General features: G+C 36.8%; 3 protein-coding genes across 3 annotated transcripts; 2 read left to right on the forward strand and 1 right to left on the reverse strand.

Moving 5' to 3' along the window:
* Positions 1 to 8,994: 8,994 nt before the first annotated feature.
* LOC132306107 (vacuolar protein sorting-associated protein 41 homolog) lies at positions 8,995 to 61,718 on the reverse strand. The gene is made up of 19 exons (XM_059803344.1): positions 61,260 to 61,718; positions 40,885 to 41,154; positions 40,598 to 40,777; positions 40,135 to 40,395; positions 39,647 to 39,779; positions 39,489 to 39,579; positions 30,402 to 30,504; positions 19,638 to 19,741; positions 19,471 to 19,564; positions 19,211 to 19,366; positions 19,060 to 19,122; positions 18,828 to 18,893; positions 18,385 to 18,585; positions 15,787 to 15,864; positions 15,582 to 15,701; positions 15,412 to 15,492; positions 15,218 to 15,303; positions 9,790 to 9,871; positions 8,995 to 9,686 (listed from the first exon to the last, which is right to left on the reverse strand). Exons 1-19 carry the CDS (start codon positions 61,521 to 61,523, stop codon positions 9,261 to 9,263), a joined length of 2,859 nt encoding a protein of 952 aa, XP_059659327.1. The 5' UTR covers positions 61,524 to 61,718; the 3' UTR covers positions 8,995 to 9,260.
* Positions 61,719 to 71,143: 9,425 nt separating this feature from the next.
* LOC132309033 (uncharacterized mitochondrial protein AtMg00860-like) lies at positions 71,144 to 71,641 on the forward strand. The gene has a single exon (XM_059807386.1). The coding sequence runs from the start codon at positions 71,144 to 71,146 to the stop codon at positions 71,639 to 71,641; it is 498 nt and encodes a 165-aa protein (XP_059663369.1).
* Positions 71,642 to 72,910: 1,269 nt separating this feature from the next.
* Positions 72,911 to 74,205, forward strand: LOC132309034 (uncharacterized). Its single transcript, XM_059807387.1, has 2 exons — positions 72,911 to 73,337; positions 74,198 to 74,205. Exons 1-2 carry the CDS (start codon positions 72,911 to 72,913, stop codon positions 74,203 to 74,205), a joined length of 435 nt encoding a protein of 144 aa, XP_059663370.1.
* Positions 74,206 to 144,179: the final 69,974 nt, after the last annotated feature.

Consider the following 144,179-nt stretch of genomic DNA (forward strand, 5'->3'; position numbering starts at 1 on the left):
TCTTTCAGAGATTCAATCTTTTTACGCTAAAATGGTCTAGTGACATAATAGATACCTTGATTGAGGTAATTTCATTCAAAGATTCTATCTTTACTCATTAAAACACTCTTCGTGACGTCAAAGGGATCTCGAATAAGTTTAACTCAAAACTCTCATTTTCTTTCAAAGATTTAATCTTTATACATTAAAATGGTCTTGTGACATAATAGGTACCTTGATTGAGGTATTCCCATTCAAAGATTCAATCTTTACTCATTAAAACGCTCTTCGGGACGTCGATGGGATCCTGAATATGTTTAACTCAAAACTCTCATTTTCTTTCAAAGATTTAATCTTTATACATTAAAATGGTCTTGTGACATAATAGGTACCTTGATTGATGCATTTCTATTCAAATATTCAATTTTTACTCATTAAAACACTCTTCGGGACATCGAAGGGAACTCGAATAAGTTTAACTCAAAACTCTCATTTTCTTTCAAAAATTCAATCTTTATACAGTAAAATGGTTTAGTGACATAATAGGTACCTTTATTGAGTTATTTTCATGTGAAGATTCAATCTTTACTCATTAAAAGACTCTTCGTGACTTCATGGGTAACTCGAATAAGTTTAGCTCAAAACTCTGATTTTCTTTCAAAGATTCAATCTTTATACACTAAAAAGGTCTACTGACATATTAGATACATTATTGAGGTATTTTCATTCAAAGACTCAACCCTTACTCATTAAAACACTCTTATATACGTTAAAATGGTCTAGTGATATGATAGGTACCGTGATTGAGGTAATTTCTTTCGAAGATTCAATCTTTACTTATTAAAACACTCTTCATGACGTGAAAGGGATCTCGAAAAAGTTTAACTCAAAACTCTCATTTTTTTTCAAAGATTTAATCTTTATATATTAAAATGGTCTAGTGACATAATAGGTACCTAGATTGATGTATTTTTATTCAAAGAATCAATCTTTACTCATTAAAACACTCTTTGGGACGTCGAAGGGAACTCGAATAAGTTTCACTCAGAACTCTCATTTTCTTTCAAAGATTCAATCTTTACTCTTCAAAACACTCTCCGTGACGTCAAAGGGATCTCGAATAAGTTTAACTCAAAACTTTAATTTTCTTTCAAAGATTTAATCCTTATACATTAAAATGGTCTAGTGACATAATTAGTACCTTGATTGAGGTATTTCCATTCAATGATTCAATCTTTACTCATTAAAACACTCTTCGTGACGTCGAAGGAAACTCGAATAAGTTTAACTCAGAACTTTCATATTCTTTTAAAGATTCAATCTTTACACATTAAAAAGGTTTAGTGACACGATAGGTACCTCTATTCAGTTATTTTCATTCAAAGATTCAATCTTTACATTATAAAACACTCTTCGTGACGTCAAAGAGATCTCGAATAAGTTTAACTCAAAACCCTCATTTTCTTTCAAAGATTTAATCTTTATACATTAAAATGGTCTAATAACATAATAAGTACCTTGATTGAGGTATTTTTCATTCAATGATTCAATCTTTAATCATTAAAACACTCTTCGGTACGTCGAAGGGAACTCGAATAAGTTTAACTCAGAACTTTCATTTTCTTCCAAAGATTCAATCTTTATACATTAAAAAGGTTTAGTGACATGATAGGAACCTTTATTCAATTATTTTCATTCAAAGATTCAATCTTTACCATTTAAAACACTTTTCATGACGTCAAAGGGATCTCAAATATGTTTAACTCAAAACTCTCATTTTCTTTCCAAGATTTAATCTTTATACATCCAAATGGTCTTGTTACATAATAGGTACCTTGATTGAGGTATTTCCATTCAAAGATTTCATACTTACTCATTAAAACACTCTTCGGGATGTCGAAGGAACTCGAATAAGTTTAACTCAAAACACTGATTTTTTTTTCAAATATTCAATCTTTATACATTAAAAATGTTTAGTGACACGATAGGTACCTGTATTGAGTTATTTTCATTCACAGATTCAATCTTTACTCATTAAAACACTCTCTGTGATGTAAAAGGGATCTCGAATAAGTTTAACTCAAAACTCTTATTTTCTTTCAAAGATTTAATCTTTATACATTAAAATGATCCAATGACATAATAGGTACCGTGCCTCGGGAACAAAATTTCCAACGTGGTTGCCGATCGATCATGGAAAATCTCGATCGATTGCAGAAAATTTTGATCAATCATGGAAAATCTCGATTGATTGTAAAAAATTTCGATCGATCGACGCAAAAAAAAAAAAAAAAAAAAAAAAAAAAAAAAAAAAAAAAGAGAGAAGAAGGAGTTTAATTTTTGACTTCTTTATTTTTCTGTTTCATTTTGTTCATACATCTTTTGCATTTTATTTCTTGTGTTTTGTCTATACATGCTTTCATTAAATGAAAAACAAAAAAACTTTTCAACATTGTGCCCTTTTGTGTAGTCATGCATATTTTATGATTTATCTTGAGCTTAATCTCTTATCTTTCTTTCATCTTGTGTTATATTACCTTTCAATGCATACCTTAACCTCATATTCCATTACGATATTTGATGTGTGTTTGCTAGTGTGGTTATTCAAGTAAGTTTTTGATTCCAAGTTTGGGAGTGCACTTTTTCCAAATGGATCATTACCGGGCTTCATGTCTTTGTCACCACGGTATATTCTTTCCATTTTTTTCCATTATTCTCATTGCACTTTGAGGACAATGTGCGGTTTAAGTTTGGGGATAAGGTGACTTTGTTGCATTCTTCTTTAAGTTTGAGCTTTGATTGCATGATTAAGATTTGAGATCCATTTTAGCGATGATTCTGATCTTCTGAGGGCCATAATACTTTGAATTTAAAAATTACTTGATTTGAGAGTTTAATACTCCTTGTATACCTTGTGGATACCATTTAGGAGTAAATTTTTTAAAAGATTGATATCATGCTTGCATTTGTGGTCCACATCATCTTGATCTTGTGATTGTTTTGAGATTCACTCTAGAGTTCTACACTAGCACAGGCGCACACTAGCACTCATTTGTGGGGTTCATGCTTTGTCGATTATTGTTTTGGTTATATCCCAATTGAGCTAGTAGTGCTTTGAAAGCTTTCATTCTTGATAAAGATGGATAACAAACTCTTTTCACTAAGTAGCCGGGATTCTAGCCTCATCAAGCATTGAATTTCTCGCGCCAAAAGGTGGATCTAGGTTTAAAAAAAAAAAAAGGAAAAAAAGTGAGGACTTCTTACTAAAGGTAAAAAGTGGGAAATGATTAGATAGAGATTGTTTTGATTTGTAACCTAGTTGATTTGAGTTTGTAAGTCCTTAGGAGTGTCTTTACACCTAATGCCTAAAGCCGTCCGGTTTGGGAGTCATTGACTGAATGCTCGCCTCATGAATCTTTTAGAAAGCTTAAGAGATCACTACATTACACCATGTTTCCATCTATGATCCCAATGAAAAAAATAATAATAAAAATAAAAATCGAGTGAAAAGAATAAGTGCACCTAATCAAATAAACTTTAATAAAAGGTTCATTATTTGTCTTGATGATCAGTACTACATTTGTGTACTAGCTTGAGGCCGGTTGTGACCATTTCATTAGTTAGCTAAGATAGCAACATATTTGATACTGGTTCACTTAAAAAGGATCCTAGAGTTGTTTTGATTTGCATGATCATCTTGCTTGATGTGTGGAGGACTATATTTACTTGCTTATTGTTGAAATTTTGGAGAATTGCTTAGAAATGGTTGAAAAATTGCATACTTGAGGTAGTTTTCTCCCAATGCTTGTTTGGAATGTTGGTGCCTCTTTAGTGAGAAAGAACTTAATGATTATGGGTATCATTTCTAGAAACCTTCTCGAGACTTCACTCGTCCACTAGGGGAAACCTAGGAGTTTAAAAGGCTTGCTGCATATGCTAAATGCAATCGTGTTACCTACGAAAGTGGCGTTATCCTTTTATCGCTTTCTAGGTTATAGTTGTATAGTTATTTATTTCTTCATTTTCTTTGTAGTTTATTGCTAGGGACTAGCAATATCTAAGTTTGGGGGTGTGAAAAGTGCTCAAATGTTGCACATTTTAACACCTAAGTTAGGGTATTTTAGTCTATTCATCTATCTTACTTTCCCGTTTTAGTTTTTATCTACTTCAGATTAATAAGATTTAAACAGGCTAAAAAGAGCCTATTAGCTCCTTTTTGGAGTCAAGAAGAAAATCTAAAAAAGTCAGAAAAAACTACACTGGACAGTCTTCGATCGATCGAAAGAGTTCCCGATCAATCGACAAGATCTTTGATCGATTGAAGTGAAGGCGGTGCTAATTCAGCAATCCAGATAAGGCCTAGAAGATATTTTTCATGCCACATCAACTTCGATCGATCAAAGTAAGATTTGATCCATCAAACCCATCTTCGATCGATTGAAGATCCTGTTGGCAGTGAGCTATTTTATTCCCGAGCGCGCCCAAACTTCACCAACTTTTGTAGCTGCGGGATTAAACCAATAAAATTCCTATTTTCTAACTTCTTGCCTACTCAAAGAGGCTTGTATTTAAATGAAATTGGACCATCTTGTAGGGTTCCAACTTTTGTTCCCAACTTTAGCTAAAAATAGATAGTGCTTAGATTAGTTTTCTCTTTCTAAAAATTTAAATATTAGGGTTAGAAAAAATGAGGAAGAGTGGAGGGACCAAGAACATATCTCAAGATCTACACACTATCTCTCTCTAGAATTCAACAAAGAAGAAGAGGAAGAAGATGGAGCCATGTTTGGGGATTGCTCTTGAGGGTTCCAAGATTACATTCACCTCCTCCATGATTGGCTAAACTTCTCCTTGGGGCTTGGATGAGCCCCAAGTTTGTAAATCTAAACCCTTCTTTTTAACTTTTTGGGGGATTTATCTTGTAATTAATGCTATAGCCGTATGTATAAAATGAATCTTGAGTTCTCCTTTGATTTCTATGGATTAATTCTTTCTATTGATTCTCTATATGATTACATGTTGTTTTATGTGTGATTATTTGAGAATTGATATCTATACTAGATTATCTATGTTGGTTGCATGTCCATATGTGATAAATTAAGAATTTAGTGATGGCTAGGCATGATTTTTATTAGATGGGTTTGTCAATTAATTTGATGGATTATTCTTATACTTGATGGGTTGTTTTACATTTAGTTAACTTGTTGGTTAGGTAGACAATTTATGCTTGAATTTGGTACTCCATGGCTTATTATTGCAAATTCTATAATTCTCTTGATTGATGTATACTAAAACTGTGACTAATTTAATGGATCATGCTTAGAATTGATGGGTTGTTCTACACCTTTATTCATGTTTGTAGTTAAGTAGACAATTCATACTTGAATTTGATGGTCCATGCTTAATATCACAATTAATAGTCGCATTTTGTTCGCAAGAAGGTTTTCCCCAATTAGTTGAAAGTGTGTGGTTTGGTGAACTAGCTTGGTGGCAATTCCAACGCCCTAAGCCTCTCTTCTCATCTCTTAAATCCCTATCTCAACTTAGTTTACTTTATTTGCAATTTAATTAATTGAAGTAGTTAAGTCACTAAACCAACCTTCTTTGCAATCTTTTGAATCACTAGAGTTGAAACTAAAATTCCAACTACGTGTTTAATTTCTTGGGACAATCCTTTCTCACTTCATACTACATAGTATAGGTGTTAAGCGGTTTTATAAATTATAAAATATGATGCCCACTTGACACTATTTCTAAACTCAAAGTGTTGTGCATTATTTTGTGCACACGCTCGGGTCGCATCAATGGTGTTCCAATGTTTTTTATCAAAGAATATTTTCATAGTCTATGCTTAGGAAAGATGGATTATACTACAAAATTAGTTAAAGTAGTTAGAAGTAGGTAGGTGAGTAGTCCATGCTAACTGCAGACAGGTTATAGTTAATTGAAATTTATAAAATATCTTTCTTTAAAACCGAATTACACGAATGTTATTGAGTTTAATTCATTGAATATATAAATTGTTTAAATCCCAAGGTTGAACAATTGGCCATAGTACAAGGTTTGTGGTGAAGTCAAGCCCTAAGACACTTTCTCTCTCTGATCTCTTAATTTTAATTCCAGTTTAATTTTATTTTATGTTCGTGACAAGAAATCAATCAAATCAAATCAGTTACCTTTAAACCAGAAAAATTGGATTAATTGGAAACAGAACAAAGAACACTTATCTCCCTGTGGGATTAACACCATCTATAAAGTCCTATCCTACAAAGATTCGTACTATTACGAGTGGTAGACATTTGACATGCATCAAATACTACCCTTATTTATTAATCAACTCCTGCCAAATCACTCTCTCTCTACGATCTCTCTATAACTCTATAGTACATGTGCCATCATCATACACAAAAAAAAACACACACAAACCTTTCAGTTTCCTGATCAACTTTTCCTTTCCTTTCCCTTTCCCTCCCACACATCAATCTCTCAACATCTAACACACACAACGACACATAGTGCCATAGAACATACACAACCACTATCAGACCCGATCAATCATACCTCAAACTTTGATCAATCAAACCTTTTTATTTACGATCAAAACCATGTTTATACCCATCAAACCCCTTCATTCAACCATAAACCCCATTTCTATTATGTCCCAAAAAAAATTCAGATTTTTCGGTTTTTATTTTTAATTCTTTTTATATTATTATTTTACCGTACCTCATTTTGCATGCCACGTGGGTCTTGGGGATTGTTTGGAACATTTCTACGAATTTGGGACTAGTAGAAATGTATTATGATCATGTTCTCCATTTTTTATCGTTCGGGAGACATATTTGAGTATTCGGGGCTTTCTAGATATGTTGTTAACGGCCCTATTATTTAGATCATTTTGAACTAAATTTTTAATAATTTTGGGATTGGATTAGCTTAATAATTTCTCTCACAATTTTGGTGGATTGAATTTGTTTTCCAGATAAAATATAATCTAACATTTAGTTGTAAATTAACTGACATTATTTATGTACACAATTCTTACACCATTAGTTTTCGTCGCCCATAATGTTGGTCCTAGTTAGTACCAATTGGAGTTTGCCTTTTTAATGTTAAAACCTGGTGTAACAGAGCTGTCACCGGCTTATTTGATCACCGTTGATGTGTATTGTGGCTTATATCATCACACAAGCGTAGTATAGTTTTTTACCATCATGTGACACAATATCACAATGGTTATTCAGACTATTTTCTATGTTAACTAAGGTTCAGCATATGAAAATTAGCTATAGGGATTTTCAGGGGTACTATGGTCTTTTAACAATTGTATTATATGTTTTTGCATATGTTCAAATAGCTGCATTGTATTGAACAACTGTGATTTAGCCTAAATTGTGAATTATACAGTCTCAACAATAGGTTTGGGCTGAGAATGACAAGTGGTTGTTATAAAAGTATTTTGGTCTTTCTACTTGAAGCTCAAGTGTGTGACACGTGATCCTAGAGTGAGAGTGTATATACCTCATTGCATTTCTTAATCACCAAGTCTTTGATAAGAATATTATTACAACCTTCATATTGTGAGCAGTAATTTCTGGTATACTAAAGGACAAAATAGCTGAGTTGGCAAGGGTATAATAGTATATTCACATGAAAAATGTCAGAACATTCTCTCGGCAATGATTGGCTACAGGTGCCATGAGTATATCCTTCTTGTAGTATGACTTGAATGGTATGCCTGAGTGTATATATATATATATATGTTGTTATACCATTTCAGCTGCCATAATGGTAACCTGCAATGAACCATACTCGAGAGCTTCATATGAACCAACATTTCTAATGTTCTTATGTTGGATGAGTTGGATTTTCCTATATTGTGACAACAAGGCTGCTATTAACATTGCACACAATCCAATTCAACACGACAGGACAAAACACATTAAAGTTGATAAACACTTTATCAAGGAAAAGTATTGTCTTGGGCTAATTTGTACTCTATACGTCAACACACTTGATCAAGTTACTAGTGTTTTGACTAAGGGAATGTACAAGACTTACTTTCAAAATATGTTATTAAATATGGGCATGATAGATAATTTTTGCACCAACTTGGGGAAGGGGGGAAGTAATTTGTTATTACTTATTTAATGTATGGGTGCTTATGTGTAATTTTAAAAACTTTTTAGTATAAATAAAATATGATGAAAGGATGAAGATAATAGGATTTAGAAGTTCATGAATTCGGATTTGATAGGTTTACCAGAGGCAATAAATTGGGGTTCATCAGGACCAATGCCTAACGCTTGGCAACAACGAGATTCATACGACAACAGCTGCAGTTAGGTTCACATTGGTGATGAGGTTGGAAGGCAAAGCGGCAGATGCGCGATCTCAAATGGAATTGAGAGAAGAGAACGTGGAATGATTAAATGGTGGGGTATTTTAAATTATTGTCCATGGTTTTAATGAGGTGGCCTGTCATAATGGAGTTACTTTTTGTCCAACAAAAATTGGGAAAAAGCTTACCTTCCCATTAAAAGAGGGCAGGTTAGCTTTTCCAATTTACAGAACTCTAAAGGTATACAAGTTAAAATTTACTTCGGGGTGCCTGACCCGTAACAAGCCCAATCCAAATTGATTTTGCGTTGAAATTTAATCTGAGTTTGGGTAACTTAAGTACAACATCAATTGCAGATAAAATTGTCCCAAAAATAAAAGTTGAAAATGACTATTCAAGTCATTTCAAACATGAACAAGTTTAGTTGACACATCTTGTTAAAATCTAATGATAACTAATTCTAGGATGAAACATGCACTTGGCAAATTAGAGTGTCAATTCAAATCGACATGATTATCACCCAAACACTATTATACTAAGCTCAAAGTCACGTATTTCACGTTGTGTCCTAGCCGTGTTAATATGTTATGCCTAAGCATTACACCCATGGCTGAAAGATCCCTAATCTCATTCTTTTACCAACAATTCAAACAACTCCCATCGCCTTTCACCCATCACGAAACTAAAAATCAAATTATGAACTCAGTTGATGTGCAAAAACTACATTTTCTTCTTTCATTTTTGGACTGCAAAAACTACATCCGCACGCAAGAAACTGCTCTCTTAAAAAGCCATCATGACGCCCAAGACATCAATAATAAAATAATAAATACAAGGCCTATTGCGAATAGAAGCACAACAACAAGACCTAATAAACAGCACACATATGCACACACCACCCACAAAAAATACCTCATCCCCTACCCCAACCAATATATTCTCAACCTGCTGCTGTAGTACACAAAATACAACGCATCGGAGAGGCACTTGAAGGGGTATCGATGTCGTTAACATCACCATTCTCATAATAATATGATATCGCCTCTCCAGAAGTAGCACCTGCCTCTTTTTTGGCGCTAACAGAATTGGTGGAATCCATAAGACAATTTCTATGATAAGCATGGCAGCAAAAGAATACAATGATCGACACATCCTGTATGAAGAAGGGATCAAAACACATGCAACACCGTCCACCTCCCCTAGTTTTCGACTTAACCTCCATGGTTCTCACGTTAGGTGCTCTCTCAGTTGACTGAGAGTCCCTATTGTCATCCCTTTTAGCACGAGCTTCATCTTCTTCATTGCTCAAGTAAACTGCACGTCTTGCTTCTTTATAGTATTTAATTAACAAGTTAATACAATCAGCCTGCCAATTTCACAGTTAAATGCAATTGTCAAGCATTTTTAAATTGTTTTCTTCAGCAATTATTAGGAAATGAAGGGGAAAAGGAGGGACTGCAGCTGAGTACCTTAAGAATATCGTTACACCCATGTCTAAGAGAAGTTTCTGTCCTGTAGTCTGTGATAATTTTGACCAGACGATCCCTCAGCCTGAAAGGAGCTCAAAGATGGAATAATGTATATACAGCTCTTCACCGGGGAAAGAAGAATATATATATATACAGCTCTAATCACAATAAAGGAATTAAAGTTCTGAACATTAGTTAAAAACATCAAATTTCACATGTAAGTCTGCAACTAAAACAACCTTCACTCAATCATATAAGAAAAAATATACACAGCTGACAGCTCTAATCACAGTAAAGGAATTACAGTTATCAAACAACTAGTCAATTACTATTTATAATTTAACAAAAGTAAATAGTTAAAAACATCAAATTTAACGTATAGGTCAACAACTAAAACAACCTTCACTCAACCAAATAAGAAAAAGGATGGGTCTGCATAGAGAAATTTTGTATCAATATGTATAAGGTAGAGAAGTTCATCGTAAAAAATTAGTTCAACTGCGGCCACTGTTTTGATCTTTCCTGATTACTAAATAAAATTTCCCGAGTACTCAGTTCAAAGAGCAACATCTCCTTCACTCGGGCAGAAGGTTAGTCTACCCCGAAGGATTGGTTCAACAAAGAAAAGAGGCCAGGGACGAAAGGAAGTTCCACATGTTACGACACAAAGAAAGAGCTCGTATCATAGGAATGAACTTGGTGCTTGGCTACAGCAAAACCACTTTGTTTTCCAATCAATGTAAGTGGGAGATGAGGTTCAGGCTTTTGCCTTTGTGAGACGAATGAAAATTATAAAGAGAAGAGGAAAATATGATAAAGCAAAAAATTTAAATTTACAAGTATATAAAAATAAACAAGTCCTTTTTACTGTATAAGTGGATGTAATAGTTTAAACAAACATGAGAACAGATTGTCCACCGAGTCATCTTTTACTATTTCAGTTTCTATATAAAATATTTCATTTTCAGATTACACCATTGTGATGTTGTGACCCAATTTTTTTTCCAGCCGGATTCAATCCGAAAATGGGCTTTTGTGGGTCTTGGACCATGTTTAGAACTCTTTTGTAGCCCAGGGCATTTAGGGTTTGGAGTACGATATAAGAGAACACTGAAAATTGCCGGAAAGAGAGAGAATTAGGGTTTTGTTTTTTTTTTTTTTTTTTTTTTTTTGGGGTGGGGGCGGCGGCTGAAACTTGTAATCTCCTGTTTTTTCGCATAGTGAAATCCTCCATCGGATCTTCACCATGGTCCATAGAAGTAGGCTTGTGCTGAACCACATAAATCTTTGTATTTGGTGTGTGTACTTTTCTTTCGTGATTCTTGATTGTGCTCTTGGTTTGCGATATTTGTCGTAACAACCATCATTTTCTGTAGGGCAAAGGTGGCACAGCTCAGGAAATTGACATTTGTCTCACCTTGTTTTTGGGGAGTTTAGTGATTCAAAGAAAATTTAGCCAACATTGAACTAAATCACAACGGAAAGGTAAAGGATGTGGAAAGCTTGGCCGTTAGTCTGGGGTATAGGATTGAATTCCTTCACTTCATCCTGCTAGGGATTGCCTTTCATTTTGTCTTCTAAAGGAAAAAGGATGACTAATGGACAAGCAGAGTTCCCAGGGAGATATACTAACCATAATTTTACCTTTCCCAGTTTGCCAATATATATCCATCCCAACTTCACTGGTCCTCCCTCTGTGGCTGGGAGATTAGAAATGTTTCAGAAGCATTTCCTGTGGAAGGGTTATGATAAAAGTTTAACTACCATTTGATGGATCGAATGTTGTTTACGCTCCCATTAATGTATGGGGTGTAGGTACTAGGAAGCAGAGGTTGTTTGACAAATCTTTGGGTAAGCAATGCACATACGTGGAGGCCATGTAGCTTGTGAAAAAGGGTGATGGAAAGGAGTATAGCATTAGGAGTAATAGAGTGTGGACTATAAGTAAAGTTATTGGGTTGAGAGGTATTTATGTATTGTTTGGTGTAATGGCAAGGCTCTAAAATTTGTGTTTCTAAAATTAGAAATACCCATTCCTTGGGCTTGACCAATTAATAAATAAAAAAAATAAAAAAAAATAAATAAATAAATAAAGGATGAAAGCATTTTGCAGCAATAGATAAAGGAGTGTTCTATAATGAATTATCGAAGTGTTTCAAAGATGGATGTTGCATGTAATGCCTATTTAGCATAGTTTTGCAAGACTGGGAGCTGAAATCAATGTCTGCATTTTCTTATCGGTTACAGGTTAGCCTTCCCAAAAGGAAAAGAGAACAAATAGTGAACATGAAGGGCTGTAGCCTAGAGGTACTTCCTCACCTTTCAAAGTAGAAGGTCGAGGGTTCAAGTCTCCTAAGGAGCAAAGTAGGTGTGAGAGTCAGTTTCTTGACAAGGTAAAAAAGAAAAGAAAAGAAAAGAAAAGAGAACACATAGTGGTGGAAGGTTTCAGGAGAGAGGTGCTAATCTTTAGGTCCTTCCTTAAGATGTCAACGGTAAAAAGATCCTCAAGCATCCCTTCTGTTAGACTATCAGTTTTTCCCTAAAGGTAAGCTGTAAAGAAACGAGTTCAACAATTAAAATCAAGTTCCTACACCATCCCTCATATACGACCCATCTCACATTCAGAGAGAGACAAAACAAACAGAAACCATAGAGCGCAAACTTGCACTGACAAACAAAGCAGGTTAACCAATCTAGACAGAGAAACATAAACCCAGGGCATCTCTGGAACAATGCTCAGATACTATGTATCCGGTAACATTACCAATGGCCTCAAAAACTTGAAAGGAATAAGTCTAACAATGCATAGCAAGCTCACAGATTGGAAGGGCATTTAACAAGTTAAAGCACCTAGTGTGGTTACATTGTATTGGTGGTAGCAAATACGTTATGCTCTTAAATGATGATTTTAGTAGAATGGCATAGGTTTATTTTTTAAAAGATAAATCAGAGGCACTAACTCATTTCACAAAATTCAAGAATATTGTAGAAAATGAAGAAAACTGCAGGATCAAGAGATTGAAATCTGACTTTGGTGGAGAATTTGCAAGCAACGAATTTAAGGACTATTGTACAGATCATGGAATCAAAAAGAAGTTTTCTGCCGCAAGAACTCAACAAAATGGAGTGGTAGAAAGAAAGAAAAGGACAGTGCAAGAGATGTCTAGAACTATGTTGCTTGATTAAGGGATATATATCTAAGGGCTTTTGGACTGAAGCTGTGAATACAGCTGTGCACATTCTAAATAGAGTCCTTCTTAGACCCATGTCAACCAAGACTCCTTATGAGTTGTGGCATGGGAAAGCAGCCTTAGTCAACTACTTCAAAGTCTTTGCTAGTAGATGTTTCATCTACAATAATGAAGATAATCTGGGTAAATTTGACCAAAATCTGATGCAGGAATATTTTTGTGTTACTCCGCAGAGCAAAGCAATCAGATGCTATAATCTAAGGACAAATAAGCTGGTTGAATCTACTCATGTTAGAATTGATGATCAAGAACATAACTCAAGAAAATACCAAGGCTAAAAGTGATCAATTATAACCTATCTTCTACAGACACAACAGATCAGAAAAGGGATCAGACACAGTCTAATAATCCAAATCTTCAAAAAGAAGTTCAAGAAGAAAACATTATTGGCAATAAGGAAACTGGAGTTATGAGAAGAACAAAAAGAAAATCCTAGAAGATGGGGGGACACTAGCCACTTTGCTCTACTTTCAGCTATAGAACCAAATTGCTACAAGGAAGCCAAGGGCATAAGTGAATGGATTGAAGCTATGAAGGAGGACCTGAGTCAAATAGAGAAAAACAGTACATGGGAACTTGTGCCTCATCCAGAAACAAAATTGTCATTGGTATCAAATGGATGTACAGGAACAAGCTAGACGAAAATGGAAAGGTTATCAGGAATAAGGCAAGGCCAGTATGCAAGGATTTTGCTCAAGTGGCTAGATTAGATGATGATGAAACCTTTGCCCCTGTTGCCAGATTAGAATCCATAAGAATGATGCTGTCATTTGCATGCTCAAGAGGTGTCAAGGTATATCAAATGGATGTAAAGTCAGCACTCTTAAATGGAGATTTTCATGAAGTGGTGTATGTTGTGCAAGCAGAAGGTTTTGTCCTTGGAAATCATCCTTCTCATGTTTACGAATTGAAGAAAGCTCTATATGGCCTCAAGCACGCACCAAGGGCCTGCTATCAAAAACTCCACACTTTTTTAATTGCTCAAAATTTCATTAGAGGTAAAGTTGAACTACAGAGAGTTGAGTGTCCTTTACTCATAGTGCACCTTTGTTAAAGCCTAAAGGCTTCGTGGATGTTTCCCCTATTTTGGGGGTTTTACCGTGTTACAAACATTTGTGTTGATTGTGTTCTAATTTAGTTGATTGATTCAGCTTGAAAGTTACATTCTTCTACAAGAAAGAAAATTAGAAACGAACCAATTCACTCACTCCCCTCCTTTCTTGGTTTCTTCAGTATCACCAAATTTATTAAATCCATCATATAAGTATATTGGGTCCACATACAAGTAGTCTGTTTACAAGACATTTAATTCAAATGCATTTATGCATGTATTTTGATGAGTCCCACACCGCATGTCAAGATATAATTGGTTGGCGAAACCATGTCAGCAAAATGACATGGTATCACTGGGGTACTGGGTATTTGACTTGTACACCTACTTTTATCTCTTTCTTATAGTGGATTTGACCTGACTAGACTGGATCCCAGGAGTTTCCCTTTGAGGTTTCTCAAATAAAAATCTTTGTGTCTCCTTATGTTTATTTTACTTTATATTGCTTATGATTGGATGTGTTATGAGTAAGGCGTGATGGTTTGATTGATTATTGAGAGTTGAGACTTAGTGTTATTTTTTCTATTTACATTATTTGGTAATTTAGTTTAATCTAAAAAGTAGTTAAAAAAAAACAAGTTAACCAACAAGACCTATTCACCTCCCTTCTAGGTCTAGATCACGGACTCTGCGCAAAATCTCTGTTAGAAACTAGGTTCCGGTCCTTACCCTATCACCTTCATTTTCACGCCTAGTTGTCTAGTACTTGCTACAGATATCAATATCCATTGATCAAGCTCCTAATGATGTAACTATGGTTAACTCAAAATAAGGAGGCAATATCCACCACCAAATGATAGAACGCCAATTCCATACTGAACCATTCATAATTTATAGACCAAAAGATAAGTTGTAAATTTCAGACAACACCATCTGAAGAAAGATCTATAATCAAATTGCTGTAGAAAATTAGCAATTCTATTTGGGGAAAACATATGAAACCAACTGGAAGTTATCAACAACAACAATTATTATTATTATTATTATTATTATTATTAACAATAATAATTAATAATAATAATACGAACTGCTAGAAGTAACACGAACAGTTTGTGATCATACTAACCGAGGTATTTCTAAACCATTTGGCACTATATTTACAATATAGAGAGGATCCAGATTTCCCACAGTGTGCTCCAACAACACGCCTACCTGCCAATTAGTGGAAACATGTGTGAAGACTTCTAAAAGTAACATTTGGATACACACTGATAATGTTTTCATGCACATTTAATCTTCAAAATCTGTATATAATAATACCATTTCAGGTTTGTTAATACACTCTTTGATCAATTCTTCCCAAAGTTCATCATCGTGCTGCATACCCACAAATTCTATAGCCTGTACAAAGTTATGACACTTAACCATCACTACTAAAATTCAGAACAAGAATACAGAGAGAAAACCGTAAGGGATATATGAAAAGATACCTCTTCTATATTCCCTAATTTATTTATGATAACTGAAAGGGCTTGTTTTGAATTTCCCATTCTGCCAAGGATGAAAACTTGCTCTCTCACTAGATTTTTTCTTAAACAAATCTCATACGCCTGAGATTAAATTTCAGGAATAATAATGTCAACACAAAATATAAATTATGGAAGATTATAATTTACCACCATTCACTCTGCAAACCTTCTCAAGTGTGTAATGCTGACTACTACGAAGAAAAGGAAGCAGCATCTTAGGATCAAAGTCTGCATAAAGCTCCACCTGTTATAGTTAATAAACAGAAGCACAGCTGTTAGATAATGCATGCAACATAACTGCACATAAATACAATTAAGTACACCAGACGAGCAATTTAGGAAGTGAAAATATAATGAAACCTTAAGTAACACTAGCAACATTTGCAATACTTTCAAACCCAGATCAGAGATCAAGCCAGCAGGAGAACAGCTCAATCCAACTGAGTTTGAGCACTGATTGAACTGGATCACCCATGACATGAGAACTATTATGTCTAGCATTTGCGCACATACGTGTTTTGAAGTTGCAGCCTAGATGGCAATGATTTTACCAAAGAGTTAATGCCTCATTAGGTGACCATCTGAATAAGCAACACGGTACAACATTTAAGAGAGGCTATGTCATCTCACTAAGCATCGCGACCCGTCTAGTGCATCTGGCCCAAGACAGCACCATCTTTTACGACATTGTGTGAGACACCTTTCAGTACCACAATGTGTCACCTGAGAAATGTCATCCAACCATTATCATTAAAAAGGAGTGCCTTCACACTCTCCAGCCACTTAATCATGCACTTCCCCAAGCGTATTCTTCTATCCTATGAAAACCCACTTACCAACCACTCAAGTCTCTCTTCCTTCAACAATCTAACATCACCCTAATCTCTCTCCTTCACTCTCAAACCATCAATTAAACATATCACACCATTTATTACTTGCGTTTCTCATAAAAAATAAAAAATAAATTTTAAAAACAAACAAACAAATAAAAGGTGTTTTTGTACACATAATTGTCATCTTGTTATATATTGTTAGAGAGTTTATTTCTATTATTCATCAAGGGCACTATTGTATTTTAGTTTTCTTAATATATAATTGGTGAGAGGTGTGAGGCAAACCTAACTTTTGACTCTCACCTTTCACAGAACAATCTTCCCTTTTCCTCCTCCTCTTCTTCTTGTTCTCTACTTCTACAAAGCCTAGTTTCTTCAACTCTAACTTGGTATCAGAGCCAAATCAAGCCCAGAACTCATTCACATTCAGTTGCTGCCCATAATCAGAAGAGGTTGTCGTCAGCGTCCGCTGAATTCAGCATATACAGGTCGAGGACCATACCAACTGGCTCGCCTGAATTTTCTGGTAATTATAGTGGTATTCTCGTTGCATTTTGATGCTGTTTGAGGGTTGTTTTCCTTTTTCGAAACATTTTCGGAATTTCAGCCCTATGTTTTGCGATCTAGAGTTTTGAACTTTTTTTATTTTATTTTTTTTGTTGACATCTCTTCAAAGGGTTGTCATTTAAGGCTTAGAGAAGATTGCTTGGTGGCTGTGTGTTGATTCATTGCATTTGTGTTGATTTTTTGGCCAAAAGGGGTCTTGGCTGAGGAATTTTACAGGCTGTTGGTACTCCATGCATTTACAGGCTGTTGGTACTCCACATGAAATTCTCCATGTCTTCGTAGCCCACACTTCCATCTCCTCTAAGGAACCCACATCTCTGTCGAAGCTGCCCACAAGGCACGATTTGAGAATCGTCTCCTGTATGGTGGTACTGTGTTCATCCATCTTGAGAACATGGCCTCTATTTGTGGTCACGCTCTCCACTTTTCCTTGCAGATCCAGACGAGGGAGCCTTGCAGCCTCAAGAAACGACAACCTCTGACCATCCAGAGCTCTCATTGAAGAACCCAAGATAACCAGAAGAAAGAAGCAAAAAAGCAGATCTCAAAAGACACCGGAGTAGAAGACTGTAAATTGCAATAGGACCGAAGAGAAACAGAGGAACTCAAGAGAGAAGAGAGGAAAACAAAAAACGTTGTTTAAAATTTGACCTTAAAAGTAACAGTAGTCTTAGGTTGTAGACTAATTTGTATATTTTTTATAGTTCAAGAGATTTTTGTCATGGTAGAGGGGTGTTTGCAAAAAGTTGATAGTTCAAGGGGGTGTTTTGCATTTTACCAAATGCAACAGAACGGCATACTATTAACAAGATAAATTTATTTTACATATCTCCCAAGCAGATGCAAAAGCAAAGTTGCAGAGACTGGTGCCTCACATTGAATGAACCAAATATCAATATGCCACTAATACACAAGACATGAAAGCTTTGACCAAGACAATGATAACACTGACACATTAAACAGTTTCTCATGATCTGAAAGACTAACAGTTCAACACAGGAGCAAATTTCAACATGAACAGATTTTTTTAACTATAATTGTGAAAGCTCATATAGTTCCAAATTAGAAGAAGGAAAACTTAACCCAACAGAACCCAGTGAATTCTGTCTAGAAGGTGCATTCACCAGTGGACCTCATAAGCATATTATTGATCATGATCCATTGCAGGTCAATTCATGAAAGCATCATTTCATGTTTATATAAGTGGTGTTTTCGTCATTTCAACCCTATATTTATGAGAAACGAGACATTGATGACAAGCCTTTCTGACTCGAACTCAGAGAAGATAAAGAAGTTAAAACACAGAAAACCAACTATAATTTAAAAGGCATTGTATTATAAAATTTTAAGTCTCTTCTTCAAACCTGCATATCATGGAAATCCCTTCCAGCATGTGGATTAGCTTCAAATAGTGAATGCAGATATAGATGTAAAAAGTATCTGGAGTCACACTTATTCCCTGCAGCTAAAAGTTGCGAAACAACTTCAGGTGGAGTAATTAACTCCCTGTGCTGGATCAACAATGGAACTGCGCGTTTGCAATCCAATGTCATCAGTTGAACAACCTGAAAATACATAGGCAATAGAACAAAGAGTCGTGTAAAACAAATCAGATCCAACAAATACTTTAAATATGAACAACTTGGAAGAATGAAAAATATTATGAGTTTTCAATTGTCATGATATTGAGAATTCTTTAGATATAGATATGACTTTGTTCTCCTGATAATGAAAATATCAGTAAAACCACTCCAAAAGAACCATACAGCTTCACTAATACTTTCAACTGAACTGATAAAAATCATACCTTTTCACGAACTACGTCATGTAAGTCATGATTTTCGATGAATTCAAATATATCAGGCTTCATAAGCTGAAAAGCAAGGCAATAAAAACAATGCTAAGAAGAAGGAAATCAAAACAGGGAATACAGCGACAACTTGCTTTCTCAAAGAACATCTTATGTGCACATTTCATGGGGTATAACTACTTCTAGTGACGGCTACATTTGTGCATGAATGTGCATGTAGAGCACTTACATCCGCATATAGTATGAAAGCTTTCTCATACTGTGAATCGATTACATATAACTCCGCCAGTGCCTAACATGGTAAAGAAACACATAATTAATAAGATACAAAATAAACAAAACTCATAACAAACATGACAAATAAAATGATTAAGACTGACCTCTTTGAGCGCATCAGTCATGGATGAAGTATTAAGCTGAGGTTCTATGGCAGAGATAACATTCAATGCAGAATAAATTACAGGTGGCCAAGATTTAACAGTTGCTACGAGATCCTTGTGGAAAGATGGATTTGCTGCCAGAGCTACAAGAGCAACCTGTAGCTAAGAAACAACTTAGAACTTGTTCTCAAATTGGGACACCAAAAAGGTGACATAAAGATTCAAATATAAGTTTGTAGGAAATACTGTAGATTGCGAACCTCATAAGCAGTATCACGTAACCTAGGGTTTTCTGTTGGTATATACAAAACCAGTACCGGAAGCTGGCGGAGATGAGCAAAGTGGAAAACCCATCTGTGAAAAAAACCCACTTCTAGTAATTCAAAATATAGTTACAGCTGAGTGTATATTACATAATAGTTAGTACCTCTCCCATGCTGAAGCAGATCCTCCTAACAATTTTGGACATAAAGACGCGGCTTCGGCATATTTCCTTTCCACAATCAAATGGTCAAGGTATCTTGACCCCACCTATAATAGAACAATATCAGAACAGTACTGAATATACTACACTAGCAAATGCAACTAAAACTGAAAATAGGTAATATATTTGGCTATTTTACATTCTCCAACAAAAAATAAAAAATAAAAAAATTGAAAAATTGAAAAGTAATCACATAATCACGAAATGGCCACATCATGATTACAAGATAGATTGACCAGAAGAAATCTGGAAGCCAGAACTACAAAAGGAATATTTAATCAATTATAATGGACTAACATACTATCAGGGAAAAATAGAAGGAAAAAAATTAAAAAACAAACAAAAATTGTAACAGGGCTTCCATTGAACTGCCACATTATGGTTACAGGAAACATTGACAAGAAGGAAGTTGGGAAACAAAAAGAGGATAGCATCTAGAAGCACAGAAACAGGTTAAATATGACTATGAAAACATATTCAACACACAAATAATAACTTGGTGTGAAAATTTCAAGCAACACCAACATGCTAAACTTTGTAAAATTTAAGCTACTTAACAAAGCCTTGTCCCAACTATTAGGGTTAGCTATATGAACCCTGTTCAGCCAAAAAATAGGCTTGGCAAAACCTTGACCCAAACCATTAACTCTAGACAGTATGAACTGTAAAACTCTTATTTAAAAATCATCTCCTTTTCCCGTAGTGTAAATGTTATTTCAGTATTTTTTCCTGCCACTCATGAAATATATATGATGAAGAACAAGGCATAACCCAAGAGCTAGTCACATATGACTCGCACTTATCATTGGAGAAGAGGCAAAGAAAGAATTTGGGATGTTAGTGAATTATTTTATTTATGCTTATGGTTATATTTAGTAATGTTTTAATTTTAAGGACATTTTAGTATTTTATTATTCACGGTTTTGTTATGATTTTGCCTATATAAAGGCTCCTTTGTAATCAAATAATTCAGTTTTGGAGATTATTGATTATTGCTTTCCCTCGGTTCTTTCTGTATGTTTTGTTCCTTATCCCATTCCTGTTTCTCAACCATTCAGTCTATCCTGCCTATCTATTCACACCACCCCTTCACACCCACCCACCCCCCCCCCCCCCCTCCCCTCTCTTGTCTGTTTTCTCATCCCCGTCCTCTAGTCTACTTCTTCTATTTTCTCAATTTAATTTACTGCACTGCCTTGATTGCAAACTAGCTCCAATCTGGGATCAATAAGAGCAAAGATTGCAGCATCTAAAAAATAAGTAAACATTTTTCAAAATCCTCTTAATTAGTTGGACTGCAAAATTGTTAGACCATCTGTCAAAATACTGATCACTAGAATCACATTAGCCTCTCGAAGATCCTCCATGCCAAAATTTCAGCTTCAGAATTTTATAGGCAGCTAATGATGCCAGAAATCCTGTGGAATCTAGTGAAGATGCATTTTAATGCAGCTGCAATAATTGCCTTTTCAAAATATCATGCCTCTGTTAAGGAGCTTTAAAAGAAATTAGTATCATCAATAAAAATGATAACATAGCAATTTTTTTTTTTTTTTCATGAGAATAATTTGCTCATTTCAAACATGTCATTATGGATCAAATCCATGAGACTATTGTCATCTAATAGTCGTGAAAGACTGTTTAATATCACATGCTGCATAAAATGCATTGATCCACATGAGCCTTATCTCACTATTTGATTAGCCATTGGCTATCCCTCAAATCAATGGTCATAGATTCATGTAATCGTGTTTATAAAATATCATGAATCAAAAAAACTTACCAATGGAAGCATTTCATAAATGGAAACATACCATTAATGGAGTAGCTCATTTTGACAAATATATCACTTTTGGACGAAGAAGTGATAAATACAAAACACAATGTAACTTTCAAGAAATAAGCATAAGTATATTCAAAATGAGCATCAATAATGTAATCGATAAGGTAGCATTTTCCACCAACATACTCAGTCCATTTTAAAATATCAATGGGGATCTCTTTCAACAGATATGAAAGACCAGTAAAAATTTTTATATGCTACCTATAATGCCTTGATCCATATAGATTTTACCATAAATTTTTGATCAGCCCCTGACAGATCCTTCGATAAATTATGTATGTTCATGAAGGTTAAACTTCTCATCATGAACATGTGTATTTATCTCCGTCCGATCAACTGAATATATAAGCAGAGACACCTAAAGGAAGATATCAAGGTTTGGAATAAGGATGTGTTTGGCAAACTGGAGTAGAGGAAAAATCTGCTTCTTATGGAAATTTCAAAGCTGGATAGGAAGGAAGGGGTTGAGGGGATTTCTGGGTTGGAAAGGAGCAGAAGGGAGGAGTGCAAGGCTGAATTTGTAGAGACTGTAGTGATGGAGGAAGTTTCGTAGAGACAGAAATCTAGAGCTTTGTGGCTTAAAGAAGGTGATCGGAATACTAAGTTTTTTCACCGCTTAGCTAATGCTCATAAAAGAGGGAACAGCATGGGGAGGATATGTTTTGATGGAGTTATGGCTGAAACTGAAGAGGAGATTCGGACAGGTTTTGCGGCATATTATCAGGAGATGTTCACAGAGTCCGTCTCTTGGAGACCGAGGTTGGATGATATTGAGTTTGATACAATCTCTGATGAGGATAGGGTGGGGTTGGAGAGGCCTTTTGGGGAGGAGGAAGTGTTGGAAGCTCTAAGGAGCTATGACGGAGATAAAACGCCGGGGCCGGATGGGTTCACAATGGCATTTTAGCAAAAGAATTGGGAGGTGGTGAGAGCAGATGTGATGAGAGTATTGCATGCTTTCTTTGAGGAAGGTTGTTTTGAGAAGAGTCTGAATGCTTCTTTCATTACTCTCATACCTAAAAAGGGTGGAGCGGTTGAAGCTAAGGATTTCAAACCAATTAGTTTGGTGGGTTCTGTTTATAAGATTATTGCGAAGATCTTGGCTATTAGGCTAAGGAAAGTTTTGGATGGGGTCATTTCGGAGTCACAGAATGCGTTTGTTGGAGGAAGGCAGGTTCTTGATCCGGTTCCTATTGCTAGTGAATGTATTGATGCAAGGGTCAAGAATGGTGAGCTGGGGATTGTGTGTAAATTGGATATTGAGAAAGCCTATGACCATGTGAATTGGGTGTTCCTTTTTTTTTTTTTTTTTTTTTTAATAAGTAAAAATTAAATAAAAAAGAGTTCAAAAGGGAAACGCGTCCCATTACAAGATTGGAATCGAGGCTAAGGCGCCAAAGAATCCAAAAAAGTAATTAAATCATCGGAAGTGGAGCAAGAACTCCTCTTGACATAATTAAAAAGAGAGCGAATAATAAAAAGTTTCAGCGTCACCGTAGACGACTCCTTCCCTTCGAACATTCTGTTATTTCTCTCTTTCCAGATGCACCACCAAACGCAATGTGGAACTACTCTCCAGTAATCACGTACATCTCTCCGCACACGACATCCTCTCCAAACATGAATCAACTCCTTAGAAGAACGTGGCATTACCCAACGCAAGCCAAACAACCCAAGAATAAGATTCCAACAGTCGTGCGCCACGGGACAATGCATGAGGATATGATCAATTGACTCACCATCTTGCTTGCATAGGCAGCACCAATTGACAAGACAATTTCCCCTTTTCCTCAAATTGTCAATCATCAGAATCTTACCTCAAACAGCGGTCCAAACAAAAAATGCCACCCGAGTTGGAGCCATAGAGCGCCAAATGGTCTTCCACGGAAAGTCAAGTCCATGTGAATTGGGTGTTCTTATTGTATTTGTTGGAGAGGATGGGGTTTGGAGCTAAATGGAGAGGGTGGATACACCAATGAATTTCGTCGGCTTGTTTCTCTATCTTAATGAATGGGTCACCAGCAGGTTTCCAAGTTTCAGAGGTTTACATCAGGGGGACCCATTGTCCCCTTTTCTGTTCATTATTGTAATGGAAGCTTTGAGCAAACTCATGAAAAAGGCAGAGGTACTGGGCTTTATCCAAGGTTTTTTGGTGGGGCGTGCGCCAAACCAGATTGTTGCATCTCACTTGCTGTTTGCTGATAATACTATCGTTTTTTGTGATGCGAGTGTGAATCATTTGAGGCATTTGCGGTGTGTTTTGGCCTGTTTTCAAGTTGTCTCAGGGATGAAAATTAATATTGGCAAGAGTGTGATTGTTCCAGTGGATCCGGGAGTGGAACGGTTCCAAAAGAGGTTATCCGGGTGGAAGAAGCAGTACTTGTCGAAAGGGGGTAAACTCACATTGTTGAAAAGTACTCTCTCTAATCTTCCTACGTATTTTCATGTCTCTATTTCCAATTCCAAGAACAGTGATTAGTAGACTGAACAAGATTCAGGGGAACTTTCTGTTGGGGGGTTTACAAGAGGAGGGTTGGGAATTCGAAGGTTGGATATGTTTAATAAAGCTTTGTTAGGGAAATGGTTATGGCGATTTGGGTGCGACAGGTCTGTGCTTTGGAGGCGTATTATTTCTTGTCGGTTTGGGGAAGAGGAGGGAGGTTGGATGGCTAGAGGTGTGCCTTCATCAGCAGGTATGGGTTCTTGGAAAGGTGTTAGGCGGGGATGGGACAAGTTTTCTAAGCGGATACAGTTTAGAGTAAGGAATGGGTAGCATGTGAGGTTTTGGAAGGATGTATGGTGTGGGGATGTGGTATTGGCTCATAGGTTCCCTCGGCTTTTCAGGATGGTTGAGAATAAGTTTGTTGTGGTTGCAGATTATTTTCAGTTAGAGAATGGGAGAGCTAGTTGGGATGTGCGCTTTCGTCGAAACTTTAATGATTGGGAGATGATGGAATTTACATATTTAATGGGATTAATATATAGTCAAGGGGTGGAGGGGGAAGGAAGGGATGAGATGATGTGGATGGGGGGTTCTAGAGGGGTGTTTGAGGTGAGGTTATTTTACCAAAGTCTTACAGATTCGTTAAGCAATGGTTTCCCTTGGAAGGCTGTATGAAGGACGTCAGCTCCACCGAAGGTGGCGTTTTTCATATGGACAGCGGTACTTGGCAGCATTCTTACGCTTGATAATCTTAGAAGAAGAGGCCAAATAACAGTTAATTGGTGTTGCATGTGTAAGATGACGGGCGAATCGGTTAACCATCTTTTGTTGCACTACAAAGGGGCAACAGATGTTTGGAGTATGGTTCTGAATGTGTTTAGGGTTGAGTGGGTGGTGTCAAGGAACACGGTGGACATGTTAGAGGCTTCGAGAGGGAGACCAATGGGTAGTCGGTTTAGGAAAGCTTGGAGGGTTGCACCTCTTTGTGTTTGGTGGGGGCTGTGGCTCGAGCAGAACAGGAGATCTTACAAGGGAAAGGAGGCGCCGACGTGGGCTATTAAGTCGCATGTTTTGCATGCTCTTTTTTCTTGGGTTAATGGGAGAAATTGTCCATCTGTGGACAGTTTGTTGGATTTTGTTGACAACTTATCGTTGTAATGGCGTCTTTTGCGTATTTTGTTTGCTTTGTTAAGGGTTGGCTCCCCTTTTAGCATCTTTGTTAATATATATTTACTTATCAAAAAAAAAAACTCACACACTCAAACTCAATAGTTTGAAAAACACTTTTTCAAATCTCTTTTTCTCACTCTTATTTTGTTTTAAGTGTGTATATTGTAGTATTTGTAGGCCTACTATTTATACCAGTAGAAGTGGGGATGTAATTAAGTTAGTATTGACGAAGCGATACTTAATTTCCACATAAATTGCATATTAGTTAAGGTACTTTAATAGATCAGGTGTAACTGGAACTTCATTAAGAATTCAGTAAAACTTCACTTAAACTTCATTAAAACTCCAGGTGGAGTTGTAGTAATTTAATTGCTAATTAATTTGAAACATAACTCCAACACATGTTTTGTACATTTCTCAAATGTATGGAATTGTCAAATCATCATTGACAAAGGAAGTTCGATAAATGCAATGTCTAAATAAGGTGTTTTTAGAATGAGGCTTCAACTCGAGCCTCATCCGCAACCATATAAGATAGCCTGGAAAAATGGGACTTCCTTGATAGTCATAGAGAGATGTCTAGTTCCTATTCAAATGGGTGACTATTTTGATGGCATATGGTGTGACATCCTACCTACAGAGGTAGCCCATGTAATACTTGGTTGTCCTTGGATTAACAATGTTTGTGCAATCCATTCTACTAGAGAGTAGAGACAATAGTTATGTCTTCAAGTGCAATGGTAAAACTATCAGGTTAAACCCTGCAAAACCAACAAAGCCATTAGGAAGGGAATCTAGAGCACTGCATAGGACTTCTCCTCAACCTTGACGAAATCATGTTAGCAAAAGATATGGCAAAAGAAGTTGTCTATGTTCCATTTGGAGATGTGTAAGTCTCAACCACCAGAATCTAGTGTCCCACGTCATCCCATTCTATATAATCATGTAGAGTATGTTAGAATTCATGACTTGCGCACTTCTATTGTTTCAGATAGGGACGTTAAATATGCAAGCTATTTTTAGAAAACACTTTCGAATTTATGGGCACCAATTTGAAATCTTTCTCCGCATTTTGTCCTCAAACTAAAAGAAAATTTAAAATTGTTGAGCAAAGTCTAGGAAAGTTGATTCAGTGTCTCGAGGGAGCATATGTAGATATTGGGAACTCATTGTTGCCTCTTATGGAGTATGTCTATCTTTGTTTGGTCAATTGGTCATCTAACAAATGCCCTAAGATTACATATGATTGTCTTCCTCGTCAGTCCATTAACCTTAAACCTATGTCTTCATATGCTTGTTCATTTAAAATTTCTGAATCCTTTGTTGAGTATGTCCATGAGCATCAGGCCGATATAAGACAACAAATCATTTTGAATAATAAAAATTATAAATTTATTGCATGTGCTCATCATAGGAATCATGACTTCTTGGTAGGAGATTTCTTATAAGTTGTGCACCACCACCACCTTATCCTTATAACTCCTTCAATGCATGGGAAGCCCAAGGCATTCAACATTTCCACATCACTTATAAGTCAGGACCTAATGCATGTTAATTTGACTTGTCAACAGATACTAGTATTAGTCCAATTTTTCATGTGGAGTATCTAATGCCTAACCGAGATACCTTTGAGCCTCTTGTGTTGTTAGCTTGTGCTTCTACGGGTGGCATTATATTTTCTTCAGCAGCAGCACTTGTCATCGCATTATGTCAGCTATGGCATTTGAAATGGCTTAAGGATGTTATTGACCATCAGAGTGAATCACGATGGATGTGTTATCCAACTTCAAATGTGATATGCAGTCCCGATGAGTTTGCCATGTTGATCCGAGTTTTTTAGAGCAGTACTTTCCGTTTTACTTTTCGGAGAAAAGTTCTCATCAGGGGAGGAGAATTGATGGAGAACGAGGCATAACCCAAGAACTAGAACCACATATGACCCGCACTTATCATTGGAGAAGAGGAAAAGAAAGATAGAATTAGGGTTTTATTAATACTTATGGTTATTTTTAGTAATGTTTTAATTTTAAGGACATCATTGAAGATTTAATGGGGGAATCAGTGGAGGAAAATCTTTCAGTAATTGATATTGTTTCCTATTATTGAATATTTGGTGTTACTAGAACAATCAGTGAAGAAAAATCCTCTTTGTTTCCTATTTTCTAATTCTTTCCATTCTCATAATTTCTTCTCTTATATAAAGGAGCCTCCACCATTGTATTGTGTAAGAATTGAGAGAGTATTATAAAAGTGATGTAGCCCTTTGGGCACTTTGTGCCGTGCAATGTTATTAAAAGCCCAAGGCGCATCGAGGCGCTAGAGGTCCTTGGAGCCTAGGCGCGAGGCGCACACTTGAGTGATGTGAGGCGCACAAGTAAAATTTTAAAACAATAATTCTCAGCAAAAATAACACAATTAAACAATGAACATCCAATAATAAAAACACTAAATATATCACAATTAAACCAATAAAGCAACCTGTAAAATAGAACAATTAAACTAATTCTAGGCGACAATAATTCCAAGCTGGATCCTTCGACATTTTTTCCTATCTATTTACAATGAGAAATAGAATGGAGTCAATGGTGTGATGAACCAAGTTAAATTCAGCAAACAAACATTCAGCAAACAACATTCAGACTATTCAGCAAACAGCATTCAGAAAGATGCATTCAAAATTTAAATAATCTAGCAAACAGCATGTAGCAAAATTCAGCAAATTGCATTCAAAAGAAGAAAAAAACAGAACACAACAACAACAAAAAAGAGACAGACAGCCTTCAAAGAAGAAGGGAGAAAAAAAATGAGATAGAGATTAGAGGAAGAAAAAGGAAGAAAAGGTCAGAGATTGAAAAAAAATAAATAAATAAATAAATGAAAGAAAGAAAGATAAGAAGTAGATGAAGAAAAGAAAGAAAAAAAGAAAAAACAGAGGAGTAGATGAAGGAGAAAAAAATGAAGGCCAGAGAGAAGAAAGAGAGAGGAGTAGATGAAGGGGAAAAAAAAATGTTCACGAGAAAAAAATACAGAGAGACAGACAGGAGAGGAGTAGATGAAGAAAAAGAAAGAAGAAGAAAAAAAACAGAGACTGGAGAAAAAGAAAGAAGAAAAACAGAGACCCAGAAAAAAAAAAAAAAGAAGAAGAAGAAGAAGAAAGAAGAAGAAAAAAAACAGAGACTGGAGAAAAAGAAAGAAGAAAAACAGAGACCCAGAAAAAAAAAAAAAGAAGAAGAAGAAGAAGAAGAAGAAGAGAAGAGAAGAAAAGAGGAAGAGGAGGAAAAAATAACTGAACTGACCTGGTAGGCTAATTCCTGGCTTCGCCTTCGTCGGATGGAGGCAACTGATAGCCCTTTCTTCTCTTTCTTTCTTTCTCTTCTCTTCTCTTTCCCACTCCCTCACGTCTTTCTTTCTTCTGTAGCTTTTGCTCTTGATTGATTTGTTTTGTTGACTATTGGGACCCATTGGGTTGCCTCACAACTCACAAGACGACAAATTTTCCATTTTGTACTTTTAGTTTCCATTTTGTGCTTTTCGTTTCCAAAAGGCTTTTTAGTTTCCAAAAGGCTGTAACTATATACTAATACATAATAATATAAAGAATAAAAGTAAACACATAATACATAAAAGGAAACACATAAAATATATAAAAGGAGCTACAGAATACATGAGGCGCGCTTAGATAAAAGCCCCAAGGCGCATCCCAGGCGCGCCTAGTGAAGGTCGCTGCACCTGGGCTTACATGAGGCGCATAAGTTGCGCCTGTAGGCGCCTTGCACCTAGGCGCGCGGCCAGGCGCGCTTTTAATAACACTGGTGCCGTGGATGGAAGCCCTAGTGGCTGAACCACGTAATATTTGTGTTTTTCTCGTTTCATTTATCTCTTCACTTCCGTTTTATGCTTTAAAACAAACATTTTAGTATTTTATTATTTAGGGTTCTGTTATGATTTTGCCTATATAAAGACTCCTTTGTAATCAAACAATTCAATTTTGGAGATTATTGATTATTGCTTTCCCTCAGTTCTTTCTATGTGTTCTGTTCCTTCTCCCATTTTTGTTCTTGCTTTTCTCAACCATTTCAGTCTGTCATGTCTATCTATTCACTCTATTCTCACCCCCACTTCACCTGTTTTCTCATTCCCTTCTTCTAGTCTATTTCTTCTATTTTCTCATCCCTTTCTTTCTTTCTTTCTGGTTACTACTTGTCCTGCGTCAATATATGCACAAATAAAATGGATGCTTCATGGTTATAATTTTAGGTACTTTTTCGCGACCATTGGCAAAACTGATACTTCACATAGAAGTGGCTTCCAACAAGAAGAGAAGAGGAGAGAGAGAGAGACCATGTTACATTGTTGCCATAAAAATAGGTTACCAGCAAATGCAATCACAAACCTTAGGTTCTAGGATGAATTGCTGAATGGTCAAGTCAGGTAATTATTGTTCTACATAACAACAAGGTAATGAAATATTAAAAAAAACTGTAGAGATATAAAATCATGAAAAATTGTAATGAAATAATCATCAGTAAGCCAATGCCCAATGGAGCATTTTTTTCCCTTCTTTCTTCTCTCAACCAGCCTTGAAACCTTGCCTTGAGGCTTGGGAGTTAAGACCCAAAGCCACCAAGACAAAGGTAGACGGGTGACAATGAGGCACATTCTTTAGCGAGAGGAGGGCTAAGATGCTTCAACTCTTTGGAGGGCACTAAAACTTAAAACCCTTGGGCTTTTTAATTTAGCAGGTTTTGGTCTTATTACAAATATACTACAAGCTAAATGTTCTTCTTTCTTTTTTCTTTTTTTCTTTTTTCTTTTTTTTTTTTGTTCTGGTTTTCTTCTCTTTGTCTCCATGGACAATACCTCGTCCTTCCTTCACATTCTCCCTTCTCTTATTTCAATATGATTCTCAGTTGCGCACACAAAGAAGCAAAAAAGCATCAGAGAAAATTATAAGTGAGGATGGCCGAACCAAAATGTTATAACAATTTGTTGGAATATGATTTGCTGAGTATGTATATCAATATATTTTCTTTAGGAAGTAATACAATCTTCATCATCATCCTTGCCTTAGTCCCCAAGCCACAGGAATTCTCTTTTTCCATTCTTTTCTATTACAACTCATCTCCTACAAAATTTAACTTTTAACATTTATAGTAATTTTATCACAGGTTATTTTGTAAAAATTTAGTACCATCAATAATTTTATTTAGGATGTAACACCACCAAGAATAAATAAAATAAACAAAAATACCTCGTCAAGAAGATCCTTCCGCCCCTGTCCAGCTTCAACAGCTGCTAAAGCTTTCTCATGCCATCCATGTTGAAGAAGCCAAGAAATATGATCTTCTGCATCCCTAACAATCAAAAACACTTCAAATTTACAAATAACATAAACTTACAATCCTTCAACTTATACGGTACAGCTGTAAGGAGACAACATTATGGCAGCAAAACTATCGAAGCAAAATAAAAAATGCACTTCAATTCTCTTAACCTTAGCATAACACAAATTGATATCAATTTTTAGGCCATCCACTCACTTTAAATCAATATACACCTGAATTCATTAAACTCGTCAAATAATGGAAAAATGCTACTTAATTTGTATAATAAGTAGGGAAAAGTGCCCCCTTCAACTATTGGGGTTTTGCAACAAACCCCCTTGAACTAACAAATTGTTGCATTTAACCCCATCAGTTCAACAAGAGGGTGCCGGAAAAGCCAAAAGACGACATTACCCTCAATTAAAACGACATAGTTTGAAGCATTAGTCACATAAGTTGCTTAGTTGTAAAGTGAAATCCAAGGGGCGAATAAAAATTCAACAACACACCTTGAAGAGACTAAAATGATGTGGCCTAACCACTAAAAGTTTGACACGTCATCAACATTATCACCGCACAACTTATCTCTTTCCATTCATTCATTATACGTCGTCTGAAACTGTGGCGTGCCGGAGCTGATTGTTGAAGTTCCTAGGTATGTCTGAAACTCATGGTTTGGGCTCGTTGAAGCTTTTCCGATGGATTGACTGTTGATGCTCTTTGGGTTTTGTCGCTTCTCAAGTTCAGTTCAAACAGCTTCGGTTCAAAACTCGCCAGCTTCAATGGACACTGCTGCTCGGAGCCCGCCGAAACAGATGGTTTGAGGTTTCGTTCGATTTGTATATGAAGCTCCTTGGTTTGAATTGAAAATTCATGATTATTTGTCAGAAGATGCAACAAGGTTGTCAACCCCATGAAAATTTCTCCACGCTATAACCAACACATAACTGACCTAACCCTTCATTTATAGGGTTGTAAACCACATACCAACACAATTGCAGAGCGTTGCAAGTCCTTCTCGCAACCACTAAAACCATAGCTGTGAAACCGCTATGATCTCTCTTGCTGCAAATTCTGGAAACCTCTTGCCCTAATTATTTGTGTTTACAAAAGGGGCAATTTAATCTGTCAAGAGTTGAGAATCACAGAGAAACAAAATCAAATTTGGAAATTCTCTTCATCGCAAAAAACTCAAAAATTAGGGTTGAACCCTCTGCAATCCAGTCAGGTTGGGTCTCAACAGGTGGGTCAAAATCCACAAGCACTGGACACAGCAATGCCGACAACGAACAACGAAGGCACCGACGGCGATCCACGACGATGATGGACAACAACGATTGGTGATGACAATCAGCGATTACGGTTGATGACGAATACCAGGCAGTGATTGAGGCCACAACTATCGTTGTTGCTGAATCCGATGCCATCAATTGTTTCTTAACACTATTTTTTGGAAATTCTTCAATTTTTTGGAAGAATTATACAAGCACGTGAAGTGTGTGTATATATATATATATATATATATAGATAGATAGAAGAAGGCAGAGATGAGGTGTTGTAGTTAGCCAAAAAGTCACAAAAGGGCTATGTGGTCTTTCTAATTTTCAAAGGGCATTATTGTCCATAAATTTCAGTTTCTATGTCACATGGTCAATTTTGGATAGAAGTTAGCCAGAAGGAGCCATCTGCAAAAAAATTGCATAGTTCAAGGGGTTATTTGCATAATTTGTAGTTCAGGGGTTTTTTTTGCATGTTTACCAATAGTTAAAGGGGGTTTATTGCACTTTTCCTTAATAGGTATAACAATTTTCTAACTCTTAAAAAAATAATTCACCATTAAAGCAGCAGTTTTATTTAGTTCAAATTAATAAATTAATAAAAATAAAATCAATGATTCATACAAGCAATTTGTATGATAATGTTTTATCTTATATAATTATCAAAAAGAGTTTCAAATAGAAGAGGGTGAGCCTTGGCACAACGATAAGGTTGTTGCTTTGCGACCTGGAGGTCGCTGGTTCGAAACACGGAAACAACCTCTCTGCATGCGGAGGTAAGGCAATGTACATCTGACCCTTCTCAGACTCTGCAATGGAGGCAATGACGGGCACCTTGTGCACTGGGTTTGCCCTACTTTTTTTTTTTTCCTTTAGTTTCAAAGAGGAACATGAACTAGAATTAAACCAGAGGTTTTTATTTCATTGTCTGTACATAAAATCAAAAAATGATGATTCCTAAGAGCAATTTGCAGAAAATAACATCTTAGTTTGTATCATTATAAAAAAAATATATAAAAATATATATAATAAAGGTTCCAAGAAGTTTAAAAACTAGATATTTTATAGTTGAAACAACCTTTTTTAATATTGTCCACATATGAAGACATGAAACATACGTAACATGCATATATATATATAATATATTGAGAAGTAAATTTCAATAAAAAGCGCTCGCAAGAGGAACGACCGAAACTGCACAAGAACACACAAAAGGCCCACTATACTCTCAAACCATCCACAAAACCTACACCATCCTCTATAAATTTACAATACCACCTATTTACCCCAAAAATAAAAAAGCGCTCGCGAGAGGAACGACCAGAACTGCACACGAACACACAAAAGGTCCACTATACTCTCAAACCATCCACAAAACCTACATCATCCTCTAAATTTACAATACCACCTCTATACCCCAAAAAAATTGAGAACTCAAGATGCAGTGTTTTAACACCCAATAGGAGCTTCCTCTCCTTCAAAGGATCTCCTATTCCTCTCATGCCACAAAGTCCACCACAAGCATAGGGGGTTTCCCTCCAAGCATCTCAAACTTAACTACCCACAAGGATAGGGGGTTGAGAAGGTTTACGACCATGTGAGTAGGGATTTTTTGCTATACATGCTAGAGAGGATAGGCTTTGGAGAGAGGTGGAGGAGATGGATCTAGTGTTGCATTTCCACCGAGAGATTCTCAGTGTTGGTGAATGGAGTGCCTTACAGTTTCTTTGGCAGCTCACGAGGACTGCAGCAGAGGGACCCATTGTTCCCTTTTGTTCATCATTGTGATTGAGGCATTTAGCATATTGATGGGATACTTTAGAGTGGGCAGGTATTTCTCTAGTCTGATGGGGATTTCTCATCTTCTTTTCCCTGGAGACATGATTGTTTTCTGTGAGGCGGACAAGGCCCAGTTAAGGTCTCTTCATTTTGTCCAAGTGTGTTTTCAGGCTGTGTCGGGTGTAAAGGCCAATCTTGGGAAGAGTGTCATTCTTCCGGTAGGGGAGGGGGGGGAGAGAACTCCTATAGCCGATATTTTAGGGTGTGGGGTCGGAGCCTTTATATTTCTCACATATTTCTGCCATTTATAATGGAGCCCAATAACTGGCAAATTCTTTTATGTTACCCTATCCACTCCGACTTACAAATATCGTATATCTGGAAATTAACCATTTAACAAAAATCCGTTCATAAGGGTAACAAATAATTGACTCAACTTCCTGTCTTTTTCTACCTTTCCCCTTAACCACCTTCTCTATTTTTTCATTTCAATAAAAAATCCAAATTTGGATATTCATTAATGATAAGGAGCCTACTATTCAAGTTAAACAAGTATGCTTCTAACTCAACAAACTGGAATGCAATACCGAAGACCTCTCACTCAATTCTGTGGGAAACCTTGGTAAATGTTAGGGAAATAATGCTGACAAATATTCAATTTTCTATTGGACCTGGGCATATATTCAAAGTCTTGACAGATCCTTGGTGTGAAGGGGAAACTTTGTTGCAGAAATTTGGGCATAGAAAGGTAAGGCTGGGGTTCTCTTGGTCTACTCCTTTGTCAAGTCTCATCATAGAAGGAAGATGGAATTTTAGTCTCTTACAGGACGAAATCTTCAAGCGTATTAAAGATTATTTGCACACACTGTCTATTCATGCTAGACCAGATCGACTTTTGTGGAATGGAGGTGAGTTTAATTTCAAAAAAGCTTGGAAGGGATGTAGAACAACTAACCCAGAGGGTATATGGTCCAAGATTTGTTGGGGGAAATCTAGACCTAGATGGTCAATCTTTGGAGTATTTTTGTTCCAAGACAGGTTACCTACAATGTTTAATCTGCAGAAGAGGAGTGTGCAGCTGGCTCCTAGATGCTCTAATTGTCAACAGCAGATTGATACCAGAAATCATGTTTTTGTCCAATGCCCTTTTGCTAAGAATTTCTGGAACTGGTTGAAGGATACTCTTGGTTGGAATATGGACTTAACTTCTATTAACTCAGTGGATGATTTGCTGCTATGGTTCCCATTTCAGACCAGCAAAATGTTACACACTATACTTGTAGCTGGTTTTTGGAGTATTTGGTAACAAAGAAATCAAAGATTACATGGACACAGCTCTAGTACTACATCAGAGGTGGCTAGGAAAATTTTGCTAGAAGTCCTTGATGTTTATAATGTCTCACTTAGAGACATTATATAATTTCCACTCCTTTGTTTTCTTTTTATTTTACTGGAAATGATTCCTTGTCTAGATTTTGTTCTTTCCAGTAATATTTACCGAGGGTATGCCCTCTTTGCACTTGTATATATTTCTTTTTTCTTTTTATACAAAACCAATTATGAAAAAAAAAAAGGTACATCATTTGATGTTTTATTAAACTTATAGCAAATAATGAGCAAAAATTATTCCTATAATTTATTTTTATTTTTGTTAAATAAGAATGTAGTAGAAAACAATCAGAAGGGGATCACATCCCAAGAGAACTACACAAGGCCAAATGGGGCCACTAAACTCTCAAAGAGCCCAAAAAATCAACTATCTCCTCTAAAGATCTATAGTTTCTCCCCACAACCCAACAAAAAAGAGTGGTAATAATGGAGGATTGCATCACATGAATAGGAGTTTCCTTTCCTTCAAAGGATCTCCTATTTATTTCAAGCCATAAACACCACCAAACGCACAAAGGCGTAGACCTCCAAATGTCCCAGACTTGGGCCCCCACTATACTCCCTTTCCAAGCCTGGATAAAACCCCTAGAAGACCTAGGGCATAACCCACTGAACAGTCTGAACCCCAAATAATCTGAACCACAAGTCCCAACAATCCCTGGCCACATGACAATGTAAACGGAGGTGATCAACCGTCTCCTCATCTCTAAGGCACATGGAGCAACAATTGACTACGATTTAATTTTTTATTCTTCAAATTATCCTGAGTCAAGATCTTTTCCAAGACAGCAGTCCACGCAAAGAAAACCACCTTTAAAGGGGCTTTGGACCACCAAACTATCTTCCATGGAAACACAGCCCTTGGCATCTAACTCAGGCAACTAAAGAAAGTCCAAGCAGAAAAATGCCCCTGAGATGAAGGAACCCAACTCCAGGAATCAAAAACTCCACCCATGATCTCCCGATGATACAACAAGTCCAACAAACTACAGGCGCCCTCAATCTACTAGTCCTGAAGGTGCCTTCTGAAACGAACATCCCAAGACGATCTTCCACTATCAAGACGATAGCAATCAACCACCATGGCACGTCTATCTATGGCAATCCTGAAGAGACGGGAGAAGGTGAGAGCTCGAGAGCAATTCCCACACCAAACATCCTCCCAAAAACGAATCCTCCTTCCATCCCTGAGTCGAAATCTTATGTGTTTAGAAAAATCATCCCACCCTTTCCGAATGGATTTTCGAACCCCAACGCCGCTTGGAGAGCATACCTCAAGGGAAGTCCAACCTCCACTCCCTTCCCCGAAATGACTCGCAACCACCCTTCTCCATAGCCTGTGCCTTTCCATCCCAAAACGCCAAAGCCACTTCCCCAAGAGAGCCTTGCTGAAGGGAGCCACTCTTCTAATACCCAAACCACCACCCTTAACTAGAGTGCAGACCTCATCCCATCAAATAAGATGATATCCCCCCCCCCCCCCCCCGCGGCGGCAAAAACAAACAAAAGAAAATTTCGCTGCAACCTCTCAATCCTCTCCACCACAGAAGAGGGAATTTGGAAAAGAGAGGAAATAGGTAGGAATCCCAACATCCCACCCTCCTTGAAGACAATCCAAGAGGCAAGCCCAAATAGGAAATAGGAAATGACCAATGCAACAACCAAGGCATTCAGCTAACGCAACAATATCAGATACCTCCCCAACCGGCACCAAAACACTCTTCCCCACATTCACTTTCAGGCGAGAGACAACTTGGAACCAAATCAAGACACATCTCAGGAATCTAATCTGGGACACCTCCGCATCACAAAAAACTGAAGTGTCATCAGCTAACATCAAATGAAAGACCTCCAACTGATTAGTCGTATCCCTCCCCACCCTAAATCCTCTCGTAAATCCTAGCTCCACCGCCCTCCTCATCAATCTAGAGAGCGCCTCCATCACAATAAGGAAGAGAAAGGGAGAAAGAGGATCCCCCTGCCTCAAACCCCTCGAGTTTTGAAAGAACCCCTTTAGGGCTCCATTCACAAGGATCGAAAAACGCATACTGGAAATGCAAAACTCAATCCATTTCCTCCATTTTTCACCAAACCCCATCCTCTCCAACAAAGAGAGAAGGAAACTCCAACTTACATGGTCATAGTGTCATATGCCTTCTCAATGTCCAACTTGCATAGAACACCTAAGGCCCCACTACTCAATCTGAAATCCACATATTCGCCTGTGATAAGCACCGAATCGAGAAACTGGCGGCCTCCAACAAAGGCATTTTGAGAATCATCAATAACCCCATCAATAACTCTCCTCAATCTCAAAGGAAGGACTTTGGCAATCAGTTTATAAATGCTTCCAACCAAACTGAAACATCAAGTGCCTCCCCCCCACCCCCCTTCGGTTCTTTTCTTTGGAGTGAGAGCAATAAAAGTATTAAGACATTTCTTAAACCACCCCTGGGCATGAAAAGTGCCCATCCTCTAATAACCTCCCAGCTCTCAAGGCGAAAACGCATGGAAAAACCATCCCGACCGGGCGCTTTGTCCCTATTGCAACTCTTCAAAGCCTTCAACACTTCCTCTTCCGAGAAAGGCTCCTCCAAACCGATGCAATCCTCGCCAGAAATAGTGCCAAACTGAAGCCCCCCAAGCAAAGGTCTCCAGCAAGAGGTTTCTGTGAACAACTTCTGATAATAATCAGCAATCATCTTACAAATCTCCTAATCTTTGCACGACAACTCCCCTTCCACCCGCATCCTCCCAATATGATTAATCCTTCTATGAGCGTTGGCAAGTCTATGAAAAAACTTCGTATTTTTAGCACCCTCTTTAAGCCACAAGGCTCTACACTTCTGCCTCCACGACATCTCTTCCATAATAGCAATCTCAGCAATTTCAGCTTGGCACTCCAGCCTCCTACTTCTCAAGGACTCCTCCAGGTTTCCCAGCCCCTCCTTAAAATCAATCTCTGCAATCTCGGAGAAAGCTCGGTTATTCCTCCACTCCAAATTCCCGAAGACCTCTTTGCTCCATTTCTTGATGTCTTCCTTTAAGAGCCTTAATTTTCCGGCAAGGATATGACTTAGAGTGCCAACCAACCTGTACCCTTCCCACCAAGAGCAGACCTTGTTATTGAAACCCTCAGCACGCAACCACATATTCTCAAATCTAAAGGGTGAGCTTCTACTCCGCATTCCCACCACAATCCAAAACTAAAGGAATATGATCTGAGGTAGGTCGAGCCAGAGCCGCCTGAATCACATCTGGAAACTTCTCCTCCCAATCCCGGATACAAGGAATCTATCCAAGCGAGAGAGAGAGTAGGAGACCATCTGCCACTAGACCAAGTGAATGTCGCTCCCTCTAAAGGAAAATCAATCAACTAGAACTCATCAATAAAGCCTGAAAACTACTCAATATCCGAAGTCCACTGACCCCCGTTGACCTCTCTAAGGGAGAACACACCACATTGAAGTCCCCTCCAACACACCGAGGCAAAGACCATCTCCTTCTTAGATAGCTAAGCTCCTCCCAAAACAGGTGACGAACATTATCCTCTGTTGGGCCATAGACACCTAAGAAGACCCATCGGAAGCCATCCTCCTCCAAAGAGAAACACACGACAAAGAGAACCATCTTGCCCAAGAATCCACCATAGAAACCCATCTACAATCCCACAAAACAAGAACACCCCCCAAAGTGCCGGTAGCATCCAAAGCCTTCCATTTCACAAATCTCCCACCCCAAAGGCTTTTAGCAATCTCAACCGACACCGAAGCAAGTTTAGATTCCTGCAAGCATACCACATGCGTTCCCCATTTACGAATAGGCAACTTTACCACCTTCCTCTTGTCCGAATCATTAAGAACCCGGATGTTCCATGATAAAATGCGTAGCTTCATAGGAAAACAATTGAAGTCTCTTTCCCTCTCCTCTTCCCTCTCCCGCTTTCCCTAAACCCTCCACTCGTCCCTCTTCATAATTGACATTCGTAAAGTGGTTTCGCATCTCCCTCAACCCTTTTTCAGAAGGAAGTCTCCTCTTGTTTCCAGTTCCTCCCTTCTGTTGGCTTTTCAGGACCTCATGAAACATGCTCACAACCATGTCATTTTCTCCCTCAAAAGACACTCCCAGCAGAAGACCCACTTCCACACCCTTTCCCCTCACCCAATCTTCATCCTTACCTCCTCCTCCCTCAGCATCAGCAGTGAACACGCTCTCTCCCTCAGGACCCACAGCTGCTAAAGGAGCATACAGATCATCCTCCGGAGGCTCACAACCATCCCACGGAACAATACCCAGATCCCCTTCCATTGTCCCTCCCGAGTGCCCATCCCAGTAATAGCATGCAAATCATATCATGAAAAAGGAATATCTTTCTTCATATTAAGCAGAGACAAAATTGTCAAATGAAAAGGAATACCTTTCTTACTTCTTATTAAGCAGCGAAAAATTACCAAATAAAAAAGTATCTCTCTTACTTCATAGATTGCAAATGCATCAATGAAATATATTATCAATGGAAAATTCATGTGCTACAGAAGCTCATAAAACAGAATTCGTTTTTATACTAACCTAGGTTTTGCAATAACTACATCCTTTGGGGATACAACATAGTATAATGGTTCATCACCAGCAGTCCACTGACCACCTGCATAGCTGCTACCTGCATTAAAACACACAAGTGTTGTCACTCCTTGAATGTGAATTTTATAAATGCAGGTACATTTTACCTGAGAATGGAGCATGAGCAAGGGAATAGTCATTTGCTTTGTAATGCTCAAAGCCGTGTACAGGTAGTGCATCTGTTGCAAGCTCATCATTATTCCATGTAACAACACGTACTTCCGGTCTCTGAGCATTTCCCTGCTTAGAATAAATTCACACATCTTAGAAATTATCACATCTTTCTCACTATTCTGCAAAGAGTCACTGAAAGCATCTTGTCGCCTTCTACCAGAAAAAAAAAAAAAAAAAAAAAAGGGGTGGCATTGTGCCAAAATTAATCCCATCCCAAAAAAGTAAAGGGACGAGAGAAGGAAAAGCCCATATCCAATCATGAAGGATAAAAAGAAAAGATTTGTCTTGAGACAAAAAAACCAAAGCATTGAGGCAAAAAAAAATCTGATTTCAACCTGAAAATTAGTCCAAAATTAGAGTGTGTAAAGTCAGAAATACGATTTTCCATGCTTCACTAAATGCTACTAAGGAAGACAATTACCTGGCGTGATGGAGCAGTGCTGCTAAATTCCTTCTCTCCGGCTTCTTCGCCCGGAATATAAGCTAGAACAACCAAAGAATCACCAAAAGGAGCAATTCCTGAAATGAAATAGCTGGTTTGAAAAGATGCCACGATATCCACCTGGTTCATTCCAGACATCTGAATATGCCTATATGTCCCATTGGCATCTTTACTCTGATTTGTTCTTATCGATGCAATTTTCACATACGTCCCCCAGCCAATGACCAAGAGAGTATCATCCTGAATGTGATGGAATGACAGTAAGTGATGGCAAGCATTTAACACTATTACACCAGTGTTGATTGGGATTTGTCAAAATAAATAGTATAACTCTGCTGTTGTAGTTCTTTTAGACTATCACTACAAGCCCACAGCAATTGCAGTGCCTCCATTCATGCATGCATATATCACAATAATCTGCTGATGTTAATGTTCAACTAACCTGCCAAACTAAGTGAGGGAGCAGAATCTCAGGGCGTGGACTTCCCCGTGGTCTCTCAATAAATGTTACACGCTGATCGTTAGTGGCATCATAAATTTTTACACCTGCTTCATTTGCCCAAGCAATGAGACTTGTTCTCCACTTCACTGCATGAATTGGACCTTCACCAGAGTGCAGAACCTGGAAAGTAAGTAAATATCCTACTCAGGAACCAAAAATCCCTACTAAGGATTTTTTACTCCGATCATTTTAGCAATAAAGGTACATATAAGAAACCAAGAACAAACCTGGTCACGGTAGCCTATCCACTTCTTTGTGTTCAAATATAAATGACCTGCTAAACCACCAGCAGCAAATCTTCTGGATGATTTTCTTGCATAATCTGGGTCCAGGGCAATGGCCTTCATTGGGCGATGATACTCAAATTTCATTCTCTCATCAGTAAAAAGACCGTTGATTACAACAGTACCATCATCTGAACAGCTTCCAATGTATTCACCTTCTATGTCAAAGCAAAGATCATTGACGCAAGCAGTATGAGAAGAGAGTTCCTTAACCTGTAAAACAGAAAATCACTTATTTTAAGCATCAATTTACTTTGTGAGAAATAAAATTATTGGGTGAAATGGAACCATCTGTCAGCCTTAAGAATGATAAACACACATCAAAACATTTGTTCTATTGTGCTAACAAAGTAGTTCAATGGTCTAAAGGCCAACATATGACCTCGGGGGAAGCTCACAGGCAGTGTGATCAAGCTACCCACCACTCATAAATTTATGATCCAAACCTATCCTCCAGAAACTTCATTAACATAATTTTTTGCACATGAATATAATGTTACTCCCTCTGTCCCAAAAAGAATGTCCTTTTTGGGGAGTAAAAATTTTTAAGGGGATATGCATTTGCGGGCCATGTATTGTGCCACTAGAAAGTTACTAACTTCCCCTTTTAAGTTTTGAATATTTAAGTTTGAAATTTTAAACTTCAAGGACATATATGGAAAAATGTGAAATATGTTATTTGAAAAAGGAAAGTGGACAATTATTTTGGGACAGCCCAAAAAGGAAAAATGGACATTCTTTTTGGGACAGAGGGAGTATTTTACAAAACAAAAAAATAGAAATGCACCTCGCCATTGTAACTCAAAATGGAATAATGTATTCATTATATGTTCTTGTATAAACATTAGAAGGCATACATTTTAATTTTTGGAATGCAATATCATCTTCTTCATAGCCACTTGTAAGTTAAAATGTGAGTCATATTAAAACATCCTAAGGATGCAAGTTTATCATCTTAATCCTTTTTAAAATGGAAAAGTGGTTTTGGATCAAGAATTACTATCCATATTTGAGAAAGCTTGTATGATTATGTTAACAACCATCTACTCTAAAAACTTAAGTTGTTAGAGAGGGTGTAACTTTAATATTTAAAGAGGGTGGGACTTTAATATTTAAATCCTTCAGACTCTCAAAATGGCTTTGAGGGAGGCCGTCAGATTTTGGATTCAACCCTTATCGCTAGCGTATGTGTGGATTCCAGATTGTATAGTGGGGTTCCTGGTGTCCTTTGTAAATTGGACATTGAGAAGGCTTATGATCATGTGAGTTGGAGTTTTCTTATCAATCTATTGGAAAGGATGGGGTTTGGTGAGAGATGGAGGCGATGGATTCAGTTTTGCATTTGCAGTCCTCGCTTCTCTGTGCTTGTGAATGGATCTCCGACGGGATTTTTTTTCAATTCGAGGGGCTTGAAGCAGCAGGATCCGCTCTCTCCTTTTCTTTTCTTATTGTGATGGAGGACCTTAGTAGACTGCTGCGGAGGGCTGTGGACTTGGGTTTTCTGGGAGGCTTTATGGTGGGGAGGGATGCAGCTAGTCAGTTGGAGATTTCTCACTTGATGTTTGTTGACGACACTTTGGTGTTTTGTGACCCGGATGTGTCCCAATTGAGATATTTGAGATGTGTTCTGATTTGGTTCCAAATTGTCTCCGGTCTGAAAGTGAACGTGGGAAAGAGCGTTTTGGTGCAGGTTGGGGAAGTTCCTGAGATCACGATTTTAGCAAGGGCTCTTGGGTATAGCATTGGTTCGTTTCCTATCTCCTATTTGGGTTTACCCCTTGGGTCATCCTCGAGAAGGGTGGGAAGCTGGGACGCTGTGGTGGAGAGGTTCGAGAGAAAGTTGACGGGATGGAAAAAATAATATCTTTCTAAGGGAGGAAGGGTCACCTTATTGAAGAGTACACTTTCAAGTCTTCCTACCTACTTCCTTTCGTTGTTCCATATTCCTTATTCTATGGCTAAGAGGATTGAGAGGCTGCAGCGGAATTTTCTTTGGGGGGGATAGGGGGAGGAGTTCAAGTTCCATCTGGTTCGCTAGGAGAAGGTTTGTTGTCCAATTCGTGTCAGAGGCTTGGGTATCAGAAGAATGGTGCCTTTTAATAAGGCTCTCCTTGGGAAGTGGCTTTGGATATTTGGGGTGGAGAGACATAGGCTTTGGAGGAGGGCAATTGCGAGTAGATTTGGGGAGGGGAGAGGAGGTTGGAGTTCCCTTGAGGTGCATACTCCAGGGGGAGTTGGTGTTTGGAAATTCATTCGGAAAGGATGGGATGTTTTTTCGAAACGCATCAAATTTCGGCTTAGGGATGGTAGGAGGATCAGTTTCTGGGAGGACGTTTGGTTTGGTGACCGCTTGCTTGCTCTCTCTTTCCCTCGGCTTTTTAGGATTGCCACGGATAGGCAAGCCATGGTGGTTGACTGTTATCGTCTAGATAACGGAAGATCGTCTTGGGATGTTCATTTCATGAGACACTTTCAGGATTGGGAGATTGAGGACGTCGTTGGTCTTTTGGAGTTACTTTGTCACCAGGAGATCATGAGTGGAGATTCTGATGGATGGTTGTGGGTCCCTGCTTCTCAGGGTCACTTTGATGTTCGGTCCTTCTATAGATGTTTCATGGAGGGATTCGGTGTTCCATTCCCGTGGAGGGCTGTTTGGCGTTCCAAAGCCCCCTTAAAGGTGGCTTTCTTTGCTTAAACATCTGTTTTGGGGAAGATTTTGACTCGGGATAATTTGAGGATAAGGAATCAGGTTGTGGTCAATTGTTGCTACATGTGTCGTAGAGATAAGGAGACGGTGGATCACCTTCTCTTGCATTGCACCATGGCTAAAGAGTGTTGGGATTTAATGCTTGGTTTGTTTGGTGTTTAGTGGGTTAGGCCAAGGTCCTCTAGAGGGTTGATTAAGGCTTGGAGGGTTACGCCATTGTGTGTTTGGTGGTGTCTTTGGCTCGAAAGAAACAAGAGATCCTTTGAAGGAAAGGAGACTCTTATCTCCATGGTTAAGTTCTCTATTATCTCTACTCTTTTTTGTTGGGTTATGGGGAGAAATTATAGATATTTAGAGAGATTGTAGATTTTGTGGGCTCCTTGAAAGTTTAGAGGTCTTTTTGGCCCTGTGTGGTTCCCTTGGGACACGCTCCCCTTTTGAGCGCTTTTAATACATTTTACTTACTTATCAAAATATATATATATATATATATATATATATATATTTAATTTAAATCCTTCAACACCCCACCTCATGTGTGGCCTTCTTTTGGTCCAACACATGGACGGTGAGGTTTGAACTCGATACCTTTGGCTCTAATACTATGTTAACAACTATCTACTATAAAGCTTAAGCATATTTAAATTCTTCAACAATTTAAAAATAAAAAATAAAAATTGTTGGGTAATATTGTAATTAGTCATAGAGTTGGGGCTTTCATGTAAATAGACAATACTTGTAAATATATATATATATATATATATATATATATATAGGGCTCTCACGTATTAAGAGAATACCCCAAAATCAAATGTTTTTCTCTGTAATTTAACATGGCATCAGAGCCATTCAAACCCTAGCTCTTTCTTGTGTTGAGAGACGTTATTAGTGAGTGGTAGCAATCATTGCTGCATCATTAGGTCATTGTCTGTGATTGCACAATCGTGCGTCTTCGATAGTCGCTGTTGTTGTCTTCGTCAATCATCATCATTAGTTGCTGGTTGCTATCTTTATCGTTGTGGTTTAGTTGCAGGTTGCTGTTTTCTTCGTTGTGGTTTAGTCGCTGGTTCTTGTCTTCTTCGTTGTTGTTGCTGCTTTTTCAATTTGGTTGCTGTCTTCTTTGTTCTGGTTGCTGGGTGGTGGTTCACCGGAGGTTGAGTTCAACAAATCTGCTGAGACGCAACCCGACCCGACTGTAAAGGATCGGGTTAACCTACTTTGAGGTTCAGTTCAGTTCAGTTGTTCTGTTACCTTGTCTGCTTCTCCTGTTTTTTTTTTTTTTTTTCCCAGCAAGCTATTAGACTCATGGCAGATCCTAGTGAAAACAAAGCAACCTCTGCTGCAATTACTAATTACACTGATCATGTTGGGATGCAAAAATACTACTGTTAAATTGAATAACACCAATTACCTGTTGTGGCCTCAGGCAGTTAAGATATCCTTAGGGGCTAGAAAAAATTTATGTTTATCTTGAATGATTGGGAAACCGAGAATTACATGGTCATGCCATGGCTGTGGAACAGTATGGAACCTTCAATTGGAGCTAATTTAATGTTTGTTAACGCTGCCAAAGAAATTTGGGATGCTGTTCACGACACTTGTTCTATGGTCAAAAATGTTTCTTGCTCTACTCTTTGTATTAGAAAATGTTTCTTTTCCGACAATCGAGCAAAAGCATAGGTGAATATTATAGTGCTTTCAAAGGACTGTAAGATGAGTTAAATCAGTACCACCCATTGACGACTGATCTTGAGGTTCTTAAAAGACAACGTGAGGAATTTTATGTATCCATTTTTCTTGCCGGTTTAGATACCAATCTTCAATCTATTCGCAATCATATTCTTGCTAGCTATGGAGGACTTCCATCTTTGGGTAATGTGTATGCTCGTTTACTTCGGGGTGCTGAATCATCATCATCTTCTAGCTCAACTGGAAGAGAGAATTCAGCTTTGTTGACCTCATTTGGTAGTCAAAATTCTACAAGGGGTCGTGGTACTTTTAGTGGCAATGGAGGATATATGGGTGGTACACGAGGTCATGGTGGTAGTGATCGTGATAGTGCCGTGGTAGACATGGTCATGGAAGTGGAGAAGCACATCATTGTGGGTATTGCAATGGTACCAATCATAATATTGATAGTTGCTGGGATCTATATGGAAAACCAGCTTGGGCAAATCTAGTGATTGTCTCTTCTGAAAGTGTTTCTCCTCATTCAGTAATTGGGAAAGATCATCCAGCTTCCAGTAATTCCATTTCGCAACCAAGTTCCCCTTCTACTAACACTGTCATGCTTTCCCGTGAGGAGTTGAGTGCCCCAGTCAAAAAGGCACAAAATCAACCTTTTTTACCCTGGCAAATAGAAGAGCCAAACGGCACTTACAGAGATAAGAACATCAAACACATAAATCCACCATCAAAGATATAACAACTAAGCTTTGGACTAAGAATACTGAAAAGAGACGTATTCCCCACACTGATGGAACAGGACCATCATAAAGATTGATTTTTGAGAAACCGTCTGACCACCCTTCATCCACATCAAATATAATAAACCCCACTTTTCCATGGCAGACATTTTCTTCAGCTTCGACCAAATACGGAATAGCATAGGTGTTGACATATAAGGCACAAACCTGCAAGATAGCACAGAGCCCTGTATGGAAAATCATACCGAAAAGCGAAGTGAACTGCACCGCCAAACAGAGACCTGCATCACTCACGTGTCTATGGCCCACAAATAGCCAGAATAAAGCTTCCCAAAGAAGTGTCCAACACGTCACCCATGACGTCATACCCATCCCAACCGACGAAAGGAACAGTGACTCGACAAGCCGACTCACCGATAGCCCCAAAGGCATTAACGACCAGCCATAGAAACCGGCGAGCGTTTGGAGCAAATACAAAACGAACAGAAAAGGTAGCGACAACTGCTGAACGTAACACCAAAGCCATCCCAAAAGAAAAACCTGAAACCCATATGCCCAGCGTAAAATCCACTGGTATGGCACTCGCCGAAGAGGATCTCCCAACCAAATCCGGCACCCGATGAAAACACTAAAAACTGGGATCATACCAGATCATAAAAACACCCAAAAGCGATCGAACTCCGGAAGAACTAACAAAAGCTTATGCACAGCTCTCCACTCAACCCACGAAACCAACAAACCACCAAATCGAAGAATCCAGAAGGAATTACGGACAAAGAGATCCAACAGGGCAAAAGGTGACAGAAGACACAAGGGAATAGTACACCACCAAATCCGCCAAAAGATAAGAAATTTACCAAAAGTTAAGCGGAATTGGGAATAGCCACTAAGAAAAGACATGACGGGAAAAAGGATCCAAATCCCCAACACACACTAGACACGATTGAGAGACCAGAAACAACAGGACTATACAACATAACAGAGAGAAGAAGTGAAGAAAAGGAAGGAAAAGGGGAAAACGGATCAAGACAATCCCCCAACACACCACTCCGACAAGCAGAGATATCGCCTATGAGAAGGGGAAACTCCTATGAGAAGGAGAAGGAGAAACCTCAACGGCGGCAAGGAAAGGTAAAGCGCATCACGTGGCACTCTCCAAACATTGTATCTAAGTCACAAAATCAACCTAACCTATGGATGATGTTGCAACATTTTCTCATTAAGGTAATATAGCATGTTTTTCCAATTTACAGTCTACATCATCCCCATGGGTTCTTGACTCAAGGGCATTGGTAAGGATTCATTGTTTACTACCTTACACAAGTCTAATTCTTCATCCTTTGTTACTGTGGCTGATGGTAGTACTCATCTAATTGTTGGTCAGGGTACTATTAAACCTACTTCTTCAAATTTCCTTTCAATTAATCTCCTTTCAATTTGTTATCAATAAGCAAAATGACTAGACTAGCACTTAACTATTCCGTAACATTTTATCCTTCCTATTGTGTCTTTCAGGGCCTCAAAACGAAGAAGACGATTGATGGCGGCCATGAACAAAATGGTCTCTACTACTTGGATTGTGGATTTCCTACTCATGGTGTGGCTCTTCACTCAAGGGTATCTCCCGAGCAGTAGCATTATGGACTTGGTCATCCTTCATTGAAGTATTTGAACTCTGCTTTACCTTTTTTTGAGTCAGTGTCTAGTTTAGAATGTGAGGCTTGTCAATTAGGAAAGCATCATAGGGTTTCATTTTGACGCAGCGGATCAATGAAAGCAAGCAAAATAATTAAGAATAGCAACGTATTCTTTAAACACTCGAATCCACAAGAAGAATTTGAGAAGAACTCTCAGTTTTCTGATATTAATAAAGGAGATAATTGATTCCTAAACTATTACAATAGCATGTATTTATAGGCATAAGCGAATCCTAAACTATATATGAAATTAGAACAATGGAAACTTTCCTAAAACAAACACCAAACTATTAGGAAACTAAAACAATGGAAAACTTTCCTAAAACAAAAACTAAACTATTAGGAAATTAAGACTATGAAAACTTTCCTAAAACAGAAAATAGATAACACTGTTCCCGAGTACTGTTCATGTACTACATCAGGCTCCCCTTCTTTTAAAAAAACTTGTCCTCGAGTTTCGGATCATATATGAGTATGAACAAAATTCGATACCATTGACGACTTGAGCGATTTACAAATTCTAGCATCTTCTAGGTAGACCCAAATTGTACCACATCTCGTGACTTAAAGATTCTCACATTTTTTTCTTCTTGAGAGAAAAATAGGCGACTAATTTTAAAATTACTTTGGAATATACTGTGAATCCCAGTATAACCCACAACCCTTTTCCCTCCACTGTGAGCCTGCATCGACTGGTTCCACCTAGCAAAAACAGTTTGGCTAATAATTACATCATCCTGCACGAGGACTTGCAAAAGCATGTTGTCAATAACATCCCCTGTTTGTTCTTCACAGCATGCATCTTCCACGGTCAATAATAGAGACTTTTGCTGCTCACATCTCCAAAAAACATCATAATATTGCTTCATCATGCTGGCAATGCAAATTAGAAAGATGAATTTTGCAACAGCCTCCAGTTTCATCTTCAGAGGTTGTATTTTCATGAAAAAATTAGGCTGCCCTTGGACAACTGATTCCTTTCCTTCCATTTATGATACCATAATAGTATAATATCAAGCCCAATATAAGGTTTCTAGAAATAACCAACCTTTTCCTTTTAGCTGAATAGTCAACACAAGAATCTTTTGGTATCCCATGATTCACAGAACTAAAACCAACTTCAAATTGAGCAATACCTGCTTCTCCCTCTATGCAAACTTGAGCAACCACATAATTATAAACTCGGAAATTCTCGACCGAAAACACAAGAGTATTGTGGAAGGTACCATATGTAGGATGATTAGAGAATCCACATACCAGCTTTAAAAGAGTGCATACAGATTTGTGTAAATTCTCCATTCCTGTATGCAATATCTCTTGAAGCACAATACTGTACTCCTGCTTTATGAGGTATTCATTTGAGATGTCATGCTTTGTCAAGTCTGCATGCTCTTTCGATCCATCTTCATCTTCATCTATATTCTTCAAATACGGGACGTTGTTGACTTCAACAAAAGGAAATTCACTGCCTTTGATCTTGATTCCATTGTAGCTGTCAGTGAATAGATTTTTTTTTTTTTTTTTTGGTGCTATTTGGACTTTTTATCAAGGAATCATACTGACCAAAATCAGGATTGATATTAGAAAAAAACATGGACTCTCAATGTAGGGTCTGATTGCTCCTGGACATCCGGCTCAAACTTTCCTACTTCAATTAAATCTCCAAACCCCATCAAACAGCCACTGCCGCTTTCAACCTGTTCAGATTCACTACCCTTGAAATTTGGGTACATATTATTTATTGGACAGTAAGTATCCCCAAGCCCCTCACTGGACTGCTTAATAGTGTCATCAACCTTTTCACCGTAATTCTCCAAGTCTACTTCTCTCAAGCCATTATTTATGTCCTCAAAGTGGGTCTCTAAAATTATATTATTAGAATTTAAATCCACTTCAAGAACATGGGAAGCTTCATCATCCTTTTCAACTACAAGAGGCGAAGCAACGTAATTTTGCTTACAATCAATTGTTTGAGAATCATTGGCTGTTTCTTCAAAATTGCCACTATTCTTTTCATATTCTCATTGACAAGCTGTCTCTCATTCCTGCAACTTTGATATTGGTGATACATCATCTGGTGATAACTTGGTGGTAAAAATCTAGCAATGAACAACCTTTTCATCTTTGACCATGATTGTACATGACGTTTTCCTTGCCTCCCATGGTTAGTTTGTGTTTGTTTCCTCCAAGCTAAAGCCCATCCTTTAAATTTAAAGGCTACAAGCGGAACTTGCTTGTTCTCGGGTATCTGAAAATACTCGAAAAAGTCTTCAACTTCTTCAAGCCAGTCCAAGACATCTTCAATATCAAGTTGACCATTAAACGACAGAAGGTCAATTTTCATTCGGAAATCTCGATGATTTGCTTTAACCTTGTGATCTCCATGTGTTAGAACAGTACCTTCAATCTGATCACTGCTCGAATTAAACCAAACATCCTGTTGAAACTGGCGCTGATTATTAGCAGGTTGAAGACGACCACGTTGATTTCCAGCCTTCTGTCATGGCTGATTCACATCATTAGGGTGGTCCTGATCATGCCTATTACAAACCTGCATACGATTCATGGCTTCAATTAGACAATCAACTGCTGTCTGAATCTCCTGTTTGAGTTCCTGACGCAATTGTTGACATTCTCCCATAGTCACCGCACTTTCTCCCACATCACTGTCCATGGAAAATGGCTCTAATACCAAATTGACGCAACGGATCAACGAAAGCAAGCAAAATAATTAAGAATAGCAACGTATTCTTTAAACACTTGAATCCACGAGAAGAATTTGAGAAAAGCTCTCAGTTTTCTGATATTAATAAAAGAGATAATTGATTCATAAACTATTACAATAGCATGTATTTATAGGCCTAAGCAAATCCTAAACTATATGGGAAATTCAATCAATGGAAACTTTCCTAAAACAAACCCCAAACTATTAGGAAACTAAAACAATGGAAAACTTTCCTAAAACGGAAACTAAAGTATTAGGAAATTAAAACTATGAAAACTTTCCTAAAACAGAAAATAGATAACACTGTTCCCGATTACTGTTCATGCACTGTTCGTGTCTGCCCATTCATGTACTACAACACATTTCCTTCTAGAGTCAATAATCGTTGGTCTTCTCCTTTTGAGTTAGTGCATACTGATATTTGGGATCCTGCTCGTCATAAAAGTGTACTTGGTTTTTCATATTTTGTTACTTTAGTTGATGACTATTCAAGGATGACTTGGTTACTTTTAATGAAAGATCGTTCTGAACTTCTGTCTATTTTGCAATCATTTTATAAAGAAATTGAGGTTCAGTTTGGCTATGTTATTCGTACTTTGCAATCTGATAATGGCATAATGCTATGGAATATATTAAACGTGCTATTTCAGATTTTTGTGACACCCATGGTATTCTCCATCAAACATCTTGCAAAACAAAAAAATAAATAAACATTTGGTTGAAAAAGCTCGTACTTTAATGCTTCATATGCATGTTCCATAAGAATTTTGGGGGGATGCTGTTGTAACTGCTTGCTATTTAATAAATCGTATGCCTTCTTCAGTTCTAAAAGGGAAGTCTCCTTATTCAATTCTTTATCCAACTCGTTATTTATTTGTGTTGCCTCCTCAGGTTTTTGGTTTAGTGTGCTTTGCTCATGTATTAACTCCTGGAATTGATAAAATGTCTCCTCGTGCAATCAAATGTGCATTTGTTGGTTACTCTCGAACTCAAAAAGGATACAAGTGCTGGGATCCTAGCTCTCATTGTTTACTTTGTGTGTATGGATGTGACCTTCTTTGAGGCCACTCCTTTCTGTTCTTCACTTGGTCAGTCTCTAAATACTGAGACTTTACTTCCCTTGCCTATTATTTCTGATGTTCATAGCTCTTCCAGCACATCGCATGGGCCTAACATAAACAAACCACTCCAAGTATATAATCGCCGACCAAGGGAAGCTACACTTGTCCCCACACACCAATCGTCTGCTTCAGTTGAGGTTCCTTCCCATGATGATCTTCCTATTGTGTTACACAAAGGTACTCATTCTTGCACTTCTCATCCCGTTGAACATGTCTTTTCCTTTGCTAATTTATCTCCGTGTTTTCAGTCATTCGTTAGTGCTTTGTCTTCTGTTTCGATTCCTCACTCATATCTTCAGGCATTGTCCTCTCCTGGTTGGAAACATGCTATGAATGAGGAAATGGCAGCTCTTCAGCAAAATGATACATTGGACTTTACTTCTCTACCTCCCGAAAAGCAAGTTGGTTGTCGATGGGTATGTGCTATCAAATACCATCCTCATGGTACAATTGAAAGGCTAAAGGCTCACTTGGTAGCTAAAGGATATACTCAGACATTTGGGGCTGATTATTTCGAAACTTTTTCCCATGGCTCGCCTTACTTCTATCTGTGTTCTTTATCAATGGCAGCTATTCAAAATTGGCCTTTCTATCAGCTGGATATTAAAAATGCATTTTTACATGGAGATCTTCAAGAAGAAGTTTATATGGAGCAACCACCTGGGTTTATTGCCTCAGGGGGAGTCACATCTGGTGTGTCGATTAAAGAAGCTATCTATGGATTAAACCAGTCTCCAAGGGCATGATTTCATTGGTTTGACAAATTTAGTGATGTGGTGAGTAAATATGGATTGAAAAGAACTACATCATATCACTCTGTTTTTGTAAGACATTGCAAAAGTGGTATCATCATCCTAGCAGTTTATGTAGATGATATTGATGTGACAAGGAATGATAAAAATAGTACAGAAACATTTTTTGAGCAAGCATTTTTATTATTTAGGGCTCACACGTATTGAGAGAATACCTCAAAATCAATTGTTTTAATCTGTAACTTAACAAAAATAAAAGGGAAAAAATAATAATAATAATAAAATCAAGTTGTAATGGGGACAAAGCTCCGGGGCCTGATGGTTGTACTATGCGTTTTTTGTTGGAAAGCTGGGCGATAGTAAAACATGAGGTAATGGATACTTTTCAGGAATTTCATTCTTTTGGCGTCTTTGAGAAGTCGCTTAATGCTTCATTTATTGCCCTTATCCCCAAGAAGGGAGGCGCTTCTGACATTAAGGATTTCCGTCCAATTAGTTTGGTGGGTTGTATTTACAAGCTTATTGCTAAGGTGCTTGCTCTAAGGATGAGGGAAGTAATGGATAGGATTATTTCGGATTCCGATAACGCCTTTGTTGGAGGACGACAAATTCTTGATTCAGTTCTTATTGCTGGCGAATGTGTGGATTCCAGATTGCGAAGCGGTATTCCTGGAGTTTTATGCAAACTTGATATTGAGAAAGCATACAATCATGTGAATTGGAATTTTCTACTCTGTTTGTTACAAAGAATGGGGTTTGGAAGCAAATGGAGGAAGTGGATCGAGACTTGTCTTTCATCTGTCAAGTTTTCTATTCTTGTGAATGGCTCTCCTGCTGGTTTCTTTGGTTGCACTCGGGGCATAAGACAAGGCGATCCTTTGTCATCTTTCCTCTTTCTTGTTGTTATGGAGGGATTAAGCAGACTTATGCGCAAGGCAGAAGACCTTGGATTTATTAAGGGTTTCAGAGTGGGTAGAGACTTAGCCCATCAGATGGAGATTTCTCATTTACTTTTTGCAGACGATACCCTGGTTTTCTGTGATGCTGATGTGTCTCAACTTCATTATTTGAGATGCATCCTAACTTGTTTTCAGGCGGTCTCCAGGCTAAAGGTCAATGTGGCTAAGGGTGTGCTTGTCCCAGTAGGGAATGTTCAGGATTTCTCCTCCTTAGCTGCAGTTCTTGGATGCAGGGTGGGTTCTTTTCCTATTCCTTATTTGGGGTTGCCCTTAGGGGTCTCTTCAAGGATAGTGGGGAGTTGGGATTCAGTGATTAACAGGTATGCGAAGAGATTAGCAGGATGGAAAAAGCAATATTTGTCCAAGGGGGGTAAAGTTACTCTTATTAAGGGTACGTTATCGAGTCTTCCCACTTATTTTCTTTCTATGTTCCAAATTCCTTGTTCCTTTGCGGATAGGTTAGAAAAAATTCAAAGGGATTTTCTATGGGGAGGAAGGGGAGATGAGTTCAAGTATCACCTTGTCAGATGGGAATAAGTTTGCAAGCCTGTGAAATTGGGTGGACTTGGCATAAAACGAATAGTTCCTTTCAATCAAGCCCTCCTAGGTAAATGGTTATGGAGATATGAAAGGGAAAGACACCGTCCTTGGCATAGGTTAGTTTTCTATCGGTTTGGGGAAGAAGATGGAGGCTGGTCTACACGTCTGGTTACTCTTGTGGGAGGAGTAGGGATGTGGAAGTCCTATTCGGAAGGGTTAGGACGCCTTTTCTGCTCATATCAGATTCAAAGTTCGTGATGGACGTCGCATTCGGTTTTGGGAAGATCTTTGGTGTGGTGATCAACCACTATCTCGTTCATTTCCTAGATTATTTAGTATTGCAGTTGATAAACAAGCCTTTGTAGCTGATTGTTATCGTCTTAAAAGCAGTGGGATTACGTGGGATGTACACTTTCGGCGCTCTTTTCAGGATTGGGAGATAGATGAGGTATGTGTTTTTTTGGATCTTCTGTATCGACAGGAGGGTGTTGGCAGAGGAAATTATGATTTGATTTGGGATCCTTCTTCCCACGGTCGTTTCGAAGTAAGATCCCTGTTCTTATGTCTGTCTCATTTTGATAATTATGTTTTCCTGTGGAAAACTATTTGGCGATACATGGCTCCAACTAGGGTGGCTTTCTTTGTTTGGATCGCTGTTTGGGGAAAGATTTTGACAATTGATAACTTAAGGAAAAGGGGCAATTGTATTGTTAATCGGTGTTGTCTATGCAAGAAAGATGGGGAGTCTGTTGACCACCTCTTTATGCATTGCCCTTTGGCGAATGACTGTTGGAATCTTATTGTTGGGTTGTTTGGCTTGTGTTGGGTAATGCCACGATCTACTAAGGAATTGATTCATGTATGGAGAGGTTGTCGCGTGAGAAGGGATGTACGCGATTTCTGGAGAGTTATCCCACATTATGTCTGGTGGTATATTTGGAAGGAGAGAAATAGTAGATGTTTGAAGATAAAGAGTCGTCTACGGCAATGGTGAAACATCACATTCTTTGTTCTCTATTCAATTATGTGAAGAGGAGTTCTTGCTTTTCTTCTGATAATTTAATTATTTTTTTGGATTCTTTGGAGCCTTAGTCCCGGTTCCATTTTTGTAAAAGGGACGCGTTCCCCTTTTGAACGCCTTTTTATGTTATTATTACTTATCAAAAATAATAATAATAATAATAATAAAATCATAAATTTATACTTTTGTGTCCAAAGAACTTATTTTATAAATTCCGAAAAAAAAAAAAAACTTATTTTATCCCAATGAAAACAAAGCAACTATCCTTAATTTTTACATGACAGATTCATTTAGTCCAATGCTTCTTTTTTCTTTTTTGTTGATTTTTTTGGTTGTAGGAATTACTTTGAATATTCTCAGGCTTCATGTTCTTAAGGGGTCTCATGAAGTTCTATGCAGATGTCAGTAATTAACAAAACCACAAACCTCCTCTATTCTAGACCTGCACAAAACCACTAGGTTGCCCCGACAATGACTTAAGAAGAGGAGTGAATTGAGTCATTAAACATGCTTAGCAACTTGTAGAGATTTAGGGCAAATACTCGTAGCACAAAACAGAGTCTGTCAATGGAATATTTGTGTGTCCACTGAGTATGCATTTGGGTGCTCAAACTCTTGTGCATAAAATAGAGTATGAAGGTGAAACGGAGTCAGTTGGGTGTATACTGCACTACCAGTTTTGAAACGAAACAAGCACAGAAACAAAGTATGCAATGCTAAACAAATAAGAGTTAAGTGATAGAGAAATTGCAAACTCAAGACACCAAGATTTACAGGGTTTGGCACCTGCCTACCTACATCCTTGCCTCCAGGAGCACCTCCTGAGGATTTCCAAGTCATGATCTCACTTCTCTTTACCAGGCAGAGAAGAAAACGTTATAATATCTTTTCCCAAGCTAATAGAGAACCTTTACAATTGCTCCACGAGCAGCCTTGCTGAGTGAGCAGCACCCTCTGAGACTTCCAGAAGGCCACATTGACCGTCAATCCAATCTTTCTCAAGATATTACAATATTCAGCTCATATAATGATGTCCCATTTTTCAACTGATAATACAATGAAAACCTCACTACAAGTTTTCTCTCAAAAGAAAGATAAACAATCAAGCACTCTTGTTCTCTAGAGTAATGGATGAAGCAAGTGATTTAAGCTCAACTTCTAATGTATGATATCTAAAGACTTTTTCAGATTTTCAATGAAGATTCAAAGTCCTGTGATTTCTTTTCGAAGGTTTTCCCTCAAATCTGTCTCTAGCTTTTATGAAAAGATTTCACAAGAATGCCCAAAAAGCTTTTTCAATGACGTTCAAAATGGAGAGCTAACCTTGTATATAATCTCAGTCCAGATTCTAGATGTTAGAGAGCTTCAAGACTGTTTGGAAACAGGTGTAAATGGAGCGGGAGCGGGAGCGGGAGCGGGAGCGGGAGCGGGAGCGGGAGCGGGTGCAGGAGCGGGAGCGGGAGCGGGAGCGGGAGCGGGTGCGGGAGCACGAAAGCGACAAAATCTAAAATTTGGTCAGAGCGGGAGTGCCTCAAGAGCGCTTTTAACCTTTTATGCTATTATATGTGTAACATGTTTTCAATATTTGTGTGAAATAATATAAATGTAATTTCATAACCACTAGAAAATCTGTTTGAGCTATAAGTGATGGAGAACAATGGCAGAAATCTTTAAAGGTGTATAAAAGGCACAAAAAGGAGGATTCTAAGATTCAAGCTGGCATAGGTTAGATAATACGGGTCAACATGGAAGTTTTGAATAATTGGGAGCTTGGTCAACTTTTAGTTACTTTAATTATGCTATTAGGTAAGTATTGATTACCGTAATTATGGGGTAATCCAAGGGTCAATTGATTGCCTCAATTATGGGGTAATCCTAGAGTCAAAAATTGATTACCTCACTTATGGGGTGATTACTTTTATTATGTTAGAGTCAAGTATTGATTGCCTCAATTAGGGGTAATGAGGTAATCGAAAGGTCATAATATGCTATAAAAGGGGTAGAATGTAATCTTGGTGAATCAGTGAATGAATGAATAAAAAAATATCCTTGAGATTTCTTTGTGAGTGATTCACAAATTATGAGGGTGTGAGGCCTTCTCTAAGTGTGATACCTAGGCCCTATTTAAGTGATTCCGATAGGTTATTGTTTTCTGTTGGTGTGATGCCAATAGGATTTTTCTTTTTTTCAAATCCTTTCTCTTTTTTGAACCATAATTTGTTTCTCTAACCCTAATGGTGTGATGCCAATAGGCAGCTCTTATTCTATTCTCCTTAATTTCCTACATTTCTACTATCAAACCTCCAAATTTCAGTCCTAGTTCTTTGAACTTTCAGCCTCTGAATTCTTTAAGTTCTTAACTATTTAAGGCTAACCATATTTCTTCTATGTTAAAAAATACAAACATTATTAATAATTAAAATACAAAAATTATAGCATATTTTTTATTTGTAAAGAAATGCAACCTCAAAAATCTATATATTTATTCTAAATTCTTAAAGAAATATTGATTAAATTTTCGTGCATGAAATGAATACTTTAAAGAAATATAAATAAACGTCTTAACTAAAAAAAATTATGGGTATAATTTGTTTATGAATGTATATATGTCTATACACTGTACACACGCATTTAATATTTGTAGACTTAATAACATAACAAAAGTGATCAATATAAAGCAAACAACAATATGACAAGGATTTGTTATTCTTCTTTCGTATTATAGGTTTATTCTTAGTTCTGCATATTTCTAAATGTTTTTATTTAGTATTAGGTACATTTTGGTAATTGCCTTCAATAATAAATATCACATGTAGTTGTCCATAATTCAATGAATGAGAAATCGTTTTGAATTCAAGGATTCAAAGTTGAATTCGTGAATTGACAAATTGAATTCATGAATTATGGAAGAATTTGATCCAAGAGCGCCAATTCGTGTGTAGAGCATGAAAGCGGCACCCCTTTGAAAGGATTGTGTGACTTAGGTTCCAACACAAGCGTCTATTCTGCATTAGCAACAGTCTGGCTGGTCTAACTTGAGAAACTGAGTTCCTAGCTGTAAGCCAACTCGTTAAGGGGAAGACGTCCCTTGTGGTTTCCATAGATGTCCCATGGCATGGCCTGTCCTATGTACTTTTGATCTTATCCATTAGCGCGGCCACGTCACAAGGATTAAGGAAGACTTGTACAAACAAGTAATGTTCCTCTTTTATGATAAGTAAAAATGTATTAGAAAGCGTTCAAAAGGCGAACGCATTCCAAGAACTACACAAAAGCCGAAGCCAAAGAAGAGGGATCTCAAGTGAAAAAAGAAGTAATGTTCCTTTTTCACTGTTTGCATGTTTTTGAATTAAAGCATTCTGGGACTCAAAAATGAAATCAAGTGACCCCTAAATAACTTCCTTGCCATTTCATTTTAAAATTCAACTTGAAAGCATGGGCTGAGCTCTTTTTCTCTTACGGGGCCTAGAGATTCAACACCATTCACTTCTTGAGTGATTAACTTACATATTGTAGTCAGACATCCACGTACAGTCAAGAAAAGCTTGGCCATTAAAATCAAGTTTTGTCTTCAAGCCCACTTTTAAGTCCCAAGTCTTAAGCCTGAATCATCATGCAACATACCATCACTTTACATCGATTCTAGCTCTCACCAACCACACAGCCCCATGGTCTTGAACATCATCTTCAATATAGAGTTCCTTCACCATGTGCTTGATCCAATTTGTATGCTACTGGGTACTTGAGCTCAAATAATTTCCTGAATTACATCACACTCAAGTGGACAATTAAATTCTGACATTAATAATTTATTATCGTCAAAATCACCAAGTTTCACTTGGTTTGAAACCTTGGGGACAACACACTATATGAGGATAAAGTTCTAAGAACAACCAAGACATAGTTTTAATAATATGAAAACTTGAAATGTAGTTTGATGCAAATTGCAAATACCAGCGATTATGACTACAGAAGTCTATGGATGTCCTAAATAACATTTCATATAAAAGAATATACTACTAATAAAAAAGCACTAGAGGCAGTGTGCCCTGCTTACACACAAACTACAAGGGGAGAAGCTGCTACACTAGAATCCTTCCGTGTAGGATGAGTGTCCTAAGAACTACAAATAATAAACATTGTAAAAACACTGAGAAAACTAAAAGAAAAAGTGTCCAAATTAGTCATATAAACAAGAATCTCCATATCCTCAAACGTATGCCTATTTCACTCACACTGCACACTCCACATATGATAAAATGGCCAATCTGCCAATCCTGACCAAGTCTTTTCATAAAACAACAACAACAAAGAAGATCCTCCATGGACTATTGTGTAATCCACTGTATTACAAAGAAAGAAAGAAAGTTGTGCTACAACTCACACTAGCGGGAAGAATGTTTAAGGCAATTAATGGCTCTTCATTCTTCTTGTGCATGCAACACCAATTCTTATCATCTTACCTTAATTTCCAAATTATCCATCATCAACATAGCCTCCCAAGGCACATGAGAGAGAGAGGGGGGAGGGAGGGAGGGACTTGAGAAGGCACTTTAGCCTTCAAAATACCTTCGAGGAGAACTTGACCTCTCTCATTCACATAAAACCCTATAAAATCTCACTCTAAATAGACCATTAAAAAGATTCCACTTCAGAAAGTCCATCCTATTCTCATGCATATAAGGGCTATATAGTGCCCCTAAGAATGCATCCACCAGCTCCAACTCACTATTATGAAAAAATCTAAAAAAGGTGTGGCCCCCACAACATTCTGATGATAAGACAAGAACCCCTCTGTCAGATGAAGTCTCAAATATTGTTCTAATGGTTTGCACATCTGATGGTGTGCAAAGTCAATAAAATTTCATGATAGAGATAATCGATTCTGTTATGTTACGCCCAGTATGGCCCTGTGTCCACTACACCACGTTTGCGTCAATGCCGAGTCCACGTCTTCGACTTATGGTTCATACAACTAGCGTTCAAATGCTCTACAAGACTATAAAGCCCTTCAAGGACTTCTTAAAGATAAAGATAACGCTGATGGGGAAGCTAAGTGCCCGTGACAGTGATAAACGCCAGCAAACAAGTTTGGAGTGGAAAATTGCTAAAAGTACTGATATGTACAACTTTAAACACTAAAATACAATTTTTCCAAGTGAAATTCCTGAGAGTTAATAAAAATAAAAATAAACTTATCAAAAAACAAATCCTCAAGTATATGAAAGAGTGAACAAACGCAAGAAAGATTAGTTACTAATCAGCCATAGAGAGGAAAGGTTCTTTACTAGGTAAATCCATCAATCCACAAAATCGTCTACATGCTAGTAGAAAATTTGCACCCCTGCTTGTCCCAAAATGGCGCGGCCCAATAGGAAAAGCGTCCAAGAGTTAAAAATAAGAATAGATCCAAGATTCCTAAATAGACAACCATCGGCATTGATGTTTTAGTAAATTGAATTCGCTTTGGACCACTAAGCCTAAAAGACTTAACAAATGAGCTAAAACGAATATCGGTTTGAATTCTATTAGGCTCTGTTCCTAATTGACGTGCTAGAGTCTTTATTTGGATAAATCAATTAATAGTTTTAATTGCATAAGTTCTAGGGGGTTTTGGCTTCTAATTCTTTAATTTTTTTACTTTTTGATTATGTATAAATTTTCGCACATTTCGAGCACAAAATTGAACTTTTGTTGGGTGTTTATATATATATAGATATATATATTAAAAATAAAACACAAGCCAAATACACATTAAAGATGTTTCCGGAATGGTAAACACAGGTCAGAAATCAAGTGGCAGTCTAATAAAAAAACCTAAACTCAATAGAATAGATGATTCAGCAGCCTCCTTGAGGAGACCAGGTTATTGCCTTGGCAAACTTCTCCACAGAAGAAAAGGCCACCTAATAGCAATGTCAGGAGTAAGTCATAAATAAGTCCAAGGGTCAAATGAGTGGTGAAACAACCGGCTTATTTTACCAAAGACTTCCAATTCCTACCAGAATAAACTATAAACAATTTAGAGACTTGAATCAGCTTAAGCACAACAAAGTGATGACTGAAGAGAAACTCTTAAAGACATCCATAACACCAGCTATGAAACTAAATTGTCCAATTTGCAATGCTAATAACTAGTAAATGTAAGGATCCAAATATTCACCATAAAATAATAATAACAATAATAACAATAACAATAACAATAACAACAACAACAACAACAATAATAACAATAACAATAACAATAACTTATCACAGTTTCCAAAATTAAAAATATATAAATTGAAATTCTCAATAAAAGGCAATTCAATTCAATTGATGAGTACAAAATAAAATTCAAAATTAATATATAATAATAATAATAATAAACCTGATTGCCGAGGAAATCGAGAATATGGACAGTGCCATCGTGAGTACCCAGAGCGATCATTCGCTCCGCAACGGTGATACACGAAGCTGCATCGCTGGATAGAAGAGAAGGCACACTGCCCCCCATTCTCTGGTACTTGAGCCTCGGCTCATCCTCCTCTTCCTCTTCTTCCTCCTCCTCTTCTTCTTCGTCTTCTGAAGAATCTTCCTCTTCCTCTCTCTCGTCATCTCCTTCGATTCCATTCTCTGATAGCTTCGGAGACATTGTTAAACTCTCTCTGACCGGATTTGGATTTCGATTTGGAAGAGAATTGAAATGAAGCGAATGATTGAAAGACAGCGAGATCGGTTTGGTTTGGGTATCCTTTTAAAAGCTGTTTTGGGTGGGTTTAGGGATGTGTTTAACGGGGCGCAAATCCTCTGATGCGATTATCCTGCAGTTCATGCTGTCCATTACAAGTAACGTCGCATCACCATTTATAAATAGGAGCCTAAAGCATGGTGTAAGAGGATAACATTACTATTTAAAAAGGTAAATATTTTTTATAGCCAAATACCTCGTAATCATTTAACTTAAAAAATATATGGATAATTTTATTAACATTTCTAGTAGTTTGGTGAAATATCAGTCTAAAATATTTTTTGAAAATAACTATCACTCACATCACAAATATTTGCTTCATTTTTTACTCACACCCCAAAAGTTAGTTGACAAGTGTGTCAAATCACTTTTTACATGTAAAAAGACATTCTTACCCTTTGATTTTGGTTTGACCCACTTAATGACATGTTTACCCTCATTTGACTTTAATTTGACTAATTAAATTATTTTTTTAAGTATTTAAATGACATTTTTACCCCTCCCCCCCCCCCCCCCCCACACACACACACATATATATATATATATTACACACAAGCACAACACCACCACCAACACCGGCAACCACGACCAACACCGGCGAGGATTCCAATTTTCCTTGACACCACCACCAACACCGGCGACCACCACCAACACCGGCGAGGATTCCAATTTTCCTCATATATATATATATACACACACACACACACAAGCACAACACCACCACAACACCGGCGAGGATCTTGGCGCAGGAGACGGTGGCGCATCAGGTGAAGGAAACGACGGCGGGGCAGGTAAGCCATCATGGTGACGAGCTCCCGGGCAACGACGGCGATGATGTCGGCACAAGAGACGACGGCAGGGCAGGCGAGATCGAGGGCAGTCTTGGCGCGGACGAAGACATTGAAGGCGTCGCCGGGGACGAAAAGGTTGATGTTGGACCGGCGAGTCACCAAAGCCTTTCTGAAATTGGAGGTTTTTTTACAGAGAGAAAGGGGAAATTCTGAAATTGAAGGTTTTTTAGAAAGAGAAGGGGAAATTCTGAAATTCGTCGTCGCCCATCACCGTCGGGATGTCGGATTACAACCTCGACGGCCATCACCCATCACCTGCCTTGCGCCGCCCATCATCTGAAATTCGTCGTCGCCATCATCGTCCGAGTTAGACTCGGTGGTGGCAAAGGTCCGAGTTAGCACCTCCGCTGGCGACACACCACCATCACCATACCGCCACCTCCACCAACGTGGTCTTCAATTTTCGGTTGAGTGTGTGTGTATGCGTGTGTGTGTGTGTGTGTGTGTGTGTGTGTGTGTGTGTGTGTGTGTATATATATATATATGACTCCCCAGAAAAGAGTCATTTTAATTGTATAATTTAAATAGGGGTATAATAGTAATTAGGTTATCTGATACTTTGGAATAAATGTGATTAAAAAATTAGGGACAAACATGTCTTTTCCCATGTTTTTAACGGAGGCTGTAACGGAAAAGCGAAAATGGACCTAAGTGATAGTTATTTTCGAAAGATATTTTAGACTGATATTTGGCCAAACTACTGGGGGTGTCAGTGAAATTATCCCAAAAATATATAAAGCATGTTGAATTAAGTTAGATTTAGGTGCGATTATTAGTTTTTCAGCAGTACGTGAATACCTTTTTTTTTATGGCAAAGGTGGTGACTATAACAATTAATATTAAATTTTGTTAAATTTTTTTTAAAAGATATGTTAAATAATTTATACCTAAGTGTATGTTGCTTTAATATTTGAACCCAAAAAAAAAAAAAAAAAAACAAAGAAAGAAAAGAAAAGAAAAGATGTGGCTCTTTTCATTATTTTTGGAAACAATAAGTGTTTTGTTTGTTGTCTAAAGTTAATCCAAGTGATTTTAATTTTAGTTTAAATTCTTTAAATTAACATGTTAAAGTGTTTTTAAAATACTTTAATTTCAAATTATAATATAGATGATATGTTGAATTGAGTTACATTTGTATGTTACATTATTTAGTCTGCAGTATGTGCATACCTTATTTTGAGGGTGAAGATACTTATAAATGGTGGAATAATTGCCAAACACAATCTTGGTGTCTATTAATTGAAGTAAAACATGATCAAATATAGATTACTTAACACTCACTTCAGGAGACAGCATGGGAATCACACTTGCGCCTATGTATAACGAGTAGCGTTGCTACATAAAATGATAGGGAAGACCGAAATTTTAGCCGAATCTAGACGTGGACCTAAACTTTTTGAATAGCTTACTCACAAATAATGGACGGTAAGAATTCGAGTTCCCATAAGAACAAAATGATTTTTTGAGATTTTTGTTAAAGGAAAAAAAAATTATTTGAGTATATGAGAGTCTAAAAATTCTTATAATTTAAAATTTTATTACAAATTGTTCATTGTTAGTTAATTTTGATCAATTTTTTTTATAAACTATTAAATTGAGCTAGCAAATCGCTAAAATTCTAGGATACATAATATGACGTAGTAGACTCTAGTAGTGAGAGAAGCAAAGGAAAGAACATCTGATCCGTGCACACATGAAAGCGTTGTGGTCCTGAATTGTTTATTTATACAAGACATGAGTTGGGTCGGTTAGGTTTTCAGCTAACCTAGTCGTTTAATGCCTTTTTGGTGCAGTTTTAGACGGTTTGCTTGTATTATTATTTATTTGCAATGAGACAAGAGAGCCGTGACGAAAGGCACTTGCCACCTGCCCTTCCTTTTATCCCTCTTTAGTTTCTAGTACTTTGTTTAGGATTACCAACCGTGGTCACTTTCTTTGGGGTCAATTTAGATGGGGCTTCCAAATTTAATAATAATTCAGTATTTCACGATAAGATGTTATAAAAAAATAAAAATTGGTTTTATAATCATATATATATATTTTTTGGTCTAATTAGACTTGACAATAGGCTTGGGCACAGGCTGAAAATAATCACCACGCCCCTTACATATAGTGTGAAACTATATATTTTTGATAAATTCCAGACTTGGATTGCAAGTAAATGCTTTAATTCTATTCATATTTTTACTTATATGTCATATTGTGATTAATCTAAATCATGCAGTATGTTGAAATATATAAGTATTTTTATATAATTGTGGAGCAAAATCCTCCACCAATTATGGTGATCCAGTTAATTTTCTTTCAATTATAAATATTTTTATATAATGGTGGAGCAAAATCCTCCACCAATCTTGGTGCCTCCTTTGATTATTGTATATCTTCCATATATTCGTATCTTTACCATGCCTTTATATATGCTCTTTGTACTCAAGCGATATACAGACCTAAATAATAAAATGTAGCACTTAGTAGCTCTTTGTCCATAGATGTAGGCCCTGAACCATGTATATGCCTGTGTTCCCCATCTTTTTCTTTTTCCTTTTCATATTTGCATTTATTATTTCCGCATCAAATTTTAACATGGTATCAGAGTCAGGATAAGAATTTTTTTTCTTTTTCTTCTTCGTATTCCGTATTCCGAATATCGTATTTCGAATTTTATTCTCGTTGTTAGTTTAAATGGCAATTACTTCAGGCGCAGCTACCGTACCAACCCCGACTCCGGCACTGCAGATCATAGTTCACCAAGACAATTCTGCATTTTGGTGTGTCGTGGAGTCAAGTATGCAAAAAGAGGTGAAGTGTGTAGTGTGGCCAAGTTTAAATTTAGAGAATGCCACTACCACTACTAACTATAAATGTAGCTAGAGTAAGTAGGGATCGTCCCAAGGGAAAGGAAGTGTATTTTTGCTTGGAAATCAATGTCGGATTAGTAAGTCAAATGATCAAAAGATGGTTTGATTGGTTAATTAAACTAAGATACAATTAAAATAATGCAAGTGAATAACAATCAAAAAATTGGGGAAAAGATATAGGAGAGAGGGGTCTTGGGACTTAGAGTTCACCACTAAGCATCACCTTCCTAGACATTCAATGTTTGATAGATTAGGGGGATTATATATTGCAAAGGAAAGTGTGTGTCATTAATTACATTATCAAGAATGGATAGCCAAGTAAGCATATATAGTTTAGCCAAACTAGTGAATAGCACAACATATCAAATTAAGCCATTATTCCTTCCTTTAAGTCCACAATTAATGCAAATTCATCAATCTAGAGAAATATACTACTTGTATTCATGAGTACGGAACATCAAACAACAAGCATGGATTGTCCACCTATTTAAGAAAATAAGGTAATTACACTACAACTAAGCTAATGACATGAAAATTAAACTGATTAAACTAAGAAGGTGACACAATCCATCAAGAAATAAATATGAATCATCAAATAAACCACAAGAGTAATCTATTTAAGCACCATGCCTTGACCATCACTAGATTCATAGTGTGACAACCTTAAATTTTAATTAAGTCTTCCCTATGTTTAGGACCAGAATTACATGATTTTTAATTTAATTTCTTTCTACCTATTTTATGAGTTGCATTTTCAACATTAGTACATCCCTAATTGCTTGGAATTTATTTAAATGCATCAGAAGTCATTAACTTGATTTCTACCTATTTTACACAGTTCGTTTGCAATTTATAATTCCTTAATTGTTTAGTATATATATTTTTGATCTGGTATTTAATTTATAGTCATAAGTTTCATTTAATTTTTCTATTTTACTCATGGGATGAATTTAGTTGTTAACAAAAAAATAATAATAATAAAGAAATAAATAAAATGGGTAGGGCCATTGAGTGATTACTTTTGGAAATGAGGGAGTATTGGGATATTAATAAAAGGTGGTTTAGTGGGTTTGCATGTGGCAGCATATAGGGGATCCAGAACTAGGTGTCATTCATATGCAAAAACTTGGAGACACGTTTAATTATTTAGCACTACACTTGTAACTAGTTCCCTCATAGTTGTTGCATGCCAAACCAAAAAGAAAACTCCAAGCCGTGGGTTGTCTGACAGAGAGAAACAAGAACAAAAAGTGAAGAAGAAGAAGAAGGGAGGCTAAAAATGTAGGCATTTTACCCTCACACCATCTAATCTCACCACCTCCAGTTATTACCTTCAATTGGGTAGGGATTCTTTAACTCTTGCAGCCTTGAGAGTTATTTCTTTAAAGTTCTGTTTCTCAATTTAATGTTCCATGAAATTATAGTTTTTCTTGCTGCAAGTACATGATTTTCTTGTAGTCGGATGCTTGATTTTAGCTAAGATATTATACATATGCTTGGTCATGATCCGAGTTTTGGTTACACACAAGTATTGCTTATGATTTTATTTTAGAACTCTACACAAGTAAATGTTTTCCAATCAGAACTTAGCATGTTAATAGACTGATGTATATTATCAATTCTACGCCAAAATAATTCTGCTTAGATTCTGGAATGTTGTAATTAAGTTGTCTTCAATTGTTTAGGTTGAATTATTCTATTACTTAACTTTGGGACTAGGAGGATGATGTTCCGGCGAAAAGGGTGAGCAATTAGGTATGAGCTACCCATTGGTGGAAGACCATAAACCCGAAGCGGTAGACCCTAGATGGGTATTCAGAGTTGAATCCCTACTAGTCGAAGGGGGAGAGATAGTTGGGATCACTCTAATTGAAGTAAAGTTGTTTGACAAAAGGCGCAAATGAAGATTAGCTCTTTACTAACTCACTTTAACTCTTAAATGGTTTTGGAACTAGGATTTTCTTTTAGCTACTTTTTTAATTCCATCATGTTATAATTGGTCTTGGTAGAAACTTGGCCAACTATTCTCGTGTAAATCAGATCATGTACCTAAAACCTCATGGAGGCATTTGTGAAAGGCTTTCCTACTGGGTATTGTCTAACCCTTTTTATTTTTCAGGTCTTGGTGCTCAAGATGGCGATGCTAGACCCGAGTTGTAGTTCCCATAGATGGGATCCTTTTGTGGAGCATCTTGTGCTTGGTGTTTTTGTGTAAAATATTAGCCTTAAGTACTATATTGTTTATGTTTGATGCCTTATGAAACCATGTTAAGGTCGTGGTTGCTGTGCTAGAGTGACGATGACAACGTGCTCTCTACTATGTGTTCTTTAGGACTGGGTACTGTATCTAGATGTTTTGTGTATAGCCTGCTAATGGTAGCATATGTACTTAGTGACTGGGCATCAGAGCTGTGACTCTTTATTTTGGGTGTACAAATTTGGACTGAAATTATCTTTCTATGGATGACTTTATGCAACGTATATATTCTTAGCATCTTTAGAACTTTGTTACACCTATGTATTATATAAGTTGTTCATGGGATAAACTCTGAATTTCTATTAGAGGGGTTTTTTTTTAATTATTTAAAGAAGAAACAAAAAAATCTGTTTTAAAATTTCTCTAGTTCTTGCCTGGAAATGAATTTTAATCAGAGGTTGTAGTGCTTCAAATGCTGTAAAATTTTACCATATGTTTCCCCTTTGTGTATAAAGTCTCTCACAAAATTTTTATAATTTTTTGATCAGTTGATATTTTTTTTTAAAATCTTATATCATCTGCTGTTTGGTTTCTGGTCACGGTTTGGAAACTGAATTTGAGAAAAGAATTTGATAGCCTTCCCGACATCAATAAATTATGAAAATTTCCAGTTTTATTATTTCAAGTGTCTAGTTTCTAAAGGTTAAGGCCCCAAAATTTTTATTGGCTTTCTAAAAGACTAAGCAGGCCAAAGTTTTGCACTTGGTTCCAATTCAGCACAAGCTGTGAGAGCCTTCTTCCTTCCAAAAACTATTTTCCTTGGTGTTTTTCTAGCATCCGGGAGTGGCTCCGTCACATTGTAATCTGAGTCTAGTTTCTAAATAATTTTAGTTTGCTTCATTTTGATAATAATTGAATTTTCTACGAATTTTTAAGTAATCGCTGCGCAGAATTTTCTTAAGTTGAGAACTGCTGTTCCATTTTTTTTTTTTGTTTTAACCTTATTATCATGCCCTATGGTTTTGGGGTGTGACAATTTTTGGTATCAGAGCTTAGGCTGTAGTTCCTAAGGGGTAATTGACATTTTGTGACAACATGCTGTAAAATGTAAATTAAATTGCATTTGAATTTGTTAGATGACACATGAACCTTACTTTGCCATATATGTGCTTGTTTGCTAAACAAAATTGCAACTTGATTAATTGAATATTTTGATGCTTGCACATACGTCTGTTCTATAAATATGTGTACACCATTTTGTTTAACTAGTTAGTTACTTAAGTTGTGTTTGATAGCTAAGGACGCCAAACCAGTCACTAGGGCCTCTAGCTCTTCGCTCATGAATGAAGAAGGACTTGAGCCAGTCACTAGGGCCTCTAGCTCTTCGCTCATGAATGAAGAAGGACTTGACGGGGTGTTGCTAGCACTCCGAGGACTCCCAGCTATTATGGAACGGCTAACTCAAATAATTACAGTTCCCAAACAACCTAGGGAGCCAACTGTTGCAGAAAGAAAGATGGAATTCCTCTCAAAGTTTCGAAAGCTGGATCCTCCAAATTTTCATGGGAACACTAGCCATGACGTGTGTGATGCTGAAAGATGAATAAAAAAAGTCAAGAAGTTATTTGAAACGGTTGGTATGCCAGAAGAATTCAAGGTGTGCATGGCATCTTCGTTACTTTTTAATGAGGCTGATCATTGGTGGGACACTATCAAAGCAAGGCACGACGTGTGAACTATGACATGGCAAGTTTTCGAGGAGCATTTTTATGCCCAATACTTTCGGCAGGTTGTTCGTGAGTCCAAGCTACAAGAGTTCATCAACCTCTCCCAGCGAGATATGACAGTTTCGCAATACGAAATCAAATTCTCAGAATTGAGTCGTTTCGGACAATGTTTGATAGCAATTGAGGAGATGAAAGCTCGCAAGTTTGAGAAGGGATTGAGGCATTCCATACGAGAGAACGTAGTGGCCCTGGGTTTACGGGAGTATACCAAGATTGTAGATAGCGCACTATGGGTGGAATATGAAGATAATGAAAATTAGAAGAGGCAAGGGAAGTATCGGGGCCAACAAACTCAGCATCGTCGACCTTCTAATAATTGGAGTAGGAGTGAACCAATTGTAAGTGGAAATGGCACACAAAACAACTACAACCGAGGTACTAATGAATGCTTCCATTGTGGTAAGCGGGGACATTTCAAACGTAATTGTCTACCCTTGCAATCAACTTTAAGAGGTGATCAAAATCAGTTCCGAACTTCTAATCAATCTCATGACTCAAAGGCAACAACAAAGTACGGGACAACACAGTCCTAGATCTGTGCAACCACAAATCAACCCCACCCGCCCTACAAGAGGAAGGAGTTCAACCAGAGCCCAAGGCCTCAAGGCCGTGTGTTTTACATCACGCCTGCTAAAACTAAAGGACAAGTCGGCAATGCTGTGGTTGAAGGTATGATTATGGTTTTTCATACATGGGCTCGCATTCTTTTTGATACGGGATCATCTTATTCTTTTATCTCTACATCATTTGCTGCATCATTGGGGCTAGAATCTATTCCTTTAGACTGTTCTCTTCTTATAGTTTTTCCTATGGGAGAGTCTACCATGATCACTAAAGCTTGTAAATCTTTTATCCTTTCGATAACGAGTTGTTCCATGGAAATTGATTTGGTTTTACTTGACATGTTGGAGTTTGATATTATCCTTGGAATAGATTGGTTGTCTTCTCGTCAAGCCATTGTAGATTGTTATCGCAAGAGTGTGACATTTCAAGTGGATGATGGGAGTGTTCTTTGCTTTCAAGGAGATATGCATTACATGTCACCTATTTCCCCTCTAAGTTGTTCACATTAAAAGGGAAAAGCTGTAATTTTGTGGGTTTTCTTACTTCCATATGTGGGAAACCAAGTTCTTTTTCACACGTTGTCCCTACTCCGGTAGTGAGTGATTATGAAGATGTTTTTCTAGCCGAGCTGCCAGGATTACCGCCAAAAAGGGAAGTTATTTTTTCTATTGAGTTATATCCTGGCACCGTACCAATCTCTACCTCTCCTTATCGTATGGCACCAGCTGAGCTACGTGAACTTAAGAAACAACTTTAAGAGTTGTTGGATAGAGGATTTATCCGGCATAGTGTGTCACCATAGGGTGCCCCGGTGCTCTTCGCCAAAAAGCATGACGGCTCTTTACGTTTGTGCATTCATCTGAAACTCAACCGAGTCACAGTAAAGAACAAGTACCCTTTGCCACGAATAAATGAATTATTTGATCAGCTTAAAGGCTTAACATTCTTCTCCAAAATTGATCTCCGATCAGGTTACCACCAGTTACGAGTAAAGGAAGAAGACATACCAAATACGACATTTCGAACTCGTTATGGCCACTACGAGTTTCTTGTCATGCCTTTTGGATTGACTAACGCCCCAGTTGCGTTCATGGGTTTAATGAACCGCATTTTTTAGCCATATCTTGATCAGTTCATAATTGTTTTCATTGATGACATTCTCATCTACTCGAAAACTCGATAGCATTACAAGCAACATTTGAGGACAGCCTTGCAACTTCTTTGAGAACGTAAATTGTATGCCAAGCGAGAGAAGTGTGAGTTTTGGATGACTGAGGTGAAATTCTTAGGCCATGTGGTGTCTAAAGAGGATATTTCCGTTGACCCATCTAAAGTGGAATCTATTATAAACTGGGAAAGACCCAGGAATGTCCCGAAAATAAGAAGTTTTCTCGGATTGGCAGGATATTATCGCCGTTTTATGGAGAATTTTTCTCGAATTGCTGCTCCTTTAACACGTTTGACTAAGAAGGGTGTTAAGTTTGAATGGACCGATGAATGTGAAGCTGTATTCCGGAGCTTGCAACAAAAATTGACGTTGGAACCTGTACTTATTATTCCAAACAATGAAGATTGCTATGTTGTCTATAGTGACGCTTCCTCTAACGGCCTTGGATGCGTTCTTATGCAACAAGGAAGGGTCGTAGCATATGGCTTACGCCAACTTAAGCCATATGAGACATGTTATCCGACTCATGACTTAGAAATAGGAGATGCTACTTGTATGGTGCAAAATTTGAAGTCTACTCCGACCACAAAAGTTTAAAGTACTTGTTCACTCAAAAGGAGCTGAATCAACGTCAACGTGGATGGATGGAATATATGGAAGATTATGACTTCACACTACACTATCATCCGGGAAAGGCAAATGTTGTAGCTAATGCCTTAAGCCGTAAACATCAAGCTATAAGCTACAATTGTTCTATTAAGGCATGGAAAACATGGGAAGTTCTTAAAGATTATAACCTGTACTTGGGAGAAAGAAACGGAGCAGTTTATGCTTTCGCTATGGCAGCCCGACCCTCACTTCTTCAACAAGTTGTTGAAGCACAACATTATGACACTGAGTTAGAGAATATAAGAGGGCAGATTTCTAATGGGACTGATATACCAGAATGGTCTTTGTATGCAGATGGAAGTCTACGTTTCAAGGAAAGACTTGTGGTGCCTAATGATGCTATAATCAAATGAGAAGTCTTGAATGAAGCTCATCGTTCCAAGTTCACTATCCATCTAGGGAGCACAAAGATGTATCAAGATTTACGCCGCCATTTTTGGTGGAAGGGCATGAAGAGAGATGTAGCGGACCATGTAGCCAAGTGCCTCACTTGTCAAAAGGTCAAGGCGGAACACCAACGGCCAGGTGGACTACTTCATCCCCTTCCCATTCCCAAGTGGAAGTGGGATTGCATCATGATGGATTTTATAGCTGGATTACCTAGAACACGAAATGGTTATGATTCGATTTGGGTTATTGTGGATGGGATACGAAATCAGCTCATTTTCTTTCAGTTTGTGCCACCGATTCATATGAAATCTTGAGTGAGCTTTATATTCAGAAAATTGTTTGTCTTCACGGCATACCATTGTCAATTGTATCTGATAGAGACCCACGTTTCACTTTAAGATTTGGAAGGGACTGCAATATGTATTAGGGACAAAGTTGGATCTTAGCACGGCATTTTACCCACAAACGGACGGACAATCAGAAAGAGTAATCTAGATTGTAGAAGACATGTTGAGGGCGTGTGCCTTAGACTTTAAAGGCAGTTGGAGTGATCATCTACCTCTAGCTGAATTCGCCTACAATAATAGTTACCAAGCAAGCATTGGAATGGCTCCATATGAGGCTCTTTATAGAAGGCCATGTCGATCACCAATTTGTTGGGCTGAGAAGGAAGAATCCGTTCTAGTTGGACCAGATTTGGTGCAGCAAACCACAGAAAAGATTAAGCTTATAAGAGATCGTTTACTCACAGCTCAAAGTTGATACAAAAGCTACGCTGATAGGAGAAAGAGACCCCTTGAATTTGAAATGGGAGATTATGTTTTTCTCAAAGTTACGCCACATAAAGGGATTTTCAGATTTGGAAAAACAATAGGGAAATTGGCTCCAAGGTACATTGGTCCCTTTGAGATCATTCAAAGGGTATGTGAAGAAGCATACCGATTGGCTTTGCCACTTCAGTTTTCTCATGTGCATGACGTCTTCCACGTCTCTATGCTACGAAAATATCACCCGGACCCCTCCCATGTTGTGGAATGGCACAACTTGCCTTTAAAGGAGGACGCATCCTACATTGAACAACCCATTCAAGTGTTGGATCGGAAGGAGAAGGTCTTACGCAACAAGACCATTTCATTGGTGAAAGTTTTGTGGCGACACCATGATGTAGAGGAGGCAACATGGGAGATAGAATCTGATATACGAATAAGATTTATGCATCTCTTCAAAGATTCAGGTTTGAACTTTAAATTTCGGGGATGAAATTTCCTTAAGAGGAGGAGAATGTGACAACCTTAAATTTTAATTAAGTCTTCCCTATGTTTAGGACCAGAATTACATGATTTTTGATTTAATTTCTTTCTACCTATTTCATGAGTTGCATTTTCAATATTAGTACATCCCAAATTGCTTGGAATTTATTAAAATGCATCAGAAGTCATTAACTTGATTTCTACCTATTTTACACGGTTCGTTAGCAATTTATAATTCCTTAATTGTCTAGTATATATTTTTTTGATCTAGTATTTAATTTAAAGTCATGAGTTTCATTTAATTTTTTCTATTTTAGTCATGGGATGAATTTAGTTGTTACCAAAAAAAAAAAAAAATTAATAATAATAAAGAAATAAAGAAACAAATAAAATGGGTAGGGCCATTAAGTGATTACTTTTGGAAATGAGGGAGTATTGAGATATTAATAGAAGGTGGTTTAGTGGGTTTGCATGTGGCAGCATATAGGGGATCCAGAACTAGGTGTCATTCATATGCAAAAACTTGGAGACACATTTAATTATTTAGCACTACACTTGTAACTAGTTCCCTCATAGTTGTTGCATGCCAAACCAAAAAGAAAACTCTAGCCGTGGGTTGTCTGACAGAGAGAAAGAAGAACAGAAAGTGAAGAAGAAGAAAAAGGGTTCGGACTAAGGCTTAAAATGTAGGCATTTTACCCTCACACCATCTAATCTCACCACCTCCAGTTATTACCTTCAATTGGGTAGGGATTCTTTAACTCTTGCAGCCTTGAGAGTTATTTTTTTAAATTTCTGTTTCCCAATTTAATATTCTATGAAATTATAGTTTTTCTTGCTGCAGGTACATGATTTTCCTGTAGTCAAATGCTTGATTGTAGCTAAGATATTATACATATGCTTGGTTATGATTTGAGTTTTGGTTACATACAAGTATTGCTTATGATTTTATTTCAGAACTCTACACAAGTAAATGTTTTCCAATCAGAACTTAGCATGTTAATAGATTGATGTATATTATCAATTCTACGCCAAAATAATTCTGCTTAGATTCTGGAATGTTGTAATTGAGTTGCCTTCAATTGTTTGGGTTGAATTATTCTATTACTTAACTTTGGGACTAGGAGGGTGATGTCCCTGGCGAAAGGGGTGAGCAATTGCGTATAAGCTACCCGTTGGTGGAAGGCCATAAATGCAATACCCCTAATTTTAAAAGTATAGTCTCGGCATTTTATTATTTATTTTATTGCATTTTTATTTGTTTTATTTGTTTAATTGTTATTTTTGTTTGTTAATTGTTTATTTGATTTTTATTATTTGATATTTGACTTATTTAAATTAAATGGAATTAATTGTATTCTTTGTTTTATTTTCTCTAAATGAATTAAATGTTATAATTTTTAATTTGGAATTGGTTTAATTTTAGTCCTTGCTCTATTTTCTTTAAGTGAATGTAATGTTTTAATTAGGTAACTTAGTTTTATTAATTGGTAGCAGACATAAGATTATAACGTGGGTTTTGTTTTATCGACCGACTAGGGTTTAATTTAATTAGGGTTTCCGTCTTGTATTACCATTAGACTTAGGTTATATTTATGCCTATAAATACACAGTTATAGTCTATAGCAAGGGTTAGAGAAACCCTATTCACGTACCAAAGATACAGAGGGAAACAGAGAGCAGTTGTGAGAAGAACAGAGCAATTGCAATGAGGGTTTCGGCTGGGGATTCAAGTTCAGACCTAGGAGAAGGGGAGGTTGGGTAATAGGAGGCTTGATGGTATTCAGTATTGCCGAAAACTTAGAAACGACGCCGAGATTTCGTTACTGAAATCACAGGCAAGTTCTGTTCTTCCTCTCTCCCGTTGGCTTGTGTTCGATGCACACCTAGATGATCTCTAGGACTTTAACTGGATATTAAATAAATCTTGCATGTTTAATATATGTTAGATTATTAGCCTGTGTGTGTTTAGTTTTGATTGGAACTGTTGTTGCAAAATTGTATCCAGTGTTTAATCGTAAGCATGTTAAATCGGTAATAGTTTGTATGGTTCTTTTTAATGTAAACTATTTTAAATAAATAACTGGGAAGATATAAGATAAAATTTAGACCCTTAGGTTCAGTTTTTACCAAGAACAAAAATGGTGGAAGAGGCCGGAGACGAAGCAGAAGGCTGGAGGAGGTTCAGGCTCTCAGAGAGGGAGATAGCCGGCTCCATGGAAGAGGGAGCCGGCTCCCCCCAAGAGTAGAGCCAGCTCTAGGGGATGTAAAGTTGGCTCAACCCCTTTAGAGCTGGCTCCAAAAAGTTTTGGAGCCTGCTCTATTGTTTTTGGAACCTGCTTTACAAGTTTAAGAGCAGGCTCTCTCACGTTGATGTTTTCTGGACTTTTTTGGGCGTCGTTTGGATGATTTTAATTCTTTTTGAATTGTGTTGTGAGTATACTTGTGATGGCCCAAGTTTTTCAACCCGGTACGTCAGTGATGAACCGAAAGTTGACCCGAGAACGAGTCTAAAATGCAGAAGCAAAAGATAGATCCAAAGTTTATAGAGATATAGACCATCTCTAAGACACCAATGTGACCTTCCAAGAAGTCATAGAGTTCAAGGAGAATGAAAACGGAAACAAAGGTCGAAACGGACAAAAACCATTAACCAGGGGCAAAATGGTCAACTCACAACCCAAAAGAGAAACTTGACTCTAAACAAGTCAAATATGGTGAAAAAAACCTAACTTAATCATTTCATGACTTTCCAAGAGGTTTTAAGAACATTGGACAAGAATCCCACAAAACGCCCTTTTCCAGTTTAAGCGAAAACCGACACCCTCTCACTAAAACTTGAATAACTCCCACTGTGATTGGAATTTGAGAATGGAATTGGTACCATTGGAAATTTGACTCAAAATAAATGAATTTAGGCTCAAGAATCACCCCATTTGGATTTAAAACGAAGGAGTTATGGTCATTTGAAGTCGGAAGAACAGTGCTGAAACTAAACTGAAGCTACTCTCGGGATCTAGCTATTTCGGTCGACCAAAATGACCCATCGGACGACCGAAATGGACAAAATTTCAGTTGAAAACAAGCCTTTAAGGCTTGGTTGGTTTGATACACCAAAAGGAACCATCGGTCGACCGAAATGAGCCATCGGTCGACCGAAATGGCCCTAAATGCTGACTTTGGCTACTAAAAAGTGAAGTTTCAAGGTTCAAACAAAACCCAAAAGGCTTCGGTCGACCGAAATGACTCGAGAAAGTGCACTAACCTCCTGTTATGCATCCATTGCTGAAAGTCCACTTGGAATCCCCCATGGCATGTTTAATTTGCATTATATGCAAGTATGTGATGATGTGAACATGCGCCCAAGTGTAATATGACATTTTAAACATGTTACAGTGGCCTACGGCCTCATTACATTCCATTTACAAGATTTGACATGCCAAACCTCCAAGTTAGGAAAATTACATTTTATAGACAAATCTTAAACATGCTAACACTTGCATGTGAACAAGAAAGCCTTTAAAGAAACTTCAAATCTCCAAACCATCAAAGGTAAATGCCAATCTCCACAACTTGTAACCTGTACCTGAAATATGCCCCAGCAACGTAGGGGTGAGCAATATAAAGCTACTCATAGGAAATGAGCATGCATCGACCTACGTTTTACAATTTCATCACTTTAAGGTGAAACATGCTAAAGGGGCTCATGCCACCTAACATCTATGTCACAATGAGACTCAGGAAACATTCTAAGCTACTCATGCAATTGAAATGAACAACGGTATACAAGTATACATGCTCAAGTATACTAAATAATATTAAAACATGTTGTACAACATACAAACATACATTTCCAAGTATACTAAACCATATTAAAACATGATACACGACACTCAAGCACACATGCTCACAAGTATACTAAATCATATTAAATGGGATAATCAATATCTAACATACATACACAAGTATAAGATATATGTATAGAGTACTCATAAATTGAGTATATAAACATAAGTATACTAAGCTAAACACGTACGCACAAGACAAGTATACATGGCACAAGTATACTAAAATGAAATCCGCACACAAGACGAGCATACTAAGCGTAAGTACACTAGATAGAGTTTAGATACACCAACAAGGATATAAATTCAGGTATACAGTTTCAAGTATACTAAGTGAGATTAAAATACATAAGCAAACACCAATTCTCAAGCAACAAGTAATCCATGATTAACAACTTGAAATTGAATGCGAAAACAAAGTAGAAAGACTAGGACATGTGGTCATTAGACCAAACAAGTGTTTCCGGGTAATTACGACCCACAAGGCACTACCTAGTGTGCACATGCATAAGTTATTCCAGGCAATTACGACTCACAAGGTACTACCTAGTGCGCACTTATGACTTAGAAGACTCTTGTCTCCATACTACAGCCAAACCCTAGCCGTCACGTGAAATATGTCCTTACAAGCTTTCTAAAATCAATAAGTCCGAAACTTATACAAAAATCAATAAGTTAGACTAAACTTATACCAAATCGAATAATGCATAAAACCTTAAAGTTTCAATTCTAAAATGACATACATAATGTCAACACAAGTGTACAATTCATTACACAAGTCAATCATATATTCAATATTGGAAACAAGTTCTCATGAATATAAATTTAACAACAAGGCACTCAATGCTTAAAACATATCCAAGTGACTTCACAACAAGTCCATATCCATGATCTTAACATAGAAACAACTTCTAAAACATGATTAAATCTATGGATAAACAAGATAGAATTTAATTAAATTAAAATAATTAAACTCTCTAGATTTCACATCATTTTCAAATGGCCTCAATTTAATATATGTTAAAGGACAAATCATGGTCATTATATATATTCATTCAAAAGCTTAATTAAGCCAATGAAACCACTAAATAGACTTTAATTAATTCTCTTAATTAAAGTCTTTAAATTTTCAATCTCAACCAAATGCTCTTAAATTAAAGTATGTTAAACAACATGCCAAAACTTAATTTAGAAGCATAATACAACTCAATTTCATGCAAGGTATAGCCATGAACTTTAATCTTTCACAAAAGATAAATATTAATTAAAAAGTGCTATTCTTATTTAATTAATTCCAATTTAATATATGTTAACAAATATATTAAAACTAAACTTTCTAGCATGCCACAATTCAAATCAAAGTTATATATCATCATGACTTTTAAATCTTATACAAAGAAATAAAAATTTATAACTTTCTAGATTTGATACAAGGCATACATATATGTTGTATAATCATAGTAAACACATAATACAACACACAAATAATCCTAAAACATTCCCTACCTTCATTTGAGATGAAATCTCAAAGCCCCACCAAAATGAAAGTGCTCCGAATCCGACGAAACTTCTAGGTTTTGTCGGGGACAACACCGTGAACATAACCCCCACGGAAGCCCCATCAAAATCACAACTTGACTTCAAACTCGAACTCAAGAAATGGCCAAAACTGAATTCTAATAAGGGGGAATGGTAGAGCACATCGAGGGGAACAATAAACGTTAAGGCCGAAGACTTTTCATCAAGGAAAAGTGGACCAAAAGAGGAGAGAGAAGATGGCAGCCATGGCTGCCATGGATTCTGGCCAGAAGAGAGGAGAGAGAGATAAAACTCATATATTTTCTCTTAAGTGCTCCTATTTATAGAAAAACCCTAAAAGTGCCCCGAACGGGCCCCACCGCGTCCGGAAAAGTTAAATTCATGAAGACGCACTCAAACGGCAAAACTCTATGAACAAAAAAGATTTAAAATGAGAAAATAAGAACAACGAAAGAAACGGCATCAAAAACCGAGTCCCGAGTAGAAAGTTATGCCCCAAACAAGTTTGACACAAACCGGGGTCAGAAACCCTGAAACTGGAAAACATCAACCAGAAGGAAATTCCAAGAGTACATGATAAGCGCCGAATATTGTATATTCAAGCGCCCTAAATTGCATTAGTTAAGTTCTTTATTTGTGTATTTTATATAGATTATCTCCAATTGTATGTTTTTGCACATTTTCAGGTTAAATTGCAAAAAGGAAGCAAAAATGAAGCTTTGTGGAGTTTTGAACATAGGAAGGTGCAATGCTGAATTCTGGCAGTAGTGAAATCCGGATTTGCTCACCATTTTTGACCTACCAAACTCTAGAACTGGACTTCCCTCATAACATAAAATATTTAGAGCTCTGAATCAGCTTTCCAAATCTTCAAGCAGTTTGTCATTCAGAGTTCGGAGTAGAGAGTTATGATCTTCTTATTAGAGGTGCTCAGAACTGCCTGGCAGCAATGAAAGTCTGCCTTGTTCTTCAATTTTGACCAACTAGACTTGAGAATTGGATCTCCACCAAAACATAAAGTTTTTATAGCTCTGAATTAGCTTTCCAAATCTTCAAACAGTTTGTCATTCGGAGTTTAGAGCACAAAGTTATAGCCATTTTACCAAAATAGGTCCGGGTGAAGCAAAGCAAGCATGGAGCAATCTGCTCCAATTTCGAGTGCTCGAGGCCTTGCTTCGAGTGCTCGAAATTCAGGTAGAATTGCCTTCGGGAATTCTCAGTTTGGCAGCCACTTGTGCATTGGTTTCCTCATTTCTACTTACTTCTTTATGAGGTGGTTGGGGATGTTTTTGGAAGGGAGAGAGAGGCCTTACCTATACAAAAGAAGAGAAGGGAGGCCACACATTATTAATCTCACTTTTGGATCATATTTTTGGAGAGAGAAGAGAGAAAGAAGGAAGTGTTCTTCAAGCAAAAAGAGGGGAGCACGAAAATGGAGTTGGAGGCCTTGCTTCTTCCTTCATCTAGAGCTACCATGGGTAACTAACTCTTCCTCTAGGGAGGTGATGAAGTCCCTCCCTTGTAAGCATGTCCTAGGGTAGTCTATTTTGGGGGATTGCAATGTATATTTCTATGGTCTTTTTCATAACTAAGAGCCTTTCATTTGTTGTAATGAATGTTTATATATGTATGGTTGATTTCTTCAAGTTCATTATCTTGATTGTTAGGTGATGTCTTGTATGAATCTTATTGCTTGAGTTTTCATGGTGAGAATGGGAATAAGGTTATGAAATGGTTTCATGGCATGTTGATAGGTGACTTTGATAGACCATTGCTTAGGAAATCCTTTGATGGTGTATGCTTAATCTCTAGCTCTATGTGCTTCATTATTTTGTCAAGAACTTGATAGTCTTTCATTTAAGTAAATGTGTATAAGCTACACCTTAGTTAGGTAGTCTAAGCATGTTTACCCTTTTGATAGATTATACTTGTTTGAGACTTAATGTACTTCTTGATCAATTACATGGCAACCATGTGTTGTTATGTAATTCTTGACCATTATATGTTATTTTTCCCCTTAATTAGTTCTAATCTAGCATGTGTATAGGGAGGATGGAGACGGATTCATCTCCCTAGTTTTCTCTACTTGCATTTCACCTCTTTACATTCCTTGCAATCTACTAGTTTATGCATCTTTACATTTCTAGTTTAGTGACAAACAAACAAACCCTTATTACCCCTTATCATTCTAAGAATGATTCTAGACATTTAGGTTGCCTTAGACTAGCGCAGTTCCAGTGGTTCGACTTACCCGACCAATAGCCCTATTTTACAATGATTTGTGCTATTGCAAAGGTTAATGTATGATTGACCAACCGATCAGTACACGACTTGACGAAAAGTGAAAATGAATCCCGTACGAGGATCCAGGCTCGAAACAAGACATTTAGCAATAACTTTCGTTAATTGCACAATGGCCCCTCCAAAATGTGAAAACTGCGAAACTGCCGCAGAATAAAAATATCTTCCCAAAAAGATATTTTCTTAGAAACCCCTCAAATAAATATCTTTAAAAGATATTTATGAAAAACACCCCAAGAAAAGAGAAAGATTCCAAAGAACTGTGCATCCATGCCCCTATGGACACCGGGAGCAACCAGAGTACTTTACTACAAAAGTAAAGATACGTATTTCATGGAAACGACTGAGAATGAAGATACGTGAAGTCAAAAATCAACTTCGAACACAAGAAGTGTGGTTATACCAACAAAGTGACAAACGGGGAAAAGACAAAATAGGGAAAAAGACGAAATAGGAAAAATGACGAAAAGTGAATAGTGTCGAAAAACAAAAAATGTGGAAATGACTCGGTCCTCAAAGGAAGTTGTCATTCCAAAGAAAAGAGTCTCAGAAATCACTCTAGAGTACTAGAGACGACACTAAGCGATGAGAAACTGAACTCAGAAAGGAAAAGATCAACGGGAAAAAAAAAAATATCCGTGAAAATCTGAGAAACGGAAAGGAATGAAAATGACCGGGTCATTACAATATTGGGGTTCTTAATTCCAATTTCAAGTGTTATTAAAACCTCTTATTGCATAGTTTATGTCTCTATACTAAAGGATGGAACAGTAGAAAAATATACAACTGTGCATGCTGTTAACGGAAGATAGGAACTTAATTGCTTAATTTAATTTTAGCAATTTAATGGGGTACAGTATGATTATAAAACTTATTTTAAATGCATGATAGGGTCATTTATTTATTAGAATTGATCTATGCATGCTCTGGATGCTAATTGTTGGAATATTAAACCTTTTTTTACAATTACATGGATACGCTTGGATTTTTAATTGCTAAAATGTTAAACACTCTTCTGCAATTATTTGGATAATGGTTTTTGGACTGTAAATTGCTAAACTATTATTTATATATTGTAATTTACATGGATATTGAGGATTGTATGCACCGGTATAGGACGGTGGCATACTAGGGATGGTTTAGCTCAAAACGCTAAGACCTAACCTATCGGATTAAAAGAATGGATTGTAAAATATTGAATCCTAATTATGTTTAAGTCAGATCAACTGACTAAGTTGAATGACTTCCTGGATTAGTTGGTTGTAGTTAAGTCATATCAACTGAATAAGTTGAGTGACTAACTGGATTGTATATTATATGTCAGCTCAATGAATAATTGAATGACATACTCTGATTTTGGACGGATTTTAGATATATGGTTATGGTACCACGAGATGAGCTTGAGTCTCAGGCTCGTTAGTTAGGGTGCGTATATGTAGTGGATGCGTAGCTGGCTATGATAGGTTGAGGTGTACCATATTAGGTCTAGGTACTCATGCACACCTTTGGGTGCGTTTTCGCATGTTGCCTTCTATTTAGGTTGAGACCCCTACTGTAGTCCAGTGAATGTCCCTTAGTGTGGATATATATGTATTTATAGACTGGATAGATATTGTGAGATATCTAGGGTGTATTTGTGTATCGGGTTACTGTATGGATTGTAGTTGGATTTAAACTTGATCGTGGGCCTGACCCACTCTTATATTTTTCAGGTATCGGACGGTTCCAGTCTTAAGTTTGATCGTGCTGAGCAAAGACTATTATTCATTCTACCGATGACGTAGGATTTTGTTCCATATTTTAGATTTGGTTTTATTTCCAGTTATATTATGTTTAGTTGGGATTTGATTTAGGGGTCCACTAGATGGATTCCCGAGTTGTACTCTTGGAGGTTTTGGATTATTGGATTATCTTTAGTATTTGAGGATTTTATATTTAATACTTCTTCCAGCTTTAATATTTATTTCTTTTAATTCAATTTTTGTAATATGTGTTCGTTTTAAATTATTACTTGTTTGATATTCCCTCGGGTTTGGGCTTGGGCCTGATCAACCCGTGTCTCGGATCCGAGGGGTATCACAATAAACCCACAACGGTAGACCCTAAATGGGTATTTAGAGTTGAATCCCTACTAGTCGAAGGGGGAGAGATAGTTGGGATCACTCTAATTGAAGTAAAGTTGTTTGACAAAAGGCCCAAATGAAGACTAGCTCTTTACTAACTCACTTTAACTCTTAAATGGTTTTGGAACTGGGATTTTCTTTTAGCTACTTTTTTTAATTCCATCATCTTATAATTAGTCTTGGTAGAAACTTGGTCAACGATTCTCGTGTAAATTAGATCATGTACCTAAAACCTCATGGAGGCATTTGTTAAAGGCTTTCCTACTGGGCATTGTCTCACCCTTTTTATTTTTCAGGTCTTGGTGCTCAGGATAATGTGCTAGACCCGAGCTTGAGTTCCCATAGATGGGATCCTTTTGTGGAGCATCTTGTGTTTGGTGTTTTTGTGTAAAATATTTGCCTTAAGTACTATTTTGTTCATGTTCGATGCCTTATGAAACCATGTTAAGGTCGTGGTTGCTGTGTGTGAAGATGACAACGTACTCTCTGCTATGTGTTCTTTAGGACTGGGTACTGTATCTAGATGTTTTGTGTATAGCCTGCTAATGGTAGCCTGCTAATGGCATCAGAGCTGTGACTCTTTATTTTGGGTGTACAAATTTGGACTGAAATTATCTTTCTATGGATGACTTTATGCAATGTATATATTCTTAGCATCTTTAGAACTTTGTTACACTTATGTATTATATAAGTTGTTCATGGGGTAAGCTCTGAATTTCTGTTAGAGGGTTTTTTTATTTATTATTATTTAAAGAAGAAACAAAAAAATCTGTTTTAAAATTTCCTCTAGTTCTTGCCTGGAAATGAATTTTAATCAGAGGTTGTATTGCTTCAAATGCTGTGAAGTTTTACCATATGTTTCCCCTTTGTGTATAAAGTCTCTCACAAAATTTTTATAATTTTTTGAATGGTGGATATTTTTTTAAAAATCTTATATCATTTACTGTTTGTTTGGAAACTGAATTTGAGAAAAGAATTTGACAGCCTTCCCGACATCAATAAATTATGAAAATTTCCAGTTTTATTATTTCAAGTGTCTAGTTTCTAAAGGTTAAGGCCCCAAAATTTTTATTGGCTTTCTAAAAGACTAAGTAGGCCAAAGTTTTGCACTTGGTTCCAATTCAGTACAAGTCGTGAGAGCCTTCTTCCTTCCAAAAACTGTTTTCCTTGGTGTTTTTCTAGCATCCGGGAGTGGCTTGGTCACATTGTAATCTGAGTCTAGTTTCTAAATAATTTTAGTTTGCTTCTTTTCAACAATAATTGAATTTTCTACGAATTTTTAAGTAATTGCTGCGCAGAATTTTCTTAAGTTGAGAACTGCTGTTCCATTTTTTTTTTTTTTTTTTTTTTGTTTTAACCTTATTATCACGCCCTATGGTTTTGGGGTGTGACACATAGTATCAACACACATAGACATGCATCAATGTCACAAAATCTAGAAATAAACACATGGACATTCATCCTAGCATACATAGACATATGGATATAATTAAATGATCAATTGAAAGTATTCAACCACACAAATCATTGTAAAAACAAGATTTATATATATAAGATGTCAAGGCGATCAATACAACACAAATCCCCTTTAACTACAAAACATCAAAGTCTAGGAGACATGCTTAGGGCTATCTTTAGCCCCAAGAGAATGGTTTAGCCACTCGTTGATGTTGTCATTCAACCCTCAAGGGCTATCTCCATGATAGAAATGATATTCTTTTTCTCGGTAGAAACCCTAAATGAGTGGAAGAACTCTCCTAAATGGTATGTATCTCTCTCTAATCTCTAGACTCCTCCAACCTCTATATTGTATATGGTTCCCCTCTAATTGTATATTCTCCTCCAAATGGCCAAAATCCTTATATAGGTAGCTCAAATGTCACACCCAATGGTTAGACCTTGTGCACTAGGACCTCCAAATGATTGCACCACGAGCACACCTTTTAATTAGCTGGAACTCTGTTTTTTTCGCACTTGAGGAAGTTTGATCGATCACAAGGGTGCTTCGATTAGTCGAACTATGGCGGCACCTTTTTGGAATAATAACAAAGCTGAGATATTTTCGGGATATTTTGGAAAAAGGACAAAAGTGGTAGGTGAGGATAAGATAAAAAATGTTTAATCGATCAAAGGAATGTTCGATTGGAATAATAACAAAGCTGAGATATTTTCGGGATATTTTGGGAAAAGGACAAAAGTGGTAGGTGAGGATAAGATCAAAAATGTTTGATCAATCAAAGGAATGTTCGATCGATCGAACAGGGAAATTTCCTGAAGATAAGGACAAAAGGCTCGATCTATCTTGGCATGGTTGGAACGATCACTGTGTGATCGATCGGAGCTTGATTCAATCGATCGAAGAAGGCTTCCTTTCACCACTTTGCTTCCACTTTGCTCGTTTCTTCCATTAAGCTTGAGATTGCTTCTTTTATGCTCTAATTCAGCTGAATTGACTTATTTTGGGGATAAGTGCCTGAAAAGGAAAATAACATAAAATTAGACTAAAATGGGAGAATAAGATCGAATAAGGTCCTCGAACGTTTAAGCTTAAGGAGTTTAAATGCGCACTTTTCAAGGCTTATCATACCCCTAAACTTAAATATTACTAGTACTTAGCAATAAACTATAAAGGAAATAAAGAAATGAACAACTATACAACTATGAACTAGAAAGCAATAAATGGATAACGTCATTTTCGTAGGGAACATGATTGCATTTAGCACATGCAACAAGCTTTTTAAACCCCTAGGTTACCCCTAATGGACAAGTGAAGTCTCGTGAGGGTTTCCAGAAATGGTACCCACAAACATTAAGCTCATTCTCACTAAAGAGGCACCAATATTCCAAACAAGCGTTAGGAGAAAACCACCTCAAGTATGCAATTTTTCAACCATTTCCAACCAATCTCCTAAAATTTCAACAATATGCAAGCAAACATGGTCCTCCACATATCAAGACAATGATCATGCAAATTAGAACAACTCTAGAATCCTTTTTGAGTGAACGGGCATCAAATATGTTACTATCTAAGCCAACCAAAGAAATGATCACTTCCGGCCTCAAACTAGCATACAAATCTAGTACCGATCATCAAGACAAAGAATGGACTTTTTATTAAAGCTTATTCATCTAGGTGCACTTATTCTTTTCACTAAATTTTTTTTTTTTTTTTTAACTAACCTAGAGGATCAAAGATAAAAGCATGGTGCAATGTGTTGATCTATTAAGCTTTCTAGCGATTCATGAGGTTGAGCGCTAGGTCAATGACTCCCAAACTGGACGGCTTTAGGGCATTAGGTGTTTAAACACCCCTAAGGACTTACAAGCTTAAATTAACTAGGTTACAAATCAAAACAACCTCCATCTAATGATTTCCCACTTCTTACCTTTTTGGAGAAGTCCTCACCTTTTTTTTTTTTTGGCAAACTTTGATTTATTTATTTATTTATCAAGTTTTTAACGTAGAGTTTGGGCCCTCCACCTTTCAGCGTGAGAAATTCAGTACTTGATGAGGCTAGAATCCTAGATACTTAGTGAAAAGGGTTTGTTATCCACCTTTATCAAGAATGAAAGCTTTCAATGCACTACTAGCTCAATTGGGATATAACCAAATCAATAGTCAATAAAACATGTACCCCACAAAATGAATGCTAGTGTGCGACTGTGCTAGTGTAGAATCCTAAAGTGAATCTTAAAACAATTACAAAATCAAGATGATGTGGACCATAAGTACAAGCATAATATCAATCTTTCGAAAAATTTACTCCGAAATGGCATCCACAAGGCATACAAAGAGTATTGGACTCTCAAGTTAAGCAATTTTTAAATTCTAAGCGATATAGTTCTCAAAAGATCAAAATCATAGCTAGTCATAGACCAATCATAGAAAATCCCTTAAATACATAAGTCAAGCTCAGAATTTTGAATTGATGCAAATAAATATAAAGAACACACATTACCCCCAAACTTAAATGGCACAATGTCCTCAATGTGCAAAGAGAACAAAAGAAAGAAGAAAGAGTATACCAGTGCAGCTATGGCAAAGTATGCCCGGAACACTAGCATCCGAAGTAGGTGGTGTAACCCCCCCAAACTTGGGATTAACTGTGGTCCTAAAACGATGTCACTGGGATAACATCTCATCAGATAACAAAGGGGATAATAACGGTGCACAGTGGACATGCAAGTGCAAGTGGGATAGTAAATGAAATAAAGAGAGAGAGGAATAAGGGTAGTCCTAAAAAATTTGGGCAGCACTTTCTCACTAAAGTCACTGGGATGCACCTGATAATGGAGTCAATGAACAACAGATCTATTAATATAATATCCAAAAAATCCATAATATCGAAAAATAAAAACAGTAATATGTACATCACAGTAGCTGGGCCAACAGACTGGCCTCAAAAATAGAATAATAGTATCAAAGTATTAGTCAAAGAACATATATATATATATATATATATATATATATATATATATATATATATATGATAAAGAGAGAGAGGGAGGTTAAGTAGATGAAGTTGATCTAGCGGGGCATGAACCCCGGATATCTCTGGAAATGCCCTGTAGCGCAGTTAGCATATCTGTGCGGAGAGTAGTCACATTGGTGCCGAGAGAGGCCACATCCGCTCGGAAGGAGACGACTGGATTCTCCAAGGTCTAGATACACTCTCCCAAGCTGGGTGTCTGAGCTAGAGCGTTAGGAATAGCAGGATCAGGAAACTGATGCTCGTCCTGGCTCGGCTCCTGAGAATAAAGTGGTGACCCCTCGGGAGAGTGATGTGGTGACTCATCTAGAGGCTTCCACTCCAAGTTAATGTCCATGAAAGCGCCCTCTACCGCCGGTACGTCTGTGGCATCCTCTGCTGCTGCTGTGACTGTTGCTACTGCCTCCTCCTCCTCTACCTCCTCGGTCGCCAGGACTACCTCCTCCTTTAGACTTTTGATAAGAGCGTTGTAGCTCATATTCTAGTCCTTCTTGCCATAATGGTAAGCCCCTGTCTCAATGTGCTCTTACGGGTGAAAAGGATAATGCTGGTCCCGGAGGATTTGAGTGATCAAATGTGCAAAGGGCATGAACTTGGCCCGCTTGGGCCGGCTCTTGCTGATATAGTCTGTATATAGCTTCATCATTACACTCAAGTAAAGTACAGGAACTAAGAACCAATGGCCGGTATAGAAGGCATAAAGAGTTGCCAGAAAATCTGCCCGCCTCTGAATCTTGTGCCCCACCATAAAAACATTTCGGTATAAAATCGAATCAAAGAACCATATGCAATCGGGCAATTAGGTCCTGGTGGCAAATGTGTCGGCGGCAGTGGCAGTGCCATAGAAAGTTGTGGCCATATCTGTATCTATACAAGTGGTAATGCAGCCAAGTATAGACAGTAAATGGTCGAATATGTGAAACACGCTAGACATGATAAGTATAGAATGCAACCAATGTGGAAAACACAGGCATTGGGCATTAATATAATAACATGGACACAAAGGAGGGTATAGGGGCATCAATATGCAAAAACTATGAAGTTCGATCAATCATGACATGTATTGGATCGATCGTGCTCTGATCGATCATAGCACTAGTGTGATCGATCAAACCTGCTGAGAATTGAAAAGTCACCCATTCATGACGTGGAAGACACGGGGCGAGTCCAAATGGTCACTTCAAGGCTCGTGACCCCCTATACACCTCAACTATGCAAAAATAGTCACTTACATTGGCACGTAAACCCCGAAATCAAATTTGGAAACAAAACGATATATACACATATATATATACATGCTTGCAAGTTCAGAAATGGAAACAAAATCAAGCATTGAGGCTCAACATCTAAACATGGCAACCTAAAAACACTTGAATCAACTTCGAAAATGGAAAATAAAACCAAAAACTTACCAAAGATGAGGAGAGAAGAGGACTGAGAGAGAAAGAATGAGATTGGGATCGGAAAGGGAGGTTGATGAAGCCTGGGACTCACCGGAGGGGGGGAAAATAGGGGAAGTCATCGGGAGAGAGAGGGAACTTTGGATCGATGTAGAAATCGATCCAAATGACCCTTGGGTCTTTTTTTTTTAAAACTGGTCCCGACATGTTCGATCGATCACGTGGGTCAATGGATCAATCGAACCTAGATCGATCATGAAGGTGCTCAGATCGATCGAACCCACAAAACGACAAAATAATTTTGAATTTTAAAATATTTGGAAATTTAAAATATTTTTGGATTTTTGGAATTTTTTTTTCTAAATAAAATTTGAATTTTGAATTTTGAAATTTAAAAAGTCAAAGTCAAACGTAAAGACATAGATCGATCGAAGAGTGATTGAATCGATCGATCCAGGAGGTGGAAACCTGCAGAAATCTTTGAACGATACACAAAGAGGTGATTTTTAAGAGATTAAATATTTTTTCTAAGTATAGAATTGAGATCAATCGAATAGAAAAATGGATCGATCGAGGAATTATTGGATCGATCTGATGATAAGTTCGCACAATACACAGAGAGATGAAATATGCAGAGAATCTTTCGCACGATGGAACAGAAAGATAGGAATATGCAAAAATGGTGTTCGATCAATAGAACTTCGTTTGTGATCGATCGAATAGGCATTAAATGCCTAATTTGAAGATGAAAGCACATACATTCCCTATCAGAGTCTCAAATAATGTACATTGTTGATTCATGTTTGATAAAGTGTTTTGCACTTTCAATGTCAAGAGTATTCTACATTCTTAGGTTTAGTGGGCTACCAAGTGTAATTACAGGTTCATTACTCATGGTTCAGCATAGGGCTTATGGTTCAACACAGGGTAATGAAGCTTATAGTTCAGCACAAGTTAATGAAACTTATGGTTCAGCACTTACTGAGTAGCTTCAGCTTCAGCACTTAAAGGTTCAGTAATATCATTTCAGAGGGCTGCCAAGGGTCATTAAAGGTTCAGCACTTATGTTGCATATCTATTTAGTCACGGGGGAAATTATGTCTTTCTACACATGCGTGTGACATTACTACATTGCTGGGAATAGCCACAAGCTTTTATTTAATATGTTACAATCATATATATAAGCTGCAGCACAGAAGAGCACAATTTTCTGATATAGTCTATGTGAGGGTATTTCAGTGAATTCAGTGTGAAAATCACCTTGTTATCACGTGAAAATATGGTCCTGAAGAGAGAAAAGTGCATGGCTGTCCATTGGCTGTAGTGAGAGTGTATAGTGTTGTAAGAATACACCACTGCCACATGGCTTAGTGGTCCTGCAGAGAGAAACCTATCTAGTGAATTCATTGGCTAATTCAAGAAGGTCTTATCCATAGTAGGGCTGAAATGAGGACCCTATAAATATGCTGTTATAGAATTCAGCATGGTGTGCCTCTAAGAGTGAAAAAGTAAGGTTGTAACAGTTGAAAGAGAGTCTTATTCGAGAGCTGAGAATGGAGAACATTTTCTATGATGTTACATGATATTGGAGCTTTAATGATTCACAGAAAATTGCCAAAAGACATCACAGTTGCAGTGAAGATCAAGGAGGCTATTTTGAGTTGATTTCCTGGTGCAAAGAGAGGTCAAGGTGGTTTAAAATGGCTATGGTCATTTCTGGAGTTTGAACAAGGGTTGAGCATACATAACTTGATGTTATACATCTGCAGAAGGCACTAAAACAGTCACAGCTGAGCTGGTATCAATTCTTAGACCTTAAACCTGCTCTATTTTAATTTCCTGGTGCAAAACTGCTGTATGTGAACTTAGATGTGATATATCTTAATGCTGTATGTATTATGGCTTCATGAACATACTTAAAAATGATGAATCAAAGCTGCTCAATCTAAGTTAAACCATAGAAAAGTGACCTCAAGAGTTTTGAAGTGTCAGACCTTTGTAGTTGAGGGTTTTTAGCTAAAGTTTATACAAGCTGAGAAGAAAAATTGTTTAATGATGCTAGCACTGCTGTGATAATTATCTGAGTATCAATATATTGTTAAAATATGACTGAGGGTGTTGAATTCAAGACCATGTAATCGTGAAATTCCATTTTTGTCCTTGAAATCAGTGCTGCAGTAGAAAAGTGTTATTAAGCTTAATTTGGACTGTGATTTGTTGTTTCCTTGCATTAAACTGTGAAGTTAAAATTGGGGCTTGTTTAATGTGTTGATTGAAAGTTGTGAGAACTAAAAACAAGGAGGTTCAGCCCTGGAGTTATAGTTTTAACCCTAAAATCAGAAACTACAGAATTGAAAGATGCAACTGCTGTGAGCTTCTATTTTGTTGTTGTTTATACTATATTGATATGCCCCTGTGCATACATCTTGTCACTGCTATATAACAAGTGTAATACATCATATTCAAGCTGAGGGAGCCTCTGGTTGTTGGGAATTTGAGTTACATTAAGGCAGTGTTCTGAAAAGGCTAAAATCAGGTTTTTATCTCTAAAGTGACTGCTGAAGTTATTTGGCCTATTGAAGAATGGGGGAGTGAAGTTTGAGTAGGTTCTGAAGCTAGTTTACAGTTTTACTCTTTAAAGCTACAAAGCTAAGGTTTATTGGGGTTTTAGCTCAATCTGTGATATCTATGCTATACCTTGCTGTTTGTATTGATCTTAGCTATTGAGCAAATGTATTATACCTATTAAAGACTGAGGAAATGAAAATTGGGTTGGTTCTGAGGCTGAATTACAATCTTACCCTTTGAAGCCTAAAGCTAGGGTCTTGGGAATAACAACGCTGTTGTGTGCTATCTTTACAATACCTTGCTGGCTTCACCGAGTTTATCTCTTAAGCAAGTGTATCATAGCTATTGAGAGCTATGGAAGGTAATTGGAGGCCATTCTTGGAGTTGCATTGTGAAGTTACCTTTATACCCTTAAATTTGGGGTTTTTGCTTTGTGGGAGCTGTTTGTATTCTACCTTGCTTATCTACTTGTGTAATCCATACAAGCAAGTGTATTTGACTGATTCAAGGCTGTGGGATCCTAGTTTGAGCATCAAGTGAAGCTGCACTATGATTTGACTGATCTACCTCTCTTGTTGTAGAGAAGTGAAGCTAGGGTTTCTTCTGTTTCATACTTATAGCTGAGTATCCACTCTTATCTTGTGTTGCAGCTTGAGTATATTGTATTTGGCTTGTTAACACCTTTATTCATTGTTGACTAAGCTATTGTGAGCTTTGTGTGTCCAAGCAAAGGGGCTGTGGATTGGGGGAGTGCCTGTATGCACATTATTTGATCTTGTGTGTGTGTAGAGGCTGTGAAAGTCAGTGTCCTAGTGAGTACAAGGCGGTTGGAAAGTGGGGCAGCTGAGTGAGTAACTACTTGCATGCAACAAGTGAAGATGGTGAACTAGTGAGTGTGGATTGGTTGTGAAAACTAGTATCTATTCTTGTACAAGGGTGTGTGTAGTGAGTGAGATAGCTGAGTCTGTAACAATGTTCATACTACCATTGGAGGTATTTATTGGCTGAGGCCAAAAACTAAGGTTTTTCCCTATTGATATGGTTTTTTTGTATATCTTGTGTCCATGTGATTTGACTATTTGCATTGGTTTTATCTTCTATGTTATGCATGTTTATACTCAAGTGAAAAGAGAAGAAACTACCTAGGACCAATTCAACCCCCCCTTCTTGGTCCAACATATATAATCCTAGAATATATCTAGACGACGTAAGGAAAGAAGGTAAAATAGAAATGAGGCAGGAATAGGGTTGGAAACCCTACGAATCACTAGTGTTTAACGTCTCCAGCAAGACGCTAGGCTCTTTTAGCCCGGATTAGAAATTTTGTTATGCATCCCCTCCTTAATGGGTTGGAAAGAACTTTGAACCCCACCTAACAAACTATTCCCTAAGGAAATTGTTGGGTTGGATTCAAATGGAATTGATGGTCTATGATCAACAAAATCTTTGGGCTTCCATGCCTTTGCAACATTTGGTTTAAAAACATTTTTCCTTGAAATCTTTTTAGAAGACAAACCCTTAAAAGTTTCAACATCAAGCAAAGACTCATTTTTGGTAGATTCATTTTCAAGGCATTTTTCAACAACACACACTTCTTCATGCTTTTCCATAGAATTGGGGGTTAGATTGAATATATTAAACTTCACCTTCATATGCCCAAATGAAATTTTTATTATCCCCGTTCTACAAGTAGTGTTGGCATTAGCGGTTGCCAAGAAAGGACGGCCAAGGATAACGGGAATTTGACTTTTGGGATTTGCGATCGGTTCCGTGTCAATGACTACGAAATTGACCGGGAAGAAGAACTTATCAATTTTGATCAACACATCTTCAATAATACCACGGGGCTTTTTGATGGATCGGTCGGCTAGTTGCAAAACTACCAACGTCAGTTTTAAGTCTCTTAAGCCCAATTGAACATATATCGAATATGGAAGAAGGTTCACACTTGCTCCTAAATCAAGAAGAGCCAGGTTAATGAAATGGTCACCAATGATGCAAGAAGTAGTAGGTGAACCAGAGTCTTTGAATTTTATGAGAGTGTTATGTTGCAAAATGAAGCTTACTTGCTCGGTCAAAACAACTCTTTTTGGTGCTTGGCTCTTGTTCTTCCTCTTAAGGTTACAAAGATCTTTCAAAAACTTAGCTTAGGCTGGAATTTGTCTAATTGCATCCAAGAGAGGAAGATTGATCTTCACTTGCCTAAACACATCAATTATCTCATTAACTTTGCCTTGTTGCTTTTCAAAAGAATTGGATCCTTTTAAGGCATCCGGGAATGGTGCCTTTGGCTCAAAAAATTTTTCAAAATCCTTTTTCAAAACATTGTCAACACAAGAATTTTTCAAGTCATTTTTCAAATCTTTCTCAACAAAAGGGTCATGCATATGCAATGAAGGAGGAATAGGAAATGAGACGGGACGGGTGTCAACTTTTGGTTGCACTGGTTCACTCTCTTTATTTTTAATACCAACTTGATTGTCCACAATTCTTCCACTTCTCAAAGTGGTCACTGTATTGACATGTTCAATTGTGTGACCTTTCAAGGAGGAATTGGTCTCCACAACAAATTATTGATTGGGTGGTGGATTCAAAGGCATTTTCCTTTTTTCCCTAGCATTCAATGTACTCGCTATTTGCCTAAATTGGGTTTCTAGCTTTACAATGGATTGGGAATGAGAATGAAGTAATTGGATGTTTGCTTCCAAAGTACCCAAAGCGGTCAAGACTTTTTCTTCGAATGCGGGACTCGTTAAATTCCCTTGAGAATATGAAGATTTGGAAAGCGAGTGTTTGAAAATTGGTTACCATGTGATGCTTGGTATGATGATTTATAACCTTGGGAATCTTGGCTTTGCATTGGGGGCGGAACATACTTGCCTTGAAAACCACTTTGGGGAAGGTTTGAAACTTCCCCTTGGCTTTTCCAAAAGAAGTTTGGATGGTTCCTCCACCCGGCATTATAATGGGTGCCATAGGGATTATTCCCTTGGTTGACAAATGCGGCATTCACTTATTCATGGTGCTCACTTTGCACATGTCCACGGGGACAATTACAAGTAGAATGTAAGACACTAGAAAAAGTCATGCAAGCTTCATTGGAAGTATGATGAGTATGACTAGGGGAGGAAGACACTTGATTCACCAAATTTTTTTTGATAAAAAATTGATCAAACCGTTGGGATAAAGATTTCACTTTGGCGGCTATGTCATTGGAATTGTCAACTTAATATAAGCCAACATTCTTCCTTCCACCTATGTTTCTACCATTTTTAGAAGACAAGGATCGATGCATTGAATTCTCACTCATGCTCTCATAAAGACGCCATACATCGTCCTTATGCCTATCAAGATATGAACCACCCATAGAAGCATCTACCATTCCTTTAAAATTATCTGACAAACTTTCAAAGAAAATTTGGACCAATTGCCATTTAAGAATGTCGTGGTGTGGACGCTTCCTAAGCAAGTCATTTAGGCGCTCCCATGCCTCGTGAAACATCTGCCCTTCCCCTTGAGAAAACTCTCAAATTGAGGTCCTCATTGCATTGGTCTTTGAAACCTGATAGTACTTTTTCAAGAACTCTTGTTGCATTTCTGCCCAAGTAGTTATCGAAAAAGGCCTAAGATTGTTGAACCAATATTTTGCCTTATCCTTAAGAGTAAAAGGGAAGAGTTTTAATCATAAAACCTCTTCTGGCATATCCGTATATTTACAGTGGAACACACTTCAAGAAACTCATCTAAATGTTTGTAAGGTTCTTCACTTGGAAGTCTATGATAATTGGGAAGCATTTGAATAGTTTGTGGTTTGATTTCATAATGGTGTGCTCTAAATGGAGGTAATTGAATGCACGTCGGTGCATCATATTCAATTGGCACATAATGATCTCTCAAAGTAAGAGGAGGATTGACAACCGGTGGCACTACACGAGTACCATGATTGCCTTGAACTATGGGAGGTTGAGGTGGAACAAAAATTGGCCGAGGCATTCCCAATGGAACATAGCCTTGTTGTTGTGGAATGAAGGGCCTTGGCATGCCTAATGGTACTTGAATATTGTCATGATGCACATTAGGGTGGAGGATACCTTGTTGGTCAATGTGACCAAGGTCCTCCATATGGTCCTCATTAATGTCCTCCATTGATAAAATGGAGTGATGAGAGCTACCCCTTCCCTTAGGATTGCGAACAATGGATTTAAGATTCAAATTAAGTGGGACAAGAGTAGGATTTAATGACCTATGACCATGCATGCACTATCAAAACAATCAACAAATCAATAACAAGAATATGACAAACACTTCTCCTTTGCAACAAATCAACCAACAAACCTCCACAAATATTGATCCCATACTCCCATGCTTTGAACAATATGCAAGAAAAGAAAATTGCTTCCACGTGGGTTCACGATTTATCTAAGAATTCAAAACTTGCCTTCACGCGGGCCGACGATTTAACTAGGGAGAGAGTTAGAAAAGCTTACAAAGGGTCCTTAAGCAACTTCAATTTTATTTTATTATTATTATTTCTTTGCTTCGCTTTGCAAATTTTTTATTTTTGCTTTTTATGCTTTTGCTTAGTTTAGATTAGCTTGCTTCTTTTGCTTTAGAATTTTCCTTCTGCTTCACCCTCTTGGCTCAATACACCTAGCTAATCAAGAACAAACACAATAAGTAACTAAAGTAAAATAAAAATAAAAATAGGATCAAAAGAGTACTAATTCCTAATTGATTTTCAAAAATACGGCTGTGCCAATCCTCGGCACCGGCGCCAAAACTTGGTGTGTCGTGGAGTCAAGTATGCAAAAAATGTAATGACCTGGTCTTTTTCCTCTTTTTCCTTTTTCGGCGATTTTCTTTTTTCGTATTTTTCCTATTTTGTCTTTTCCCTATTTCGTCTTTTTCTCGTTTATCATTTTTCCTTGCATAACCTCACTTTTTGTGCTCGGATTTGATTCTAGTTTTGCATGCATTCATGATATTTGATTTCCATGACATTTGTATTTTTACTTTTGTAGAAAATACATTCTAGTTGCTTACTTTTTTATAAAGGGCATGAATGCATACTTTATTGTAATTATTCCTTATTTTTGGGATTTTTGTGTAATTACATAAAGTAATTATTTTTCGTCTTGGAGACCTTTTTGTAATTTAATTTGTAAGATATTTTTAAAAAGGATTTTTTTTGCAATTTTTGGAAAATGTGACAAGTGTCACATTCTCATGGAGCTACTTGTTTGCATTGGGGTGGAGTGACTTGGAAGCATAACCTATTGACATTTGGAGGGTAGAGATTCACCCACATGTTGGCCTAGGATAGGAGCACTTGTTGGCTTAGATGGTTGACAAGTGTAGGCTTAGAATTAAGTCTAGGAAGGAGCCTTGGATTTGTGACAAGTGTAGGATCATAATTTAGTCTTGCATTGTGTGTGTGTGAGAGGTAGTGTAAGAGCACATAGTGAGTGGAGGAATACTAGATCCTCCACTCACCATTTTCACTTTATCCTCTTCATTTTTTACTTGTTTTCTAAGAACCCTAACCTAGCCACCATTGGAGAAAAGTTTGGTTAATAGCTTCGACTTCATTTTTGGCTTCTTTCCATTCACCTTAGACTTAAAACCTTGGAACACAAAAGTTTCCCCTCACTCTCCTTTTCATTAACCCTAAACTTGTTCTCCATTTTGAACTTGGTAGCTTGGATTATAGAGATTCAATTCTCTATTGAGGTAGGGGTGGTAGTATGTTTATATTTTAAGTGTTTTAAAATCCTTTGGGGTTTAATATATATTGTATACATGCTTTAGAATTGTAGTATTGCATATTATAAGAAATCCTTATAATTGACTTAGGATTTTTTGATTAAGCATGTATATTGTGTATGTATCTTGAATAATATTATTAATGTTGTATAAAACTCTTATTGATTTGAATTACTATACTATTGTGATGTTGATCCTACATTCTAGTAGATTACTATTGGTAATTGTAATTATTTTAGAAGCTTAATACTATAATGTTGTAATCTAGTATATAAAGCTTATTGTTGAGGCATTGTTTGAATTGATAAGTTGGTTATATCATTTTACATAATATATCATGATGAATACTTGTCATTTATTATGCCATTCTAGACTTGGAAGCCCTAAGACATGGTTTGTGTGGTTTCAAAATACTTGTGCATGGAAGGTGATATATATGCCTTAATAATTATGTATGAGTTTTGAATTTGCTATATTTTGGATTATCTTAGGACATTGTTGTTACAAGTGATATGGCTAGAGTTTGGCTCTAGTGCAGAAGGTATGAGTTCTCCCCATTTATAGTGCGTACTTAGGGTGGTATTCCCAGCGGGTTAATGCCTGGAATAACCATTTAAGTCTTGGCTTTATCCAAAATTTGATGTCCAAGTATTCCATTAATTGATTTCGCATTCTTTTCCCAAGTTAACAACCAATGTTTAATTGTGACTTGTGATTTTGGTTATTGGCGAACTAATGTTGTTAAGTACATTGATATTGTATTATGTTATGATGGAATCATTGTATTAGCTTAAGGTGATCCCTTAGAATACCTTGAACATAGACGTTAAGTGGAATGTTCCCTTGTATTCGGCTATATTTATCTTGCAATGATATTAAAACTTTAGGGTATACGCATATGCTTCTTCTTACGAGTAACTTGATTACTCACCCTAGTGGTTTAGGTTGTTTTTCAGGTAAGGAGACAATGTTTTTAGATGCTCATCATCCTTAGTGGCTTATGAGCAATTTGGGACATTTTTGTTTATTGATATGCAAGTGTTTAGCATGCTTTACTTTTGAAGTTATATTTTTGTATACCATGAATGTATGGTATTTTTAAGGCTAATGTAGCTACCTTGATGTGTAATGATACCTAAGCACTTACTTTTGATATTAGAAGCATATATGTAATGAGGCCAATGACCAAGCATGTTTAATTTAGCGTTTGTACACATTTGGTACTAGCCTTTGCTATAAAAATATACTTTTACCAATTTTGGAGGTTTGGTGTATGAAAATCTTGTAAAGGGGATGTATGAGGCCATGGGCCATTGTTTTGTATTCATTTATCCATTTAAAGCTCGTTGACATGCTCACATACTCAAATTTCATTGAAAATCACATTTAAACTTTCATTTCTGATCCATTGCATGAGGGGAATTGAAGCATGGGTTGAATCTTAACACCTTTGGCATATAGTAGGTCTTACAGCAGGTTTTCAAGGTGTTTCGGTCGATTGAAACTCCATTTCAGTCAACTGATGGCTTTTGGTAACATTAATGCACAGTAAACCTTCAATTCCAGTAGCTATTTTTACTGTTCAGGACCATTTCGGTCAACCGATGGCCTATTTCGGTCGACCGATGGTTCATTTCGGTCTACCGAACCTAAGACTCCTTAAAATCATGGTTTTAAAAAAATTTCTGTTCAGTTCGGTCGACCGAAACTCTATTTCGGTCGACCGAAATAGCTTGTTTGCATGCAGCTCCTCTGTTGTGTTTCAGCACTGGAGTTCTAACTTCAAAGGTCATAACTCCTTCATTCCTAATCCAAATATGGTGATTCTTGAGCCTAAACTCAAGGATTTTGAGTCAGATTTCCAATGGTACCTATGCCATTCTCATATTCCAATCACAGTGGGAGTTATTCATGTTTTAGTGAGGTAGTGTCAGTTTTCGCTTAAACCGGGAAAGGGCATTTTGTGGGATTCTTATCCAAAGTTCTTAGAACCTCTTGGAATATCGTGAAATGATTTAGATTAGGTTATATTCACCTTATTTGACTTGTTTAGAGTCAATTTTCTCTTCTCAATTGTGAATTGACTATTTTGCCCTCCATTAAAGGATTTTTGCCCATTTGAACTCTAGTTACCTCTTTCGCTCTCCTTAAGTTCCGTGACATCGAGGAATGTAACATTGGTGCCTTAGAGGTGATTTATATCTCAAAGGACTATGGTTTTATTTTTTGCTTCCGCATTTCGAATATGTTATCGGGTTAACTTTCGGGTTATCACTGACGCACCGGGTTAAAAAACATGGGTCACGACAAAAAAAGGTGAAGTGTGTAGTGTGGTCAAGTTTAAATTTAGAGAATGCCACTACCACTACTAACTATAAATGTAGCTAGAGTAAATAGGGATCGTCCCAAGGGAAATGAAGTGTATTTTTGCTTGGCAATCAATGTCGGATTAGTAGGTAAAATGATCAAAAGATGGTTTGATTGGTTAATTAAACTAAGATGCAATTAAAATAATGCAAGTGAATAACAATCAAGAAATTGGGGAAAAGATATAGGAGAGAGGGGTCTTGGGACTCAGAGTTCACCACTAAGCATCACCTTCCTAGACATTCAATGTTTGATGGATTAAGGGGATTATATGTTGCAAAGGAAAGTGTGTGCCATTAATTGCATTATCAAGCATGGATGGCCAAGTAAGCATATATTGTCTAGACAAACTAGTGAATAGCACAACATATCAAATTAAGCCATTATTCCTTCCTTTAAGTCCACAATTAATGCACATTCATCAATTTAGAGAAATATACTACTTGCATTCATGAGCATGGAACATTAAACAACAAGCATGGATTGTCTACCTATTTAGGAAAATAAGGCAATTACACTACAACTGAGCTAATGGCATGAAAATTAAACTAATTGAACTAAGGAGGTGGCACAATCCATTAAGAAATGAGTATGAACCATCAAACAAACCATAAGAGTAATCTATTTAAGTACCATGCCTTGACCATCACTAGATTCATAGTATCAACACATATAGACATGCATCAATGCCACAAAATCTAGAAATAAACACATGAACATTCATCCTAACATACATAGACATATGAATAGAATTAAATGATCAATTGAAAGTATTCAACCACACAAATCATTGTAGAAACAAGATTTATATATAAAAGATGTCAAGGCAACAAATACAACACAAATCCCCTTTAATTACTAAACATTAAAGTCTAGGAGGCATGCTTAGGTCTATCTCTAGCCCCAAGAGAATGGTTTAGCCACTCATTGATGTTGTCATCCAACCCTAAAGGGCTATCTCCATGGTAGAATTGATCTTCATCTTCTTGGTAGAAACCCTAATGAGTGGAAGAACTCTCCCAAATGGTGTGTATCTCTTTCTCTAATCTCTAGACTCCTCCAACCTCTATGTTGTATATGGTTCCCCTCTAATTGTATATTCTCCTCTAAATGGCCAAAATCCTTATATAGGTAGCTTAAATGTCACACCCAATGGTCAGATCTCGTGCACTAGGACCTCCAAATGATTGCACCACGAGCACACCTTTTAATTGGCTAGAACTACGTTTTTCTCGCACTTGAGAAAGTTCGATCAATCACAAGGGTGCTTTGATCGATCGAACTATGGCGGCGCCTTTTTGAAATAATGACAAAGTTGAGTTATTTTCGTAATATTTTGGGAAAAGGACAAAAGTGGTAGGTGAGAATAAGATAAAAAATGTTCGATCGATCGAAGGAATGTCTGATCGATCGAATAGGGAAATTTCCTGAAAATAAGGACAAAAGGCTTGATCCATTTTGGCATGGTTGGAACGATCACTGTGTGATCGATCGGAGCTTGATTCGATCGATTGAAGAAGGCTTCCTTTCACCACTCTGCTTTCAATTTGCTCGTTTCTTCCACTAAGCTTGAGATTGCTTATATTATGCTCTAATTCAGCTGAATTGACTTATTTTAGGGATAAGTGCCTGAAAAGGGAAATAACATAAAATTAGACTAAAACGAGAGAATAAGATAGAATAAATTCCTAGAATGTTCAAGCTTAAGGGGTTTAAACGCGCACTTTTCAGTACTTATCACATTTCCAACTGGAATTATACTAGATGAGACTAATTACTCATTTTGGTATCAACTCATGGAGATGCAAATTGGCGCTCGTAACAAGGCTGTGTATCTCACTAAAGAAGCAAAAAAACCCACACCTGGAGATCTGAAATTGAAGGCATTTCTTTAGCAAATTGGGCATCCGTAATATTCGTGCTCCAACTTGAGGGGGAATGTTGAAATATATAAGTATTTTTATATAATTGTGGAGCAAAATCCTCCACCAATTATAGTGGTCCAGTTAATTTCCTTCCAATTATAAATATTTCTATATAATGGTGGAGCAAAATCCTCCACCAATTATGGTGCCTCATTTGACTATTGTATACCTTCCATATATTCTTATCTTTACCATGCTTGTATATAGGTTCCTTGTACTCGAGCAATATACAGATCTGAATAATAAAATGTAATCAGTAGTGGCTCTTTGTCCATGGATGTAGGCCTTAGTGCTGAACCACATATATGCCTGTGTTCTCCATCTTTCTCTCTTTCCTTTTCCTATTTGCATTTATTATTTTCGCATCAAATTTTAACTTAGCCCTTTATCATGTAATAATGTCTCCATGTTAAAGCTAGATGGGTTAACAAATAGCTAGTGCAAAATGAATGTTATCAATGTATGTGTGTGTGTGTGTGTGTGTATAAGAATCGAAAAATCAATGAAAATTATAAATAAATAAAAAACAACAGATATCCCTTTAAAGCAATATACTAATGTTATGTTTGGAAGTACTCAATCGGTGCATTAAATTTGGGATTGGAGGAAGCTTAGTTTAAAATTAGTACTAAATTTTTTCCAATCCAAAATGCCAATTCAGTGTCCCCAAACATATTACAAGGGAAAATTACATTCAAATGGACTTGTGATCCCATATTTATATGGATAAAGTGTCAAAGGTGTTTTTGCTCTATAAATTAAGTTTAAAAGTTTGAAGTAGATTAATTTCACAATATATATATATATATATATATATATATATATATATATATATATATATATATATTTTAAGTAGGTTCTACCAGCTTCTAAACCTGATCAGAGTACACACTCCATTTCAATTTTTTGGTAACATCTGATATTTCATAAACAGATGGTCTTAATCTCATTTTCTCTAGTACCCCATTTTGAATGTGTAGTTCACTTTCAAATATGCAAATGTTATATATAATTCTCAGTCCATAACTCCTGAAGAGTGTTAGGAATACTAGGCTACATTAACGGAAGAAGCACTAATACAAAATTATGCTAACATGAATCTAGGTGCAACCAACCCGACTTAATTGCAACCAGTTGCACTCTGCCATTATGTAGTTCGAAACAACAAGAACCGTATAAAAATCCAACTAAGCAATAAAGTCATTTGCACATATGTACAGCTTAGGTTTACATTCATAGATAAGGAGATTCTACAATAAGGAGATATTAGCAAATCAGAGCAACTTTTTTCAATCCCACCATATCGTGTAAGTGACACCATGTCTGTTAGTGTTAAAGTTACTATACTTGAGTAACAAGTTTTTCCTAATTGGGCTGATTAATTGTTACTATATTTGTTTTTTGACTTTCATTGAAGTCTTTCCTTTATAATCATATTCTTGTAAAGCAAGAATAATGGTAAAATAAGTCTTTGTTATTCTTTGCTTACAACTTTTTTCTAACTCACCTATAAATAGAGGTGGGTATTTGTAAACACGACTAAAAGTGATGTAACCCTTTGGGCTTTATGTTTCATGGATGTAAGCCTTAGTGGTTAAACCACGTTATATTCACGTGCTGTTCTATCTTATTTCTCTTTTCAAATTTTTATATATTTTAACTTAGTATCTGAGCAGGTTTATTGTACCCTTCTCTAGATCATTCTTTTGCACAATTTATCTTGATTGATTTTCTCTCCATTATCAAATTGTTAAGCAAAAAATATTAATTTTTTGCCATCATTTTGCACGTTGCATCATTTCGTGCATTTCTTCTTCATGTCAACTGAATGGTGACATCTTCAAAGGAGTCTCTTTGTGACTATATCATCAGGGGGAGCCTCTACACCAAATATTATCATATATTTTCATCTTGTAATTGTTGCAAAGTTATTTTTTGTATGCTTAAATGCATATTGTTGGTTATATGCCAAATTTCTGATAAAGTGCTCAGAATTATATTCTTCACTCTTGCGACTATGTTCACTTGCGTATATCTTCACTAAATTGTTAGAAAAAGATATGTTTCATGATTTGATTTGCAAGTTGGACGTTATTTTCATACACGTTCCACCTTGAGGGGGAGTGTTAAAGTTATTGTACTTGGGTAACAAGTTTTTCGAATTGTTACCATATTTGTCTTTTGACTTTCTTTGAAGTCTTTCCTTTATAATTATATTCTTGTAAAGTAAGAATACTTGTAAAACAACTGTTTGCTATTCTTTGTTTACAACTCTTTTCTAACTCACCTATAAATAGAGGTGGGTATTTGTAAATACGACCATGAGTGTTCATAATAAAATTTGATGTATCCTTTTGGGTTTTATGTGTCGTAGATGTGAGCCCTAGTGGTTGAACCACGTTATATTCGTGTGTTGTTCTATCTTATTTCTCTTTTCAATTTTTTTATATATATTTTAACAGTTAGGAAAATGTTCTTCTATTACATAGGTAGTTTAATAATTTACACAAAATAAAAGAAACAAAGCTTATAATGGAGGGAAACACAACTTGAGGACAAAATTACAACATGGGTAATGATAGTAATAAATGTAAAGTAGGAATAAACAAAACATAAAAGATAAAATACATATATATAAATAACAATAAGTAAAACAAAGTTTCTAAAAGAGTTGGTTCTTCCCCCATGTTGGTATATACGACACTAGTCAGTTCCAAGATACAACACAATTAGCTCGTAGCAACGTCTCCTCTATATGCACGACTATAAAAAGTTAGGTCCAAGTTTATATGTGTTTTGTTGGCTATTGTAAAGAACATAATTGAATACACACATGTATATGCATACATAGAATAAAAGACGTAAAGAAAGAATATGGTGGGAATATGTCTCTCTATAAAATTACAACTCACCAATTGAGAGAAATTTGATGCTTTATATATAGATATATATATGGTATTAATACGTAACGATCAAGATATCGTAATTCTGAAATTATAATTGAAATAATAATGACAATGTAAATATGTTATAACTAATATAATAATATTATAATCAATATAATTTAATTATATTTTTATTAACATATTCCTAACAATTCCCACCCATTTTAATAAAAATAAATGAAATATAATCAGACAACTTTATACTATGCAATCAGTTGTTAGTTTTTGTATGCCCTAGCATAACAAACAAATTCTATATGGATTGTAAAGACATATGTTCTTTGCATTATCTGAATTATATTTATACTTTATACAATTGGTAAATGTAATATATTATATTTTCAATTCATTTTGGAATTGATGTTGTCCATTTGATTGGACGTTAGACTTATATATGTGTGATGATGATCATATTCAAGGAAATATAAATGGCGATCGTATACAAGGAAATATAAATGGTTCTGTGACGGCCCTGGTTTTTCAAGCTAGTTTGTCCTGTGATGACCTGAAGTTTAACCGGATAACGGGTCCCGAATGCCGAAGCAGAAATAGAAACCAAGTCTCTAGAGATGTAATACATCTCTAAGACACCAAAGTGACCTTCCATGAGGCCACAGAACTCAATGAGAATGAACGCGAAAGAAAAAGATAAAAAATAGACCAAGTATGCTTCCAAGGGCAAAATGGTCTTTTTATATGGAAAACCAAGTCTCGAGAGATGTACATCATCCCTAAGACACAAGCATGACTTCCTATAAAGCCATGGAACCAAAAAAAGAAAACAAAGCGGAAACGACGTTTTAAAAATAGACAAGTTTAACCCTAGGGGCAAAATGGTAATTTTCAAAAAGATATGGGTGCTACCGATCACACCATTGGATAGAAGACGAAAAATTAACAAAGTTAGACTCAAAAATCACTTTATTTAGAGTCCGAACGAAGAAATAAGGCCAAAACAAGAATAGAGTCAAGGCGGCCAAGGTAGGGGCACCATGGGCACCCCATGCGCGCGCGCTGTGCGCGGCTGGGCTGCTGACAGCAGCAGTCCCATTTTCCAAATTTTTTCTTCCTATTTGGTTCTTACACATATATGTCTCTTTTGAGACCCAAACTTCGGACCTCCCTTTGGGAAGTAAGAGGCTGATACCGCTAGGCCACTGGCCCGTTAATCCCATTTTCTGATTTTTCCAAAACAGTATGCTTTTTGGACCCTTAAATGATTTTTTTTTGGAAAAACACAAAGAAGAAACCCCCCTTAAAATCAAGTTTTCTAGCTGCTATGTCCAAAGAAAAATTTATTTTGTATGTGAAATCCCCAAAATACCCTTTGCTCAGTTTTGACATAAAACCTAAAAATGGAATTGCTTCAAGTGTTCATTTGACCAATTATGAAATTGTGTGCTAAAAAAATTGTGCAAGCAAACGTAATTAGTGTTTTAAAGCACGCGGGAATGGTCTGCGGCACTCAAATATGCCCGATGCAAAATACGACCTATCAAACCTAAAATTTGCCTAAAATGACTTTTAAAAGTAAATCTTGAAACCAAAATACATAAATGAAAACAATACACTGTTTGACCCTTGGCCATACTTCATGCATATTAAATGAGTCCTAATGAGTGTACTCGTGCACATGTTGCACTATCCGAATTGAAGATGATAACTTAAAACTTCTGATTTTCCTATTTTTCAATAATTACACATGAAACAAAAAATACTTAAAAGAAGTAACTTATGTAACGACCTGGTCATTTGTCTTCCTTTCCTTTTTCCTGAAATTTTACGAATAATTTTTTTTTCATTTAGTTTCCTTTTCCGTGTTCTATTTCTTGTCACTTAGTGTCGTCTCGAGTGCTTGGAATTGGTTTCTGAGACTCTTTCGTGCAGATTGACAACTTCCTTTGAGGACCGAGTCATTTTCGCATTTTTTTTTTTTTTATACTATTCATCTTTCGTCTTTTTCTCGGTTGTCACTTTGTTGGCATAACCTCGCTTTTCGTGTTTGGTTTTGCTTCCACTTTTGCATGCACTCATGATATATGATTTCTTTGAGACGTGTGTTTTTACTTTCCTAGAAATGCATGCCATTTGTGCACTTTCTTCCTTAGGGGTGTGGATGCACACTTTCCTTGGATTTTTCCTTTCTTTTGGGGTCACTAGTGTAACTACTGAAAGTAATTATTTTTCGTCTTAGGGACCATTTTGTAATTTAATTTGAAAGATATTTTCAAAAAGGACCTTTTTGCAATTTTCGGAAAGTGTGACAAGTGTCACATTCTCATTGGTCCACTTGTTAACATTTGTGTGGAAATACTTTGATATCTTGGATGATGACACATGGAGGGTGGAGATTCATCCACTTGTTGACCTAGGATTTGTGCACTTGTTGGCTTGGATGGTTGACAAGTGTAGGCTTGAGATTAAGCCTAGGAAGGAGCCATTGATTTGTGACAAGTGTATGCTCCAAATTTAGTCTTGCAATTCCTTTTGGATCACTTTCGGATTATGGTTTTTAAGAAGGACTTTTGTGCAATTGACCAAACTAGTGTGTGTTGACCATGGTGTAAGACCACATAGTGAGTGGAGGATTTCTAATTCCTCCACTCACATTCCATTACACATTATTTCTTCATCTCCCTCCCTTGCAAAGAAAACCCTAGCCTCCATGGATGAAGCTTAGAGCCTTAAACTTTGACTTTGATTTTTGATGGCCTTCCACTCACCTTAGACCATGAAGCTTGGAACATTTTTTGTTCCTTTCACTCTCCTCTTCATAACCCTAGAAGGGTTTGCCATTTTATGTTGATTTGTCATGGATTCTATAGAGACGATTCTCTAGTGAGGTAGGGGATGTTGTAGGTTTATATTTTGTTGTCTTGCATGTTCTCGATACTTATACATATTGTATGCATGTCTTTTATTAATTTGAGAAATTAATGATTGTTGTAACTTGCATATAACTCACTTTTGACTTGGTATATGGCATGACCTTCACTTGATCTTCGTTATATAATTATTTGGAACCATTTGAATGAGTTTTCAAATCTAGAGAATTAATGAATTTAATTTGATTTAAATTCTAGTTAATTATACCTTACTTGTTTTCCATTTTTGACTTGATATATGGCATGGCCATGACTTAATCCTTGATATATATTAATTTGAGATTATTTGAACAACTTTTGAAATCTAGAGATTTAATTAATTTAAATTAATTAAATTCCATATGATTATATCTTGCTCCCTTTGTGAAATTAATGTGATATTTGCAATCACCATGGAATGGACATTCACATATATAAATTTGAGAATTTTTGGACACTTTGATTTCTAGAGAAATTGATTAATTAGGTTAATTAATTTCCACTTAGTGTTCTAATGATAGGGACATATATTTTGTGGGGCTTTTGCCTATTTAGCATGTATCATGACTTGTTGCAACTTGGCTCCATTAATGTAGTTAATGAACTTGCACCTTTATCTTGGAGTGGTTTGATTACTCATGTGTTGCTTAGTAAGTAGTTGAATCATCAATCTCATACTTGTGGTATATTTACATCAATGGATTCTATATGCTATATATCATAGTTCGTAGTCTATGTGGATACATACTATGATTTCTTGACATTTCACATGCCATCATAGTTGAAAACTTAGGGCATGACTTGTGTGTTCCAAAACCTTGGTTGTGCATGGAACGTGGCTAAATGCATTTCTTGTATCTTGATACTATCTTGACTTGCACAACTTGTTAATTTTGGAACTTGGGATATCAATCAAGAATTGTCATGGCTAGGACTTGGTTCTAGTACAGGAGCAGGTACCCTTGGGTTAATAGCCCTAAAGTGATCCCAAGAACGGGGGAAGGTACCCTTAGGTTGATAGCCCTAAAGGGATCCCAAGAACGGGGGAAGGTACCATTGGGTTGATAACCCTAAAGTGATCCCAAGACTAGGGGAAGGTACCCTTGGGTTGGTAACCCTAAAGTGATCCCAAGAGTACGGTTTTAATCCGGACGATATCCAAGTTTCCACATTGTTTGATTTCACTCTTTAAATTTCAAGTTGCTATTCCTTGAAGATTTAAACTTGTTGTGTATGTTAAATGCTCCAATCTTGTTTACTTGCATAGATTTTTTTGCCATGTTCTTGCATAGATATTATGCCTTGTTCTTTATTTCATGTATAACTCTTTTCGTGTTTCATAGAATGTCCCATCCTTGTTAATTGCATAGACATTATGCCTTGTTCTTGAATCCGTGTTTCACTTGCATAGATATTATGCCTTGTTCTTGAATCCGTGTTTAACTTGCATAAACATTATGCCTTGTTCTTGAATCCATGTTTAATTTGCATAGACATTATGCCTTGTTGTTGAATCATTGTATAACTCTTATCGTGTTAATCAGAATGTACTGATCTTGTTAATTGCATAGATATTGTGCCATGTTTTTGATTTCGCGTATTATCCCTATCGTGTTAATTGGTATGTTCCAATCCTGTAAATTGCATTGCTTTATGTGATCCATGTATTCTAGTATCTTCTTGTCGTGTTGTATGGATTATTCCAAATCTTATTGTATTGAAAATGCAATTCATGTTAATTTATGTTCAAGCATTCTTCTTTCGTGTTCTTTGGATTATCCCAATCTTGATTCATTTCATATACGTATGTATATCATGATTCTTGTTGATTTATGTTCTAGGGTAGCTTAGGATGCTCCTTGAGTCTCACTTTAACATAGACGTTAGGTGGCATGAGCCCTTTGACATGTTTCACCTTAAGGTGATAAATTGTAAAACGCTAGGTCGATGCATGCTCATTTCCTACGAGTAGCTTTATGTTGCTCACCCCAAAGTTACTGGGGCATATTTCAGGTGCGAAGACTTGGTTCGTGACGCTTAGCATTCCTTGGATGTCGTGTAGCTTTCAAGTTTCCATTTCATGCAAATGTTAGCATGAAATGTCATTTTGTAGACTTATATGTCAAAATATGTATATTTGAATTTAAAAATGTAATGTGTACACGAGTACACTCTTTTCAATGAATTTGACATGTATGAGATGAGGCCGGAGGCCAATGACTTGTATTTTGTATCCTTTGTACTTTTTGAATCCATGAAATATTATGAATATATTGAGAAATGTTAAGTTATTATTTTGCCATGGTTGCATCGGGTGTGGGAATTCCATTTTCATTCTTCCACTAGGTCTCATTAATCTTGTATGAAGTGTGGCCATGGGCCAAACAGTCATTTGACTCCGTTTTATAATTTTGGTTTTCAAAATTTCAGTTTCAAGTTCATTTCGTCTTTTTTGCCGTTGGGGGGTCGGATTTTGACTCAGCCATTTCTGGGAGCCGCAGACCATTCCCGCGCGCTCAAAATATCTATTTACGTTTACGTGCGTGATCGTTTTCATGAAAAACCATTTCGTTTTTGTTTTGAGCCTCTTATGGACTCATTTCACGTTTTTGTTGCATAATTTTGCTTAAAGGCATTTTGGTAATTTCCTTTGGGAAATAAATTCCATTCTCAACTTTGTCACATAGAAAATGTGATTTTATAGGGAGTTTCTTCATGACATTTTTCCAGAAAATGTTATTTTGACCTAGAAAATCGTGCTCCAAACTCATTTTTCTGTTAAAACACTGTTCCTGCTGCATTTTACTCATTCTGTTCAAGTTGAACTGGTTCAAGGTGTCATTTTGGTTCAGCTTGGGTGTACTGCCAAAGTTGACCCGGTTCAAGAAATGTTTAATCGGTTCAAGTCTTCCAGAGTTTTCAATTTTGGACTTCAAACTTCAAATTGATGTAACTTCTTCGTTTTAACTCCGAATTGGTCTTTTTTTGAGTCTAAACTGACCGCGTCGAAGTAAGATTTCCAATGGTACCAATTATAGCTTCAGATTCCTTTCCTAGCTCAAGATATCCTTGTTTTAGTGAGATGGTGTCAGATTTAGTTCGAACCGGGATAGGGTTCTTTTGAAATTTCTCTTCCTTTGGCCTTGGGACTTCATGTGAAGTTGCCAAAGGTTGTTTTTGAATGTTTTTGATCTCATTTGACTTGTTGGTAGTCAAATTCTTTCCTTTTAGGGTAAAATGACCATTTTACCCTTGGTCCTTCCTTCCGTAGGGTTTTCATACCCTTGTCTTTGTTTTGCTTTCGCACTTTGTTCCTTTGGGTTCCGTGACCTCATGGAAGGTTATCAAAGGGTCTTAGAGGTGTGTTATGCCTTGGGAGATCATTGTCTTGTTTCTTGCTTCTGCATCTGGATCCGTTAATGGATCAACCTTCGGTTCATCACTATAGTACCGGGTTGAATAAAAACCTGGGTCGTTACAAGTGGTATCTGAGCGTCCAGGTTTGAATACCTTGGATGACGGTTTTTGGGTGCATATCATGCTTGTGTTGCCATGCTCTACGTGCTTAAATGCTTCTTGATAATATGCCTTGTTTGATAACATGTCTTGTTTGATAACATGTCTTGTGTGATAATATGTCTCGTATGATAACTTGTTCAAATGCTCAAATGTTTTGAGATGCCTATTATTTGTTAAGCATGTCTTATGTGTATATATTCTTCCTGATAACATGATCTAGGTGGCTATCATGTCTTAGTGTGATAACATGTCTGTGTGCTTTTGTTAGCATGACCGTATGCAATGCATACCTTATGCTTTTCATTCACGTGTATTGTCATACCATATACTTACATGCTTTTTGATAACATATTTTGATCTGTTTGCTTATGTGGCACCTTGAGTAGATAGCACGTTGCTTTGTTGCATGCTAGCTGTCTTCTTTCATGTCTGGTTTTGATGTCGTCTCTTAGGATCTGTCGTATCCCTTGGATGCATTCTTGTTTTACGAGTTTCTTCCCTTGGATAGGAGAAATTCATTCTGTAAGGACCCATGTTGGGAACCTTCTTGTCTGTCTTCTTGGTTGGGTGTTTCGAGACCTTAGTCTGACCATTGGTACGAGTACGGCTCATGTGAGCGTAGGGGACTGCAATTCATTTCCTTTTCCTTGTCTGGCGGAGTGAGACGTACGCCAGGGAGGCACCGTTTCATTTCCATTCCTTTGTGGATCTAAGGCCTTAAGCGTACCTAGGACATTGTTGTCAGAGTTTGGGATTGGCCAAGATGGTCTGGCCAGACATTATTGGACCATACCCCACTCTCATAGATGCCTGGTTCTTGTAGTGCTTTTGGTAATGATCATTTCTGACATTGATGTCATCCATATCAATAGGTTTTTCAGAGTTGACCTGGTTTGGGGCAGGTTATGAATTTGTGCCTTATACTAGTGCTAGTTGCCGTCGATGCTACCTTACTAACGAGTAAGTGTGGGCGGGCGTTAGGAACTGTCATTGCTACCACACATTTGAATACATTGTGAGCGGGTTCTGGTCGCTGTTCATACTGCCTTGTCACTCTCTTCTTGTATCGTGTTTCGATGTCTCGTTGTCTTGGGATTCTCTTTGCGGTTGACATTGAGTTAACGTGTCGATTCATTTGAGGTGTTGTCTCTCAGTTCGTGGTTTCATATTCCTTCAGTTAGTCTCAAGACTTCTGGAGTTGTCCTTCGGTGCTTTATGAGCTGTCTTTCGTTTGACCTTTTGTTCGGTCCCTATTATGTTCTTTCCTGTATGTTCTGAATTTCGGGGACGAAATTCCTTTAAGGAGGGTAGGTTGTAATGACCAGGTCATTTGCCTTCCTTTCCTTTTTCCTGAAATTTTACGAATAATTTTTTTTTCGTTTAGTTTCCTTTTCTGAGTTCTGTTTCTTGTCACTTAGTGTCGTCTTGAGTGCTTGTAATTGGTTTCTGAGACTCTTTCGTGCGGATTGACAACTTCCATTGAGGACCGAGTCATTTTCGCATTTTTCTTTTTTTTTTGACACTATTTATCTTTCATCTTTTTCTCGGTTGTCACTTTGTTGGTATAACCTCGTTTTTCGTGTTCGGTTTTGCTTCCAGTTTTGCATGCACTCATGATATATGATTTTTTTAGAGACGTGTGTTTTTACTTTCCTAGAAATGCATGCCATTTGTGCACTTTCTTCCTTAGGGGTGTGGATGCACACTTTCCTTAGAATTTTCCTTTCTTTTGGGGTCACTAGTGTAATTACTAAAAGTAATTATTTTTCGTCTTAGGGACCATTTTGTAATTTAATTTGGAAGATATTTTCAAAAAGGACCTTTTTGCAATTTCAGAAAAGTGTGACAAGTGTCACACTCTCATTGGTCCACTTATTGACATTTGTGTGGAAACACTTTGATGTCTTGGATGATGACACATGGAGGGTGGAGATTCATCCACTTTTTGATATAGGATTGGTGCACTTGTTGGCTTAGATGGTTGACAAGTGTAGGCTTGAGATTAAGCCTAGGAAGGAGCCATTGATTTATGACAAGTGTATGCTCCAAATTTAGTCTTTCAATTCCTTTTGGGCCACTTTGGGATTATGGTTTTTAAGAAGGACTTTTATACAATTGACCAAACTAGTGTGAGTTGACCATGGTGTAAGACCACATAGTGAGTGGAGGATTTCTAATTCCTCCACTCACATTCCATCACACATTATTTCTTCATCTCCCTCCCTTGTAAAGAAAACCTTAGCCTCCATGGATGAAGCTTAGAGCCTTAAGTATTGACCTTGATTTTTGAGGGCCTTCCACTCACCTTAGACCATAAAGCTTGGAACATTTTTTGTTCCTCTCACTCTCCTCTTCATAACCCTAGAAGGGTTTCCATTTTGTGTTGATTTGCCTTAGATCCTAGAGAGACGCTTCTCTAGTGAGGTAGGGGATGTTATAGGTTTATATTTTGTTGTCTTGAATGCTTTTGATGCTTATACATGTTGTATGCATGTTTTTTTATTAATTTGAGAAATTAATGAGTGTTGTAACTTGCATATAACTCACTTTTAACTTGGTCTATGGCATGGCCTTCACTTGATCTTCGTTATATAATTATTTGGAACTGTGACGGCCCAAGTTTTGTAAACCCAGTGCGTCAGTGATGACCAAAAGATGACCCGATAATGGATCCGAAATGCGGAAGCGAAAGGTGAAACAGTGGTCTCTAGAGATACAATGCATCTTTAAGACACCAATGTGACCCTCAATGAGGTCACAGAACCCAAAGGAAACAAATGAAGAAGTGTCGTTTCAAAAAAGGACAAAAAGAACCTAGGGGCAAAATGGTCATTTTGTAAAAACTAGATTCAGGTGCTATCGAGCACACCACTGGAAAGACAATAACAAATTAGTCAAGTTCAAGAAAAATTTTACTCAATTTGGAGTCCGGATGGGGGAGAAAGGTTAAAAACAAAAATGATGTCATGGCGGTCCGACGAGGACAACCCACCACTGCTGCAACTGAGAGTAAAAACAGGCATCTAGATGGACTTTTTTAGAAAAACTCAAAGAAGAAACCCTCCCTAAAATCAAGTTTCCTACCCTGAAGGAGGACAGAAATAAAAAAAATGCATTGTAAAATGCCCAGAATGCCCCCAAGAAAATCAGGTCAAGAGGAAAAAAACTAATCCGAGTTACAGCCCAAGTTTTGGAAATAGGGCTTCGGGAGGTTTTTAAATTGCCTAAATTGAAAATGCAATCTTAAAATGCATCCACAAGACCTTCGGAAGTTTTGGATCGGTCGTAATGATTTTCAAAAAAAAGTCGATGAATAGTACCAATTACATTTGTACTAAAAATTTGTAAAACCTGGCAGCAAGGATTTTACGGAAAAATATTGATTTTTGAGGGCCAAGATGATGTTTTCTAGAAAAAAACAAAGAACAAACCCCCCTCAAAATTGAGTTTTCTATGTGACTCGCAAGGAAAAATGAAGCCTCCCTAAAAATGCTACTTAGAGTTTTTGTTTCATCAAGGAAGGTATTGTATGCCAAAGTGAGCATGCAAGTGTATGTAATATGATAAAATAGATGTGCTACAATGGCCTATGGTCTCATTACAATACATTTACAACATTTGACATGTCAAACCTCCAAGTTAGAAAAATTACATTTTACAAACAAATCATGAACATGCTAACATTTGCATGTGAACAAGAATTCTTCTAAAGAAGCTCAACTCAGCAAATCACCCAAGCAATTGCAATCTCCAATCTTGTACCCTGTACTTGAAATATGCCCCAGTATCATAGGGGTAAGTAATATAAAGCTACTTGTAGGAAATGAGCATGCATCGACCTAAAGTTTTACAAGTTGCATGATTTAATTATTGTGGTTCATTCCACCTAACGTCTATGTCAAGGTGAGACTCAGGGGGCATCCTAGCTACCTAAGATCATTTCTAGCATCAATCACCTCATTCATGCAATTTTAACAACATAGGGTCATGCTTACGCAAAGCAATAACATAGGAGCATGCTTACACAAAGCAACAACATAGTGGTGCTCAAGGTTATCAACTTGAAGTCTAAAATGCAACATTAACTAAATATAACAATTTAGCATCATTAGAATATCTAATACCACACATCAAGACATAGATTCTCTAGGTTATCAACTAGCAATCTAAAAGTGTGAAATCAACTAAATATATCAATTTAGTATGTATGTACTTAACAACATCAAATCGTCAATTACCAAAACCACAAGTCACAATTAAACATTGGTTGTCAACTTGGAATTGAATGCGAAATCAAATAGTGGAAGACTAGGACATCACAGCTTAGATTTTCACCGAGACAAGGCAAATTTGGAGCTACTAATCCCCAGGCAGCCTACCCAATGCGCGAATTTTATAGGGCTAATTTGGAGCTACTAACCCCCAAGCAGCCTACCCAACACGCGAACTTTTGACCTAGAGGACTCTTGTCCCCGTACTAGAGCCAAACCCTAGCCATCACAGCTTAACAATGTTCCAAGCAACTCCAAAATAAATAAGTTAACAACTTATAGACGTATTAAACAGTACACGAAACTACCTTCATGCACAAGTAGGTTGTAACCACACAACACATGCTCTAAATCCAGAACAACTATAGGATGACAATGTCGAATCTTCAGAGCGCGATTCGTTACGCGCAATAATAACATCACATGTCGAATCTTCAGTGTGCGATTCACTACACACTATAACAATATAATCCAATATTGAAAACATAATTTATAAATCTATTACAAGTCTAAAATCATGCTTCAAACATACTATCAATGCCAATTTCAGGATTTAATCATTAAAGCAACAGAAATGGAATTTAATCAAATAAACTAATTAAATTCCCTAGCTTTCAAATCTCAATCAAATGACCCCTAATCAATGCATATTATACAATATAACATAGTATATATATACATTCACTAAAATCTCAATTAGGCCAATGGCACAACAAGGTAGAATTTAATTATATCATGATAATTAAACTTCTAAATTTCAAAGCAACTTCAAATGGTCCCAATTTAATATATACTAGTACACAAGTCCTAGTCATCATGATTATCAAGTAAAAAAAACTTAATTGGGCCAAGGAACTATTAAATAGATTTTAATTAATTATTTAATTTAAAATCTTTAGATTTTCATACTTGTCCAAATACTCTCAAATTAAAGTATGTTAACAAACATGCTAAGACTTAATTTAAAAGCATACTACAAGTTCATTTCATGAAAAGTATAGCCATGGGATTTAATCTTTCACCAAAGATAAATATTAAATAAAAAGTGCAATTCTTATTCAATTAATCCCAATTTAATATATGTTAACAAACATATTAAAATATGATTTTCTAGCATGTCACAATTCCATTCTAAGTAATACACATCCTTGTGAATTAAATTTCATTCAAAGAAATAATTAATACTAATTTTTTAGAATTGACACAAGGCATGCAATTAAGTTGTATAATCATGCTAAACACTCAATACAACACACACAAAAGCCTATAACATCCCCTACCTCAATTTGAGATGAAAATCTCAAAAGCCACTAAATGGAAACCGCTCCGAATCTGACGAAACTTCTAGGTTTTGTCGAGGACTACACCGTGCACATAACTCCCAAGGAAGCCCCATCAAAATCACAACTTGACTTCAAACCTAAACGTAAAGAATGGTCAAAAATGGGTTCTAATAAGGGTGAAAGAAGCGCGTAGTCAACACGAACACTAAACGCAAAGGCCCTTCTATGTTCTGACGAAGGAATGAAGCTCAAAAGAGGAGAGAGAAGGTGGAAGCCTCCCTTGGGCTGCCATGGAAGCTTCAGGTCATGCAAGAGAGTGGGGAAGATGAAAAAATAAAGTATCTCACCCCCCTTTTATAGAAATCTCAAAAAGTGCCCCGAATGGGCCCCGCCAGATCCGAAAAAATGAAATTTGAGCAGACGTGCTCAAATGACAAAACTCTGCGAATAAAAAAGATTCAAAATGAGAAAATATGAACAACGAAAGAAACGGCGTCAAAAACTGAGTCCTGAGCAGAAAGTTATGCCCCAAAGAAGTTTGGCGCTAACTGGGGCCAGAAACCCTGAAACTGGAAAACAATGACCAGAAGGAATTTCTAAGAGTACACGACTCGACAAAAAGTGAAAATGAATCCTGTAAGAGGATCCAGGCTCAAAACAAGGCATTTAGCAATAGCTTTAGTTAATTGCACAATGACCCCTCCAAAAAGTGAAAACTGCACTAATGGCCAAGAATGAAAATATCTTCCAAAAATATTTTCTTAAAAACCCCTGAAATAAAATATCTTCAAAAGGTATTTACGAAAAACACCCCAAGAAAAGAAAATAATTTCAAAGAACTTTACATCCATGCCCCTATGGACACCTGGAGCAACTAGAGTACTTTCTTGCAAAAGTAAAGATACGTATTTCGTGGAAACCACTCAAGATGGCGATACATGAAGTCAAAAACCAACTTCAAACACAAGAAGTGTGGTTATGCCAACAAAGTGTCAAACGGGGAAAAGACAAAATAGGGAAAAGGATGAAATAGGGAAAAGGATGAAAAGTGAATAGTGTCGAAAAACGAAAAATGTGGAAACGACTCGGTCCTCAAAGGAAGGTTTCAATCCACAGAAAAGAGTCTCGAAAATCACTCCGGAGCACTCGAGACGACACTAAGCGAAGAGGAACTGATCTCAGAAAGAAAAGACAACGGAAAAAAAATATCCGTGAAAATCCGGGTTATTACAACCTTCCCACCTTAAAGGGATTTCGTCCCCGAAATCCAGCGCTAACCAAAACAAAAAGGCAAAACCAGGATAACTACGTGCTAATGACAGGACAACCTCTTAAAAGGAAAGTGACTAAATGGCCACCCAACAAGTCGGAACTCACACACAGAACCCAAGGTGAGACAAAGGAACAGAAGACAACAACCGTAAACATCCCTCTAGATGAACCATCATACCGATCCAACAACAACCACCAAAAGATCTCTAAGATAACCACGTATCATATCAGGGTACCGAACAAGACGATGCGGCAGTACGAATAGCAACCAGAACCCGCCCACGACGTACTCAAATGTGTGGTAGCAATAACAGTGCCTAGTGCTCGCCCACACTTACTCATCAGTAAGGTAGCATCGATGGTAACTAGTACTCGCCCACAACATACAACTTTGTACGGTAGCATAGCAGTATAAGGCACTAATTCATAATCTGCCCCCCACTAGGTCTACCCAAGAAACCTCTCGATACAAATGACATCAATGTCAAAAATGATCATTGCCAAAAGTACTACGGAGACCAACATTTTGTGAGAGTTGAGATATGGTCCAAAGATGTCTGGCCAGACCATCCTAGCTAATCCCAAAACTCTGACAACAATGCCATAGGTACCGCTATGCTTAAGGCCTTAAATCCTCAATACAACAAAACCAACATCTCCAATGTCTCAAAATACCCCTATTAACAACATTAATCAGGAATCCAAAACCTGACAAGCAAATCAACGCCTACAGAAATCAAAATGAACCTCACAATAAGACATTTCATCGAAGTCCTTCACATCTCCCTGAAACAGATCAACTACAAGACTACACCGTAATCAAACATTAGATCCATATCCCTATCACGGATAACTAAGTCCTCAAAATACAAATCCACCAAGTGGCACACACATCAAAATGCCAACAACTAAGGTTACAAGATGAATCTCTTAAAACCATGCTTGGCAACACCAAACTAAATCAAAATTCCTCAATTTCTATCGATCCATAAACAACCACTGGAACTACGATTCCTCAAAACCATGCCTAGTTATAACTAGGACGAGAAACTCCACAACAAGCCATATCCAACAGCGATCCTCCAAAACTCCTCCTAAAAGTTAACCACATCCAGACCTCCAAAACGGAAACAAGTCTCTAAAAGACATTCTCAAAAGAGCATCGAGCTCACCTCACAATCTAACAAATCCTCAATGATATGGACATAAGTCCCTATAAAATGATCTCACACCAATCAACTCACTCCGAGCACCACAATTCTGTCAACAACCACAGCAAAAACTCCCCAAGGAAGACACGAAAGAAAGGGAACCACCAGTCCTAAAAAGGACAACACTACAACCTCATATCTGAAATGAAATACAACAAGGTCAAAGACTTCACCCCCTACATGGAAGTAAGTCGACCAAAATCCATCAAATCCTCACCAAGGACTCAAAACAACAATGGTGATCCTCACGGACCAACCAACAAAGAACTGTGCACAACGCAATGAAAAGAAGAGACTCACTCCTTGTAAAGTCCTTAACACGAACCAAGAAAAGAGAAGATTCCTCCTACAAGTGTCGATATGACAAACATGAAAATGGAGCATCCTTCCCACCTTAGGGAAGTGGACAGCTCAAGATGGAACAAATATGACAACTCCTCTACAAGGAATCTCACAACGAAACTCTTACGGAAACCCACATATACACTACGTGCGACTGAGGAGAAACAAAAGGGAAACCAAACCTAGAATTCATGCATGTGACAAGGAATGCAACTAGCAGAAAGAAATCTACTCACATAGATAAAAATCAAAGGTACATGCAACACGTCTCCACGTAAGCACAAAAGCATGTCATTAAAGCGTAATAACAGTATGGCATCTCTAAGCATATAAGGAAGGCATGCTAATGCCACACAACAAGAAGGCAAATGTGGATACACCTCCATCTACTCATGCATCACAACATCATAAATCATATTACTAACATGGTAGTAAATGAAACTGCAAAAGACAAAATGATGCAACAATGAACCCTATGGATATTATGTCCTAGAGTGTCTAAGCAAAAGGAAAAACCAGTCCTAGCCATAAACTGTCTCCAAAAACCAATACGACATCAACCTGTCTTAAAACAAATGTGCTCTTACCACAATGGTAAGACTCTAACAATCTAACTCAAATCTAGAGGTGACACTACAAGTGACGCTAACAATGCAATGCTCTCTTTACCCGAAACATCAATCAATCGACTTGATCCCAAAAGTGTCATCACTCAAGGAGAACTCCAAAGAAAATGGCAACTATAGCCATGCCAACAACAACCAAATCAATCACCACGACTGATCCCCAAAACAAACACCATCATTATCGATCAAAAGGATAACGCCTATCAAAACAAAATCGACACTGATTCCATCTGAACTGCATATGTAGCATGCCAGTACGGTAGCATGACAGTGCCATACACCCGCCCACGAAAAACGCAAGTTCCAGAGGAATCATCCTGAACAATCAAGGATCCTAAGAGGTCCATAACCTCATAATGGCCCCAAACCAACAAATCCAGCACTATGGTAATGCCAAACAACTCATCTCACGAGAGCCTAAACAAAAGGTGACCATCCACCTACCTTAAAACCAATACTAGGTCGACAACAACTTATACTACCACGAAATTGTGACTACAATCACCATCAACCTCAACTCGTGCCTCAATGACCAATCCCATGTCATGCCAAATATGCAACATAATTATGCATATACAATTCTAATCTAGCGTACGTCACATGTCATGCTCTTTACATTAGAATAAAACAATGCTAAACGAACGGCATACAACATGTAGCACGTAAGCACATAAACATGTTATCAACCAAAACATGTTATCATAAAGCATATAAACACATAGAGCTTGGCAACAAAAGCATGATATACACCCAAAACCTATCGTCCTAAGGTTTTTGAACCTAAGAGCTCTGATACCCCGTGTGACGGCCAAAGTTTTGTGAACCCGGTGTGTCAGTGATGACCAAAAGATGACCCGATAATGGATCCGAAATGCGGAAGCGAAAGGTGAAACAACGGTCTCTAGAGATACAATGCATCTCTAAGACACCAATGTGACCCTCAATGAGGTCACAGAACCCAAAGGAAACAAATGCAGAAGTGTCGTTTCAAAAACGGACAAAAAGAACCTAAGGGCAAAATGGTTATTTTGTAAAAAGTAGTTTCAGGTGCTATCGAGCACACCACTGGAAAGACAATGACAAATTAGTCAAGTTCAAAAAAAAGTTTACTCAATTTGGAGTCCGGACGGGGGAGAAAGGTCAAAAACAAAAATGATTTTGTGGCGGACCGACGAGGACAACCCACCACTGCTGCAACTGAGAGTAAAAACGAGCATCTAAACGAACTTTTTTGGAAAAACTCAAAGAAGAAACCCCCCCTAAAATCAAGTTTCTTACCCGAAACATGAATGGAAACAAAAAAAAAATGCATTGTAAAATGCCCAGAATGCCCCCAAGAAAATCAGGTCAAGAGGAAAAAAACTAATCCGAGCTACTACCCAAGTTTTGGAAATAGGGCTTCGGGAGGTTTTTAAATTGCCTAAATTGAAAATGCAATCTTAAAATGTACCCACAAGACCTCCGGAAGTTTCGGATCGGTCGTGACGATTTTAAAAAAAAAATTGATGAATAGTACCAACTGCATTTGTACTAAAAATTTGCAAAACCTGGCAGCAAGGATTTTTCGAAAAAATATTGATTTTTGAGGGCCAAAATGATGTTTTCTGGAAAAACACAAAGAAGAAACCCTCTTCAAAATTGAGATTTCTAAGTGACACGTAAGGAAAAATGAAGAAAATGCATTGTAAAATACCCGAAATGCCCCTGGAACAGAATAGGGTAAAACTCCCTAAAAATGCTACTTAGAGTTTTTGTTTCATCAAGGAAGGTATTGTTTGCCAAAATGAGCATACAAGTGCATGTAATATGATAAAATAGATGTGCTACAATGGCCTATGGCCTCATTACAATACATTTACAACATTTGACATGTCAAACCCCCAAGTTAGAAAAATTATATTTCATAGACAAATCATGAACATGCTAACACTTGCATGTGAACAAGAATGCTTCTAAAGAAGCTCAACTCAGCAAATCACCCAAGCAATTGCAATCTCCAATCTTGTATCCTGTACCTGAAACATGCCCCAGTATCGTAGGGGTGAGTAACATAAAGCTACTCGTAGGAAATGAGCATGCATTGACCTAAAGTTTTACAAGTTGCATGATTTAATTATTGTGGTTCATTCCACCTAACGTCTATGTCAAGGTGAGACTCAGGGAGCATCATAGCGACCTAAGATCATTTCTAGCATCAATTAGCTCATTCATGCAATTTTAACAACATAGGGTCATGCTTACACAAAGCAACAACATAGGAGCATGCTTACACAAAGCAACAACATAGTGGTGCTCAAGGTTATCAACTTGAAGTCTAAAATGCAACATCAACTAAATATAACAATTTAGCATCATTAGAATATCTAATACCACACATCAAGACACAGATTCTCTAGGTTATCAACTAGTAATCTAAAAGTGTGAAATCAACAAAATATATCAATTTAGTATGGATGTACTTAACAACATCAAATCGCCAATTACCAAAACCACAAGTCACAATTAAACATTGGTTGTCAACTTGGAATTGAATCAAATAGTGGAAGACTTGAACATCACAGCTCAGATTTCCGCCGAGATAAGGCAAATTTGGAGCTACTAACCCCCAGGAAGCCTACCCAACGCGCGAATTTTATAGGGCTAATTTGGAGCTACTAACCCCCAGGCAGCCTACCCAACGCGCGAACTTTTGACTTAAAGGACTCTTGTCCCTGTAGTAGAGCCAAACCCTAGCCATCACAGCTTAACAATGTCCGGAGCAACTCTAAAATAATAAGTTAACAACTTATATACGTATTACAGAGTACATGAAACTACCTTCATGCACAAGTAGGTTGTAACCACACAACATATGCTCTAAATTCAGAACAACTATAGGATGACAATGTCGAATCTTCAGAGCGCGATTCGTTACGCGCTATAATAACATCACATGTCGAATCTTCAGTATGCGATTCGCTACACGCTATAACAATATAATCCAATATTGAAAACATAATTTATAAATCTATTACAAGTCTAAAATCATACTTCAAACAACTATCAATGCCAATTTCAGGATTTAATCATTAAAACAATAGAAACGGAATTTAATCAAATAAACTAATTAAATTCCTTAACTTTCAAATCTCAATCAAATGGCCCCTAATCAATGCATATTATATAATATAGCATAGTATATACATACATTCACTAAAATCTCAATTAGGCCAAAGGCACAATAAGGTAGAATTTAATTATATCATTATAATTAAACTTCTAAATTTCAAAGCAACTTCAAATGGTCCCAATTTAATATATACTAGTACACAAGTCCTAGTCATCATGATTATCAAGTAAAAAAAATTAATTGGGCCAAGGGAACTATTAAATAGATTTTAATTAATCATTTAATTTAAAATCTCTAGATTTTCATACTTGTCCAAATATTCTCAAATTAAAGTATGTTAACAAACATGCTAAGACTTAATTTAAAAGCATACTACAAGTTCATTTCATGAAAAGTATGGCCATGGGATTTAATCTTTCACCAAAGATAAATATTAAATAAAAATTGCAATTCTTATTCAATTAATCCCAATTTAATATATGTTAACAAACATATTAAAACATGATTTTCTAGCATGCCACAATTCCATTCTAAGTAATACACATCCTTGTGAATTAAATTTCATACAAAGAAATAATTAATACTAATTTTCTAGAATTGACACAAGGCATGCAATTAAGTTGTATAATCATGCTAAACACTCAATACAATACACATAAAAGCCTATAACATTCCCTACCTCAATTTGAGATGAAAATCTCAAAAGCCACCAAATGGAAACCGCTCCGAATCCGACGAAACTTCTAGGTTTTGTCGGGGACTACACCGTGCACATAACCCCAAGGAAGCCCCATCAAAATCACAACTTGACTTCAAAACCAAACTCAAAGAATGGTCAGAAATGGGTTCTAATAAGGGTGAAAGAAGCGCGTAGTCAACACGAACACTAAACGCAAATGCCCTTCTATGTTCTGACGAAGGAATGAAGCTCAAAAGAGGAGAGAGAAGGTGGCAGCCTCCCTTGGGCTGGCATGGAAGCTTCAGGTCGTCCAAGAGAGTGGGGAAGATGAAAAAATAAAATATCTCACCCCCTTTTTATAGAAATCTCAAAAAGTGCCCCGAATGGGCTCCATCGGGTCCGAAAAAATGAAATTTGAGAAGACACGCTGAAATGACAAAACTATGTGAACAAAAAAGATTCAAAATGAGAAAATATGAATAACGGAAGAAACGGCGTCAAAAACTGAGTCCCGAGTAGAAAGTTATGCCCCAAACAAGTTTGGCGCTAACTGGGGCCAGAAACCCTGAACTGGAAAACAATGACCAAAAGGAATTTCTAAGAGTACATGACTCGACGAAAAGTGAAAATGAATCCCGTACGAGGATCCAGGCTCAAAACAAGGCATTTAGCAATAACTTTAGTTAATTGCGCAATGGCCCCTCCAAAAAGTGAAATCTGCACTAATGGCCAAGAATGAAAATATCTTCCAAAAATATTTTCTTAAAAACCCCTGAAATAAAATATCTTCAAAAGATATTTATGAAAAACACTCCAAGAAAAGAAAATAATTTCAAAGAACTTTACATCCATGCCCCTATGGACACCGGGAGCAACTAGAGTACTTTATTGCAAAAGTAAAGATACGTATTTCGTGGAAACCACTCAAGATGGCGATACATGAAGTCAAAAACCAACTTCAAACACAAGAAGTGTAGTTATGCCAACAAAGTGTCAAACGGGGAAAGACAAAATAGGGAAAAGGACGAAAAGTGAATAGTGTCGAAAAACAAAAAATGTGGAAACGACTCGGTCCTCAAAGGAAGTTGTCAATCCACAGAAAAGAGTCTCGAAAATCACTCCAGACCACTCGAGACGACACTAAGAGAAGAGGAACTAAACTCAGAAAGGAAAGACAACGGGAAAAAAATATCCGTGAAAATCCGGGTTATTACAGGAACCATCTGAATGAGTTTTCAAATCTAGAGAATTAATGAATTTAATTTGATTTAAATTCTAGTGAATTGTACCTTACTTGTTTTCCATTTTTGACTTGATATATGGCATGGCCATGACTTAATCCTTGATATATATTAATTTGAGATCATTTGAACAACTTTTGAAATCTAGAGATTTAATTAATTTAAATGAATTAAATTCCATATGATTATATCTTGCTCCTTTTGTGAAATTAATGTGATATTTGCAATCACCATGGAATGGACATTCACATATATAAATTTGAGAATTTTTGGACAACTTTGATTTCTAGAGAAATAGATTAATTAGGTTAATTAATTTACACTTAGTGTTCTAATGATAGGGACATCTATTTCATGGGGCTTTTGCCTATTTATCATGTATCATGACTTGTTGCAACTTGGCTCCATTAATGTAGTTAATGAACTTGCACCTTTATCTTGGAGTGGTTTGATTACTCATGTGTTGCTTAGTAAGTAGTTGAATCATCAATCTCATACTTGTGGTATATTTACATCAATGGATTCTATGTGCTATATATCATAGTTCGTAGTCTATGTGGATACATACTATGATTTCTTGACATTTCACATGCCATCATAGTTGAGAACTTAGGGCATGACTTGTGTGTTCCAAAACCTTAGTTGTGCATGGAACGTGGCTAAATGCATTTCTTGTATCTTGATACTATCTTGACTTGCACAACTTGTTGATTTTGGAACTTGGGATATCAATCAAGAATTGTCATGGTTAGGACTTGGTTCTAGTACAGGGGAAGGTACCCTTGGGTTAATAGCCCTAAAGTGATCCCAAGAACGGAGGAACGTACCCTTGGGTTGATAGCCCTAAAGTGATCCCAAGAACGGGTGAAGGTACCCTTGGGTTGATAACCCTAAAGTGATCCCAAGACTTGGGGAAGGTACCCTTGGGTTGGTAACCCTAAAGTGATCCCAAGAGTACGGTTTTAATCCGGGCGATATCCAAGTTACCACATTGTTTGATTTCACTCTTTAAATTTCAAGTTGCTATTCCTTGAAGATTTAAACTTGTCGTGTATGTTAAATGCTCCAATCTTGTTTACTTGTATAGATTTTTTTGCTATGTTCTTGCATAGATATTATGCCTTGTTCTTGATTTCATGTATAACTCTTTTCGTGTTTCATAGAATGTCCCATCCTTGTTAATTGCATAGACATTATGCCTTATTCTTGAATCCGCGTTTAACTTGCATAGACATTATGTCGTGTTCTTGAATCCATGTTTAACTTGCATAGACATTATACCTTGTTCTTGAATCCGTGTTTAATTTGCATAGACATTATGCCTTGTTCTTGAATCCTTGTATAACTCTTATCGTGTTAATCAGAATGTACTGATCTTGTTAATTGCATAAATGTTGTGTCATGTTCTTGATTTCGCGTATTATCCCTATCGTGTTAATTGGTCTATTCCAATCATGTAAATTGCATTGCTTTATGTGATCCATGTATTATAGTATCTTTTTGTCGTGTTGTATGGATTATTCCAAATCTTGCTTAATTGTATTGAAAATGCAATTCATGTCAATCTATGTTCAAGCATTCTTCTTTCGTGTTTTTTGGATTATCCTAATCTTGATTCATTTCATATACGTATATATATCATGATTCTTGTTGATTTATGTTCTAGGGTAGCTTAGGATGCTCCCTGAGTCTCACTTTAACATAGACGTTAGGTGGCATGAGCCCTTTGACATGTTTCACCTTAAGGTGATAAATTGTAAAACGCTAGGTCGATGCATGCTCATTTCCTATGAGTAGCTTTATGTTGTTCACCCCAAAGTTACTGGGGCATATTTCAGGTACGAAGACTTGGTTCGTGATGTTTAGAATTCCTTGGATGTCGTGTAGCTTTCAAGTTTCCATTTCGTGCAAATGTTAGTATGAAATGTCATTTTGTAGACTTATATGTTAAAGTATGTATATTTGAATTTAAACATGTAATGTGTACACGAGTACTCTCTTTTCAATGTATTTGACATGTATGAGATGAGGCCGGAGGCCAATGACTTGTATTTTGTATCCTTTGTACTTTTTGACTCCATGAAATATTATGAATATATTGAGAAATGTTAAGTTATTGTTTTGACATGGTTGCATCAGGTGTGGGAATTCCATTTTTATTCTTCCACTAGGTCTCATTAATCATGTATGAAGTGTGGCCAAGGGCCAAACAGTCATTTGACTTCGTTTTATAATTTTGGTTTTCAAAATTTTCGTTTCAAGTTCATTTTCGCCTTTTTGGCTGTTGGGGGGTCGGATTTTGACTCGGCCATTTCTGGGAGCCGCGGACCATTCCCACGCACTCAAAATATCTATTTACATTTGCGTGCATGATCATTTTCATGAAAAACCATTTCGTTTGTGTTTTGAGCCTCTTATGGACTCATTTCACGTTTTTGTTGCATAATTTTGCTTAATGGCATTTTGGTAATTTTCTTTGGAAAATAAATTCCGTTCTTGACTCCGTCACATAGAAAATGTGATTTTAGGGAGAGTTTCTTCACAACATTTTTCCAAAAAATGTCATCTTGACCTCGAAAATCGTGCTCCAAACTCATTTTTCTGCTAAAACACTGTTCTTGCTGCATTTTACTCATTCTGTTCAAGTTGAACCGGTTCAAGAATAGTTGAATCGGTTCAAGGTGTCATTTTGGTTCAGCTTGTGCGTACTGCCAAAGTTGAACCGGTTCAAGAAATGTTGAATCGGTTCAAGTCTTTCAGAGTTTTCAGTTTTGGACTTCGAATTTCAAATTGATGTAACTTCTTCATTTTAAATCCAAATTGGTCCGTTCTTGAGTCTAAACTGATCGCGTCGAAGTTAGATTTCCAATGATACCAATTACAGCTTCAGATTCCTTTCCTAGCTCAAGATATCCTTGTTTGAGTGAGAGGGTATCGGATTTGGTTCGAACCAGGATAGGGTTCTTTTGAGATTTTCCTTCCTTTGGCCTTGGGACTTCATGTGAAGCTGCCAAAGGTTGTTTTTGAATGTTTTTGATCTCATTTGACTTGTTGGTAATCAAATTCCTTCCTCTTAGGGTAAAATGACCATTTTACCCTTGGTCCTTCCTTCGGTTGGGTTTTCAAACTGTTGTCTTTGTTTTCCTTCCGCACTTTGTTCCTTTGGGTTCCTTGACCTCATGGAAGGTTATCAAAGGTTCTTAGAGGTGTGTTATGCCTTGGGAGATCATTGTTTTGTTTCTTGCTTCCACATCTGGATCCGTTAATGGTTCAACCTTCGGTTTATCACTATAGTACCGAGTTGAATAAAAACCCGGGTCGTTACAACTTAAAAGTAAATGGCCCTTGGCCTCATTACATACACATTAAATACATTTCAAATGGTGCACTTGTGTGCACATTACATAATTAAATCCAAATATACATGTTTTGACATATAAAACAAAAATAAGGCATTTCATGCTAACAAGTGCACGAATAAAGTACTTCAAATTTACAAGACAACTAAGGGACATTATGTATCCTAAAACATGATCTCCGTAACTGAAAAATATCCCAACAATGAAGGTGAGCAACCAAAGTTGCTCGTAGGAAGATGAACATGCAAATGACCTAACGTTTTACAAGTTTATTAAATTAATTTAAATCAATTCACGTGGTTCATGCCACCTAACGTCTCTGTCCAAGGTGAGACTCAAGAAGCATCCTAAGCTACCTTAGAGCATTTCTAGCATAAACCATAATATTCATGCAATTGAAAATGAAATACGCAACATGTAAGCATACTAGGTACAAACATGCTAAATGAAATTTAAATATACCGAAACAAATATACAAGGTACAAGTATACTAAACGGAGTTGAAAAACACATAAAGTGAGTATACAAGGTACAAGTATACTAAATGGAATTTAAATAAACGTAAAACAAGTATACAAGCATAAGTATACTAATTGAAATTGAAAACGCATACACCAAATTACAAGTTGCAAGTAATCAATGATTAACAACTTAAAATTGAATGCGAAATCAAGTAGTAGAAAGATTAGGACATTTGGTCTCAACACCATACAAGTTATTCCGGGCTGTTACGACTCACAAGGTATTACCTAGTACGCACTTAATGTTACAGGGAGAACTCTTATCTCCCGTACTAGAGCCGAACCCTAACCATAACATATACTCAAGTCTTTACAAGCTTTTCGAAAAACACAAGTTCATGATATATACTCAAGTACAATGCATGAAACTATTTACCAAGCACAAGTAAGGTGAAACCACACAAACCATGCCCTAAGGATTCAAGTTTACATTGGCATACACCATGTTAAATCTTCAATGTGCGATTCGTTATACATACAAATGTATACAATGTCGAATATTTAATGTGCGATTTGTTACATGCTATAGTGACATTATAATTCAACTAAATCAAATTACCATTAAGTAAGCTACAAGTACTAAATATTCTACAACTTAGTAACAAGTTTCCAAGGTAAATATAGTAGTACACAACAAGATACATTTCTAGGAATTAACAAGTTATTAAATCAAATAATCTCTACGCAATAGTCATAAGCTACACATGCTTTGAAATCATAATCACATGAATATACAACAAGTCTAAATCCATGATTTTAGCATAAAATAACATCAAATAAATGATTAAATCAATGGAAACAACCAAATATAATTTAATTAAATTAAATAATTAAGTTCTCTAGATTTTAAATCAATCCCAAAAAGCTTCAAATTAATATATGTCAAAGATCATATCAAGGTAATTACATATATCACATCAATACTTAATTAAAGCCATAAAATAATTAAACAAAATAATTAATTTCTCTAGATTTCAATACTCATCAAAAAATTTCCAATTTAATATATGTTAAGGAATATCTCAAGGTCATCACTAATATCAAGTCAAAAACTTAATTACATCATTGGAATAGTTGAACAAAATTTAATTAACTTAAAAATAATTAAATCTTTAGATTTCAAAACAACTCCAAATCATTTCAATTTAATATATATCAAGGATCAAGTCAAGATCATTCCATATATTAAGTTAAAAACTTAATTAAATCAATGGAGCCATTAAATAGATTTTAATTAATTAATTTAATTAAAATCTCAAGATTTCAAAACTCATTCAAATATTCTCAAATTAATATATGTTAAAGAACATGTCAAGGCTTAATTTAATGTCATATTACAAGTTAATTCCACACAAGATATAACTATGTGAATTAAAATTTCATAAAAGAAAATAATTAAATAAAGTTTTCAAAACTCATCTAAATATTCTCAATTTAATATATATTAATGAACATACCAAGGCCTAATTTAATATCATGTTACAAGTTGATTTCATACTAGATACAACTATATGAATTAAACTTTATCCAAAGAATAATTAAATTAAATTCTAGATTTCACGCAAAAACAAGTATACAAGTTATATAAACCTCAAAAACAATTAAACACAAAGCACATAAACCTATAAATCATCCCCCTACCTCAATTTGAGATGAAATCTCAAAAGCCACTAAAATGAAATCGCTTCGAATCCGACGATACTTCGGGGTTACGACGAGGACAATGAGGGGAACAACAATCCTCCTCGCGGTAACACCAAAATCCAAACCCAAACTCAAAACTTGAACTCAAAAATGGTTGAAACCGGATTCTAAAAGAGGGGAATCGAAGGTCTCGCCAAGGCCTACAATAATGCCTTCATCGAAGGAAGAAGAATCAAGGTGGAAGGGGTTCAAAAGGGAGGAAGAAGGGTGCCAGACCAAAGGGCTGCCATGGTGGCCGGCCATGGAGGAGAGAAGAGGAAAATTTGACTTTTCCTCTCTCCTCCTTCCTATTTATATTATTTCCAAAAAGTGCCCTAAACGGGCCCCACCCCGCCCCGAAAAGTGAAATCTGTGTAGACGTGCTCAAATGGTAAATCACTATGAACGAAAAAGAACTAAAATGAGAAAAAATGAACAATGGAAGAGATGGCATCGAAAACCGAGTTCCAAGCAGAAAGATATGCCCCGAACAAATTTGGCGGCAACTAGGGTCGAAAACCCTAAAACTAGGGAAAAAGACCAGAAGACAATTCTAAGAATACACGACTCAATGAAATGTGAAAATGAATCCTATACGAGAATCCAGACTCAAATGTGGCATTTTGCAATAACTTTCATTAATTACACAATGGCCCCTATAAAAAGGGATAACTGCACGAATGACCCAGAATGAAAATATCTTCCAAAAATATTTTTTTAAAACCCCCAAAATAAAATATCTTTAAAAGATATTTATGAAAACATCCCAAGAATGAAGAATGTTTTCGAAGAAACTTTGCATCCATGCCCCTACGGATACAGTGCACAAACTAGCGTACTTTTCTACAAGAGTAAAGATACATATTTTGTGGAAACCAAATGGAAGGAAGGTACGTGAGGTCAGAAATTAACTCCAAGCACAAAAAGTAAGGTTACACGGAAGAAGTGACAAACGGAGAAAAGACGAAAAAAGGAAAACGCCGAAAAAGAAAAGAGGAGACGGCACGGTCTTCACCAGGACGATACCAATATCCCAAAAGAATAAGTGTTGGGAATTATTCCCGAGATGATGATCTGAAAGGCCAAAACTCGGACTTAGAAAGGAAAACATCAACGAAAAAAATTTATTCGTAAAAATAGAGAAAAAAAAAGGAAAAAAAATGATAGGGTCATTATAGGTTCATGGTCAATAATAAATAATGTGTTCTTATATTAATCATGATATGAACTCGATCCGTGATAGGTTGAGATATACTGTGAGAGTTGTCTTATACAATTGTTCCTTATCATTGTCATGACATTTGACTCTCGAATATGGAAGAAGTATAGACTCTAGTTTTAATTAACAATTACTTTGATTTGCTCGGTGGAACCTTTCAGATACTTAGATGGGCTCTTTGGGTAATTATCTAATTAATAGTTAGAAGGTTATATTCTCAATATTTGCATTGATGATACGTGAATTTATTTTGTATTGATTATGGTTGATTACAAAGTAAATTCGAAGGCCTTTGTGTAGTTTATTGTGAACGAAAATGAAATAATCAATAAACAAGAATGAAATATTAATTAAGTGGTCAAATTGATGGCTTCAATTATCCGATAGCTAATTATACATAGAAGGGTCAAATTGCAACATTGACTTAGTGGTTAAATAATTTCTTATTGGAGTGTAATTAATTTTTTTACGTGGAGTAGAGGTTAGTTTATGAATTAATTGAATTAGGTGCATGGTCGGGTCAATTATTAATTAATTTGAGTCAAAAGATTAGTAAGCCCAATAGATTTATAACCCAAATTTGATGTGGAGGCCCATGAGATTTGGAGATAACATTTTTGTGCACAAATTGATATTTCCAAGAGATGTGCCTATATATACTAAAAGATAATGTAAAGGAAATAAGCTTGTGTGTCTTTACATTATAGAAGACATATTATGTCTCTTTCTATATTAGGGTTTGGTGTATACTCATCTCTTTGTTTCCCACAAACTTAAAGCTTCTAAGGTCATTAATGAAGGAATATGGGTGATATATTGAAGGTAAGACCACTAGAGAGAAGGAAAAGCTTGAAGGATCTTCACAAGACTAAACATACTCTTTAGAGGAAGTTTGTGAGACTTTCTCTAGTCTCTTGGTATGATTTTTATATCTTATATATGTATATCATCATTTATTTTCATGCATATATGGCAGCGCAGTGGGTGCTTCAAGAATAAAATCACACTATTTATAGCACAAATTCACGTAGAAAGTGGCTAAGTAGGGGTATCGATCTATGAAGATTGCTGAGCTTATGGTAATCAGATTTCAAAGATTAACTTCTAGCTTGTAAATGTCATGAGATGATTTAAAGATTGGTTTGTTATTTATCATTTAGCATAAAATTAAAACAAAATTAAATCAAATTCAAAGATTGAATTAACAAGTAAAGGAGATTAGGGAATTGAGTTCACCGAGACCTCATAATCATGCTTTAGTGCAATGAACTTGGGGAAAACAATTACATGTAATGATAATGTGTAGAAGCATCAACAATTGCAATAATTTTATAGAAACTTATGCAACTCAAGACTAAGTATAACCCATATGCAGTTGGCATGGCTCATCCACCTAAACGAGGGTGTGCTATTAGCCATCTTCCCTAGACATGGCTTATCAAGGTCTTGAATTTGCAAGTTTAGCACATGAAAGTCAATCATCTAGCATAAATTATCTTTGGTTGGCCTAGATGATCTACCTAACTACATTAATTTAGGGGTGTAGCATGGTCCATCTTCCCTTGGTAGAATTTATCTAAAGTCATACATGACATGTCTATAATCTCATTTCATGAAATCAATCTCTATTGTCACTACAAAGATATCAAGAGTACAAGTATGCAAACATAGTTCTAAGACAAGGATTACAAAGCAGACATACTTATATATATAAATTTAGTATGGATCATACATCACTTTAATGTAAAAAAATACAAATTGCAATATAAATCCTCATCTTATTCATGAATTCCATTACATACAATGCTATTTCCCCAAATTAAATTACAAGAATTGCATGATTAATTTGGTCAAGGCTACCTCAATCCCCTAGGAGGGGATTTAACTCATTTTGGTGGTGGTTGAAGCTCCAATGGTTAAAGAGGGAGCCTTCATCTTTAGCTCCATAACAACCCCTCTCAAGAACACTCAAGAACCCTAGCTATTCCTCACTTTTTCTCTCTAGAAGTCTATAATATTTGAATATGAAATGATATATGATGTGTATTCCAACATAGAGAGATGTATATAGCCCCTTTTGGCCAGAATCAGTCAAAAATACCCCTCAAAACTCACACATTCAAGTTGGAGAAGAGAGAGAAAAATAACTGAAAAAATTCAAAATCAACATTAACTCACAGGTTGGTGTCCGGACGGCCAAGATGGGCATCCGGAAACAGATTGTTAAGCTGGTTGTCAGGTGCGTGCTGGTTGCTGGTGTGCAAGGCCTTTGGCACTTGGCGTTCGGATGCAGAGCTGGACGTCCGGACGTTGATTTGCTTGGCTACTGGAATTTTATTTTAGCTTTAACTTGCAATTGTCAACCTCGGTTACAAAGGGCGTTCGGACGCCAAGAATACCCTTGGAACTTGCGTTTGGACGCCAACCTTGCTATTCAAGGTTGAACTTCTTCTTTTATGCTTAGCTTCCTGGGTCTGATTTCCTTCTCAGGTTGGGCTTGCTCTTGGACTTAGGTCCACTTTGCCGGTTTCCATTACTTGTAGTACACCTTATTCATTAAAATCCAGTAAAAGCCCATTTTTATTCCATTTTGGAGATAAGCCCTGAAAATAGACAATAAAACAACAAAGTCTGTAAAACATACTTTATTAACACGCTAAATAGATTAAACCATGTAATTAAAGGCGCTTGAATATGCAATATTCGGCGCTTATCATACCTCTAAACTTACATTTTGCAAGTCCCTTAGCAAAAACAGAAATAAGACATCCCCTCTTTCATGGGAGTGATGATTGCATTTAGCAAATGCAACAAGCCTTTTAAACCCCTAGGCATCCCTAGAGGACGAGTGAAGTCTTGTGAGGGTTTACCAGAAATGATACCCACCAACATTAACCAAAAAGCTCATTCTTTAAGTTGGAACATATGACATTGGGGAAGATTTTCTCATGAAGACTGCAACAAGTATGTAAATACTGATATCTCAAAACACTTTACAATTTCCAGCATTCATGCATCAATAAAACAGTTCACATACACAGCTTTCAACATCTCATTTTTAATAGAATTCACATTACATGTTATATATCTTAAACTTATAGTCTATGCTAAGTGTTGAGTATGATTAAGTGTTAAATATTCATGTTAGCTTGTGATGGGTGCCAAGCATACTAGTACTGCTTGTGTTGTTTATTTTAACTACTAGCTAATTACGATGTGAAAGAGCATGTTGTATTTAGACTGTTAACTACTTGCACAAGTATGTAATTTTGTTGCACTATTGTATGCTGAAAGTCTAGTATGCCTATATGAATAAATGAATGTATTCGACATGCTTAACCTGATTGTAGTACGAACATGAGGTGTAGTCTAGTGCGGTATTTTATTTTTAAAATTCCATATATCATGAGATATATATGATTTTGGTGGCCTTCTGATTAATTTGTATTTCATTTACTTTGGTGCATGGTTCATGCTCGATTGGGCAAGATTAGTGCTAGAACATTGTTATATACAATCATCCTTACATGTTTATATGCCTTCATTTTGAGCGTGTCTTAGAAACATGTTTAGGATATGCGACCATATGTTGGTTTATGTGATGATAAAAATGATGCATTTCTCATATGTGGTATTTACTTATCATGTTGGTATCCTTAGTGATGTCTAGCATGATTTCGTTTATTTGAGTTCCTATGGGATATATAATCTATTTGGTTGTCTTACGTAGACTATATGGCATGCTTGTAGAGTATTATTTGGGTCATGCGTTATACTATATGAATATGTGCTACACGAGTGTCAAGTACATGTTTTGGTGTATTGAATTGCATTGTAGTTTCACACATGGTGTATATTTATTCCAGGATTTGTGATATGGTCACTATGCGCGGAGTTATTTTATGGTGAGGGACGTGGTTCCTTATTGGTATTTTGTTTATGCCTTGGCTTACATGGGATTTTTAGAAATGTCAAGCATGACGGGAAGGGGTAAATTTTGAGTATTTAATGATTTTTATTTGCCTAACATGTTTTTGTATTGATGATATCATTGTGCATATTTGTGCACATATGTGTTTATATACCTTTAAAGTACTTGATTAAATGTCTATTTGAGTAGTTTAGACGTTTTGTTGCATTATGATGCATTATGATCATTTTTGTCATGCGTGGGTCATGGTGTGTGTGCCACTTTGGCCATGGGTTCATTATGGTCATCATTGGGTTCAGGAGTTGTGTATGCATGGCATGCATAACATATTTGATGGATATATGCTATCCATAGGGCGTGGAAGGGTACTCATTATCATTGCGGGTGCGGAATGTGATTCCGATAATTCCAGCACATTATCATTATGGGTGCGGAATGTGATTCTGATAATTCCAGCACATTATCATTGTAGGTGAGGAATGTAATGACCCAGTCATTTTCATTCCTTTCCCTTTTCTCATATTTTCATGGATATTTTTTTTCCATTGATCTTTTCATTTTTGAGTTCAGTTTCTCATCACTTAGTGTCATCTTGAGTGCTCGGGGATGGTTTTCGAGACTCTTTTCTTTGGATTGACAACTTTCTTTGAGGATCGAGTCATTTCCATATTTTCATTTTTCGGACACTTTTCACTTTTTCGTCCTTTTCCCTATTTTGTCTTTTTCCCGTTTGTCACTTTGTTGGCATAACCACACCTTTTGTGTTCAGAGTTGGTTTTTGACTTCACGTATCTTCATTCTAAGTGGTTTCCACGAAATATGTATCTTTACTTTTGCAGAAAAGTACTCTGGTTGCTCCCGGTGTCCATAGGGGCATGGATGCACAGTTCTTCAGAAACATTTCCATTTCTTGGGGTGTTTTTCATAAATATCTTTTGAAGATATTTTATTTCAGGGGTTTTTAAGGAAATATTTTTGGAAGATATTTTCATTCTGGGCCAGTTGTGAAGTTTTCACTTTTTAGAGGGGCCCTTGTGCAATTAATGAAAGTTTTTGCTAAATGCCCTATTTTGAGCCTGGATCCTCGTACATGATTCATTTTCACTTTTCATCGAGTCATGTACTCTTAGAATTTCCTTCTGGTGGTTTTTCTCCAGTTTCAGGGTTTCTGGTCCCAATTGTCGCCAAACTTGTTTGGGGCATATCTCTCTAGTCGGGACTCAGTTTTTGACGCCGTTTCTTCCGTTGTTCATCTTTTCTCATTTCAATTCTTTTTTGTTCATAGAGTTTTTCCATTTGAGCGCGTCTGCTCGAATTCCACTTTTCTGGTTCAGGCAAGACCTGTTCGGGACACTTTTAGGGTTTTTCTATAAATAGGAGCTCTTAAGATGAAAAATCAGATTTTTCTCTCTCTCCTCTCTCTTGGCCGGTAGCCATGTCAGCCAAGGGGCTGCCACCCTTTTCTCTTTTTTTCCGACCACTTCCCTTTAGTAAAAAGGATTAGTGCCTTAACGTTTTATGTTCGCCTTGCTGTGCTCTACCTTTCCCCCTTATTAGAATCCATTTTTGGCCATTTCTTGAGTTCGAGTTTGAAGTCAAGTTGTGATTTTGATGGGGCTTCCTCGGGGTTTATGTTCATCGTGTTATCCCCGACAAAACCTAGAAGTTTCGTCGGATTCGGAGTGGTTTTGTTTTGGTGGGGATTTGAGATTTTATCTCAAATGGAGGTAGGGGGTGTTATAATTTCATATTTTTGTTGTCTTGCATGCTTTTGATGCTTATACAACTTGTATGCATGCTTTTATTCATAATCTAGAATTTAATTTAATTATTTTCTATGGTTAAGATTTAATTCTCATGATGATGTATAACTTAAAATTAAATTGTTGCATGCTAGAAAATTTGGCTTTGATATGTTTGTTAACATATATTAAATTGGGATTATTGAATAAGAATTGCACTTTTTATTTAATAATTATCTTTGGTGAAAGTTTAATCCCATGGATGTACCTTGCATGAAAATAAATTGTGATATGCTTTTAAATTAAGTCTTGACATGTTCTTTAACATACTTTAATTTGAGAGCATTTAGATGAGTTTGAAAAATCTAGAGATTTTAATTAAATAGGTTAATTAAAATCTATTCAGTGGTTTCATTGGCTTAATTAAGTTTTTAACTTGATATTTGTGATGACTAGGACTTGTGTACTAGCATATATTAATTTGGGATCATTTAGAGTTGATTTGGAAATTAGAGATTTAATTATCATGATTTAATTAAATTCTATCTCATTGTTCCATGGATTTTAATTATGTTGTAGAAGTTGTTTCTATATTCAAATCATGGACTTGGACTTGTTGTGTATTCACTTGGTTGTGTTTTGAGTATTGAAAAACATTGTTGTTATATTTATATTCATAAGAACATGTTTTCTTTATGGAATATATTATTGCCTTGTGTAATGAATTGCACACCTTGTAATTGACAATATGTATGCCATTTTAGAATTGAAACTCTAAGGCATGGATTGTGTGGTTTCAACCTACTTGCGCATGGAAGGTGTTTTCATGCATTATATAAATTATGTATAAGTTGTGAACTTATTTGGTTTATTTTGGAGTCTTGGGACATTGTTGTTACAAGTGACATGGCTAGAGTTTGGCTCTAGTGCGGGAGGTATGAGTTCTCCCCAATTGTGATAGTGTGCACTAGGGTGGTCTTCCCAGCTGGTTAATGCCCGGAATAACCATTGAGGTCTCGGCAGAATTCTGAGCTTGATGTCCAAGTCTTTCACTATTTGATTTCGCATTCAATTCCAAGTTGACAATCATGTTTAATTGTGACTTGTGGTTTTGGCTGTTGGCGATTTGATGTTGTTAAGTACATCTATACTAAATTATTATATTTAGTTGTTATTGCATTTTAGATTTCAAGTTGATAATTTTGAGAATTTATGTCTTGATGCATTGTATTTGAAATTCTAATTATGCTAAATGGTTATATTTAGTTATTCTCGTACTTTAGATTTCAAGTTGATAACTTTGAGAATCTTTATCTAGTTGCTTGTATAGCATGCTCTTATGTCGTTTGGAATTACATGAAGGATGTGATTTATGCTAGAAATGTTCTAAGGTAGCTCAGGATACTCCCTGAGTCTAACCTTTGACATAGACGTTAGTTGGCATGACCTTTTGAACTGTCTCATGATGGTCTAAAAATCTGTAAGAAATCAAGTCTATGTATGCTCATTCTCTACAAGTAAACTTGTTTACTCACTCCGAAGTTACTGGGGGATTTGTTTAGGTATAGGATTTAAGATTTGGAGATTTGCACTTGCCTCTGGTGATTTGGAGATTTGAAGCTTCTTTTAAAGTATTCTTGTTCACATGCAAGTGTTAGCATGTTTAAGTTTTGCTTATAAAGATGTAATACTTAGTTAGGTTCAATTATGTCATTTTTGCCTTATAACATGTAAAGTGTACTTGGATACATTATTTGGAACCTATTTGATATGTATGATATGAAGCCAAAGGCCAAAATCATTAAAGTTCAAGGGTATGCATTTAGATTCCAAGTTTTGTCTTTGGGATGTAATCTTCCTAACTTTGAGGATTGGCATGTAAAATCTTGTAAATGAAATGTAATGAGGCCGTAAGCCATTGTAACATGTTTAAAATGTCATATTACACTTGCGTGTATGTTCACATCATCACACACTTGTATATAATTCAGTTTGATCATGCCATGGGGATTCATTTGAGACTTGAGAAGTTTTCTTCATTTTTGGCATTTAGCAAGTGTTTTAGTTCTTTCTCGGGTCATTTCGGCTGACTGAAATGCCATTTTGGTTGACCGAAGCTTTTTGGTTTTCATTTGAATAGTTTAAGTGCATATTCTAGTAGCTTAGGCACTGTTTGGACCTATTTCGGTCTACCGGTTCTTCATTTTGGCCCACCGAAGTGGCTTCTCTTCAAAATCAGTTTTTGGGCAAAATTTCTGTTCATTTCGGCCTACCAAAATGGTTATTTTAGTCTACCAAAATGGCTATTTCGGCCTACCTAAATAACTTCTTTTAGCTTTGTTTTTCTGACTTCTAATGGTCATAACTTCTTCATTTCTAATACAAATGGGGTGATTCTTGAGCCTAAACTCAAGAATTTTGAGTCAGCTTTTCAATGGTACCAATGCCATTCTTAGATTCAAATTATAGTGGGAGTTATTCAAGTTTTAGTGAGACAATGTCAGTTTTTGCTTAAACCGGAAAAGGGCATTTTGTGGGATTCTTGTCCAAAGTTCTTAGAACCTCTTGGAATGTTGTGAAATGATTAGATTAGGTTGTATTCACCTTGTTTGAATTTTTTAGAGCGAAGTTTCTCTTTTTATTTGTGAATTGACCATTTTGCCCTTAGTTAATAGTTTTTGCCCGTTTGAACCTTTGTTTTCGCTTTCATTTCTTTTGAGTTCTGTGACTTTATGGAAGGTCACATTGGTGTCTTGGGGATGATTTATATCTCTATAGGCTTTGGTTTTATCTTTTGCTTCCGCATTTCGGATCCATTATCGGATCAACTTTCGGTTCATCACTAACGGACCGGGTTAAAAAACTCGGGTCACGACAAGGAATGTGATTCCAGTAATCCCAACACATCATCATTGTCGATGCGGAATGTAATTCTGGTGATTCTAACACATTGTTATCATTTTTACATCATGACATGGGTTTATAACTGTATTTCATAGTGTTCATACCATCTTGTCATTCATTCATTGTTACATGAGGTTTGTGACCAGCCGTCGAGATAGTGATATGTGAGCTACGTGATAGACTTGTGTTTTGAGGATTTGGTTGTCCATGATTGGGATTTGATCCAGCTTTTTGACTTTGGAGTATGGCCTTATGTTAGGTCTGTTTCATGATAGTGTTTTGCACGGTTTTATGATCCTTGATGGTTTTTTTAGAGAGTTGGCTTTTGAGCTATTTTGGGAGACTTGTAGACACTTTGTTTTCTGATTCATCGGGGATTTGTCATGTTGGTGATATGTAACTATTTTGTGGTGACTTTTCTCTTCGATTCTCTTTGGAGAGATTTTATTTAAAGGATAGATTTGAGGTGTGATGCTCGTTTTTGAGACATATTGCATTAAGGAGACTTTGTGTAAAGGATTTTTGGTGTAATGTTTTGTAGTGAGGATCATTGCCACTTAGGAGGCATCGATACCTTTCTGATTTTGTGAAGTTCAATCCATTTCGATTTGAGGATACAAACTTGTTAGGCTTTAGATTCGTGCTTGGGAGTTGTTTAATAGTGGTGTTTTGAGGAGTCTGTGATTTGATCACAGTGACTTGATTTAGATGTTCAATGATTTGGAGTTGTCATTTTTCTAAGTATTGAGGATTTAAGGCCTTAAGCGTAGCGGTGCCTATGACATTGTTGTCAGTGTTTTGGGACTGGCCAGGGTGTTTTTGGTAATGATTATTTCGACATTGATGTCATTTGTATTAAGAGGTTTCACGGGAAAACTTAGTGGGGGCATGTTATGAATTTGGGCTATGTATTGTCAATGTTACCGTGCCGGGTTGCATGCTGTGGGCGGGTGTTAGTTACTGGCATGTTACCTTACTGACGAGTTTGTGTGGGCGAGTACTGGTCACCGTCAATGTTACCATGCATTGGGTACGTTGTGGGCGGGTACTAGTCATTATTCATTCTGCTATTTGGCCTTTAGTTAAGTATTTTAATTTGAAAGGTGACGGTCGTTTGATTCGTGTGTCGATTCAGTTGGTGACGTGTTTCACGATTTGGGGTTTTCCTGTGCCTTTGTGTGGTTTTGTGACTTTTGGAGTTGTCCTTTAGCACTTTATGATCGTCCCTTTAGTCTGACCTTGTGTTCAGTTCCAGTTCGGTTCTCCTCGGTATGTTCCTGATTTCGGGGACGAAATCTCTTTAAGGAGGGTAGGTTGTAATGACCCTGTCATTTTCTTTCCCAACTTTTTCCAAGTTTTTTTTTGTTGTCATTTTTCACTATCTTTTCGTTTTGCGTATCCTATCGGTTCGTGCTCGGATTTGATTCCGGCCTTGCATGCATTCATTATACTTGATTTTCATGTGATAAACATTTTTACTTTTGTAGAAAAACATGCTAGATGTTTACTTTTGCCCGTAGGGGTATAAATGTAAAGATTCTTGAAAATTATTTTCTTTACTTGGGGTATTTTTTGTAATTATCTTTTAATGATATTTTGTATTCAAGGTTCTTTTAAATGTATCTTTTGAATGGAACTTCACTTTAGGCTTTTTGGGAAATTCACTTTTTGAGTTATCTAGTGGAGGGGTCTTTGTGTAATTTTAGAAAGTTTTTGAAAAAGTTTCTCGTTTTGGATTCAAATCTTCATGGGGGGTTCCTTTTCACTTTTTATGAACTTTGGCACTTTCAAAATATTTTTCAGGTATTTATTTCATTTATTTTGAATTTTCAAACCCCATTAGTTGTCAAACTTGTCCGAGGCACATCTCTTTGCTCGGGACTCGATTTTTGACCCCGTTTCTTCCGTTGATCTTAGAATTCCATTTTAAAACTTTTTCATTCATAGAACATCTTCATTTTAGCGTATAGTGACAATTTTCATTTTTTGGACCCAGACGGGCCTGTTTGGGACACCTTTTTGACCTATTTAGGGTAGGTGAATGAGAGAGAAAGTCATTTTTGCTTTTCTCATTTTCCAAAGTTGCAGCTCCAACCGCCATTGAAGAGCTTGAGGGCTGCCATCTCTCTCTCCTCTTTTCATCTTCTTCCTCTTTGATTCACCTCTTCCCGAGGATGATTTTTTTTTTTTATGTCCTCGACGACGCACTAATTTCTATCCGATCAGATTTTGATTTGCAGCACTTTGAGTTTTGGGTTGTGAGTTCAAGCTTGGATTTGGGTGTTGTCACAAGAAGATTTCTTGCTCTCCTTGTTGTCCCCATCATAACCCCAAAGTTTCATCGCATTTGATGAAATTTGATTTTGGTGTGATTTGAGATTTTCATCTCAAAGTGAGGTATGGGGTGTTTCATGTTTATAATCTTAGAGTTTTACATATCTTTGAGGTTTATATAACTTGTATACATGTTTATAGTTTAGATCTAGAAATGGGTTTTATTTTAATTAAATGATGATTTAATTTCATGGTTGTAGCATGCTTAGATTAGATTAAAAATATGATATTTAGATAGCCCATGACTTGTTGTTCATCATATATTAATTTTGGAATTTTTGGATGACTTTTTAAATCTAGAGATTTTTAATTAATTAAGTTAATTAAAAATTAATTAAGTGTTTTAGAGACTTAATTAGACTTTTGATTTGATATTTGTGTTAATCATGGTATGTTACTTAATATATATTAATTTCATGTCATTTGGAGATATTTTGCAATCTAGAGAAATTAATTAATTTTTGTTTAATTAGTTTCCATGTAATTAATTTATGGTTTATTTGCATTTTTGATGTTTTGAAGGCCTATTATGTTACATGCCATGGTAGTTGAGGACTTAAGCCATATCTTATGTGTTCCCACAATTTGATTGTGTATGGTGTTTCATTAAGTGCATTTAGTATATGTGTATATACTTATTGTGCATAATTTGTTGATTTTAGAAACTTAGGGATGTCGTAAGAATGACCAGGGTTAGGGCTCAACTCTAGTACGGGGGATTTGAGAGCCCTCTATTTTATAGTGCGCACTTATAGGAAAGCACCCACGGGCTAGTAACCCAAATGATGCTTGATATGTCCGATTCTATTTCGGCGTGATGTCCAAGTATCCGTATAATTGACTTCGCATTTAAATTCCAATTTGTTTACTTTGAGAATTCATATTTTATTATTTGGTATTTGATGTTCTAATGTTGTTTAAGTTGCATAATTATTTTGGTTTATGTTATGAATGTTCTAATGTAGTTTAGGATGATCCTATAGTCTCACATTGAACATAGACGTTAGGTGGCATGACCTACATGGATTGATTTATATCAACTTATAAAGACTTGTAAAACTTTAGGTTATCTGCATGTTCATTTCCTACGAGTATCTTGTTTACTCACCCTCATTGTTTGGGACATTTTTCAGGTAAAAAACTATGTTTTAGGGATGCTCAACATTCTTAAACTTGCTTGTGACTTGATGAGTTTGGCGTATTTCCTTACATGCACTTACTAGCATGATTTTGCTTTATTTTGGGTTAAATATGTCAAAACTTGTAATCTCTATTTGGGATTTGTATGAAGTGCTTAAATGCACCCTTTGAGACCTATTTGACCTGTATATGATGAGGCCAAAGGCCAATGACCTTATGCTTTACTTTTATGTAACTTGATTATATGCTTAAATATGTGAAAAATGGGAAAATGCGAGGTTTTAACATGTCAATTTCAGTTCGGATGGTG

Source organism: Cornus florida, unplaced genomic scaffold, assembly GCF_030987335.1.
Source record: "Cornus florida cultivar Cherokee Brave unplaced genomic scaffold, ASM3098733v1 CherokeeBrave_3.0.0_Hap2_Chr05, whole genome shotgun sequence".
Taxonomy (NCBI): Eukaryota; Viridiplantae; Streptophyta; class Magnoliopsida; order Cornales; family Cornaceae; genus Cornus; species Cornus florida.

Coding starts and splice junctions, on each gene's coding strand:
- LOC132306107 (XM_059803344.1), bottom strand. CDS start 61,523: ATGTCTCCGAAGCTATCAGAGAATGGAATCGAAGGAGATGACGAGAGA. Junction 41,155..61,259: donor TCGATTTCCTCGGCAATCAG/GTTTATTATTAT, acceptor TCTGTTTTACAG/GTTAAGGAACTCTCTTCTCA. Junction 9,872..15,217: donor AATGGTTTAGAAATACCTCG/GTTAGTATGATC, acceptor AGCTCCTTTCAG/GCTGAGGGATCGTCTGGTCA.
- LOC132309034 (XM_059807387.1), top strand. CDS start 72,911: ATGGGAGATTATGTTTTTCTCAAAGTTACGCCACATAAAGGGATTTTC.
- LOC132309033 (XM_059807386.1), top strand. CDS start 71,144: ATGACTGAGGTGAAATTCTTAGGCCATGTGGTGTCTAAAGAGGATATT.